The 122,608-nt window shown below is 37.6% G+C and overlaps 14 protein-coding genes, 1 long non-coding RNA gene and 5 pseudogenes across 22 annotated transcripts; 12 read left to right on the forward strand and 8 right to left on the reverse strand.

Moving 5' to 3' along the window:
- Window positions 1-9,817: 9,817 nt before the first annotated feature.
- Window positions 9,818-10,971, reverse strand: LOC148918731 (uncharacterized). 2 transcript variants are annotated; one of them, XR_016125517.1, is made up of 3 exons: window positions 10,853-10,971; window positions 9,979-10,083; window positions 9,818-9,872 (listed from the first exon to the last, which is right to left on the reverse strand). It is a non-coding gene; the product is annotated as an uncharacterized LOC148918731 (long non-coding RNA). The 2 variants fall into 2 exon arrangements; XR_016125516.1 differs by having other exon boundaries at window positions 10,830-10,965.
- An 8,556-nt stretch (window positions 10,972-19,527) lies between these two features.
- Window positions 19,528-20,864, forward strand: LOC148918732 (protein ACCELERATED CELL DEATH 6-like; annotated as a pseudogene).
- Window positions 20,865-23,151: 2,287 nt separating this feature from the next.
- Window positions 23,152-25,372, forward strand: LOC148918733 (protein ACCELERATED CELL DEATH 6-like). The gene is made up of 3 exons (XM_089047728.1): window positions 23,152-23,915; window positions 24,026-24,549; window positions 24,694-25,372. The coding sequence occupies exons 1-3, from the start codon at window positions 23,273-23,275 to the stop codon at window positions 25,345-25,347; spliced, it is 1,821 nt and encodes a 606-aa protein (XP_088903854.1). The 5' UTR covers window positions 23,152-23,272; the 3' UTR covers window positions 25,348-25,372.
- Window positions 25,373-45,151: 19,779 nt separating this feature from the next.
- On the forward strand, window positions 45,152-46,493 carry LOC148918734 (protein ACCELERATED CELL DEATH 6-like; annotated as a pseudogene). The gene is made up of 2 exons (XR_016125381.1): window positions 45,152-45,813; window positions 45,932-46,493. The product of XR_016125381.1 is annotated as a protein ACCELERATED CELL DEATH 6-like (transcript).
- A 4,765-nt stretch (window positions 46,494-51,258) lies between these two features.
- On the forward strand, window positions 51,259-53,682 carry LOC103325863 (protein ACCELERATED CELL DEATH 6-like). Its single transcript, XM_089049124.1, has 3 exons — window positions 51,259-52,086; window positions 52,197-52,720; window positions 52,865-53,682. Exons 1-3 carry the CDS (start codon window positions 51,444-51,446, stop codon window positions 53,504-53,506), a joined length of 1,809 nt encoding a protein of 602 aa, XP_088905250.1. The 5' UTR covers window positions 51,259-51,443; the 3' UTR covers window positions 53,507-53,682.
- A 190-nt stretch (window positions 53,683-53,872) lies between these two features.
- On the reverse strand, window positions 53,873-57,132 carry LOC103325912 (endoplasmic reticulum oxidoreductin-1-like; annotated as a pseudogene). The gene is made up of 7 exons (XR_016125515.1): window positions 56,791-57,132; window positions 56,475-56,606; window positions 55,982-56,240; window positions 55,503-55,613; window positions 55,179-55,296; window positions 54,293-54,397; window positions 53,873-54,185 (listed from the first exon to the last, which is right to left on the reverse strand). The product of XR_016125515.1 is annotated as an endoplasmic reticulum oxidoreductin-1-like (transcript).
- Window positions 57,133-64,464: 7,332 nt separating this feature from the next.
- LOC103325861 (serine/threonine-protein kinase WAG1) lies at window positions 64,465-66,799 on the forward strand. Its single transcript, XM_089049318.1, has one exon. It carries the CDS (start codon window positions 65,152-65,154, stop codon window positions 66,643-66,645), a length of 1,494 nt encoding a protein of 497 aa, XP_088905444.1. The 5' UTR covers window positions 64,465-65,151; the 3' UTR covers window positions 66,646-66,799.
- Window positions 66,800-67,351: 552 nt separating this feature from the next.
- LOC103325860 (Leucine-rich receptor-like protein kinase family protein) lies at window positions 67,352-72,829 on the reverse strand. The gene is made up of 3 exons (XM_008228051.2): window positions 68,940-72,829; window positions 67,900-68,280; window positions 67,352-67,710 (listed from the first exon to the last, which is right to left on the reverse strand). Exons 1-3 carry the CDS (start codon window positions 71,857-71,859, stop codon window positions 67,694-67,696), a joined length of 3,318 nt encoding a protein of 1,105 aa, XP_008226273.2. The 5' UTR covers window positions 71,860-72,829; the 3' UTR covers window positions 67,352-67,693.
- A 2,351-nt stretch (window positions 72,830-75,180) lies between these two features.
- LOC103325859 (putative glutathione S-transferase parC) lies at window positions 75,181-76,531 on the forward strand. The gene is made up of 2 exons (XM_008228050.3): window positions 75,181-75,737; window positions 75,963-76,531. Exons 1-2 carry the CDS (start codon window positions 75,420-75,422, stop codon window positions 76,305-76,307), a joined length of 663 nt encoding a protein of 220 aa, XP_008226272.2. The 5' UTR covers window positions 75,181-75,419; the 3' UTR covers window positions 76,308-76,531.
- A 2,072-nt stretch (window positions 76,532-78,603) lies between these two features.
- LOC103325857 (putative glutathione S-transferase parC) lies at window positions 78,604-79,783 on the forward strand. The gene is made up of 2 exons (XM_008228048.2): window positions 78,604-79,006; window positions 79,230-79,783. The coding sequence occupies exons 1-2, from the start codon at window positions 78,689-78,691 to the stop codon at window positions 79,587-79,589; spliced, it is 678 nt and encodes a 225-aa protein (XP_008226270.1). The 5' UTR covers window positions 78,604-78,688; the 3' UTR covers window positions 79,590-79,783.
- Window positions 79,784-85,370: 5,587 nt separating this feature from the next.
- LOC103325856 (putative glutathione S-transferase parC) lies at window positions 85,371-87,108 on the forward strand. Its single transcript, XM_089047745.1, has 2 exons — window positions 85,371-86,513; window positions 86,590-87,108. Exons 1-2 carry the CDS (start codon window positions 86,199-86,201, stop codon window positions 86,932-86,934), a joined length of 660 nt encoding a protein of 219 aa, XP_088903871.1. The 5' UTR covers window positions 85,371-86,198; the 3' UTR covers window positions 86,935-87,108.
- Window positions 87,109-87,801: 693 nt separating this feature from the next.
- Window positions 87,802-91,408, forward strand: LOC103325848 (putative glutathione S-transferase; annotated as a pseudogene). The gene is made up of 3 exons (XR_016125289.1): window positions 87,802-88,319; window positions 88,526-88,694; window positions 91,233-91,408. The product of XR_016125289.1 is annotated as a putative glutathione S-transferase (transcript).
- LOC103325847 (putative glutathione S-transferase) lies at window positions 89,038-90,122 on the reverse strand. Its single transcript, XM_008228040.2, has 2 exons — window positions 89,747-90,122; window positions 89,038-89,563 (listed from the first exon to the last, which is right to left on the reverse strand). The coding sequence occupies exons 1-2, from the start codon at window positions 90,059-90,061 to the stop codon at window positions 89,216-89,218; spliced, it is 663 nt and encodes a 220-aa protein (XP_008226262.1). The 5' UTR covers window positions 90,062-90,122; the 3' UTR covers window positions 89,038-89,215.
- An 850-nt stretch (window positions 91,409-92,258) lies between the features above and the next one.
- Window positions 92,259-93,579, forward strand: LOC103325849 (putative glutathione S-transferase). Its single transcript, XM_008228041.3, has 2 exons — window positions 92,259-92,690; window positions 93,129-93,579. Exons 1-2 carry the CDS (start codon window positions 92,373-92,375, stop codon window positions 93,459-93,461), a joined length of 651 nt encoding a protein of 216 aa, XP_008226263.2. The 5' UTR covers window positions 92,259-92,372; the 3' UTR covers window positions 93,462-93,579.
- A 129-nt stretch (window positions 93,580-93,708) lies between these two features.
- On the reverse strand, window positions 93,709-94,598 carry LOC103325911 (putative glutathione S-transferase; annotated as a pseudogene). Its single transcript, XR_016125319.1, has 3 exons — window positions 94,557-94,598; window positions 94,322-94,438; window positions 93,709-94,137 (listed from the first exon to the last, which is right to left on the reverse strand). The product of XR_016125319.1 is annotated as a putative glutathione S-transferase (transcript).
- Window positions 94,599-100,364: 5,766 nt separating this feature from the next.
- On the forward strand, window positions 100,365-101,727 carry LOC103325850 (putative glutathione S-transferase). Its single transcript, XM_008228042.3, has 2 exons — window positions 100,365-100,743; window positions 101,296-101,727. Exons 1-2 carry the CDS (start codon window positions 100,429-100,431, stop codon window positions 101,626-101,628), a joined length of 648 nt encoding a protein of 215 aa, XP_008226264.2. The 5' UTR covers window positions 100,365-100,428; the 3' UTR covers window positions 101,629-101,727.
- A 351-nt stretch (window positions 101,728-102,078) lies between these two features.
- LOC103325854 (putative glutathione S-transferase) lies at window positions 102,079-103,717 on the reverse strand. Its single transcript, XM_008228045.3, has 2 exons — window positions 103,174-103,717; window positions 102,079-102,637 (listed from the first exon to the last, which is right to left on the reverse strand). The coding sequence occupies exons 1-2, from the start codon at window positions 103,489-103,491 to the stop codon at window positions 102,293-102,295; spliced, it is 663 nt and encodes a 220-aa protein (XP_008226267.1). The 5' UTR covers window positions 103,492-103,717; the 3' UTR covers window positions 102,079-102,292.
- A 2,728-nt stretch (window positions 103,718-106,445) lies between these two features.
- Window positions 106,446-107,959, forward strand: LOC103325855 (putative glutathione S-transferase parC). The gene is made up of 2 exons (XM_008228047.3): window positions 106,446-106,902; window positions 107,448-107,959. The coding sequence occupies exons 1-2, from the start codon at window positions 106,588-106,590 to the stop codon at window positions 107,772-107,774; spliced, it is 642 nt and encodes a 213-aa protein (XP_008226269.2). The 5' UTR covers window positions 106,446-106,587; the 3' UTR covers window positions 107,775-107,959.
- A 1,974-nt stretch (window positions 107,960-109,933) lies between these two features.
- Window positions 109,934-111,186, reverse strand: LOC103325846 (putative glutathione S-transferase). Of its 2 annotated transcripts, XM_089047748.1 has the most exons (3): window positions 110,740-111,186; window positions 110,445-110,527; window positions 109,934-110,405 (listed from the first exon to the last, which is right to left on the reverse strand). In XM_089047748.1, exons 1-3 carry the CDS (start codon window positions 111,052-111,054, stop codon window positions 110,183-110,185), a joined length of 621 nt encoding a protein of 206 aa, XP_088903874.1. In that variant the 5' UTR covers window positions 111,055-111,186; the 3' UTR covers window positions 109,934-110,182. The 2 variants fall into 2 exon arrangements, with proteins under 2 accessions (XP_088903874.1, XP_008226260.1); XM_008228038.3 differs by having other exon boundaries at window positions 109,934-110,527; window positions 110,740-111,176.
- A 6,315-nt stretch (window positions 111,187-117,501) lies between these two features.
- LOC103325845 (2-oxoglutarate (2OG) and Fe(II)-dependent oxygenase superfamily protein) lies at window positions 117,502-121,146 on the reverse strand. Of its 2 annotated transcripts, XM_008228037.2 has the most exons (5): window positions 120,901-121,142; window positions 119,377-120,234; window positions 118,996-119,066; window positions 118,591-118,907; window positions 117,502-117,883 (listed from the first exon to the last, which is right to left on the reverse strand). In XM_008228037.2, exons 2-4 carry the CDS (start codon window positions 120,207-120,209, stop codon window positions 118,783-118,785), a joined length of 1,029 nt encoding a protein of 342 aa, XP_008226259.2. In that variant the 5' UTR covers window positions 120,210-120,234; window positions 120,901-121,142; the 3' UTR covers window positions 117,502-117,883; window positions 118,591-118,782. The 2 variants fall into 2 exon arrangements, with proteins under 2 accessions (XP_008226259.2, XP_088903873.1); XM_089047747.1 differs by lacking the exon at window positions 118,591-118,907 and having other exon boundaries at window positions 120,901-121,146.
- Between the last annotated feature and the right edge of the window lie 1,462 nt (window positions 121,147-122,608).

A 122,608-nucleotide genomic window follows, 5' to 3' on the forward strand; every position in this document is an offset into this window, starting at 1 on the left:
ATTTTCTAGCATTTTGAATGTTTCATCATTCTACACCTTTGATTTATATATATATATATATATATATAAAAGTTATGTGAACTTTTATTTATTGTGCTTTTATAGTTTTACATTTCTTTACCCTCCATTTGGATGAATGAATTGAAAATTACATAGAATTTTAAAAGGACAGAATTTAGATTTCCATCATTTCAATAATTGTTAATTGATGATTTCACTATTTGGAGTTATGTATGTCGAATTTTTTAAATGACACTATGGAAATTGTGAAATGACACATATTTTGGTGGAAATTAAACTCAAGAATTTGATGCCTGCGGAAAAGTTGGAGGTGTCACTCTGCAAAGTGACGATTTGTGTGGCAGTTTTGGAGCCTCCTGACACCAAGGATTGATTGGTGTTTGCTGACCCATCATCGTTGGCCATGATATTGGCTTACAAGTGATGAGAGAAAAAAGAGGCAAAAAGAAAACTGTAAACGTTACTCTAGGTAACTTATGAGAAAAGGACACAAAAATATTGGGTCGAAGGAAAAAGGTGATTTGAGTTGGTTTGTGAGATTTGAATATTTGTTGAATGCCGTGACAAACTAGTTTGACAGACTGGTGCTGGGTTGTGAGATGAAATACAGGCTGGTTTGACAAACGGATTTGACGAAGGAGGACAATAAGACAAACTGATGGAATATAGATGGAATTTAGGCTGGTTTGCAATAAGAAATAGAGGTTTTGGGAAAAAGAAGGCAAGGGAACGATTGAGTGATTTTCTGGTGCTGGGTTTGTTGACGGATGCTGTTGCGCAAGCGATTGCTAGGGTTAGGTCAAGAGACAGTCATGATCGACTGCTCTGGTACCATATCAAATTGGGTAAAAAATAATATTTCATTCATATTGATATATAACAATAGGAAGGTTATATATATAGAGCCTAGGAAACTATTCTAGGAAAGTAATTATGTTCCTATAATCTTGCAGAATCAAATAATTGACTTAGACTAATTAGAAATGTACAGCTCATTGACAGTACGCATGCAATGGATTCTATGTTCAAGCGGGAAACCATACAAAACAAAGAAGTAGATAAAAGGGACATTTTAGAGTAATGAATTAATGAATTGATATATTGATTTTTGAGAGTAACATTAAGGAGATCATATTATTATAATTAATACCCAATGGCAAGAAGAGTGGCCAAATTCTTCCATTACTCATCTGCCTGTCATGGGCTCTGACCATTGTCCCATTCTTGTGGAGACAGAATCTCGAATAAGAAGAGGTTGTAAGCCTTTTAAGTTTGAGGCTTCTTGGACTTCTGATCCGGAGTGTAGAGAAGTGATTGACAGAAGCTGGCGTAGGAAATTTCATGGAACTAGAATGCATGTGTGGGGAAGGAAAATTAAGGGGTGTCGTGTGGATTTGCAAAAGTGGAGTGATGGGAAATTCTTAAATAATCGAAAAATTGCAAATTCCTTGTTGGTAGAGCTTGATCAACTTCAGCTGAATTGGGATGCAAACTATGGGGAAATTGGGCAAGTAAGGAACAAGCTCAATGATGTTTGGAGGCATGAGGAATTGTATTGGAAGCAGAGGGCGAAAACCAAGTGGCTCAAAGAAGGAGATGCAAATACAACCTTTTTCCACAATAGTACGGTTCATAAAAAGAGGAGAAATCAGATTGCCCGGATAAAAAACCAAAATGGAGACTGGGAGTGTAACAATGCTCAGGTTCGTAACACTAACTTGCAAAATTTGTTTACTTCTGAAGGTCAAAGAGAGTGGGGTGATATCTTATCATTTGTCTCTCCAATCATCACAAAGGATATTAAAGGCCCCAATAAATTATGAGGACATTAGACATGTTGTTTTTCAAATGGGGTCCTAAAATCCCCAGGGCCTGATGGTTTCTCCAGTATCTTTTACCAAAAGTATTGGAGCATTATTGGGGAGGATATGTGTGGGCTGGTTAAAAGATTTTTCTCAGAGAACAAAAATATTTCTGTTATGAATGTAACAGAGATTGCTCTTGTTCCAAAGGTTCTGAGCCCAAAGTTGGTTAGGGTAATCTCGAAGATTCTCGCTAATCACCTTCAGCCCTACTTAAATGCAATCATTTCTCCCCAACAATGTGCATTTATTCCTGGAAGGCAAGTTCAAGATAATATTTTTATTGCACTTAAGGCCTTTCACTCTCTGAAGATTAGAAGAGCTATTAGAATTTTTGAAATGGGGCTGAAGCTAGATATGAATAAAGCTTACGATAGAATCGAGTGGGATTTCCTCCAGGCAGTGTTGTTGAAAATGGGTTTTGAAGAGACTTGGGTGCAAAAGGTGATGAACTGTGTTTCTTTAGTGGAGTTCTATGTGATAATCAATGGAAAGACAGAGGGTGGTTTCAAGCCGTCAAGGGGAATTCGCCAAGGGGACCCTATATCTCCATATCTATTCATAATTGTCAATGATGTCTTATCTTCTATGCTTAACCACGCAGCAGCGAGAGGCTTCTGAAAATATCTATAGGATGGCTTAAAACACTAAAAGAGTGAAAGAGTAAAGTCTGCGTTTTGAGTAGTGAAGAGTAATACAATAATATATAAAACCACGCCAAAGGGATTGATAAGATGTATCAATCCTCTACAGTACAGAACGTAAACAGATAAAAACACAGAAGTTATTTTACGTGGTAAAACCCCACCTCTGTGGAAAATCCACGGGACCTGACAGTCCAAGGCAAATCCACTATAAAGATGATTACAAGAAGTACTCACACACTTATCCTAGACACATTCTAGATAATGTTTACCGACTTCTTTGTAACTCAGCTTCTGTCACGGGATGATCTTCAACATTCCTTATATTGAACGCAATACTGACCACGATTGCTTCAAGCTCGCCAGAGGAAAACCGTCACCACGGTCTTAGTGCCCTCAACCACATGAGTCATCGATCAATGCAAATGAATGCAATATGAATGGTTAAAGTGTTTGATAAATCACCAAGTAAACATGGAACACTTGATGATTTATCTCAAATATATGCACAGCAACTTTCTTAGGAATTTTAGATGCTCAAACAAACTATATGAAAATTGTCCCAAACAAAGAAGCACAACATCTTCTTATACAAACCACAATCTCCTTTTTGCAACATCTTCTGATACTTGCGATTTGCTTAATTCAAAAGGTCAAACGGTTCTTCATTCTGCAATTTTAGGTGGACAAAGCAAGGTGGTTAAGTACATATTAAGGATGCCTAAACTTGCGGGACTTATTAATGAAGCTGATGAAGACGGAAACACTCCTTTGCATGTCGCTGTTATTAACAAGAAAGTAGAAATTATCTCCATTTTGACGGCCGACCATAGAGTGGACAAGGCTGCTGTCAATAAAAAGTTCTCAAAAGCCATTTATATTTTTCTTGGTCAAAATAGTGACGAACAGGTACGCAATACTGGTGCACACACACATAAAAATTTATATAAGAAATAAACAGTGGTTTTTTTTTTGGGTTACTTTGGTCAGAAGTATAGCTCAGTATTTTGATCCTTGCATATAAGAGCATGTCCACCGCTGCACCAAACCTGGGCAAAGGCCCCGCAGCCCATTTCAGCTCAACAAGACAAAGAATGAGCCCGGGCAAATGGTGGGTCCCACCAGGGCAAGCCTGAGCTAATCTTGCTTGGGCACCAAAACTGCTCGCCAAGTCGGATAACGTCAAGAATGATTTTCAAATTTTTTTACTGTTGGACCCACCAGCCCACATTGCCCAATGATTACAAGCCATGTGGCTTCTTCTGGAGCCTCCGATCAAAAAATCTTGCACAATCCAATGGTTGTCCAATTTTTGGCTAAAAAAATTGAAAAAAATATCAAAAAATTTTAAAAAAAATATCAAAAAATTCTGGAAATTTTTTCTATACATACCTACCAATATTATTCACTTTCCACACCAATTTAATTTCAAAATTTTATCCAAAAATGTTATCTTGATTTTTAGGTGAGGATTTTACGATAAATATTAACACTTGGGAATTGAAAATCTTATCCGAAAAGCTTATCAAAATCAATGGTTTAAGAATAAAAAATAAAAAATAAATTTAAGTGAATAGTAATTGCCTTAGACTTGCCCTAGACTTAGCCCTCATGGGTGGAACCACAAATTGCAAGGCTAACACTATTCACGTGAATAGTGGCAGCCCTTGCTTGCCCTTACCCTAGACTTAGCCCTTGTGGGTGGAGATGCTCTAAAGGGACTAATTTGCACCAAAATAAAGTTTAAGAATCACTAACAAAACAAAGCATAAGGATGCTCTAATCACGTTTTAAGGAGTCATAAACTTGTATTTAGTTTGAAATGGTTTGAATGTGGATCAACTTCGGACAAATTAAAAAAATAATGTTATTGGAATTGAAATTGATCTATTATTTTTCTTTTTCCTGTTTTGAAAAGGATCTATTAATAATCTTTGACAAGTTTACTCTATCTCTCTCTGTGTATTGTTTAGGGAACTATTGACAGTCCGGTTTTGCACCAGTTGGGGTCCTGCGTAGGTGGTCCATTTTTCCAACAAAAAATCAGCCATGATTTCAACAAACCGGAAACTTCAGAGAAGGATACGCCCGGCACATCGGCCATTGAACACAAGAAGCGAAGCCCGCATTCTACTTCCAATCAAGCCTTGAAAAGACGAGATGCCAAACTAGTGGTGACGACGCTTATCGCAACCGTCACTTTTGCAGCAGCTTTAACTCCTCCGGGTGGATTTAAAAGCGACGGAAATCAGATTCTATCGGAAGATACATTTTTCAAAGTATTTCAGTTTTTCAACAGGTAACCTTTATACTCGCAATTATTGCAATCTATAACGAATCAAATCCAATACGTATCTCATCAATCGAAATAGCCACACCTGAAAATCTCATTCAGTATTCCATCGGAGGGATGTTGGCACTACTACAAAAAGTGACAAAGACGACAGAAAAAACGACGGTCTAAGTGAAAACCGTCGTTGTTTTTTAAAAGACGACGGTTCTATAAAACCGCCGTGTAATAACACCTTAGACACCTAAAAAATGGAGATTCAAATGGTTGTTCATAAACAACGACGCATACCTAATTAAAAAACCGACGTCTATTTGAAACAGGATTTCGCAGATGTAAAATCAAAGCAAATAAAGAACGGCGAAGTTATGAATCGACCGACGTAGAAAGTAAAGACGACGATTTCAAAAAAGCCGCCGTTTTATGCAGAAAATAACACGACCAAGTTTTCGTATAAGGCGCCATATAATTACAAATAAATCCACGGCGGTAAAATACAAAATATTGCCGTATTAAATTAATGTACAACGACGGAAAATAAAAATATATCGACGTCTTTCTTGTATAGTTCTACGACGGTATCTTTAAATCTCACCACGTTTGTTTTTCATTTAACGACGTATTATAAAATTTAACGTCGTATTTATTCCCTTTATACGTCATACCTTACATTTAAACCGTCGTCTTAATACTTAATTTTTTTTATCAATTTATTTCTTTGATTTTGTTATCATACGTCATACTATATGTAAAGATGACGCTTTTTATAAAAATAAAAAAACGTCGTCTATTATATGTAAAGATGACAATTTTTATAAAAACCGCTCGTCTATTATGTGTAAAGATGATGATTTTTATAAAAACCGCCGTCTATTATATGTAAAGATGACGATTTTATAAAACCGTAGTCTATTATATGTAAAGACGACGATTTTTATTAAAAACCGCTCTATTATATGTAAAGATGACGATTTTTTTAAAAACCGCTGCGTCTATTATGTGTAAAGATGACGATTTTTTTAAAACCGCTCGTCTATTATATGTAAAGATGACGATTTTATAAAACCGTCGTCTATTATATGTAAAGATGAAGCTTTTTATAAAAACCGAAAAAACCGCTCGTCTATTGTATGTAAAGATGACGCTTTTTATAAAAACCAAAAACCGTCGTCTATTGTATGTAAAGATGACGCTTTTTATAAAAACCGAAAAAACCGTCGTCTATTATATGTAAAGATGACGCTTTTTATAAAAAAACCGTCGTCTATTATATGTAAAGATGACGCTTTTTATAAAAACCGTCGTCTATTATATATAAAGATGACAATTTTTTAAAAAAGGTCGTCTATTATATATAAAGATGACGCTTTTTTATAAAAAATGGTCGTCTATTATATGTAAAGATGATGGTTTGTTATAATAACCGTTAAATCATGATTTTTCATTTATAACCGTCGAAATTTTTTGTCTCGTTACTTTATCTCTGAATGTTTATTTTTTTCGATTTTTGGTGTAGATGATCTCGAAGTATAAACAAACAAATTTGACGGTTGGATCGTTGAAACTAGTTTCTTAAAATGCAAATGCCATAAAAAAAATATTCACTAACAATTAAGAGTTTATTTATACTTTCGTTAAATATAACATAAGATTTTGTGGTATCCACTAGTGTAAATATTTTAAATTGAAGATCAAATTCAGTCATTGTATTCATATAGGGTCAAGAAGTGTAGTGGAAAAAAACATCTATTGTATGTAAAGATGACGCTTTTTATAAAAACCGTCGTCTATTGTATGTAAAGATGACGCTTTTTATAAAAACCGTCGTCTATTGTATGCGTAAAGATGACGCTTTTATAAAAACCGCCGCCTATTATATGTAAAGATGACGCTTTTATAAAAAACCGTCGTATATTATATGTAAAGATGACAAATTTTTTTTAAAAAAGCGTCGTCTTTTAAAACGCGCTAAAAATGGCCGCTTAAGTGAATTCGGCCGATAAATTTTCAAATTTTCACCCGTCTTTGAAAATCTTATCTCTCATTAATAAGCGTCGTCTTTTAAAACACGCTAAAAAAAGTCTACGTAAGTGAATTCGCGCTTGTCAAATTTTCAGATTTTCCCCCGTCTCTGAAAACCTTATCTCTCCCTCCTTGAAACCCTCATGCACTCTCTAAAACACCCTCATAAAACTCTCTACAAAATCATCAAAAGATCGATATCAATGAAGGAGTTGAGAGATTGAGGTCTTAGCAAATCCATAAGATGTAGAGGGATGTTCTGTATTTGAGAATCAAAGCTAGTTGAAAGGTTGATTTGAAAGTCACCTAATCTCTTAATACCCTTCTATATCTTGCTAGTGAATTCTGGATTAGTCTCTTTGCGTTTTTGGTATGTTCTTTGTATCCCTAATTTCAGATTTTGTCTTTCTTGATTTGTCTGATTTGTTTACATATATTTTTTTTTCTAGTTTCTTTTTAGATTTTCTGATTTGGTTATCAGGAGATGAGGAGGAAGCTTGCAGATTTATAACTTTTTCTTTTGCAGGTTTTCTATGTGAGACATATGTTTTTTTTTGTTGAAAATTTGCAGGTTCTCGATGGTCTTTTTTATGCTCATTTTACAAGTTTTCTATGGAAATATGGACCAATGGTAAAATTTCTCTTCCACCTAATTTTTTATGTTTATAATCTTAGCTTCTTTTTTTCTCTCTTTGTCATTTTGATTTATTTACAGGGATGATGGAGGAGACTTCAGTTGTGCATCATTTCTATGTTTGGATGAGGAATGCTTGGATTAGGAGTACGTAGGTCTTGTTAGGAATTATGTTTGTTGTAGAATAAAGATTGGTTAACTATGTAATAACTATTGAATCTTCAAGTTTTATGAAAGAAACTATTTTTGATAAAGCATTATGGTTGGTTTTCTAGTTAAAATCGTTGTATAGCATCATAGGAAATCAAAAAGCATTATTGTACGTAAAGATGACGCTTTTTATAAAAACCGTCGTCTATTGTATGTAAAGAGGACGCTTTTTATAAAAACCGTCGTGTATTGTATGTAAAGATGACGCTTTTTATAAAACCGTCGTCTATTATACGTAAAGATGACGCTTTTATAAAAAAACCGCGTCTATTGTATAAAGATGAGCGTTTTTATAAAAACCGTCTATTGTATGCGTAAAGATGACGCTTTTATAAAAACCGCTCTATTGTATGTAAAGATGACGCTTTTATAAAAACCGTCGCCGATTGTATGTAAAGATGACGCTTTTTATAAAAAGGTCGTCTATTGTATGTAAAGATGAGCGTCTTTATAAACAATCCACGACGGTTTTCATAAAAAATCGTCATCTTCACATACAATACACGACGGTTTTATTAAAAACAGTCGTCTTTCCTCCTATAATTAACGATCTTTACCTCTAAACAACGACGATTTTCTTTAAAACCCGTCATCTTTACTCGATAAACAACGACGGTGAAAAGCCGTCGTAGTTTGAAACCCAAATAGACGGCAATCGATTTCACGACCGGGCGAAAACCTTTTACACGACGGTGGTTTCCCGTCGTCTATTTCGATTTTTGTAGTAGTGTGGTAGCATTTTTCTCGGCCACGATAGCAATGACGCCCAAACGCCTCAGAATGCTTACACTTAGAAAAAACCCCTTTACTGGTCAACCTCCGTTTGATACTGTTCTCAAAGTAATTGGTTGGCTCGGGTTGGCACTTGTTTCGGTGCACGTGATTTGGACTACATATCGAAAATGGAGAAACAACCGCTCAGGCTGTAAACCGTGTAACTTATAAGTCTTTTTGGTTTTTGTGTTTTTGTTTTCTGATTAGTTTTATTAAGTGTTTCTTACTAGTTTTATGATCACTAGCCTCTCCGTACGCACTTCTGTACTGCAAGAAGTTTTTATGTTTATTTTTATAATTTTTAAATTTGAATTAAAAATAATAATGGGTAGCAGTGTTCCATAAAAATATGATCCATTATATGATTTTTTTAAATTTTTTTTTAAATATGAAAAAATGTGAATTTACCATATTATCCTCATTTAATTAATAATTTCAATTCTTGATGTTTGCATTAATCAAAGGCATTTTCTAGCATTTTGAATGTAACCATTCTCCACCTTTTGCTTTATATATACTAGCCCATTGGCACATGCGGTTTTCTTTTTTATTTTTTATTTTATTTTTAGAATTAAGAAAAAATAACATGGGTAATTATGTTCCATAAAAATAGGACTTATTATCTAATTTTGTTTTTATTTTTATTTTTTTTAAATATGAAGAAAAAAAATGTGAATTTACCATATTATCCTCATTTAATTAATAATTTCAATTCTTAATGTTTGAATTAACCAATGACATTTTCTAGTATTTTGAATGTTTCACCATTCTCTGCCTTTTGATTTCAATTCATAAGTTATGTGAACTTTTGTTTATTGTGCTTTTCTTGTTTTACATTTCTTTACCCTCTATTTGGATGAATGAATTGAAAATTACATAGAATTCTAAAATGACATAATTTAGATTTCCATCATTTCAATAATTGTCAATTGATGATTTCACTTTTTGGAGTTATGTATGTCGAATTTTGTAAATGACACTACTGAAATTGTAAAATGACACATATTTTGGTGAAAATTAAACTCAAGAATTTGATGCTCCAATTTCCACGATTTTTTCCACACGTCATTTCATAAATTCCGCGCTTAAGTTGAGAAACAAAGGAAGTTAAATTGCAAGTTATTTTCCCTCATCCAAACGGAGGGTTATAGTTCTTCCGAAGTATTACTCAAACGACTTGTGCATTTTCCCTTTGACATCAGATGCTTTGGCCCAAATTTTTTGTTTTACATAACATAGCAGTGTTAAGTTATGGTTAAAATTAGGGGTGGACGCGGTCCAGATACAGTCCGATTTCCACCTCACACTCAAATTGGAATCGGTACTATTCAACCGATGTTGTCATCAAAGACTGCGTTTTGGTCTTCCTCATGATTACCAGTGTCATACTCAGCCTGCTCCAAGTAATCTGTTGCCTAAAAAACATTTAAGAACTCACCAACAACAATCAGATCAGTTTTAGCAGTAAGAATTGGAATTTGGGTTGTCAAAGCAAGGAAGGGCATGCAAAAGCATACTTACTTTAGTCACTGCACGGAGAACAAAGAGGAATGTGAAGTACAAATTTTGGACACGATCAGGATATTTCAAAACGCGATCATGCATCAGCTCCAGATTTTGACCCCACTGAAATTTGTATGCAGGAAGGTCAAATGCTGCGCATCTTAAGTAAAGACAGGGTAGTTCTTCTAGTTCACAAATTACGTGCATGAACCATCCAATTATCAATTCTAGATCATTCAATATGTGCTCACCGCTCTTGATGAATAAATTTTAATTCTCTGATCTTTGTGGATATAAAACATACATCAGAGAAGAAGAAAAAAAGTTGAGGGTCTGCTCATTTGCTCAGTAGTTAAGGGAAAACATGGAATGCACTTACCCCAAAGTGTAGGTTAGGTTCCAATGAAGTCCACCCAATTGGGATTGAAAAAATCGAGTACCAAACAAGACAGTAGCTAACATACACTTACTGAGTGCTACTTTAATTTGGATGAAATCTTTGGTCAAATCATCTTTAAAGAGTTAAAAAAACAAACTTTCCTGAGGCCCACATCAGGACTTGGTCATCAATTTCTCACTAATGATACTCTTGTATTGGACTGCAGTCCACTGCTAAGCACAAGGGTTAACAAAAACTTGCACCCAACGTACTAAAGCGCATCTAAACTCACACAAGAATAAAAAGGTTTTTTTTCAAATTTCAAGAAGTGTTATTATCCAACCCACTAATGGATGACCAATGCACAGGTTACAGATAATCAACACTAGTATGGCAGAAAGCTTTTAAACTTTCTACTTTCATTGGTAACTACTCGACTGCATCATTTAGAAAAGAAATTAAAGCGCACAGGGGAAAGAAAAATAGTCACATGATATGAGGCAGAAGGAGAACCAGATTAGTAGTCTTATCAAGAAGATAATCAGCAGCTATGTGGATCGAAATTGAGGAGTGAAGACCAGATATTAATTTGTATAACACTTTTTTCTCCTGGCAAATGTCCTGAGATGAAACTGCAGAATAACAAACAAAAACATTGAGTAAAACATATTGATATGCAACCTAGCCTCAGATTTAAGTGTCTCATTAACCCCTATTGTAGGAGTTGGACTGGCGATAGATAACCTCAATATGAAAGTAAGATATAAAACATTTTAAACATAAAATGTTACGAGCATCAAATTGTCCACAAAGATATAAGAAAAGGTTGAACTCACATTTCAGGCAATTTTCAGAATACACAGCATCCCATATCCTTCTCGGTGATGGACCAATATAGCCAGTGTAACGTTCAGGGTTCAATAGAAGGTTCACATATGTCATCTCACCTTGTGATGTAAGGGATCCAGCTACTGTGCCTAACGGATATATTTCTCACTCCAAGTTCGTGAGATAGAGACTGAATTAGTATGAACATTCCTCTGCTACACGTATAGTAGAGCAGTTTTGTCATTCTTTGATTTTCTCTCTTCTTCTCTCCTTTGTCATCCTCAGTTCACACACTCAAAAACACTAACATGGCCTAAGAGCCAGGTTCAATCATCTGAATCTGGGTGTTCAAACTGTGAAGGAAAACGATCGGGGTATTTTGAAGCTCGTTCAAGGCTCACGAGGCTGCTTGAGCTCGATTACTTTTAAATCTGAAAATAGCTTGTTTTTAAGTAAATTTGATACTATAAATGGCCGGATCTGGAAGCTCAGAGGTGAGAACTCCGATTTTCTCCTGTGAGAACTATGGCTTCTAGAGGATTAAGATGGTGATCATATTCAAATGATATGGGCTATGGAATCTGGTAGAGAATGGGATTACAATCTCTAATTCGAAGAAGAAGAAGAATGCATCTGAGGAAACCTCAGAAGAAGAAGAAGATGAGAAGATAGCTGCAATTCTCATAAAGGATGCAAAAGCTTTGGGTATCATACAAAATGCAGTCTCCGATCAAATTTTCCCACACATCGCCAACGCAGATTCTGCCAAAGTAGCTTGGGAACAATTATATGGAGAATACCATGGTGGAGATCTTGTTAGATCGGTAAAACTCCAAAATCTCATACGCGAATTTGAATATACTAGAATGCATGATAATGAGTCCTTGTCTGCTTAGCTTACTAGACTGAATGATCTGATTAATCAAATGAAAACATTTGGTGAAATTCTCTTGAATGAGAGGCTCGTTCAACAAGTTTTGATTAGTCTTAGCAAGATATATGATCCTATTTGTTTGGTGATTGAAAACACTAAAAGTCTAGAGACTGTAGAATTACAAGAAGTAATTGCTATTTTGAAGAGTCAAGAACAACTATTTGAATTGCACAATGTTGATACAAGAGTGAAGACGAATAGTCAGTCCCACGAATGGGATAATGGCATGTTTTGTAAATTTGAAACTAAAGATTGAAATTTGAAAATCACATAATGGCATCTGTTGTAATTTTAATGTTCTTTAATTATATTTTGGTAAAAGCATGTACTATATTTTGGCTTTTGGCTTTATCCTAATTAGCTAAAATTGAGTTCCTGTTTACCTAAATAGTAAACTATATTGTACATGAAAACTAAAGCTCCCTTTTTTTTTTCTCTTGTTTATTTGAATAAAAAATACACAGCAAAGTTTAGGATATATCGTGCAAGAGAGACAACCTAGTATCCTTTTTCTTTTTGAAATCGACAACCTAGTATTTTATCGAAAGTGACCGTGACAGGACCCGCCCCGAATTCCTCTGAACCTAGAATGAATCCTGTGGAAATTCGACATCACACCAATGTCGGGCCCACTTACTAAAGGCCGAGACTTTCTACCAAAATTTTGGCAGAGTCTCCTATAAATTGAACATTTCCCAAAAATTTTAACATGGATAAAGCACATTTAATATCACCAACTGGCAGCATGCATAAGATAATTTCATGCAATTCACATAATTTGTAACAACCCAAACCAAAAATTAATATTTAATTATTAATTTATTAGAGGAAAAGACTAAAATGCCCTTAAAATATTTTATTCAGGAAAAGGTTGACTTTTTGACCGAGAAAGAATTTGACCGTTTCACTTACACCGTTGCGTAGAGCGCGACGAAATGAGTCCGTAGACACGTATTAGGCTCGAATCGGAATTATAACGAAGAAATTACGGTCAAAATACGCTCAAGGGCAAAATGGTAATTTTGGGAAATCAGGATTTTTCTTAAAAACCCTCGTTTCTCTCTCTCCCGTCGCGATCTCCTCCCCCCTGTTCTGTCCGATCGGTCCTCTCCTCCCAGCCACCGCCACAGTGCCACCCCGACTCATCGGACCGACCCGGGACCACCGGCGTCACTCCGCCGACCTAGCCCGCCACCTTCCCGCCTGCCTCCTTGAACCGTCGGAAAAACCATGATTTCCACCGGTTTTTGACAGAACTTTGGCCAGCAATTTCTCCCTCCTCCGGCCACCAATTCCGGTCGTGTGAGGTATGAATTTCTAGCTATTTTTCATGATCTAGCTGATGGTTGAGTAGGATTTGAGGAATTTCTAGCGTGAGAGGGTTAATTTCGAACCTAGGGCTCGGCCAGTTTTGAGATCGCGTTTTCAGCCTCTTCCGGCCACTTTTTGGGGTAGGTCCCAGAACAAAAGTGACTCCAAATAGGGTGTTATACCCAGGATAGGAGTCTTGAGCCTAGTTGTTGAGTTTTTTGGGCGAGGCGTTATCGCTTAGGACACCTGGCTGGCGGCGTGTGGCGGCGCTGGGCGATTGGTCGAGACCCCATTCAGTCCCAGAGTGATCCTTGGGTCGCCACGAGCGCGAGGAATTCGTGAATTTTATTTCGATTACCGCTTGAACCCGAACGGATCTCGCCTAGTATGTGAGTTTTTGTTCAGCAGGTTTGAGCCGTTGGATCGTTGTTAGGTCCAAGTAGGTTAATCTAGGTATTTCCAGGATCGTATAGTATTTGACGGATCATAAACGGAGTCCCGAATACTAAATGTCACCTAGAATAGGTTCTACGGTGCTAAGTAAACCGCTACAAATTAACGAACCGATTGCAGGTCAAGAACATAATTATGATCTACGTGTGGCTTGATCCCTCAAGAAGGGAATGCGAGGCGACATCTGATTACGGCGCAGCCACGAGTTAGGGCCCTTAATTTGTGTTAGCGTCGTCATTTTGGTCATTTTGACCCACTGTCACCAGTGTCGTTTAAAGGTTTCACCGGATTCCAAAGTGGAAATTGGATCAGGTCGTTTCATAATTGGCCTCCGACCTTCAAATAATCCCTAACCAGACTACCAACAAAGTCCTTAAGGCCAAGAATACCTTAACCAAGGCAAATAATAAACTCAAACATAATTATGATTGCCAAATGCGATTTCCATCATCTAACTTCCCAAATATCCAATATACGATGTAACGACCTAGTCCAAAATAAATTGGCAAATATTAATTTATTCTGATAAAAGACCATTTTGCCCCTAGAATGTTTTATTAGGTTTAAAGTTGACTTTTTGACCAGGAAGGAATTTGGGAATTTCGACTGTACCGTTGCATATAGCACGGCGATGTGAGTCCGTAGACATGTAGTGGGCTCGAATCGGAGTTGTAACGAGAGATATACGATCAAAATACCCTCAATGGCATAACCGTAATTTTGGCAAAAAGGGTTTGATAAATCTTTTTTTTTTCTCTCTCTCTCTCTCCTCTCTCGCGACGGTTGTAAAGCCCGCCACGCTTTGGCCGACCGTGCTCTCTTCCGCCACCAAAGTTAACGGGCGGTACCAAAATGACCGTCCTCTTCCAACCCCAGCCGGACCTTGCCTCCACCACCGTGATTTCGCGGAAAACGGAAAGAAAAGCCCGGTTTCACTCGAAAGTTCGCACTTCGATCTCTCTCCTCCGGTGTATTGCACCCACGTGGCGTTGGTAGTTCCGACGTATGGGGAGATTATGTGATATAATGATGAGGTCCCACGTGTAGTAGGATTTTCCGGCATGCGGACAGGCCCCATACGTGGCGTTGGTAGTTCCGGCATATGGGGAGATATTGTGATATGATGATGAGCACACGTGTCGTAGGATTTTCAGGCATGTTGACAGACCCCAAACTTGGCGTTGGTAGTTCCGGCGTATGGGGAGATTTTATGATATGATGATGAGGTCCCACATGTCGTAGGATTTTCCGGCGTGCGGACAGGCCCCATACGTGGCGTTGGTAGTTCTAGCATATGAGGAGATATTGTGATATGATGATGAGGTCCCACGTGTCGTAGGATTTTCCGGCGTGTGGACAAGCCCTATACGTGGTGTCGGTAGTTTCGGCGTATGGGGAGATTATGTAACATGAGATGATAGGTCACACGTGGCGTAGGATATTTTGGCTTGTTGACAGGCCCCATACGTGGCGTTGGATATTCCGGTGTATGGGGAGATTATGTGATTATTAGAAAGATGTTGGAAAAAGATTGTGTTTGGTGAGTTGTGATTTAAATTAAAAAGGGAATTGAATAAATCCTAGAATGTATGAATTTGTAATGGTTTGTATGTTATTGGAACCAGGATTCTTGTTGAAAGAACTACGTGTGGCTTGATCCTTGGTTGAGGGTACGTAGGTAGCCTGGGGTCCCACCCGGGTGCAGCCGCTGTCTAAAATTTACTTATGTTGTGTTATTGAGGTTGGTTCGGACCTTGTCGTTGGTCCTGAACTTTGGGTGCAAATTCGTTTGGGTTAGGAGGTTAAACCTCGCATGCTTAAAATTTAGGAAGTTAATTTATGTTATTTTTCGTGGGCATTCATAAATGAGTTTGAGTTTAACTGGTCTGCATTGTTTAATTCTTTGTTTCGATTTAAGAGCATTGCTGGAGATTCTGTTTCCATTTATGTGAAGGTCGGAGGCCGATTATGCGAATTGCATGAAATTATCTTGTGCATGCTGCCGGTTGGTGATATTAAATTGTGTTTTATGTAGGTTGAAGTTTTGGGAAATGTTCCATTTACAGGGGAGACTTTGCTGAATTTCCGGCAGAAAGTCTCGGCCTTATTCCTTTTTGGGAAAAGAGGATATAGTTTCAAAAATGGGCCTGACATCGGGGTGATGTTGGGAATTCCACAGGATTCATCTCGGGTTCCGAGGAATTCGGGGCGGGGTCTTGTCATACGAGGTTTTAACCTCCTAACACAATCGCAAGTAATTTAAGGCCTCAGCCCAAATCGTACAACAATCCAAAACGAGTTTTATACTTGTTTTCATTTACACAATCCTCCCTCAGCCAAACGGGAGTATGAACAATTATTTAATCGCATCTTGTTTTCAACCGAGCTTCAGGACCAACAACAAGGTCAGAACCAGACTCAATAACACCACATAAGTAATGTTTAGCCTGTGGCTGCACCGAGGTACTATCCTAGGCTGCCTACGTACCCCTTGTGATGGATCAAGCCACACATAGTTCTTTCTCCACTACAGTATCACAATCCTTTATTCATCTCTATTATTTTACTAGGCCGGAAGATCCAACGCCATGTGTAGTAAAATAACGATACCCAAGTATACGGATCTTTTATCACACACCGGATAATCCAACGCCACGTGTGAGGAACTAATAACATAATCATAATGTCTAACACGCCGGAATATTCAAACGCCACGTGTGAGACCTGGCAATCACATATTCTTCCCATACACCGAAAAATCCAACGCCATGTATGGGGTCTGTCAACACGCCGAAAAATCATATATCACGTGTGACCTAACCATCACATAATCTCCCCAAACACCGGAAAATCCAATGCCACGTATGGGATCTGTCAACACGCCAGAAAATCCTACGCCATGTGTGACCTAACCATCACATAATCTCCCCATACGGAAAATCCAAAGCCATGTATGGGGTCTGCTCAACACGCCAGAAAATCCTACGCCACGTGTGACCTAATAATCATATATTCTTTTCCCACAACAAATAATAATATTTATTTCTGATTTCCCCCAATTTAAAACAATAAACTAATATCCTAATCCCACATAATCAACACAACTCAACTAACGATATGGTCATTTTAATCCTCCTCGGAAGGTAAAGCTACCTCGGGAGTCTCACGGTCAACCCGGTCAAACTACCCAACCTTGGTCAAACAAGCCTCCAGGGCCCACGACCTCTAAATTCCGATCCAAAGGTTGCTATAGGCTTTACAAGGTTTAGGATACACATCCTGCAAGTTTAGTCTGGATCGGACGGTTGGATTGCTCACGATCGCACAATCGGAAGGTTACTATAAACCTAGCCCTAGGGTTGGCATTTCCGGAGTATCCAGGACTTCGTTTTACAATCCGTCGAATCCTACATAATCCTAGGGATGTCTAGATTATCATATATTAAATTCAAGACGATCCAACGGTTAAAACCTATTGAACCCGAATAATGCACAATAGGCGAAATCTGTTCGATACTCAAACAGTATCCAAATTGACATCCGAGTACACCTACGAGCTCATGAGGATCAGGAGATTACCTCGGGACACAATGCCCCTTTTCTAACGCGCAAGCACGTGGGTGTCCAAAGCGCGACTCACAACTCCTTCTTTAGCTGTAACACCCTATTTGGAACCACTTTTGTTCTTGGACCTACACCAAAAAGTAACCCGAAGTGGCCGGAATCGCGATCCCAAAAGTGGCTGAAATCCAATTCGAAAATCACATAATATAGGCTCAAAATTGATGCAATCCTACTCAACCATCAGCTAGATTATGAAGGAAGGATAAATTTCCATACCTTGATCGACAAAATGGCGGTCGGAGGAGAGATATCAAAGCCAACGAAGTTTCAAGCAAAAACTGGCCTAAAAACCACATTTTCTGGTGGTGGAGCGATGGCGATATCGGGAAGGGCGGGTCATGACGCCGTGGCTGAGCCATCCTTTTGGCACCGATCCCGTCATGGCTGTGGCGGTGGCTGGAGTTTCGAAGAGAGAGAGAGAGAGAGAGAGAGAGAGAGAGAGAGAATTAGATTTTTAACAAACCCTTTTGCCAAAATTATGGTTATGCCACTAAGGGTATTTTGATCGCATCTTCTTCGTTACAACTCCGATTCGAGCCAACTACATGTCTATTGACTCATCTCACCATGCTCTACGCAACGGTATAGTTAAAATTCCGAAATTCCTTCCCTGTCAAAAAGTCAACTTTAAACCTAATAAAATATTCTAGGGAGTTTCACTAAAACACCCAAAATGGGAGCTGAAATTATAAAAAAACCCAACACTCCAAATACTTTATAAACACACCCAAAATCCATCATTACACACACTCAAAACCCATTTATAAACACACCCAAAAAATATACAATTGTTGACTTTGGGTGTGTTTCTATGTTTAAATAGTGTTTGGGTTTTTTTATAAATACATGTCTAGGATTGAGTTTATTTATAAATTTGTAAATATTCTAAGGGCGAAATGGTCTTTTATCTGAATAAATCAATAATTACCAATTTATTTAGGACCAGGTCGTTACGGACTGGATTATCGGAGTGATAGTCCTAGTAATGATTTGTTTCACTTCTTTTATTCGTTAATCTTAGATGGATGGTATGTGGGAGTGATTTTCGTCCCTTAGAATATTTGATCAATAGATTCCCTTTTCTCCTTCCTTGAACTCTTTCTCCCTGCAAAACCAATCGGAGTAAAAGGACCACACCTGGGGGGTGTTGACCAAAGACCCTCTTATGCCTAAGTTAGTTTGATTGATTTGTAGAGAAACAATAGCTAAAAATGGTACGAAGCTCTCGCAGGGAGAGAACCGAGTAGCTGGAGCCGTGTGTGGTGGCCGGAACCTTGTGTAAGAGAGAGAAGGAGATGGCAGCAAGGAGGGGAATTTCTGCAGTAGTTTGAGAGCTTAGAATGACTTACCTCATGCCTTGCATAGCCTCTTATTTATAGAGCCTCGTAGGGCTAGGGTTTGGAGGAAAATAATCCTTGTTGATAAAGGAATTATTTTTTCTGATTTTAGGAGATTTAAATCAATTAGGGATTTGATAAGGATCAAATCCCTAATTCAAGGCAAGAATTCCCAAATCAAATAATTCCCAAATTAAAGGAAATATTTGACCTAGGGTTTTGTTAAAATTCAGTTCCCACAGTATACATGTACTTTCCTTGCCATCGACAACTGGAAAATTCTTTACGAGAATTAGTTCTGTCATTGATTTTGTGTGGTGGAGACTTTGCTTTTCTAGTATACCAAGGAATTGTTTGATCGTGACAGAAAGAGTAAATAACAAGGAAAAAGCCTTGTGCTTTTCTAGTATACCAAGGCACTCTCAGTTCGATATTAATAAGCATATATACGCAGAGCATAGAATCTGAAATGGAAGACTTTTACGGGTACTCGAGTAATAATCATTCTTTGTATAAATGCTTTTTGTTGAGAAGACGACGATTCAGGTCCTGTGTGAGATTCTGATCATGGCTGATAAGAGAGAATAAATTAAAGAGAGAGCCGCCGTAAGCAATACACAGCTTGTATTGCAATAATTAATACGTGCTTTGCCCACTACTTTGAGAGAGAGAGAGAGAGAGAGAGAGAGAGAGAGATCAAAGCTAGCTAGCCATGGATCCTTCTCTGTATGAGGCGGCAACATCAGGTGATGTTGGTTTCTTGAGACAAATAATTAGAGATGGTGGTGTATCAATTGATCTTCTCCATCAGAAAACGCCTAAAGACAACAATATTCTTCATATTTCCGCTGAATTCAAGCAAATAGATTTCTTCGAAAATGTCAATCCAAATCAATTTGGTCAGCTGTTTTGGGCCACCAACAAGAAGGGTGACACTCCATTGCACGTTGCTGCCAAAGTAGGATGTGTTGAAGTAGTTGAGTTCCTCATTGAACATGCAAGGAAAATGCATCATCACATGGAAAAAGGTGACGAGGAGAGCGGACCAGCTGATAGTGAATCTCAAAACAAGTTACTCCGAGTGAAAAACTCGGATAATGACACAACGTTGCATCTTGCTGTTAGATACAATCACGATGAAGTTGTGATTCGGTTAATGGAAGCTGATCCTCAATTGTGTTGTTTCACTAATAACGCGAATGAGTCGCCCTTGTCCCTAGCTGTTAGAAACGGCACTCCAAGCATTGTTCATTGTATTCTGAAGGCGTACGAGTCTGGCACTTCTCCTTCTTTTCAGGGGACAAACGGATTGACAGCTTTGCATGCTGCAGTGACTCAAGAACAACTCAAAGACAAAGGTACGTGAACATGGCATCACCTGATGAAATGTGTTGATTTTATATTACGAGGATTTTATTTTGGTGGAAATTTTCACTACCTCTCCCCTCTTTAGTTTTTCCTATATCAACATGGTAGGCGTTGTCGAGATTCTGGTGTCCAAAAACAGTGACCTAATCAAAGAAGTTGATGCTATTGGATGGACTCCCTTGCACTACGCAGCATTCACAGGGAACATTGAAGATGGAATCTGATAGCTCTGCTTCTTATATCCTGGACTTATCAAAAATGTCAGCTCTCCATGTTGCAGCTTATGCAGGCCACACCGAAGTGATGAAAGAGTTAATTCGATATCAACCTGATACTTGCGATTTGCTTAATTCAAAAGGCCAAACGGCTCTTCATTCTGCAGTTTTAGGTGGACAAAGAGATGTGGTTGAGTACATATGAAAGACGCCTAAGCTTTCGGGACTTATTAATGAAGTTGATGAAGACGGAAACACTCCTTTGCATATTGCGGTTATCTACAAAAAATTTGATGTTATCACCATTTTGACGGCCGACGTTAGAGTGGACACTACTGCTGTCAATAGAAAATTGTCAAAAGCCATTGATATTTTTCTTGGACAAAATATTGAAGAACAGGTACGCAAAGTGCACACACAAATTCGAGACAAATAAAAACAACTCCTTTTAGGAAGCTTTCATCATCTCCCACGTTTTTTTTTCGATTAACGAGGGAGGTGAAGACACTTGGATATGTAAGTTGTTGGTGCGTCCTACCCTATAACTAAATGAAATTGATCTATTGTGTTTTATTACCCAGTGCAGTTAGGTTAGAAAGCTTATTAATTCGTTCTGACATCTTCTGTGTACTAAATACAGTACTCTCTCCCCCTATGTTTTAGGAAAGTATTGACACTCCGTTTTTGCAACACTTGGGGTCCTCCGTGGGTGGTCCATTTTTCCAACAAAAAATCAGAGATGAATTCAACAGACTGTAACCATCAGAGAAGGATACGCCCGGCACACCCGCCATTGAACACACCAAGAGGAAAAACCGGCAAGCTACTTCAAATCAGACCTTGAAAAGACATGATACCAAACTAGTGGTGACGACACTTATCGCAACCGTCACTTTTGCAGCCGCATTAACCCCTCCTAGAGGATTTAAAACCGACCGGTTTTGTTCGAAAATTCATCTTTCAGAGTTTTTATGATTTTTTTCTTGCGATTTATAACGAATCAACTCCAATACGTTTCTTGTCCATCAAAATACCCACACCTGCACGTCTCATTCGGTATTCCATCGGAGGGTTGCTGGTAGCATTTTTTTCGGGCAGGCTTGCAATGGTGCCAAAAAGCCAGATAAAGAGAGTTTCGTTTAAACATTTTCCCTTTATACGTACAACTCTACTCGATGCTTTTCTCGGTGTAGTATTTGAATTGGTGCTGGTACTTGCTTTCATAATCCCCGTGTTTATGACTCTACTTCAAAAATTGAGGGAGAAATACCGGGCCCAGACTCAAGTTATATTGAATTAGGATTATATATGATTTTGAAACATTTAAGTGACAGATTTCCTAGAATTGTATAACTCCTATGGATTTTACACGTTTTAATAAACTTGTATAGAATTTTATTATAGACTTATACTTTTGTATGAACTTTTGTTATAGATTCAGATATATTTGCATAGACTTTAGTCATTCTTTTTTCCCAACACTGTTCTCTGTATATGAGGATGCGTTGGGATCAAAGTTTGTCTTTGCCCAACTGTGCTTAATCATGAAAAAGGAAAAGCACTTCAATGCTGTCCTCTATTGTCAAAGCTTTGGCGGGGCATTAATATTTGGAAAAACATTCAGCTCATTGCGAGGAGAACTAACAATTTTTCAATTGGATTTTTGTCATCATATGGCAAGGGAATAGCACCATCTTCCCTCATATCCTTCTCTTCTAGAATAACTAATATAAATTTTTTAATATATATATATATATATATATATTTGCTTTTCAATGGAGATATAAACGAGTATCCCCCTAGAATGGTTGATTTAATATAGGCACTCCCATATCGAAAAGAAGCAACTCGATTAAGAAGTTTGAAAATTTACAGGCTTTGGTGCGTAAATCTTTCTTCCTGGTTCTCCTTTATTGGCTCCACATCCAAGTCTAGCTAGCACTTTTAGATCTCTTGTATCTTTTCCTTGTAGTCAGTCAACGTAGATAATTAAGTATTAAGTTTAATACAGAAGAGGACTCAAGTCCATACACAATATGAGTCCGTACACAGAAACGAGCCAACGACTTGAGCATTTAAAGAAGTCTACAAAAATAAGTCTACTAAATACTGTTTGTTTATTGTTTATTTGGTGTAAGTAATAAAAAGATAATTCAGTCTTCAAAAACCATGTAAAGCATTTAAAGATTTTTTAAACCAACGGAGGAGATGAGATTAGGATCTAGTTGCCAACTTGCCAACTTGCCAATTTGGAAAGAGAATCAAACCATACCAAAAGCTAGTTGCCAATTTGAAGACTTGTCCATCTTTGACTCCTTATTTGTACACACATAGCAAATGAAGCTCGTTCCATCTATTTTAAATTAGTTTTGAGTTTTTCTTAGACATTAAATCAGAAGTTACATCGTTCAACTTGAATATACACTCAATTTCTCACGATTCCATCAACGTTTTTAGCAGCGAATGGTGGCTGCGCGCTTGAGGCCATGTACTTGCTCTCGTGAGGGTCTTTATTTATTCAAATGAATGCATTGAAGTATCATCATCCCTAATTAGACATAGGGGCGGCCTAGGGTATTAAACAGTAAGTATATATAAAGATTGACTGCAGTGAACAAAGACAAAACATATAGCAACAACTAAATATATAATATGTACCTTAAGCCAAAACTAGGGGCCTGATCGAGAACCTTTATTGACTAATCCACGGCGCCAAAAGGGACTTTGCTTGTGACGGGTAATTAGCACAAGCCTGTTCAGAATTATTTATGCCTCGAATGCTAAGCACGGTTCACAACACAATCCTCTTCAAGGCATTGCTGCTTCTGTGCTACATTAAGCAAGTTTCAGAGAGTTCAAAGCCATGGATCGTTTGGTATATGAGGCGGCAACATCCGGCGATGTGGGTTTGTTCAGAAGGATTAAAGATGGTGATGAATTACCAGATGTTCTTTATAAGAAAACACCCAAAGACAACAATGTTCTTCACATTGCAGCTGAATTCAAGCAAATAAAATTCTTCAATGACATCCCACTTGAATATGGATCTTCACTGTTTTGGGCGACCAACAAGAAGGGTGACACTCCACTGCACGTTGCTGCCAAAGTAGGATGTGTTGAAGTAGTTGAGTTCCTCATTGAACATGCAAGGATAACGCTTCATCACATGGAAAGAGGTGACGAGGAGAGCGGACCAGCTGATGGTGAATCTCAAAACAAGTTACTCCGAGTGAAAAACTCGGATAACGACACAACATTGCATCTTGCTGTTCGATACAATCACGATGAAGTTGTGACTCGGTTAATGGAAGCCGATCCTCAATTGTGTTGTTTCACTAATAACGCAAATGAGTCGCCCTTGTTCCTAGCTGTTAGAAAAGGCACTCCAAGCATTGTTCATAGTATTCTAAAGGCATATGAGTCTGGCGTTTCTCCTTCTTTCCTGGGGACTAATGGAGTGACAGCTTTGCATGCTGCAGTGACTCAAGAACAACTGAAAGACAAAGGTACATGAACATGACATCACATGATGAAATGTGTTCATTTTATAATTTTATTTCGGTAGAAATTTTCGCTACTTCTCACCTCTTTAGCTTTTCCTATGTCAACATGGTAGGCGTTGTCGAGATTATGGTGTCCAAAAACCGTGACCTAATCAAAGAAGTTGATGCTATTGGATGGACTGCCTTGCACTACGCAGCATTCACAGGGAACGTTGAAGCTACTCAACTACTGATGGAATCTGATAGTTCTGCTTCTTATATCATGGACTTATCATCAAAAATGTCAGCTCTCCATGTTGCAGCCTATGCAGGCCACACCAAAGTGATGGAAGTGTTATTTCACTATCAACCTGATACTTGCGATTTGCTTAATTCAAAAGGTCAAACGGTTCTTCATTCTGCAATTTTAGGTGGACAAAGCAAGGTGGTTAAGTACATATTAAGGACGCCTAAACTTACGGGACTTATTAATGAAGCTGATGAAGACGGAAACACTCCTTTGCATATCGCTGTTATTAACAAGAAAGTAGAAATTATCTCCATTTTGACGGCCGACCATAGAGTGGACAAGGCTGCTGTCAATAAAAAGTTCTCAAAAGCCATTGATATTTTTCTTGGTCAAAATAGTGACGAACAGGTACGCAAAACAGGTGCACACACACAGTACAAATAATGTTATTGGAATTGAAATTGATCTATTATTTTTCTTTTTTCTGTTTTGAAAAGGATCTATTAATAATCTTTGACAAGTTTACTCTATCTCTCTCTGTGTATTGTTTAGGGAACTATTGACAGTCCGGTTTTGCACCAGTTGGGGTCCTGCGTAGGTGGTCCATTTTTCCAACAAAAAATCAGCCATGATTTCAACAAACCAGAAACTTCAGAGAAGGATACGCCCGGCACATCGGCCATTTTACACAAGAGGCGAAGCCCGCAATCTGCTTCCAATCAGGCCTTGAAAAGACGAGATACCAAACTAGTGGTGACGACGCTTATCGCAACCGTCACTTTTGCAGCAGCTTTAACCCCTCCGGGTGGATTTAAAAGCGACGGAAAGTCAGTTCTATCGGATGACACATTTTTCAAAGTATTTCAGCTTTTCAACCAGTTAAGCTTTATGCTCGCAATTATTGCAATCTATAACGAATCAAATCCAATACGTATCTCGTCAATCGAAATAGCCACACCTGAAAGTCTCATTCGGTATTCCATCGGAGGGTTGCTGGTAGCATTTTTCACGGCCACATTGGCAGTGACGCCCACACGCCGCAGAATGCTTTCAATTAGAACAAAACCCTTTACAGGTGAACCTCCTTTGGATATTGTTCTCAATGTAATTGGTGGGTTTGGGGTGACACTTGTTTCGATGCACGTGCTTTGGACTATGCATCGAAAATTGAGGGGGAAACAACCGGCAGGGCTGTCAATCGTGTAACTTATAAGTCTTTTTGGTTTTTGTGTTTTTGTTTTCTAATTAGTTTTATTAAGGGCTAGTTTGGCATTACTGTGTTGTGAAAATAATCTCTGTCAGATTTGTTGTGAGAGAAATCAGCTGTGAGAGAAAGCAGTTTGGCGTTTGGTAAAATTTTTGTTAAAAGTGTTGTTGGTATTGATATAATTGCCGCATAATCATTAAACACAGCGCCTCTTCGAAACCGATTCCAGCATAATCAGAAAATGAAATCACCTCATTAGCTGATTTCTCTTATAGCTTTCTCTCACAACAATTTTTAACAATAAGTGATTTTCTCACAGTTTACCAAACGGGTTGGGCTTCTCAATTTTTTTTTTAAAAATCACTTATCACCCCAAATAAACAATGTCAAACTGGCACTAAGTGTTTCTTATTAGTTTTCTGATCACTAGCCTCTCCGCACGCACTTCTATGCCTGAAAGAAGCTTTTATGTTTATTTTTATAATTTTTAAATTTGAAATAAAAAAGATATTCACATAGTTGTGTTCCTTAAAAATAGGATCCATTATATGATTTTTTTTAAAAATTTAATAAATTTTTTTAAATATGAAAAAATATGAATTTACCATATTATCCTCATTTAATTAATAATTTCAATTCATAATGTTTGCATTAATCAAAGGAATTTTCTAGCATTTTGAATGTTTCATCATTCTACACCTTTGATTTATATATATATATATATATATATAAAAGTTATGTGAACTTTTATTTATTGTGCTTTTATAGTTTTACATTTCTTTACCCTCCATTTGGATGAATGAATTGAAAATTACATAGAATTTTAAAAGGACAGAATTTAGATTTCCATCATTTCAATAATTGTTAATTGATGATTTCACTATTTGGAGTTATGTATGTCGAATTTTTTAAATGACACTATGGAAATTGTGAAATGACACATATTTTGGTGGAAATTAAACTCAAGAATTTGATGCCTGCGGAAAAGTTGGAGGTGTCACTCTACAAAGTGACGATTTGTGTGGCAGTTTTGGAGCCTCCTGACACCAAGGATTGATTGGTGTTTGCTGACCCATCATCGTTGGCCATGATATTGGCTTACAAGTGATGAGAGAAAAAAGAGGCAAAAAGAAAACTGTAAACGTTACTCTAGGTAACTTATGAGAAAAGGACACAAAAATATTGGGTCGAAGGAAAAAGGTGATTTGAGTTGGTTTGTGAGATTTGAATATTTGTTGAATGCCGTGACAAACTAGTTTGACAGACTGGTGCTGGGTTGTGAGATGAAATACAGGCTGGTTTGACAAACGGATTTGACGAAGGAGGACAATAAGACAAACTGATGGAATATAGATGGAATTTAGGCTGGTTTGCAATAAGAAATAGAGGTTTTGGGAAAAAGAAGGCAAGGGAACGATTGAGTGATTTTCTGGTGCTGGGTTTGTTGACGGATGCTGTTGCGCAAGCGATTGCTAGGGTTAGGTCAAGAGACAGTCATGATCGACTGCTCTGGTACCATATCAAATTGGGTAAAAAATAATATTTCATTCATATTGATATATAACAATAGGAAGGTTATATATATAGAGCCTAGGAAACTATTCTAGGAAAGTAATTATGTTCCTATAATCTTGCAGAATCAAATAATTGACTTAGACTAATTAGAAATGTACAGCTCATTGACAGTACGCATGCAATGGATTCTATGTTCAAGCGGGAAACCATACAAAACAAAGAAGTAGATAAAAGGGACATTTTAGAGTAATGAATTAATGAATTGATATATTGATTTTTGAGAGTAACATTAAGGAGATCATATTATTATAATTAATACCCAATGGCAAGAAGAGTGGCCAAATTCTTCCATTACTCATCTGCCTGTCATGGGCTCTGACCATTGTCCCATTCTTGTGGAGACAGAATCTCGAATAAGAAGAGGTTGTAAGCCTTTTAAGTTTGAGGCTTCTTGGACTTCTGATCCGGAGTGTAGAGAAGTGATTGACAGAAGCTGGCGTAGGAAATTTCATGGAACTAGAATGCATGTGTGGGGAAGGAAAATTAAGGGGTGTCGTGTGGATTTGCAAAAGTGGAGTGATGGGAAATTCTTAAATAATCGAAAAATTGCAAATTCCTTGTTGGTAGAGCTTGATCAACTTCAGCTGAATTGGGATGCAAACTATGGGGAAATTGGGCAAGTAAGGAACAAGCTCAATGATGTTTGGAGGCATGAGGAATTGTATTGGAAGCAGAGGGCGAAAACCAAGTGGCTCAAAGAAGGAGATGCAAATACAACCTTTTTCCACAATAGTACGGTTCATAAAAAGAGGAGAAATCAGATTGCCCGGATAAAAAACCAAAATGGAGACTGGGAGTGTAACAATGCTCAGGTTCGTAACACTAACTTGCAAAATTTGTTTACTTCTGAAGGTCAAAGAGAGTGGGGTGATATCTTATCATTTGTCTCTCCAATCATCACAAAGGATATTAATTCAAGCTTGAAGGCCCCAATAAATTATGAGGACATTAGACATGTTGTTTTTCAAATGGGGTCCTAAAATCCCCAGGGCCTGATGGTTTCTCCAGTATCTTTTACCAAAAGTATTGGAGCATTATTGGGGAGGATATGTGTGGGCTGGTTAAAAGATTTTTCTCAGAGAACAAAAATATTTCTGTTATGAATGTAACAGAGATTGCTCTTGTTCCAAAGGTTCTGAGCCCAAAGTTGGTTAGGGTAATCTCGAAGATTCTCGCTAATCACCTTCAGCCCTACTTAAATGCAATCATTTCTCCCCAACAATGTGCATTTATTCCTGGAAGGCAAGTTCAAGATAATATTTTTATTGCACTTAAGGCCTTTCACTCTCTGAAGATTAGAAGAGCTATTAGAATTTTTGAAATGGGGCTGAAGCTAGATATGAATAAAGCTTACGATAGAATCGAGTGGGATTTCCTCCAGGCAGTGTTGTTGAAAATGGGTTTTGAAGAGACTTGGGTGCAAAAGGTGATGAACTGTGTTTCTTTAGTGGAGTTCTATGTGATAATCAATGGAAAGACAGAGGGTGGTTTCAAGCCGTCAAGGGGAATTCGCCAAGGGGACCCTATATCTCCATATCTATTCATAATTGTCAATGATGTCTTATCTTCTATGCTTAACCACGCAGCAGCGAGAGGCTTCTGAAAATATCTATAGGATGGCTTAAAACACTAAAAGAGTGAAAGAGTAAAGTCTGCGTTTTGAGTAGTGAAGAGTAATACAATAATATATAAAACCACACCAAAGGGATTGATAAGATGTATCAATCCTCTACAGTACAGAACGTAAAAACAGATAAAAACACGAAGTTATTTTACGTGGTAAAACCCCACCTCTGTGGAAAATCCACGGGACCTGACAGTCCAAGGCAAATCCACTATAGAAAGATGATTACAAGAAGTACTCACACACTTATCCTAGACACATTCTAGATAATGTTTACCGACTTCTTTGTAACTCAGCTTCTGTCACGGGATGATCTTCAACATTCCTTATATTGAACGCAATCACGACCACGATTGCTTCAAGCTCGCCAGAGGAAAACCGTCACCACGGTCTTAGTGCCCTCAACCACATGAGTCATCGATCAATGCAAATGAATGCAATATGAATGGTTAAAGTGTTTGATAAATCACCAAGTAAACATGGAACACTTGATGATTTATCTCAAATATATGCACAACAACTTTCTTAGGAATTTTAGATGCTCAAACAAACTATATGAAAATTGTCCCAAACAAAGAAGCACAACATCTTCTTATACAAACCACAATCTCCTTTTTGCAACATCTTCTGATACTTGCGATTTGCTTAATTCAAAAGGTCAAACGGTTCTTCATTCTGCAATTTTAGGTGGACAAAGCAAGGTGGTTAAGTACATATTAAGGATGCCTAAACTTGCGGGACTTATTAATGAAGCTGATGAAGACGGAAACACTCCTTTGCATGTCGCTGTTATTAACAAGAAAGTAGAAATTATCTCCATTTTGACGGCCGACCATAGAGTGGACAAGGCTGCTGTCAATAAAAAGTTCTCAAAAGCCATTTATATTTTTCTTGGTCAAAATAGTGACGAACAGTGTACACAATACAGGTGCACACACACATAAAAATTTATATAAGAAATAAACAGTGGTTTTTTTTTTGGGTTACTTTGGTCAGAAGTATAGCTCAGTATTTTGATCCTTGCATATAAGAGCATGTCCACCGCTGCACCAAACCTGGGCAAAAGGCCCCCAGCAGCCCATTTCCAGCTCCAGACAATGAGCCGGGCAAATGGTGGGTCCCACCAGGCAAGCCCTGAGCTAATCTTGCTTGGGCACCAAAACTCACTCTGAAGTCGGATAAGCGTCAAGTGATTTTCAAATTTTTTTATTGGACCCACCAGCCCACATTGCCCAATGATTACAAGCCATGTGGCTATTCAGAGCCTCCGATCAAAAAATCTTGCACAATCCAATGGTTGTCCAATTTTTGGCTAAAAAAATTGAAAAAAATATCAAAAAATTTTAAAAAAAATATCAAAAAATTCTGGAAATTTTTTCTATACATACCTACCAATATTATTCACTTTCCACACCAATTTAATTTCAAAATTTTATCCAAAAATGTTATCTTGATTTTTAGGTGAGGATTTTACGATAAATATTAACACTTGGGAATTGAAAATCTTATCCGAAAAGCTTATCAAAATCAATGGTTTAAGAATAAAAAATAAAAAATAAATTTAAGTGAATAGTAATTGCCTTAGACTTGCCCTAGACTTAGCCCTCATGGGTGGAACCACAAATTGCAAGGCTAACACTATTCACGTGAATAGTGGCAGCCCTTGCTTGCCCTTACCCTAGACTTAGCCCTTGTGGGTGGAGATGCTCTAAAGGGACTAATTTGCACCAAAATAAAGTTTAAGAATCACTAACAAAACAAAGCATAAGGATGCTCTAATCACGTTTTAAGGAGTCATAAACTTGTATTTAGTTTGAAATGGTTTGAATGTGGATCAACTTCGGACAAATTAAAAAAATAATGTTATTGGAATTGAAATTGATCTATTATTTTTCTTTTTCCTGTTTTGAAAAGGATCTATTAATAATCTTTGACAAGTTTACTCTATCTCTCTCTGTGTATTGTTTAGGGAACTATTGACAGTCCGGTTTTGCACCAGTTGGGGTCCTGCGTAGGTGGTCCATTTTTCCAACAAAAAATCAGCCATGATTTCAACAAACCGGAAACTTCAGAGAAGGATACGCCCGGCACATCGGCCATTGAACACAAGAAGCGAAGCCCGCATTCTACTTCCAATCAAGCCTTGAAAAGACGAGATGCCAAACTAGTGGTGACGACGCTTATCGCAACCGTCACTTTGCAGCAGCTTTAACTCCTCCGGGTGGATTTAAAAGCGGCGAAAATCCAGTTCTATCGGAAGATACATTTTTCAAAGTATTTCAGTTTTTCAACGGTAACCTTTATACTCACAATTATTGCAATCTATAACGAATCAAATCCAATACGTATCTCATCAATCGAAATAGCCACACTGAAAATCTCATTCATTATTCCATCGGAGGATCTTTGGGCATTTTCTCGCCACGATAGCAATGACGCCAAACGCCTCAGAATGCTTACACTTAGAAAAAACCCCTTTCTTGGTCAACCTCCGTTTGATCTGTTCTCAAAGTAATTGGTTGGCTCGGGTTGGCACTTGTTTCGGTGCACGTGATTTGGACTACATATCGGAGAAACAACCGCTCAGGTGTAAAGTGTAACTTATAAGTCTTTTTGGTTTTTGTGTTTTTGTTTTCTGATTAGTTTTATTAAGTGTTTCTTACTAGTTTTCGATCACTAGCCTCTCGTCGCATACTGTACTGCAAGAAGTTTTTATGTTTATTTTTATAATTTTTAAATTTGAATTAAAAAAAATAATGGGTAGCAGTGTTCCATAAAAATATGATCCATTATATGATTTTTTTTTTAATTTTTTTTTAAATATGAAAAAATGTGAATTTACCATATTATCCTCATTTAATTAATAATTTCAATTCTTGATGTTTGCATTAATCAAAGGCATTTTCTAGCATTTTGAATGTAACCATTCTCCACCTTTTGCTTTATATATACTAGCCCATTGGCACATGCGGTTTTCTTTTTTATTTTTATTTTATTTTTAGAATTAAGAAAAAATAACATGGGTAATTATGTTCCATAAAAATAGGACTTATTATCTAATTTTGTTTTTATTTTTATTTTTTTTAAATATGAAGAAAAAAAATGTGAATTTACCATATTATCCTCATTTAATTAATAATTTCAATTCTTAATGTTTGAATTAACCAATGACATTTTCTAGTATTTTGAATGTTTCACCATTCTCTGCCTTTTGATTTCAATTCATAAGTTATGTGAACTTTTGTTTATTGTGCTTTTCTTGTTTTACATTTCTTTACCCTCTATTTGGATGAATGAATTGAAAATTACATAGAATTCTAAAATGACATAATTTAGATTTCCATCATTTCAATAATTGTCAATTGATGATTTCACTTTTTGGAGTTATGTATGTCGAATTTTGTAAATGACACTACTGAAATTGTAAAATGACACATATTTTGGTGAAAATTAAACTCAAGAATTTGATGCTCCAATTTCCACGATTTTTTCCACACGTCATTTCATAAATTCCGCGCTTAAGTTGAGAAACAAAGGAAGTTAAATTGCAAGTTATTTTCCCTCATCCAAACGGAGGGTTATAGTTCTTCCGAAGTATTACTCAAACGACTTGTGCATTTTCCCTTTGACATCAGATGCTTTGGCCCAAATTTTTTGTTTTACATAACATAGCAGTGTTAAGTTATGGTTAAAATTAGGGTGGACGCGGTCCAGACTGAGTCCGATTTCCACCTCACACTCAAATTGGAATCGGTACTATTCAACCGATGTTGTCATCAAAGACTGCGTTTTCAGGTCTTCCTCATGATTACCAGTGTCATACTCAGCTGCTCCAAGTAATCTGTTGCCTAAAAACATTTAAGAACTCACCAACAACAATCGATGCAGTTTAGCGGTAAGAATTGGAATTTGGGTTGTCAAAGCAAGGAAGGGCATGCAAAAGCATACTTACTTTAGTCACTGCACGGAGAACAAAGAGGAATGTGAAGTACAAATTTTGGACACGATCAGGATATTTCAAAACGCGATCATGCATCGGCTCCAGATTTTGACCCCACTGAAATTTGTATGCAGGAAGGTCAAATGCTGCGCATCTTAAGTAAAGACAGGGTAGTTCTTCTAGTTCACAAATTACGTGCATGAACCATCCAATTATCAATTCTAGATCATTCAATATGTGCTCACCGCTCTTGATGAATAAATTTTAATTCTCTGATCTTTGTGGATATAAAACATACATCAGAGAAGAAGAAAAAAAGTTGAGGGTCTGCTCATTTGCTCAGTAGTTAAGGGAAAACATGGAATGCACTTACCCCAAAGTGTAGGTTAGGTTCCAATGAAGTCCACCCAATTGGGATTGAAAAAATCGAGTACCAAACAAGACAGTAGCTAACATACACTTACTGAGTGCTACTTTAATTTGGATGAAATCTTTGGTCAAATCATCTTTAAAGAGTTAAAAAAACAAACTTTCCTGAGGCCCACATCAGGACTTGGTCATCAATTTCTCACTAATGATACTCTTGTATTGGACTGCAGTCCACTGCTAAGCACAAGGGTTAACAAAAACTTGCACCCAACGTACTAAAGCGCATCTAAACTCACACAAGAATAAAAAGGTTTTTTTTCAAATTTCAAGAAGTGTTATTATCCAACCCACTAATGGATGACCAATGCACAGGTTACAGATAATCAACACTAGTATGGCAGAAAGCTTTTAAACTTTCTACTTTCATTGGTAACTACTCATTGCATCATTTAGAAAAGAAATTAAAGCGCACAGGGGAAAGAAAAATAGTCACATGATATGAGGCGGAAGGAGAACCAGATTAGTAGTCTTATCAAGAAGATAATCAGCAGCTATGTGGATCGAAATTGAGGAGTGAAGACCAGATATTAATTTGTATAACACTTTTTCTCTGGCAAATGTCCTGAGATGAAACTGCAGAATAACAAACAAAAACATTGAGTAAAACATATTGATATGCAACCTAGCCTCAGATTTAAGTGTCTCATTAACCCCTATTGTAGGAGTTGGGTGGCGATAGATAACCTCAATATGAAAGTAAGATATAAAACATTTTAAACATAAAATGTTACGAGCAGTCAAATTGTCCACAAAGATATAAGAAAAGGTTGAACTCACATTTCAGGCAATTTTCAGAATACACAGCATCCCATATCCTTCTCGGTGATGGACCAATATAGCCAGTGTAACGTTCAGGGTTCAATAGAAGGTTCACATATGTCATCTCACCTTGTGATGTAAGGGATCCAGCTACTGTGCCTAACGGATATATTTCTCACTCCAAGTTCGTGAGATAGAGACTGAATTAGTATGAACATTCCTCTGCTACACGTATAGTAGAGCAGTTTTGTCATTCTTTGATTTTCTCTCTTCTTCTCTCCTTTGTCATCCTCAGTTCACACACTCAAAAACACTAACATGGCCTAAGAGCCAGGTTCAATCATCTGAATCTGGGTGTTCAAACTGTGAAGGAAAACGATCGGGGTATTTTGAAGCTCGTTCAAGGCTCACGAGGCTGCTTGAGCTCGATTACTTTTAAATCTGAAAATAGCTTGTTTTTAAGTAAATTTGATACTATAAATGGCCGGATCTGGAAGCTCAGAGGTGAGAACTCCGATTTTCTCCTGTGAGAACTATGGCTTCTAGAGGATTAAGATGGTGATCATATTCAAATGATATGGGCTATGGAATCTGGTAGAGAATGGGATTACAATCTCTAATTCGAAGAAGAAGAAGAATGCATCTGAGGAAACCTCAGAAGAAGAAGAAGATGAGAAGATAGCTGCAATTCTCATAAAGGATGCAAAAGCTTTGGGTATCATACAAAATGCAGTCTCCGATCAAATTTTCCCACACATCGCCAACGCAGATTCTGCCAAAGTAGCTTGGGAACAATTATATGGAGAATACCATGGTGGAGATCTTGTTAGATCGGTAAAACTCCAAAATCTCATACGCGAATTTGAATATACTAGAATGCATGATAATGAGTCCTTGTCTGCTTAGCTTACTAGACTGAATGATCTGATTAATCAAATGAAAACATTTGGTGAAATTCTCTTGAATGAGAGGCTCGTTCAACAAGTTTTGATTAGTCTTAGCAAGATATATGATCCTATTTGTTTGGTGATTGAAAACACTAAAAGTCTAGAGACTGTAGAATTACAAGAAGTAATTGCTATTTTGAAGAGTCAAGAACAACTATTTGAATTGCACAATGTTGATACAAGAGTGAAGACGAATAGTCAGTCCCACGAATGGGATAATGGCATGTTTTGTAAATTTGAAACTAAAGATTGAAATTTGAAAATCACATAATGGCATCTGTTGTAATTTTAATGTTCTTTAATTATATTTTGGTAAAAGCATGTACTATATTTTGGCTTTTGGCTTTATCCTAATTAGCTAAAATTGAGTTCCTGTTTACCTAAATAGTAAACTATATTGTACATGAAAACTAAAGCTCCCTTTTTTTTTCTCTTGTTTATTTGAATAAAAAATACACAGCAAAGTTTAGGATATATCGTGCAAGAGAGACAACCTAGTATCCTTTTTCTTTTTGAAATCGACAACCTAGTATTTTATCGAAAGTGACTGTGAGGACCGAATTCCTCTGAACCTAGAATGAATCCTGTGGAAATTCCGACATCACACCAATGTCGGGCCCACTACTAAAGGCCGAGACTTTCTACCAAAATTTTGGCAGAGTCTCCTATAAATTGAACATTTCCCAAAAATTTTAACATGGATAAAGCACATTTAATATCACCAACTGGTAGCATGCATAAGATAATTTCATGCAATTCACATAATTTGTAACAACCCAAACCAAAAATTAATATTTAATTATTAATTTATTAGAGGAAAAGACTAAAATGCCCTTAAAATATTTTATTCAGGAAAAGGTTGACTTTTTGACCGAGAAAGAATTTGACCGTTTCACTTACACCGTTGCGTAGAGCGCGACGAAATGAGTCCGTAGACACGTATTAGGCTCGAATCGGAATTATAACGAAGAAATTACGGTCAAAATACGCTCAAGGGCAAAATGGTAATTTTGGGAAATCAGGATTTTTCTTAAAACCCTCGTTTCTCTCTCTCCGTCGCGATCTCCTCCCCCTGTTCTGTCCGATCGGTCCTCTCCTCCCAACCACCGCCACAGGCCACCCGACCCATCGGACTGACCAGACCACCGGCGTCACTCCGCCGACCTAGCCGATCACCTTCCGCCGCTGCCGCCTCGAACCGTCGGAAAAACCATGATTTCCGACCGATTTTTGACAGAACTTTGGCCAGCGATTTCTCCCTCCTCCGGCCACCAATCCGGTCGTGTGAGGTATGAATTTCTAGCTATTTTTCATGATCTAGCTGATGGTTGAGTAGGATTTGAGGAATTTCTAGCGTGAGAAGGTTAATTTCGAACCTAGGGTTCGACCGGTTTTGAGATCGCGTTTTCAGCCTCTTCCGGCCACTTTTTGGGGTAGGTCCCAGAACAAAAGTGACTCCAAATAGGGTGTTATACCTAGGATAGGAGTCTTGAGCCTAGTTGTTGAGTTTCTTGGGCGGCGTTATCGCTTAGGGCCAGCGTGTGACGGCGCGATGGGCAGATTGGTCGAGACCCATTCAGTCCCGAGTGATCCTTGGGTCGTCACGAGCGCGTAGGAATTCGTGGATTTTATTTGATTACCGTTTGAACCCGAACGGATCTCGCCTAGTATGTGAGTTTCGGGTTCCAGGTTTGAGCCGTTGGATCATTGTTAGGTCCAAGTAGGTTAATCTAGGTATTTCGAGGATCGTATAGTATTTGTGGATCGTAAAACGAAGTCCCGGATACTCAGAAATGTCACCCTAGAATAGGTTCTACGGTTAAGTAAACCGATTACAAATTAACGAACGATTGCGGTCAAGAACAGAGGAGAGAACTACGTGTGGCTTGATCCCTCGATGAATGCGTAGGCAGCCTCTGATTAGACGCAGCCACGAGTTAGGGCCCGAATTTGTGTTAGCGTTTTACGGTCATTTTGGTCATTTTGACCCACAGTCACCAAGTGTTAGTTCTAAGCAGTTTCGACCGGTTCCAAAGTGGAAATTGGATCAGTCGTTTCAATTGGTATCGAGCATTAGGTTAACTTCACATGAACTGCATTACATATGCATCCGTATTTTCTGAAATTGCTGGACAATGATTAGGTTGTTTTTTTTCCAATTGTTATTTCAATTGTTATTTTATTTTATTGCATTGGTGTGATTGGGAAAACAGATATCCAGAAGGATTTGAAAAATTTGTTGAGGTTTTCATATAAATTTTTTGTTATATATGTTATTGTATATACACACCTATGTCGAGAATTGAAGTTAGCAAAGTGAGTATTTAATTATCTGTTCTTTATCACCTATTTATATTTGTTTAGGTAACTCATTGTGTTGTCAGAGTATAAAGTAGTTGATGCATATATTCAGGAGTTGAAAAGGAGGAAATTTAATTTTTTTTGGTTTTCATCAGATTTTGGTACATATAAATATATGTATATATTTATGTATATATGATTATATTTTAAGCTCAGTTGAAAACCAATTTATTGAAAGTTGTGAAAATAGCAGATTATGGCTTTCAAACCCACCGTGAGGGTACCCCCCGTTGCCTTGAGCAGTTATTTTGCCCCACGAGTTCGGGACTGATCGATTATTTTGCCCCACGAGTTCGGGGCGCTGGCCGTGTGGTGCCAGTTGTGCTCGGATTGAGAGGTTGTCTCGAGACTGCTAGTTTGCGGATCAGTGACTACGGTCCCCGAGTCTGCGATTCGGCTCGGGTTGACTTTGTGTCACCGAGACCTGCAGAGGAATTGACGGATAACGGGAATTGTGGAATATCGAGGTGTGGATCGGATATGAAGTGCGCCTAGGTGGAAGGATTTTATCTGATTACCATTATTTTCTTAAGCATTACATCTATATATGTATATATATACACGCATGGTTACTTATGAATTTTAAATGAGTTCGATGCAAGTTTATTCAAAGTTTGTTTATTTCATTTTATTTTCATCCAGGGTTCTTTAATTTATCTTATTTTATGTTACTTAAATTGTTGACTGTAATTTTTATTGTTGGTTATGATATTAAACAGTTCAAGTATTTCTAGCATATTTTGCCCCACGAATATTACGATTATCGGTTGTGGGAGCGAATTGTGGATCGAGTTGACAGATGTCTCTGAGTCAGCCAGGATTACAGAACATGATGAGTTATATATATTCAGTATTTTTTTTCAGCAGAATTATTAATTGATAAGTCATGCATGAATAAGAATGCATAAGTTAGCATGTTGAATTGCCAGAGTATCTTTGTTGATCAAGAAGTTGGGATGAATTTTATTAGCAGATTGATTTATTTGAATTGTTGTGGCCTGAGGCCAAAATATTATGATGCTTGATTATTTGGATATGATTTAATGCATCTTTGGCAGATGAGTTATATAAATATATATCCTTGTTTTACAGCCGAATATTTTTGGGAATGCTCAGTTCTGGGAGACTGCAATTTTGGTAGAAATCGTGACTTGCATTTCAGTTAATTACAATTAAGAAGGGCAAATTAGTCTTTTGTGCCCAACATTAGCCAGTGTCAGATACTCAAAGGGAAAAAGGGTTTTAGTGATTATCAGTTAAGAGATTTTTAAGTCTATCGAAATTCAGTAAATTAGCAAATCTTTTCAGAGTTTTATATTTCCTTAAGCCAGCTCAGGTATTCAGATATAAATGTATGGTCCTCAGATTTTATTGATTACCCTATAGATACAGTTATTGAGAGGCAAGTAGTGAGTACAGATACTAGAGGGACAGCTTGAGAACCAATGTAGTAGGCTTAGTACCCTTACCCTCCGTTAGAGGGAAAGTAAATTTCGAGGACGAAATTTTATAAGGGGGGAAGATTGTAACAACCCAAACCAAAAATTAATATTTAATTATTAATTTATTAGAGGAAAAGACTAAAATGCCCTTAAAATATTTTATTCAGGAAAAGGTTGACTTTTTGACCGAGAAAGAATTTGACTGTTTCACTTACACCGTTGCGTAGAGCGCGACGAAACGAGTCCGTAGACATGTATTATGCTCGAATCGGAATTATAACGAAGAAATTACGGTCAAAATACGCTCAAAGGCAAAATGGTAATTTTGGGAAATCAGGATTTTTCTTAAAAACCCTCCTCTCTCTCCCGTCGCGATCTCCTCCCCTGTTCTGTCCGATCGGTCCTCTCCTCCCAGCCACCGCCACAGGCCACCCCGACTCATCGGACCGGACCCGGGACCACCGGCGTCACTCCGCCGACCTAGCCCGGCCACCTTCCCGCTGCCGCCTCGAACCGTCGGAAAAACCATGATTTCCGACCGGTTTTGATGAACTTTGGCCAGCAATTTCTCCCTCCTCCGGCCACCAATCCGGTCGTGTGAGGTATGAATTTCTAAGCTATTTTTCATGATCTAGCTGATGGTTGAGTAGGATTTGAGGAATTTCTAGCGTGAGAGGGTTAATTTCGAACCTAGGGCTCGGCCAGTTTTGAGATCGCGTTTTCAGCCTCTTCCGGCCACTTTTTGGGGTAGGTCCCAGAACAAAAGTGACTCCAAATAGGGTGTTATACCCAGGATAGGAGTCTTGAGCCTAGTTGTTGAGTTTTTTGGGCGGCGTTATCGCTTAGGACACCCACGCTTTGGCGCGTGTGGCGGCAGCGTGGGCGATTGGTCGAGACCCCATTCGTCCCAGTGATCCTTGGGTCGTCACGAGCGCGTAGGAATTCGTGAATTTTATTTCGATTACCGTTTGAACCCGAACGGATCTCGCCTAGTATGTGAGTTTGAGTTCAGCAGGTTTGAGCCGTTGGATCGTTGTTAGGTCCAAGTAGGTTAATCTAGGTATTTCAGGATCGTATAGTATTTGACGGATCATAAAACGGAGTCCCGAATACTCCGAAATGTCAGCCCTAGAATAGGTTCTACGGTTAAGTAAACCGATTACAAATTAACGAACCGATTGCAGGTCAAGAACAGAGGAGAGAACTACGTGTGGCTTGATCCTCGATGAAATGCGTGGCGACATCTGATTACGGCGCGACCACGAGTTAAGGCCCGAATTTGTGTTAGCGTTTTCGTCATTTTGGTCATTTTTGACCCACTGTCACCAGTGTCGATTTTAAAAGGTTTCGACCGGATTCCAAAGTGGAAATTGGATCAGGTCGTTTCATAATTGGCCTCCGACCTTCAAATAATCCCTAACCAGACTACCAACAAAGTCCTTAAGGCCAAGAATACCTTAACCAAGGCAAATAATAAACTCAAACATAATTATGATTGCCAAATGCGATTTCCATCATCTAACTTCCCAAATATCCAATATACGATGTAATGACCTAGTCCAAAATAAATTGGCAAATATTAATTTATTCTGATAAAAGACCATTTTGCCCCTAGAATGTTTTATTAGGTTTAAAGTTGACTTTTTGACCAGGAAGGAATTTGGGAATTTCGACTGTACCGTTGCATATAGCACGGCGATGTGAGTCCGTAGACATGTAGTGGGCTCGAATCGGAGTTGTAACGAGAGATATACGATCAAAATACCCTCAATGGCATAACCGTAATTTTGGCAAAAAGGGTTTGATAAATCTTTTTTTCTCTCTCTCTCTCTCCTCTCTCGCGGCGGTGTAACAGCCGGCCACGTTTGGCCGACCGTGCTCTCTTCCGGCCACCAAAGTTAACGGGCGGTACCAAAATGGCAGACGCCGTCCTCTTCCAACCCCGGACCTTGCCTCCACCGTGATTTCGCCGGAAAAATGGAAAGAAAAGCCCGGTTTCACTCGAAAGTTCGCCACGATCTCTCTCCTCCGGTGTATTGCGGACCCCATACGTGGCGTTGGTAGTTCCGACGTATGGGGAGATTATGTGATATAATGATGAGGTCCCACGTGTAGTAGGATTTTCCGGCATGCGGACAGGCCCCATACGTGGCGTTGGTAGTTCCGGCATATGGGGAGATATTGTGATATGATGATGAGCACACGTGTCGTAGGATTTTCAGGCATGTTGATAGACCCCAAACTTGGCGTTGGTAGTTCCGGCGTATGGGGAGATTTTATGATATGATGATGAGGTCCCACATGTCGTAGGATTTTCCGGCGTGCGGACAGGCCCCATACGTGGCGTTGGTAGTTCTAGCATATGAGGAGATATTGTGATATGATGATGAGGTCCCACGTGTCGTAGGATTTTCCGGCGTGTGGACAAGCCCTATACGTGGTGTCGGTAGTTTCGGCGTATGGGGAGATTATGTAACATGAGATGATAGGTCACACGTGGCGTAGGATATTTTGGCTTGTTGACAGGCCCCATACGTGGCGTTGGATATTCCGGTGTATGGGGAGATTATGTGATTATTAGAAAGATGTTGGAAAAAGATTGTGTTTGGTGAGTTGTGATTTAAATTAAAAAGGGAATTGAATAAATCCTAGAATGTATGAATTTGTAATGGTTTGTATGTTATTGGAACCAGGATTCTTGTTGAAAGAACTACGTGTGGCTTGATCCTTGGTTGAGGGTACGTAGGTAGCCTGGGGTCCCACCCGGGTGCAGCCGCTGTCTAAAATTTACTTATGTTGTGTTATTGAGGTTGGTTCGGACCTTGTCGTTGGTCCTGAACTTTGGGTGCAAATTCGTTTGGGTTAGGAGGTTAAACCTCGCATGCTTAAAATTTAGGAAGTTAATTTATGTTATTTTTCGTGGGCATTCGTAAATGAGTTTGAGTTTAACTGGTCTGCATTGTTTAATTCTTTGTTTCGATTTAAGAGCATTGCTGGAGATTCTGTTTCCATTTATGTGAAGGTCGGAGGCCGATTATGCGAATTGCATGAAATTATCTTGTGCATGCTGCCGGTTGGTGATATTAAATTGTGTTTTATGTAGGTTGAAGTTTTGGGAAATGTTCCATTTACAGGGGAGACTTTGCTGAATTTCCGGCAGAAAGTCTCGGCCTTATTCCTTTTTGGGAAAAGAGGATATAGTTTCAAAAATGGGCCTGACATCGGGGTGATGTTGGGAATTCCACAGGATTCATCTCGGGTTCCGAGGAATTCGTGGTCTTGTCATACGAGGTTTTAACCTCCTAACACAATCGCAAGTAATTTAAGGCCTCAGCCCAAATCGTACAACAATCCAAAACGAGTTTTATACTTGTTTTGGCCAGAACACATTTACACAATCCTCCCTCAGCAAACGGGAGTATGAACAATTATTTAATCGCATCTTGTTTTCAACCGAGCTTCGGGACCAACAACAAGGTCAGAACCAGACTCAATAACACCACATAAGTAATGTTTAGCTGTGGCTGCACCGAGTACTATCCTAGGCTGCCTACGTACCCCTTGTGATGGATCAAGCCACACATAGTTCTTTCTCCACTACAGTATCACAATCCTTTATTCATCTCTCTGTTATTTTACTAGACGCCGGAAGATCCAACGCCATGTGTAGTAAAATAACGATACCCAAGTATACGGATCTTTTATCACACACCGGATAATCCAACGCCACGTGTGAGGAACTAATAACATAATCATAATGTCTAACACGCCGGAATATTCAAACGCCACGTGTGAGACCTGGCAATCACATATTCTTCCCATACACCGAAAAATCCAACGCCATGTATGGGGTCTGTCAACACGCCGAAAAATCATATATCACGTGTGACCTAACCATCACATAATCTCCCCAAACACCGAAAAATCCAATGCCACGTATGGGATCTGTCAACACGCCAGAAAATCCTACGCCATGTGTGACCTAACCATCACATAATCTCCCCATACGCCGGAAAATCCAAAGCCATGTATGGGGTCTGTCAACACGCCAGAAAATCCTACGCCACGTGTGACCTAATAATCATATATTCTTTTCCCACAACAAATAATAATATTTATTTCTGATTTCCCCCAGTTTAAAACAATAAACTAATATCCTAATCCCACATAATCAACACAACTCAACTAACGATATGGTCATTTTAATCCTCCTCGGAAGGTAAAGCTACCTCGGGAGTCTCACGATCAACCCAGGGTCAAACTACCCAACCTTGGTCAAACAGGCCTCCAGGGCCCACGACCTCTAAATTCCGATCCAAAGGTTGCTATAGGCTTTACAAGGTTTAGGATACACATCCTGCAAGTTTAGTCTGGATCGGACGGTTGGATTGCTCACGATCGCACAATCGGAAGGTTACTATAAACCTAGCCCTAGGGTTGGCATTTCCGGAGTATCCAGGACTTCGTTTTACAATCCGTCGAATCCTACATAATCCTAGGGATGTCTAGATTATCATATATTAAATTCAAGACGATCCAACGGTTAAAACCTATTGAACCCGAATAATGCACAATAGGCGAAATCATTCGATACTCAAACAGTATCCAAATTGACATCCGAGTACACCTACGAGCTCATGAGGATCAGGAGATTACCTCGGGACACAATGCCCCTTTTCTGCCCACGCGAGCAGACGTGGGTGTCCAAAGCGCGACTCACAACTCCTTCTTTAGCTGTAACACCCTATTTGGAACCACTTTTGTTCTTGGACCTACACCAAAAAGTAACCCGAAGTGGCCGGAATCGCGATCCCAAAAGTGGCTGAAATCCAATTCGAAAATCACATAATATAGGCTCAAAATTGATGCAATCCTACTCAACCATCAGCTAGATTATGAAGGAAGGATAAATTTCCATACCTTGATCGACAAAATGGCGGTCGGAGGAGAGATATCAAAGCCAACGAAGTTTCAAGCAAAAACTGGCCTAAAACCACATTTTACGGTGGGTGGGCGATGGCGATATCGGGAAGGGCGGGTCATGCGCCGTGGCTAAGCCGATCCTTTTGGCACCGATCCGTCCATGGTGTGGCGGTGGCTGGAGTTTCGAGAGAGAAAGAGAGAGAGAGAGAGAGAGAGAATTAGATTTTTAACAAACCCTTTTGCCAAAATTATGGTTATGCCACTAAGGGTATTTTGATCGCATCTTCTTCGTTACAACTCCGATTCGAGCCAACTACATGTCTATTGACTCATCTCACCATGCTCTACGCAACGGTATAGTTAAAATTCCGAAATTCCTTCCCTGTCAAAAAGTCAACTTTAAACCTAATAAAATATTCTAGGGAGTTTCACTAAAACACCCAAAATGGGAGCTGAAATTATAAAAAAACCCAACACTCCAAATACTTTATAAACACACCCAAAATCCATCATTACACACACTCAAAACCCATTTATAAACACACCCAAAAAATATACAATTGTTGACTTTGGGTGTGTTTCTATGTTTAAATAGTGTTTGGGTTTTTTTATAAATACATGTCTAGGATTGGGTTTATTTATAAATTTGTAAATATTCTAAGGGCGAAATGGTCTTTTATCTGAATAAATCAATAATTACCAATTTATTTAGGACCAGGTCGTTACGGACTGGATTATCGGAGTGATAGTCCTAGTAATGATTTGTTTCACTTCTTTTATTCGTTAATCTTAGATGGATGGTATGTGGGAGTGATTTTCGTCCCTTAGAATATTTGATCAATAGATTCCCTTTTCTCCTTCCTTGAACTCTTTCTCCCTGCAAAACCAATCGGAGTAAAAGGACCACACCTGGGGGGTGTTGACCAAAGACCCTCTTATGCCTAAGTTAGTTTGATTGATTTGTAGAGAAACAATAGCTAAAAATGGTACGAAGCTCTCGCAGGGAGAGAACCGAGTAGCTGGAGCCGTGTGTGGTGGCCGGAACCTTGTGTAAGAGAGAGAAGGAGATGGCAGCAAGGAGGGGAATTTCTGCAGTAGTTTGAGAGCTTAGAATGACTTACCTCATGCCTTGCATAGCCTCTTATTTATAGAGCCTCGTAGGGCTAGGGTTTGGAGGAAAATAATCCTTGTTGATAAAGGAATTATTTTTTCTGATTTTAGGAGATTTAAATCAATTAGGGATTTGATAAGGATCAAATCCCTAATTCAAGGCAAGAATTCCCAAATCAAATAATTCCCAAATTAAAGGAAATATTTGACCTAGGGTTTTGTTAAAATTCAGTTCCCACAGTATACATGTACTTTCCTTGCCATCGACAACTGGAAAATTCTTTACGAGAATTAGTTCTGTCATTGATTTTGTGTGGTGGAGACTTTGCTTTTCTAGTATACCAAGGAATTGTTTGATCGTGACAGAAAGAGTAAATAACAAGGAAAAAGCCTTGTGCTTTTCTAGTATACCAAGGCACTCTCAGTTCGATATTAATAAGCATATATACGCAGAGCATAGAATCTGAAATGGAAGACTTTTACGGGTACTCGAGTAATAATCATTCTTTGTATAAATGCTTTTTGTTGAGAAGACGACGATTCAGGTCCTGTGTGAGATTCTGATCATGGCTGATAAGAGAGAATAAATTAAAGAGAGAGCCGCCGTAAGCAATACACAGCTTGTATTGCAATAATTAATACGTGCTTTGCCCACTACTTTGAGAGAGAGAGAGAGAGAGAGAGAGAGAGAGATCAAAGCTAGCTAGCCATGGATCCTTCTCTGTATGAGGCGGCAACATCAGGTGATGTTGGTTTCTTGAGACAAATAATTAGAGATGGTGGTGTATCAATTGATCTTCTCCATCAGAAAACGCCTAAAGACAACAATATTCTTCATATTTCCGCTGAATTCAAGCAAATAGATTTCTTCGAAAATGTCAATCCAAATCAATTTGGTCAGCTGTTTTGGGCCACCAACAAGAAGGGTGACACTCCATTGCACGTTGCTGCCAAAGTAGGATGTGTTGAAGTAGTTGAGTTCCTCATTGAACATGCAAGGAAAATGCATCATCACATGGAAAAAGGTGACGAGGAGAGCGGACCAGCTGATAGTGAATCTCAAAACAAGTTACTCCGAGTGAAAAACTCGGATAATGACACAACGTTGCATCTTGCTGTTAGATACAATCACGATGAAGTTGTGATTCGGTTAATGGAAGCTGATCCTCAATTGTGTTGTTTCACTAATAACGCGAATGAGTCGCCCTTGTCCCTAGCTGTTAGAAACGGCACTCCAAGCATTGTTCATTGTATTCTGAAGGCGTACGAGTCTGGCACTTCTCCTTCTTTTCAGGGGACAAACGGATTGACAGCTTTGCATGCTGCAGTGACTCAAGAACAACTCAAAGACAAAGGTACGTGAACATGGCATCACCTGATGAAATGTGTTGATTTTATATTACGAGGATTTTATTTTGGTGGAAATTTTCACTACCTCTCCCCTCTTTAGTTTTTCCTATATCAACATGGTAGGCGTTGTCGAGATTCTGGTGTCCAAAAACAGTGACCTAATCAAAGAAGTTGATGCTATTGGATGGACTCCCTTGCACTACGCAGCATTCACAGGGAACATTGAAGATGGAATCTGATAGCTCTGCTTCTTATATCCTGGACTTATCAAAAATGTCAGCTCTCCATGTTGCAGCTTATGCAGGCCACACCGAAGTGATGAAAGAGTTAATTCGATATCAACCTGATACTTGCGATTTGCTTAATTCAAAAGGCCAAACGGCTCTTCATTCTGCAGTTTTAGGTGGACAAAGAGATGTGGTTGAGTACATATGAAAGACGCCTAAGCTTTCGGGACTTATTAATGAAGTTGATGAAGACGGAAACACTCCTTTGCATATTGCGGTTATCTACAAAAAATTTGATGTTATCACCATTTTGACGGCCGACGTTAGAGTGGACACTACTGCTGTCAATAGAAAATTGTCAAAAGCCATTGATATTTTTCTTGGACAAAATATTGAAGAACAGGTACGCAAAGTGCACACACAAATTCGAGACAAATAAAAACAACTCCTTTTAGGAAGCTTTCATCATCTCCCACGTTTTTTTTTCGATTAACGAGGGAGGTGAAGACACTTGGATATGTAAGTTGTTGGTGCGTCCTACCCTATAACTAAATGAAATTGATCTATTGTGTTTTATTACCCAGTGCAGTTAGGTTAGAAAGCTTATTAATTCGTTCTGACATCTTCTGTGTACTAAATACAGTACTCTCTCCCCCTATGTTTTAGGAAAGTATTGACACTCCGTTTTTGCAACACTTGGGGTCCTCCGTGGGTGGTCCATTTTTCCAACAAAAAATCAGAGATGAATTCAACAGACTGTAACCATCAGAGAAGGATACGCCCGGCACACCCGCCATTGAACACACCAAGAGGAAAAACCGGCAAGCTACTTCAAATCAGACCTTGAAAAGACATGATACCAAACTAGTGGTGACGACACTTATCGCAACCGTCACTTTTGCAGCCGCATTAACCCCTCCTAGAGGATTTAAAACCGACCGGTTTTGTTCGAAAATTCATCTTTCAGAGTTTTTATGATTTTTTTCTTGCGATTTATAACGAATCAACTCCAATACGTTTCTTGTCCATCAAAATACCCACACCTGCACGTCTCATTCGGTATTCCATCGGAGGGTTGCTGGTAGCATTTTTTTCGGGCAGGCTTGCAATGGTGCCAAAAAGCCAGATAAAGAGAGTTTCGTTTAAACATTTTCCCTTTATACGTACAACTCTACTCGATGCTTTTCTCGGTGTAGTATTTGAATTGGTGCTGGTACTTGCTTTCATAATCCCCGTGTTTATGACTCTACTTCAAAAATTGAGGGAGAAATACCGGGCCCAGACTCAACCGCGGGGTTATATTGAATTAGGATTATATATGATTTTGAAACATTTAAGTGACAGATTTCCTAGAATTGTATAACTCCTATGGATTTTACACGGATTTTTAATAAACTTGTATAGAATTTTATTATAGACTTCCATACTTTTGTATGAACTTTTGTTATAGATTCAGATATATTTGCATAGACTTTAGTCATTCTTTTTTCCCAACACTGTTCTCTGTATATGAGGATGCGTTGGGATCAAAGTTTGTCTTTGCCCAACTGTGCTTAATCATGAAAAAGGAAAAGCACTTCAATGCTGACCTCTATTGTCAAAGCTTTGGCGGGGCATTAAAATTTGGAAAAACATTCAGCTCATTGCGAGGAGAACTAACAATTTTTCAATTGGATTATTGTCATCTTATGGCAAGGGAATAGCACCATCTTCCCTCATATCCTTCTCTTCTAGAATAACTAATATAAATTTTTTAATATATATATATATATATATTGACAGGAATTTAAAGGCGGACCCATCTTGGTGCCGACATCATACTGATGCGGGCCCACTTACTAAAACCCAAGACATTCTACCAAAATTTTAGTCTCCTGTAAAATGCTCAAACCAACAATAAACAACCTGCAATTTTTACATCAATATACAACTGCCAGCATGCTTTTACAAACTACAATCCAATACAAAATGGCCTCGGCCTCAAGTAGTACTAACATGGGCAATAACAGGCGTCTACAGAATTTGTTTACAACAAGCAGGGGAGTAGAAAGAATTTATAGACCCTATTAACAGCGACAAGTTCGGGCTCGTGACTTGCTCGAATGCCTTGGAGCAACTCATGCAAAGCAGAAAGATGTGAGTGGGAGAAATAAAGTTTCACTTTAAAAACAACATAGTAACCCCACCATGTAAAAATAATGCTCTAGCATGCAGTTTCACAATTCAGAAACCAAAACTCAAGCACAAAAATCCCAAAGTCCAAAACATCTCCACATCTCGGGCTCACAACTCATTTCCCAAAATATATGCAACTCTCAACAACCCGTAAATACCCATATATAAATATATATATATATATAGCTAGGACTCTAGTATAGTATATATATACTCCTCTCCATACTAATGTACCGGGGAGACAATCCAGCGATTGTTGGGACGCAGGATTTTCGAACACTAACCGCGTCCGAGGATGAGTAGTCCAACGGGGCGGAACTCCATAGCTCACACGGCGCCAGCGACACGTGTAGCTCACAAATCTCAAATCAAGTCCTACGCGCAGACAGTATCATCACCCCACCGCCAACGGCGTGTGTGATGATACTCAAGCAATATACATACTCTCCCCATCGCGCGCCATGCGTATGGAAAGTGTCTCACACACCGCCAACGCCATGTGTGAGACCCGTAATCTCATGGCCTTCCCACCCCCACCAGCAGCGTGTGTGGGAAGCCTAGTAACTAGGGAATGGTACTCACCTACCATACTCATATCTCACAACCATCCATCAAACTCCTAACTTTCCACAATCTCACCACAACAACCTCTCATACTCTATACATAGACAATATAGATAGCCATCCCAAAATCCATATCCACAAAATCATCATACTCAAATATATATGTCTATACTCAAAATATATAGCCAAGACATATAAACATATTGGATCATCAACCAAAGGCTTATTAAATCAAAGTCACTATCATTTAAAGTATATGCACAAAACTTTCATAATTAAAAACCATGCATATGCTTAAAACAAAGTCCACTCACAAGTAATCCCAAGCTGCCGGCCCGTGACTGCAGTGATCAAAAGTACCTATTCAAGATACAATTCCTTGATTAACATCACGTACTTCCAAAGCGGAAATTCACGAAAGGAAATACTTAAATCCCCAAGTTCGGTGCGCTCACGTCCAAAGGAACATCCTAAGGTCGGTTACATATTGAATTCGCTTCCCAATCGCACGGTGATCGCGATTTCCCAAAACTTCAAATTACTGAATCGGAACATCCGGGCTCCAATTCACGATCCGCGAATTCCTACAGGTTTCTAAGAGTACCTAGATCAACATACTTCAATTTGGAAACGATCCAAGCGGTCGGAACTTATCGAACGGATAACGCACAATATGCGAAATCCGTTCGATAGTCAAACGATATCCAAATTGAGATCCGAAAATCCTACGCACTCGTGACAACCTAAGGATCTCAACAGGACGAAAACAACTTCACCCACCTTGCCAGCGCCGCACGCGCGCTGGTGTGTAGAGAAGTTTCCGCGACGGAAAATCTCCACACCAACGCTCACCCTTCCAATCCTAGATACTACTCGAAGAATGGAGCAACTTTTTCAACTACGGCAACATCCAATTCGGACGGCAAGTGGCGAATTTCAAATTGAAATCCGGCCAAACCTGATTTCAAATTCGATTCCAAACTTCAAATTCGATCTAATCCTAACCCAAAATCAGCTAGAACACGTAAAAAGGAGAAGAAACCTCACCGGTTCACCGGGATTGGGCGGCGAGCGGCGCAACGCCGTGAAAATTCGACTTGAAATTTCGCGTTTTCCGATCGGGATAACCGGTGGGTTGTGATCGGGGCTTCAAGGTGAGTCGAGCGGGGCCGGTGGCTCTTCCCGTTCGGGCTGTGAGATTCAAGAGAGAGAAAGAGAGAATCGGGGAGAGAAGCGGGAGAGAGAGAGTGTGCGGGAGGAGAGAGAGAGTGTGAGGTGAAAATAGTAAAAATCTGATTTTACTAAACCCTTGGAAAATTTACAGTTACGCCACGAACAAGTTTTGATCGCCAAAGCTTAAATTTCCGATTCAGGCCTTTGTCTACGGTTTCGTCTCAGTACCACCTACACCACTCACGGTCCCAAAATCTTCCCGGAGAAGAATTTGACCAAAATCACCCTTAACCCAGGAATAATTAATATTTTCCCTTAATTAAATTAAATAGGAAAATAAACGGGGTCGGGGTGTTACATATATATTTGCTTTTCAATGGAGATATAAACGAGTATCCCCCTAGAATGGTTGATTTAATATAGGCACTCCCATATCGAAAAGAAGCAACTCGATTAAGAAGTTTGAAAATTTACAGGCTTTGGTGCGTAAATCTTTCTTCCTGGTTCTCCTTTATTGGCTCCACATCCAAGTCTAGCCTTGTAGTCAGTTAACGTAGATAATTAAGTATTAAGTTTAATACGGAAGAGGACTCAAGTCCATACACAATATGAGTCCGTACACAGAAACGAGCCAACGACTTGAGCATTTAAAGAAGTCTACAAAAATAAGTCTACTAGATACTATTTGTTTATTGTTTATTTGGTGTAAGTAATAAAAAAATAATTCAGTCTTCAAAAACCATGTAAAGCATTTAAAGATTTTTTAAACCAACGGAGGAGATAAGATTAGGATCTAGTTGCCAACTTGCCAAGTTGCCAATTTGGAAAGAGAATCAAACCATACCAAAAGCTAGTTGCCAATTTGAAGACTTGTCCATCTTTGACTCCTTATTTGTACACACATAGCAAATGAAGCTCGTTCCATCTATTTTAAATTAGTTTTGATTTTTTTTTTAAGGTTTTTTAGGTTTTAGACATAAAAAAAATTTCACTTTTGGAAAGCCAAAGCTTTCTTAAACATTAAAACAGAAGTTACATCGTTCAACTTGAATATACACTCAATTTCTCACTATTCCGTCAACGTTTTTAGCAGCACATGGTGGCTGCGCGCTTGAGGCCATGTACTTGCTCTCGTGAGGGTCTTTATTTATTCAAATGAATGCATTGAAGTATCATCATCCCTAATTAGACATAGGGGCGGCCTAGGGTATTAAACAGTAAGTATATATAAAGATTGACTGCAGGGAACAAAGACAAAACATATAGCAACAACTAAATATATAATATGTACCTTAAGCCAAAACTAGGGGCCTGATCGAGAACCTTTATTGACTAATCCACGGCGCCAAAAGGGACTTTGCTTGTGACAGGTAATTAGCACAAGCCTGTTCAGAATTATTTATGCCTCGAATGCTAAGCACGGTTCACAACACAATCCTCTTCAAGGAATTGCTGCTTCTGTGCTACATTAAGCAAGTTTCAGAGAGTTCAAAGCCATGGATCGTTTGGTATATGAGGCGGCAACATCCGGCGATGTGGGTTTGTTCAGAAGGATTAAAGATGGTGATGAATTACCAGATGTTCTTTATAAGAAAACACCCAAAGACAACAATGTTCTTCACATTGCAGCAGAATTCAAGCAAATAAAATTCTTCAATGACATCCCACTTGAATATGGATCTTCACTGTTTTGGGCGACCAACAAGAAGGGTGACACTCCACTGCACGTTGCTGCCAAAGTAGGATGTGTTGAAGTAGTTGAGTTCCTCATTGAACGGGCAAGGATAACGCTTCATCACATGGAAAGAGGTGACGAGGAGAGCGGACCAGCTGATGGTGAATCTCAAAACAAGTTACTCCGAGTGAAAAACTCGGATAACGACACAACGTTGCATCTTGCTGTTCGATACAATCACGATGAAGTTGTGACTCGGTTAATGGAAGCCGATCCTCAATTGTGTTGTTTCACTAATAACGCAAATGAGTCGCCCTTGTTCCTAGCTGTTAGAAAAGGCACTCCAAGCATTGTTCATAGTATTCTAAAGGCATACGAGTCTGGCGTTTCTCCTTCTTTCCTGGGGACTAATGGAGTGACAGCTTTGCATGCTGCAGTGACTCAAGAACAACTGAAAGGCAAAGGTACATGAACATGACATCACATGATGAAATGTGTTGATTTTATAATTTTATTTCGGTAGAAATTTTTGCTACTTCTCACCTCTTTAGCTTTTCCTATGTCAACATGGTAGGCGTTGTCGAGATTATGGTGTCCAAAAACCGTGACCTAATCAAAGAAGTTGATGCTATTGGATGGACTGCCTTGCACTACGCAGCATTCACAGGGAACGTTGAAGCTACTCAACTACTGATGGAATCTGATAGTTCTGCTTCTTATATCATGGACTTATCATCAAAAATGTCAGCTCTCCATGTTGCAGCCTATGCAGGCCACACCAAAGTGATGGAAGAGTTATTTCACTATCAACCTGATACTTGCGATTTGCTTAATTCAAAAGGTCAAACGGTTCTTCATTCTGCAATTTTAGGTGGACAAAGCAAGGTGGTTAAGTACATATTAAGGACGCCTAAACTTACGGGACTTATTAATGAAGCTGATGAAGACGGAAACACTCCTTTGCATATCGCTGTTATTAACAAGAAAGTAGAAATTATCTCCATTTTGACTGCCGACCATAGAGTGGACAAGGCTGCTGTCAATAAAAAGTTCTCAAAAGCCATTGATATTTTTCTTGGTCAAAATAGTGACGAACAGGTACGCAAAACAGGTGCACACACACAGTACAAATAATGTTATTGGAATTGAAATTGATCTATTATTTTTCTTTTTTCTGTTTTGAAAAGGATCTATTAATAATCTTTGACAAGTTTACTCTATCTCTCTCTGTGTATTGTTTAGGGAACTATTGACAGTCCGGTTTTGCACCAGTTGGGGTCCTGCGTAGGTGGTCCATTTTTCCAACAAAAAATCAGCGATGATTTCAACAAACCGGTAACTTCAGAGAAGGATAAGCCCAGCACATCGGCCATTGAACACAAGAGGCGAAGCCGGCAATCTACTTCCAATCAGGCCTTGAAAAGACGAGATACCAAACTAGTGGTGACGACGCTTATCGCAACCGTCACTTTTGCAGCAGCTTTAACTCCTCCGGGTGGATTTAAAAGCGACGGAAATCCAGTTCTATCGGAAGATTCATTTTTCAAAGTATTTCAGTTTTTCAACCAGGTAACCTTTATACTCGCAATTATTGCAATCTATAACGAATCAAATCCAATACGTATCTCGTCAATCGAAATAGCTACACCTGAAAATCTCATTCAGTATTCCATCGGAGGGATGCTGGTAGCATTTTTCTCGGCCACGATAGCAGTGACGCCCAAACGCCTCAGAATGCTTTCACTTAGAAAAAACCCCTTTACTGGTCAACCTCCGTTTGATACTGTTCTCAAAGTAATTGGTTGGTTGGGGTTGGCACTTGTTTCGGTGCACGTGATTTGGACTACATATCGAAAATGGAGAAACAACCGCCCCGGGCTGTAAACCGTGTAACTTATAAGTCTTTTTGGTTTTTGTGTTTTTGTTTTCTGATCATTAGTCTCTCCGCACGCACTTCTGTGCCTGTAAGAAGTTTTTATGTTTATTTTTATAATTTTTAAATTTGAATTAAAAAAGATAATGGGTAACTGTGTTCTATAAAAATAGAATCCATTATATGATTTTTTTTTTAATTTTAATTTTAATTTAAACCTCCATTTTAATTTTAATGTGAATTAAAAAAGATAATAGGTAGCTATGTTCCATAAACATATTTTGGTGGAAATTAAACTCAAGAATTTGATGCTCCAATTTCCACGATTTTTTCCGCACGTCATTTCATAAATTCCGCGCTTAAGTTGAGAAACAAAGGAAGTTAAATTTCGAGTTATTTTCCCTCATCCAAACGGAGGGTTATATTTCTTCCGAAGTATTACTCAAACGACATGTGCATTTTCCCTTTGACATCAGATGCTTTGGCCCAAATTTTTTGTTTTACATAACATAGCAGTGTTAAGTTATGGTTAAAATTAAGGGTGGACGCAGTCCGGTACAGTCCGATTTCCACCTCACACTCAAATTGGAATCGGTGCTATTCAACCGATGTTGTCATCAAAGACTGCGTTTTCAGGTCTTCCTCATGATTACCAGTATCATACTCAGCCTGCTCCAAGTAATCTGTTGCCTAAAAAAACATTTAAGAACTCACCAACGACAATCAGTACAGTTTTAGCAGTAAGAATTGGAATTTGGGTTGTCAAAGCAAGGAAGGGCATGCAAAAGAATACTTACTTTAGTCACTGCACGGAGAACAAAGAGGAATGTGAAGTACAAATTTTGGACACGATTAGGATATTTCAAAACGCGATCATGCATCAGCTCCAGATTTTGACCCCACTGAAATTTGTATGCAGGAAGGTCAAATGCTGCGCATCTTAAGTAAAGACAGGGTAGTTCTTCTAGTTCACAAACTACGTGCATGACCCATCCAATTATCAATTCTAGATCATTCAATATATGCTCACCGCTCTTGATGAATAAATTTTAATTCTCTGATCTTTGTGGATATAAAACATACATGAGAGAAGAAGAAAAAAAGTTGAGGGTCTGCTCATTTGCTCAGTAGTTAAGGGAAAACATGGAATGCACTTACCCTAAAGTGTAGGTTAGGTTCCAATGAAGTCCACCCAATTGGGATTGAAAAAATCGAGTACCAAACAAGACAGTAGCTAACATACACTTACTGAGTGCTACTTTATTTCATCACTTTAATTTGGATGAAATCTTTGGTCAAATCATCTTTAAAGAGTTTAAAAAAACACTTTCCTGAGGCCCACATCAGGACTTGGTCATCAATTTCCCACTAATGATACTCTTGTATTGGACTGCAGTCCCCTGCTAAGCACAAGGGTTAACAAAAACTTGCACCAAACGTACTAAAGCGCATCTAAACTCACACAAGAATAAAAAGGTTTTTTTTCAAATTTCAAGAAGTGTTATTATCCAACCCACTAATGGATGACCAATGCACAGGTTACAGATAATCAACACTAGTATGGCAGACAGCTTTTAAACTTTCTACTTTCATTGGTAACTACTCGACTGCATCATTTAGAAAAGAAATTAAAGTGCACAGGGGAAAGAAAAATAGTCACATGATATGAGGCAGAAGGAGAACCAGATTAGTAGTCTTATCAAGAAGATAATCAGCAGCTATGTGGATCGAAATTGGGAGTGAAGACCAGATATTCATTTGTATAATACTTTTTTCTCCTGGCAAATGTCCTGAGATGAAACTGCAGAATAACAAACAAAAAACATTGAGTAAAACATATTGATATGCAACCTAGCCTCAGATTTAAGTGTCTAATTAACCCCTATTGTAGGAGTTGGACTGGCGATAGATAACCTCAATATGAAAGTAAGATATAAAACATTTTAAACATAAAATGTTACGAGCAGTCAAATTGTCCACAAAGATATAAGAAAAGGTTGAACTCACATTTCGGGCAATTTTCAAAATACACAGCATCCCATATCCTTCTCGGTGATGGACCAGCATAGCCAGTGTAACGTTCAGGGTTCAATAGAAGGTTCACATATGTCATCTCACCTTCAGATTGAAAGTCGAGTCAATCGTTACAAATTATTATTAAAAAGAACAAACCTTTTAGTACAAGAATACAGCAGGTGTAAGACATGAAAAGAACAAATAATAAACATAAACTGAGGTAGTGTTTACATTCAGGAACCATTGACTATATCATCAGTCATGAACCTGACATTCAACCAAATTGCGGGGTACAAGCAATGAAAAAACAAGTTTGTCAATTTAAATGTACCACTTCACAACTAAACCATATCTAAATGCTTTCTAATTGAAATGCCAAAAGACTCCAGTTTCCGACAGACAATAGCTTAAGAACTCAAATACAGCGAATACTATGCAACACACAGTCCATGACATATATTGTAAATTACCATTATCCGTCTCATCATCATTTGTCCAAGGATTATCTGTCTCAACCCAGCCTCTGAAAGCTCTACTGTCTAGCGTCCGGTCAACAGTCCCCTACCGCTTTCCCTCTTGACACACAAAACTGTCAGGTGCAAGGCCCTGGAGCAAGGGCCTCTTAAAAGGTTCTGGAAATTCATTTTCTGGGCATTCACATATGCTGCAGTCACGCAAGAGGCACATACCATCTTCAGTCCAAAAGGGACAGTCACACCACAGCTTGGCCTATCATTTGAATCAAGTAAATTAGCCCCCAAAAGGTAAAAACAAAAGTACAACATCCTCCCTAAGTCACCATAGCCATCTAAGAATGTGTTCAAAGTAAAGAATTCATGTGACTGCTCACAAGATAAGGCTAATCCCTTGAATGCTTGCTTGGATTGAAAATTTAAAATTACCAACAGCCAAAAAGAAATATTCAGTAGCATAAAATAAATAAGAGGGCACAACAGAAGAGACCTTGAAATATCTGAAAAATGGAATTTTAACAATCTCTTGTAGCAGAGGGTGCAACACTTCTGCATTAACACTGTCCACTGTTTCATAATCACAACAGCAATCCTCCACAATGTCTGTGTACCCTTTTGAATCCTACACTCATAAAAATAAACAAATAAACCAAAAAAAAAAAGAGAAGATTATTATTATAAACTTCTAAACAAGCATCAAATGAGGAACAAACTTTGACTGGAAACAATCTAATCTGATGAACAAACAAACACAAAATTCAACCACATGCATTTTAACAGGAGAGAGAATTGGGGTTGATCAGTACCTGAGGACAGAGGCAGGAATTGGGGTTCTTGAAAAAGAGAGAAAGGTTGAGTTTAGAGGCAGTTCTTGTGGAGGTGAGTGCTGTGGCTAGCAACACCACCACCACAGCACCCAAAAAAGCTGCCCCTCTCTTGCCTTTTTTCTCATTCCTGTCCTTCACCATCTCCAATGCCACCAAAACCTCCTAAAATTGGTAAACATTTACTCTGGGTTTATTTGTCCTAGTCCTTTTGGTTTTTTAAACTTCATTTCAATTTAATAGCAAACCCCACAGAGCAGAGGAGAGGCAGAGACTTGGTTGCGCTCCCACGCTCAATGAAGTGAATTGGGTGATTGACACCTGGGCGGGTGGGATTGGAAGGTGTTTTGGACTCTGCTTTTGTGCGAGTGTTAGGTGTGCTGTATGTGAGCTTGGTTTTCTTAATTTGTCAAAGTCAGTTTGGGTGGTATATAATTCCCTTTCATATATATATATATATATAAGAGAATATTAAATATTTGCTTAAATATTTATGAAGGAAAATAACCGAATCAAATGGGTCACTAAATAGATATAGTTTGGTCTAATTCACTAGATTATTAGGTTGAGGCCTAAACGAACGAAAACAAAATGGGATGTTCAAATTGATTTAGTTACTGTTTGAGGTCTAAACCGAACCAAAATTAAGAACACTCCCACCCACCCCTAACTTCTATGAGGCAGATTCAATGTTTAAATTAAAAACATGTTTATTTGTAGGTCTGGTCAAAAGTCACTTTTATTCCCTATAGTTTGGCATTTCAATAACTTTCAACCTTATAATTTCAATTATGTCAGTTTTGACATTGTAATTTCGTATTTGTTGCAATTCAAGGACAATTTAGTATTCTTGTTTATTTCTTTGACTGTGCAAGGGGCAATTTCATCAACCCAAAATCCTTGAGCGTAGACGCTCATATGAACCTCTCTTCATTTCATATTAAGGTTCGAAATTCAACCACTAATCCCAATTTTTGAAGAACTCTAAACCCAAATGGCCAATTTCACGCCCTACTATGAAATGGTGAGAGTTTCATACGAGCTTTTACGCTTAAAGGTTTTGGATTGACAAAATTGCCCATTACACCGTCAAAGAAATTGACAGGAATACTGACTTATCCTTGAATTGCTACAAATACAAAACTATAAGGGTAAAATTGACGTAATTGAAACTACAAGGTTAGTTGAAGTGCCAAATTATAGAGACCAAAAGTGACTTTTTTTTTTCTTTTTTTTTTTAATGTATTCATTGATTGGTGGGTTTTCTTATACATTTAGTTGGCTTCATACATACTTCCTTCTTATTGTCGTTTGAGCTATATTATACACATAAGGTAAATAAATTGGGGATTATATTTGGTGGAGTTACGTCCCTATTATTTATCTTCTCCAACTCACAAAAAAAATTAAAGGTCAAGGGTGAAGAACTTATTAACTCAGATATATTGACAATCACAAGGGGCTTGTAGATCAGTGATTAGAGCATTTACCTATGCATTTGATTTTTTTTCTTTTTCTTTTTTGAGTTTATGGTGATTTCTGTTGAGAGTTTGGTTGTGCTTTATGCTCTAGTTTTTGGTTGCCCAAGATCTCTTTAAATCCCTCTCACCTTGTGTTGCCGCTTTGTTTGCGACTTTATCTTGGTGTTGTTTGAGTTCTTTTCGCAGATATGTGGGTTTTGTGTTTTTTTTTTTTTTGTGTGTAGATTTATGCGTGGTTGTGGCTTTCCCCTACTCTTGGGCTTCGACAGTGGTGTTCTTGTTTTTCGTGATGGCTATAGCAACGACTCTACTTTCTGTCATCTCAGTTGGTTTTGTAGTTAGTTGGGTTGTAATAATTACACCAACTCTTTGTGAGTTGGGTGTTCTGTTTGTAGTTGAGTCTCTACTTGTATTTTTACGTGTGGGAGTTTAAAATTTGTAGTTGTATTGGCAGTTTTAGGCTTGCAATTCATGTCTCATTTGTTCATGTATGCTGCTTTCATGCTAAAATTTGTTTGGCTTTATGCCACTGTTAGTGGAGATATACATTGTGGTGTATTTCTATGTATATGGAATAACCTTGTGTGGTTACTATGCTTCCACATTTGTATTAACCATTTTAGGTAGTTTATGCCTTTGTGGCTGATGGTCATACTGCCTAAGTTATAAATACAATTATCACTTACTCTAAAAAAACCAATATTTCATATGCCTTGCGAATCAAGAGAGAAAATAATGGATGGGCGTGTTGAATGTTTATTCAATGGCAAAATTTTTTTTTTTTTTCAATAGCTTAGATAGTCATTGAACAAGACATTGCCCTCAAGGCTGCATTTGGTTCCTGAGAAATGAGCTTTGGGGATGGAAAATCAACTGTTTTCTCATGTTTAGTAAGTCCATGCATGGGAAATAATTGCCTAGCACATGAGAAAATAAGGGAGAAAATGTAACACTCCTCGCCCCTTGGGTTTCATTTTCCCTTCCAATGGAAAACTTTGGGGAAAATGAGACAGCATTATATGCACATTTTTCATGATCATTTTGTCCCCATTAACAATTTAGAATTACAATATAGCATTAAATGCATTTTTTTAATTTGATTTTATATGGGTATAATTGGAAAATTAAACAAACTTTGTTTTACATTCCTATGCAAACTAAACATGGGAAAGGAAATAAAGTGGTATTTCCTAGTTACTTTCCCAAAATTACCAAACATATGAAAAAAAATCTTTCAATTCCCATGAAAAATTATTTCCCATCAAATCTTTTCCACAAACCAAACAGCCCTGATGGCCAATGGTTAGGCAACCAGCTCACATGCTCTTTTCCACAATGCCACATTATACTTGTGTTCCTCAACAATTTGTATGCATAATTTCATTCATATATAGAAAATTACTTAAAATGGCTGGCCCAAACCCAGAAGGCCGGCCCAATTCAAAAACCCAAAAAGACAAACAAGAAACACAAAACACAGAGGCAAAAACCCTAGCAGACAAAGATGGAGAGGAACCACACCATTTCCTCCCAATCTCTAAAATGATATATACCAAGTTATATTAGTGCTTGTTTCACATGCAGAGCAGCATTTTTCAGAGAGTATATACTTTTTTCTTTGCCTGCAGCAGTACTTGTTTAATATCATTCAATGGCAAATTGGTTTTCTTTTATTTCAAATATTTCTTTTAAATGATCTTCAAATACTAATTTTTATTTATTTATTTATATATTTTGGTTTGAAACTCTCTGCCCATTCTAATTATGGTTAGTTGAGTTCTGCAACTGAAATAACTATATACCAAGTGGCATATGCAGAGAGCATCTGCAGGTAATGTACCTGATAATTATTCCTCTGGCTTGATGATGGGTTTAAACTAATTAATTAATTAAGCATCTTTATAGTTGATGGGCGTCTCAATTATTGGATTCGAAGATGATGATCCCCAGTTAATTACTAATTAATAGGATCTAAGTGAATGGTTAGGAGTTTGTAAGCATGATAAACAAAGGTAGTTAAAACATGCATGTGACAAAATTATGAGAGCGAGCAAAAAGAAATTAAAGCAACAAAATATTTATGAGCAAGGCAGCTTGGGCATTGTCATTCTGCATATTATATAGACTAAAGTATATAACAACATGAGGAATGGGGCCAATTTGGCTGATACATTGTATATATCCAAAGAAGGAGAGGGAGAAAAATAGAGTATGTTTGCATCATCAGTTTCCTTCTTTTGCATAAATACTGCTGTACATGCATGCACCTTGTTGTATACAATTTGAAAAATATAAGACAGTCTAATTACAACTACCATATTTGAAAAGCTTGTGCTTTGTTTTTTTGGTTGGGCCTGGACGATATGATGAAAGGAACAATGTAGAGGTTGGTGTAGTAGGTTATATATGTACATAAACGTTTTATAAAATCACACACCTACCGGACTATGCAAGTGGTTAAGTTAGAGACAATATTGATGTTGATAGTAGTGGATTGTAGGTCCGCCTTTCTGAGAGCTTTTTTTTTTTTTCCTGAGAGCTTTTAAGAAAATAGTTATAATTAGTTCATTGGTGTAATTAAGTTAAATCAATATGAATTGTGTAATCTAGTATGATTCATATCTTGCTATCGAAGTGAGAAGTAAAAACTTCATGAAACATTGTAATCTAACATGCTATGTTATGTTATGTTGTTGATTATCAATTTGAGCCATGTACATTTAAAAGACAACTTGATTGATCAAATTTAGAATGCAAAAGAAAATTTTCCGAGATCTCAACACTTCAATTTTCTCTCCTATCTCCCTTTCATAATTTGTTGGGCCTCATCATTAGTGGCGAATCTAGTAAGGTGCCAATGAAGGTACTAGTCCCTACTCAATTTCCTATGAAAGTGCCAAGATATCATCATATTTTCTTTTGAATGGAGGCAAACTATTTGATAAAATGACTCAAAGAAGACTAAGGTAGGGTAAAGGAGTGGCTGAGACTTGGACTGCATTAGGCAAAGACTTTACCGATTCTATAAATTCTTGTCCCCTGAAGAAAAATTCATGAATCTGACTTTACCGACTCTATAAATTCTTGTCCTCTGATGAAAAATTCATGAATCCGACAATGCTCCTCATTATTCTTTAGGGGACCAAAAACACTCGTATACATGTCAAACTCAAGCAGATCCTATGGACACTCATTGTGCCATGTCTAACTCACTAAACATCATGCAAAGAAAATAAAAACTAGAAAACAACTGACCGAGTGAGAGAGAAGGCATGCCATGTGTTGGCACATGCATTTGCCACATGGCCCTACTAATTTGCACTTAAGAAAATTAATTAAGCCCAGTACGTCAAATCCCAGAGGATCCTGGACCTACACCAAGTGATGCCATTTTGTTGGTCAAAATTCTAGGATCAAGGAAAACGACATTTCAAATTTTTCACAAAAAGAGAAATTTCTTCGTGGCGTGGCTAAGAAATAAAGCTTGTTCCAAGTTGGAAGTATTCTATATTCTAAAACAATTTTTATTGCTGGGGTCTTGAAATTTATATTATCTTTATAAATGATTTGATTGGTTATTCCAATTAACGGTAATTTGATAGCTGGATTTATAAGGAGTATTGTGACGTGCCACCAACTTATAGAAAAATTTAAAGAAATTAAGCAGTCAAAACAACCAACTACATATACCTTATTACATGTTTCTTCAAGCATTGAAATTTCTCGTTTAATCCAACGACCTGAACTTTTATGTGTAGAAATGTTCGCTTAATCCTTTCAGCATTTACATGGTTACACCTCAATATACATTGAAACAGAGGCGGATCTGTTAAAGACATGGTAAATAAGGACCATTTGGATTCAAATAAAAATACTAGAAAATCAAATTCCCCCCAAATCAAAATTTGAAAAATCGATTTTAGTGCAAAATACGATTTAGGCTAAAAATGATAGCTCATTAAGTCATATATACTTCATAATAAAATCTCATAAAATCAATTTTCTTATTTGATGTGTAAGGAATAAAAGCCGCCAAAAATTATCTTAAGAAAATTATTATTCCAAAAAACCATCTTTCATACTTAGTCAATATTTTTACATAGAATAATTTTTAATGTATGATATGAATTCATGAAGGGACCTAAAGTTAATCTATGTGAAAAGCCTTAAATGTTTAATCGAAATAGAGTTGTATCTTATCCAATAAATTTGTCAAGGGCAGATCGAACCACCATAATAAGGGCAGCAGCTCAAATTCAATCTCTCTGATCTCGAGAGAAAGGACATGAACATTATTTCTCTGCCTACATTATTATTGGCATCACTTATTGGATGAATTATTATATAAAAAAGAAAACAAAATTCAATCCGTCATAATTTTATATGTTTCGGAAAATTAAATGTGGGAATTGAAATTAGGAGTCAAATGCGACTGAGTTATTATTGAGTGGTGTGAGCGACAATGTAGGGCCAGTGTTGAGCACGTGGCAGACAGCATTTCCTCTTCATTTCCACGTGGGTCCCAGCCCTAGGAGTGAAGAAGTCATATTGGCCCATCACATGGGGCCATGCATGGCCTCCTATTTACCATTTGTATATATATTTTTGGTACGTACTTTGCCCTATATAAAGATATTAAATAATCAGCAGTGATCAATTAATTAATCTTAGATTAGCAGAGATTAGAAGGTTCCAGTTACGTTCTTGTTATTTCACTCACAAAGGCAAAAGTCGGCTGCAGCCCACACGTTAAATTTAATCTTCATTCTGAAATTCTCACATGAACTCAACTCTTTTATTTTTAAACCGTTATATATATGAATGTAATGAATAAGTATATGGATGGATGGCATGAATGCATATTAATATGTTCAAGACATAGTTAATTGCTTTTCATAGAATGTTAGCAATTGTGTTCGTATCGTATGAAATGTAGGAGTAGAAATTCTATTAGCGGCGAGAGCAAGGAGAAAATGAGTAAGGATTAGGTTAAGTTAACGTTTTGGTTTCTTCCATTGTAGTAGAAAAGGAAAAGAAAAAGAAATGCATGAATTTCAAATTACTGATGGTACTTTGTAACAAGAGATCCCAAATATTAATCACACATTAAAAATAAATAAAAATAGCTTCCCTAACAACATTTAGAAATATTCAAAAGCTACTAACAATTATATAGAACAAATAAGGATGTTTTTTACTATACAATTATATCGGGAGATAGAGGTTTTCTCACACACTGTCAAAGTGTCGTAAGGGTTCAAACGTAAAACCAGTTATATGCAAATCAATGTCATTTTCTACTCGTAAGGACGCTGTATAAATGTATTACTAATCAAAAGTATGATATAATCCTTCTATACACTAGACATTCACTAAGATATTTGCAATCTTTCAAATACAAATAATTTTGTAACAGACAGATATCATTAGAAACTTCAAGAGAAAACTCCTTACACTTTCACTTTCTGGCCCGATTATATTCCTCTCTTGATATATGCATGCATGCATCCTTCCTTGATGGACCCATGTAAGACGCCCATGCCCTCCTCTACCTTAAGCTTGTTGACTAAGCATGCTTTAGCTAAGCTAGTTCTTATCCATTTCACCACCCCAAATCTAAAGTTGTAGAATCCCGAGGCCAAAAGGAACTTGTGGTGGTAACTTTGAACATAATTCTAAATTCAGAATCCAGCTTTCAAAAGTACTGCCATTTGGTGTTGTAATAAAACCATTGGTGGAAACCGACCTACCCTTGACAAACACGAATTAATAACCAGAAAAAAATTCATTGATCGCCATGAAAATGGAAAGAAGGAAGGAATCGTAGGACCAAAGTCATGACTAATTTAACGTGCTTACGTACCTATTATTCACACACAGCCGACTTGATTAGATTTATAAATTAGATCCCTATAAGGCTATATATAGCACCAGCCGTTTGTCTCAGACTCTCTACTTTTTAATTCTTTTTTTTTTTAATCTTCATTTCACTCCCTTCGGTATAACTATTTGTCAGCGGGTGCCTTCAATTCTTCAACCCACCATCCTACTCATTCACACCCTCCATTGCATGGGCTTTTGCTCCTCTACGATTACATTATGTGTAGGAATTGATTGATAGTTTTCCCACCTAGAATTCGTTTGTTGTTTGTGAATAACTATACGTTGTTAATGTATTGTTAGATTCACATGCATCGAGAGTGATAAGATCGTTTTCGTAGCACATAAAAGTTCAATACTATTGATAATGAGCTTTCTTCGTAGCACATAGAATTGATAAGGCGCTTTCTTTGTTGTTGGGATTTCTATTCATAACGAACTAGATTTCCTTCTTTTTCTTCTTGAATAAATTCCAATTCCCTTCCCTATTAAACTTTTTTCCTTTTTAAGTTGATGTTGATATGGAATGTAAATCCAAGTCCCTTTGGTTGGTTCTGATTTGTTAGATACGCAAAATAAATCAAATATGGTATAAGCAGGGGGAGCAAAATCTCATATACAACATGCCTGGTTCTTTGTATTCTTTTTTTCTCTTTCATTAACATGCAAATGCTGATCAGTTAGTCAATCAGTAAAGTTCTTAATTTTCTTTTGTTTGCCATATCAATTTCTCTCTCTTCCAGTTTACCACTGCACAGACTACATGCAAATGTTCAGTTGGGTCAACCAAACCCCTTAATTAATCCCCCCACAGGCCCTACATACTCTCTCTCTCTCTCTCTCTCTCTCTCTCTCTCTCTCTCTCCTCATTCCTTATAAGCACCCAAGCTCTTCAAATACCAACTTGCATTTCCCATATAATTATCAAACTCTTCACCTCATCAAAGCGCATGCACCACCAACATTTCTCCATCCAGCAGCCATGGACGAAGAAACCACCCCCTTCCCGATTTCCGACTACGCAGATCTCGACCTAAGCTTCACCAGTTTCACCTCCTCCTCCACCACCGTCACCGACCGCACCTTCACCACTTGCTGCTCCAGCGCCCGCTCCAGCTTAGCCCGCAGCAGCCTCACCCTCAGCTTCAACGAGTCCCGCCTCTCCACCACCTCCTCCACCGCCACGCCAACCGCCACAACTACCCCCCTCAACCACCGCAAGTGGGACCCCAACTGGTCCGCCATCAAAGCCGCCACCGCGCTCTCCTCCGACCGCACTCTCCACCTCAGCCACCTCAAGCTCCTCCGCCACCTCGGCACCGGCAACCTCGGCCGTGTCTTCCTCTGCCGCCTCCGCGACGACCACCGCGACAACCCTGACGCCGCCACCTTCGCCCTCAAGGTTGTCGACAAGGACTCCCTCACACCCAAGAAGCTCAGCCACGTCAGCACCGAGGCCGAGATCCTCTCCATGCTCGACCATCCTTTCCTTCCCACGCTCTACGCCCGCATCGACGTCTCCCACTACACCTGCCTCCTCATCGATTACTGCCCCAACGGAGACCTCCACAACCTCCTCATCCGCCAGCCCCTCAACCGCCTCCCCCTCCCTGCAGTTCGCTTCTTCGCCGCCGAGGTCCTCGTCGCCCTCGAGTACCTCCACGCATTGGGAGTCGTCTATCGGGACCTGAAACCCGAAAACATACTCTTGCGCGGGGACGGGCATGTTATGTTATCAGACTTTGATCTCTGCTTTAGAGCCGATGTAAGCCCGGCAGTCCAACACCGTCGTGTTGAAAAGACGGGGCCCACGAGAAGAAAAAATACTCACTCGTGTTTTGGTTCGAGGAGGGAGCATGAAGAGGAAATGGTGGCGGAGTTCGTGGCGGAGCCCACGACTGCTTATTCCAAATCTTGCGTTGGGACCCACGAGTACCTGGCACCCGAGTTGATCTCCGGTAACGGCCACGGCAACGGCGTCGATTGGTGGGCTTTCGGGGTGTTTATCTACGAGCTCCTCCACGGGACGACGCCGTTTAAAGGCGGGAGTAAAGAGAGCACGCTGCGCAATATAGCGGCGAGCAGCGGGGTGAGGTTCCACGTGGTGGAGGGAGAAGAGGAGGGAATGAAGGAGGCGAGAGATTTGATTGAGAGGCTGTTGGTGAGGGACCCATGGAGGAGGCTAGGATGCGCCAAGGGGGCCACTGAGATTAAACAGCACCCCTTTTTTGGTGGGATTAATTGGGCATTGATCCGGACTTACAGGCCGCCGGAGGTTAATGGGCTTAGAAGAAGGCCCATCAAGCCCCATGGAAGCCCAGTGGCTGCGGCTTTGCACAAGAGGAAAAAGTGCTGGTGGGAAGGACTTTGTCATTTTGTGAAAACTAGATGTAACAAGCATAATAACCACAGTAATAGCAATTACTACAAATATTATGTGAGTAGTAAAATGGTGAGGAAAAGTAGTCAAATTTAAATAAAACCCATTTTTGTTTGTTGTGGAGATGAAAAATACTTGTATAAATAGGTTATAAGGAGTCTCGGTGGAGATGTAATTTTGTAAGGCACTTGTGAACTGTTGATATATATAAATCGAAGTCGTACAATGAAGATTCATTTTCAATTTTGGATGTTTGAAGTTTTTAATTTTGTCTTTCATATGAGTGTCATTAGGATATATATATTAATTTGTTGCTTCCTCAAAATTATTATTTTTTATCAATAGAGATGAGTGATTCAAACTAAAGGAACTGTTCCAACATTACTTACCCAAAGATCATTTAATAAATTGTGTTGCTTCAATAACTAATAGCCTGCTCTCATTTTTTTGCTAACATTCTTGTTTTTCCTTCATCATTTAAATCCCTTTTGCTTTTCCAAGTTCCAACCACTCAACTATATTTGAATGGGGAAAGGAAAAAACAAGCTGCAACTTGCAAGAGTCTTTAAGTTGTTGTTGGTTGTCAGGAATTTGGTTTTGGGGACCAGGTAGACCTCTAGACTGCTCCAACTGAGAATCTGTAAATTTGATAAATTTCCTCACAGGACCACATCAGGTTCATAGGATCCTCTACTTGTGCTTAATTACATTATTTATCCAATTGGTACTGATCTAAAAGTTTGACATAACATGTAAAATTATTGCATCCTGCTAGCAGGTTAGTGTAAATGGTTCAAACCAATTAGTCAAAATCCAGTTACTTTTGCTCAAAACTGGCTGCTGACAGGAAGTTTTCCAAGAAACAATGATGCAAGACATGGATGGAAGAGAAGCTATAGAGATCATGCTTGATAAATTTTGGGATTGGGTCAGAGTGGTGAGCTTTCTTTACAGAGAAAATATTATGCTTCTAAAACCACTCTTAATACAATTGAGGCAGAGCAGATGGTCAGTAAAATGCTAATCATTGACAGAAATCTTTTATTTTCTTGAGCAATCCAAGTGAGAGGGCAGATTTCTCAATCAGTATGTAGTAGTATGGCAGAACACACAAAGTTTCTGGCAGATGAAGTGAGCTTCTGGGTTATAATTCCATACAACCTGCAAGGTTCACAGTCGTGCAAGCCAATGTCAGCTCTCATAATAATCAGAATAACAAGAAATATCCAAAATAGGACATAAATACAAGTTTCACTTTGATGGAAAACTTTGGATTTATTTTCATTTCCCAGTGCATTTCATAACTTCTAATCAAAATAAAGCGGACGAAAAAAGGACTTGTCTTCTAACCTTTTGAAGGACCTTCATCTAAAGGAGTCTCAGATGTTGGTGATGATGAGCAATTGCTCACAGACTCCCTTGCATCAATCATCATTGCAATCACCTCCCTCATTGTTGGCCTATTAACTGGGGATGTACTGGTGCAGAACAAAGCAATCTTGAGAAATAGAGTCATCTCTTCAGTTGTCCTTTTCACACTCAGATCAAGCCTCTTGTCAAATATTTCAGATGTTGCCATGGAGTTATTTACTGCCCTTCTCACCCATGTGACTAGGTCTCCGCCCTGCTCCAGTGGTTGAACAGGTGACTTTCCAGTTACTAGTTCCAGCAGAACCACCCCAAAACTATAGATGTCACATTTCTCAGTCACTTTCATTGTGTAAGCATACTCTGAAATGAATTCCAAGGAAAATATACGGTTAGAACTTAAAAGTAGCAAGAAGATTTCTTTTCCTTTCTTCTTCTTGATTCAGTATTAAAGGTTCTCACAGGATCTGTTAAACATCTGATATAATCATAAAAAAGGGAGGGTGAAACCGGGATAAATTAGACTGAAAACTTAGGATAGTAGCAGGACTGGAAGATACCAGATGCAAGTACTGGTAAAAAGACCAAATCAAGCTATTAAATGAGCTATTAATGCCTAGTACAATAATGCAACAATGACTCGGAAATGAACAACCAGTCTTTCTTCACTTGAAACATTTCTTAAATCTGCAGGAAGAAATGGTAATTAGGTTTGAGATGATAATCTCGTCTCCCATGATTTTTTGGACAAATTTGAGTTATGCTCAGAATCAAAACTTAATCCTTGATAGATATCGCGTATATTGGAATGACTCGAATAGGACAACATTAGCAGTTTGCAGTTTCTTCAATCAGATTCTTAACATAAAAGAGTGTGTTAAGTCAATTCTTACATAGGCTTGTTTCTGATATAAAATAGGATATGCACATTATAGGAGGGGTGTGTTAAATAACAAACTAATTATTGCTTCAAGGTATTCAGTATGAGTAAGACAAAGAAAAGGAGTAGCTCTTTTTCTTACCTGGGGCAATGTAGCCATATGAGCCTGCAACAGCAGACATGGATTTTGAGTATGGGAGTTCAATCAATTTAGCCAAGCCAAAGTCTCCTACATGTGCTTCAAGAACTTCATCCAATAAAATGTTATTTGACTTTATGTCACGGTGGATGATTTGGGGCTTACAATCATAATGGAGATAGCACAAACCCTCTGCTGCTCCAAGAGCAATCTTATACCGAGCATTCCAGTCAAGAAAACATCTTTGTTCATTTCCATGGAGATGTTCTCCTAGACTGCCATTTTCCATGAACTCATACAAGAGAAGATTTGAGTCTTGGTGGTAGCAGAAACCATAGAGCTTGACAATATTACAATGCCTGATCTTTCCAAGGGTCAATATCTCAGCACGGAAGCTGCTATCGACACTTACTCCATCTCCTTGTGCCTTGAGCTTTTTCACTGCAATCACCTCACCGTCAGCCATAACAGCTTTGTATACAGTGCCACATGCTCCCTTTCCTATAATTGTACTGTCTGAAAAACTGCTAGTAGCTTCAACAAGGTCCTGGTATTTGAAACCTTCCTTAGGAAAGTAATAGTTGTCTAACACTTCTGGCTTTGTGGGATCTTCAAGTGAAACAAAAGGAGGTCCACGGCGCTTCATTGCCCAACAGAAACCCACTATAGAAAACAAGGAAATTAATCCAATTATAACAGAAATAATGCTCACTAGTTTCTCTTTAGATGAACCCTCCTTAAACCAGCTTCGTTTCGGAGTAGTAGATGGAACTGCAGATGGGTGACAATTGTTTGAACCTGATCTGCACAAGCCATAGTTTCCAGCAAAGTTTGTAGAATCCATCCTTCCAAATGCGGTGGTGTTTGGCACGGTTCCCACTAGGTTATTGTTAGAAAGGTTGCACACCAGAAGGCTAAGCAACTCACCAATTGAGGCAGGAATTTCACCAACAAGCTGGTTGTCATTCAAGTATAGAGATTCCAGCATCTGCAAGTTCCCCAAATTTTCAGGAATTGCACCTGAAAGATCATTGTGGCTAATGTTGAGGGCAATCTGTAGAGCAGTGAGTTGACCCAGCTCAAAAGGGATGCTACCTGAGAAATGATTTCCCCCCATTTGCAAGTCAGTCAGTCTAGCCAGGCCCCCTAAAGTACCTGGTATTACTCCCATCAAATTGTTATCAGAAAGCTTCAAAAGTTCCAACTTCACTAGCTTTCCGAGTTCTTCTGGGAGATTGCCAGTGAAGTAGTTCCTACTAAGATCAAGTCTTTGTAGTTTCGTACAATTCCCCAGCTCCTGAGGAATGCTCCCGGAAAGCATGTTAGAGGAAATGTTGAAGGTCACGAGCTGCGATAGATTCCCAATTTCAGGGGGAAGATACCCAAAAAAGTAGTTATCAGACAAGAGTAGCCTTTCTAAATTTATAAGCCTGCAAACCTCTGGAGGTATTGGTCCTGAGAATCGGTTTTCAAAGAGTTCAAGAGCAGAAAGATTATATAACTCCATGGGGAGGGTTCCTGTAAGCATGTTGTCTCCTAGCATTAGCTGCATTAGAGACTTGCATGTCTTAATCCCATAAGGAATATTTCCAGACAACCTATTTGACCCTAGGCTTAGAAATACTAATGTCTGATACTTGCAAAGATGTGGAGGTATGCGACCAACAAGGTTATTTTCAGACATGTCAAGAATAGTGAGGTTGCTGTTAACTCCTAGGCTAGGAGGAATTCCACCCTCAAGATGATTATCAAATAGTTGCAAATCAACCATGCAAGTAAGATTCTGAAATTCTAGTGGGATTGTGCCTGTCAAATGATTTATGGACAAGTCCAACATCTGCAGCAGCTTCAACTTCCCAAACTCCCTAGGAATATTTCCTTGTAGACGGTTCTCAAAAAGGTGAATCAATTGGAGATTAGGAATGTAGCCTAACTCCTGGGGTATGAATCCGCTTAACTGATTTTCGGAAAGGTCTATCTCAAGAGCACTGGTGCAATTCCCTAGTTCACTTGGAATACTTCCATTCAGCTGGTTGGTATAGATATACAATCGTTTTAGCTGCGATAACCTCCCAAGTTCTTTTGGGAGCATTCCGCTGAAAGAATTTATATGCAAGGCAAGCAATTGCAGCCTACTTATATTACCAATCTCAGGAGGAATCAAACCACTTAAATGGTTTTGCCATAGGATCAAATCAGTCAGATTTTGAAGTTTGTGAAGCTCCCTAGGAAGGGATCCTTCTAACTGATTCTGTGACAACCCAAGAACCTCTAAGCTCTGACACTCACCAATAACAGTTGGTATTGGCCCTGAAAGGGAGTTTCGACCAGCCCTTATGACCTTGAGCCTTTTCAACTTACTAATTGACATGGGAATGGTGCCAGTGAGATTATTACTGTAAATGAAAAGCTCTTCAAGTGAAGTTAAATTCCCTATCTCCTCAGGCATTTCACCATACACATAATTCTCACAGAGGTAAAGCTTTCTAAGGGTGGTCATTTTGCAGAAAGGGGTTAACAATTCTCCATGAAACCTATTTGTGCATAGGTCTAGAATCTCTAGATTATGACATTTAGCAAGATCCTTAGAAAAGGGACCAGAGAAGAAGTTCTTGGACACATTGAATTCAGTTAAGTAAGGTAGATTGCAAATGCTTGGAGACAAAGTGCCAGACAAATTAAGACCAGTGAGATTTATAGAAGTTACCTTGTGATTGGTACACCCCACACCAGTCCAATTGCAAGGAGTAAAATATGATGAATTCCAGCTTTCAAGATTGTTACTAGGATCAGAAAGAGATATTTTGAACTCCAAAAGAAAAAGAGCCTCTTCCTCTAATGAGTTTATGGAGGCAACACTCAGACAGAATATCAGTGCCAAATGGAACAGCATTTGGAGGAGAGAACTAACCTGCCAAGCCATTTCTACATACACAAATTAAGAAAGCATATAGGAGAAAATGAAGCAAGGCCTGATGAAATATGAACAAAACTACATGGTTGCATAACAAGTTTTGTGGCCTGAATTTATTTTGAAGGAAATTTGTTCTTCAAACCCAACACACCCTTCAATTGGGGACCAAATTGGGAAAATTTTAGAAGGGCACATCTCTCTGGAGCATGAATGTGATGAAGAAATAAGAAAGCTGATGTATCAATTCTGATCCTGAGAAAAATTCAGAACCACAGAGACTGACAGGAAAAGCATGAAAACTGAAACAGGAACCCGAAGGGTGCTACATGCACTTAATAAAGGCAGAGAGGTCTTAAATATTTTTTTCATTTTTTTTGGTTCAATAGAGAGGTCTTAAATCTCAATGCGTGGCATTAACTAAAGGGATAAAAAAGAAAAGCCCACAAAATAATGAATAGAGTCAGAGTCAGACTGTCAGAGATAAAGAAGAGAGAGAGAGAGAGCTTCACCTACCTTTACAGAGAAAAAACGAGAGGCAAGCCACAAAAACAGAGAAAGGATTGATTGATGAAGGCAAGAAAGTGGAGGAAGACCGTGAGAGTCACAATCTGAAGCAGTGAAAAGAAAGAAAATAAGAAGTCAACTCTAACCACTTTACAGCAAAATTAAGTGCTTCTTCAACTTCTTTTGGCTCTGTTTTTGCCCTGTTTCTTCTTCCTCCGCCTCTTCATCTTTCTGGTGTACTTGGTTTCTTACTTTTTCTTCATGGCATCCACCAATACATTCATGCTTCTCATTTTCCATCATTGTGAATTTCAAACGATGTGGATTGAGAGAGACTTGTCATGTGAATTTCTAAGACTGCAATCTCTGCCATTGTTGCTGGCTGGGCCTGCCAATTCTGGGGACTGTGGAAGAGTTGCTTTGGCTTTTTATTGTTGTTGGGACTGTTTGTGTGTCTTGGTTGCAATGATTTGTTTCAAGACTTGAAATGTTTGAGTGGCTTATTAGTGCGTTGATTGGAATCTCTTACATTCAACTGAGGGCCCGAAAGGAAAAGGAAAAGCAAAAAATAAAAAATAAAAATCTTCAAATGTGTTTGGATTCATGAACACTATTATCTTTTAAAATACACCAATGAGAGAGTTAGATAAACAACTACAAGTCACCTGCATGTAATTGTACTATAAAATATAAGCCAGGCCAGGATGTTGCATTCTGCATGTAACCTTTTGGGTTTCCAGCTTTTTGGGAATTTTTAAAACTCAATTTTTTTGAATAATGTAGTTGACATTGTTCTTTTTATTTATTTAATTAAGCGATATTCTACTTTAATCTAATCTAAACTACGAGTAGGGGATTCGAACTCGGGTGCAATGAAGAGCACATTAGCCAACTTAGGTAATTTCATGTCTGCACTTGCCATTCTTCTTAAAACTCACTATACAATACAAGTAGAAATCCTGCATGCCACAGAACATGTTGAAAATTCACTTGATATAGAACGGAGTTTGATGTATTCACACTAATTTTTTTTATTCTTTCTTAATAGTTTTTAAAGGAGGTTTTGAGAATTTCTTAAAAAATTTAAAGAAAAACACAAATATTTATTGTCAATATATGCCACTTTCATATTGTCTAAATTTTCTGAGATATTTAGTCATATATCCATTCTTAGCACTAATGATATAGATAAATCATACACCATTTAATTTCTATAAACAAACCCGAAAAAAAAAACCTAAACATGAGAGTTGGCCCTACTGAATTTAATTTTGATTATTAAATTACTTTGATATCCTATTGTGTGTTTTGAGTTTTTTTATAAGGTTTTGGGGTTGGGCTTGTTTTAAGAAATTAATGGTAGTTTTGTAATTTATAAGAAGTTAAAACCTCTTTGTTATGTTGTAAATGAATTTTGGGTGTGTTTTTAAAATCTATTTTATGTAGAATTTTTTAAAATAATTTAGATTTTTATATTAGATATAATAGTGAATCTCCCATAAATTTTTTGGCCTTAGAGACTCAAACTTAGTGTGAGAAAGTTCGAAGTTTGACAAAAATCAGGAAAATAGTAGGCTTCTATAATGTCATTGTTTTTTACTTTTTGGAATGCCATCGCAATTGAAATGATTTCACCCATGACTTAGAATGTCACTAGCCTAAGTGACTATGTAGTCATGTCATTTTTCAACAATACTCTATATACACATCATATAATGGGATGCGTTTAACAAGTCATCTATTTCACACCTCACTTCTTCATGCTCCAAAAAAAGTTATTATGCATAATAATGATACGTTCATTAACGTCATGACTCGTACAAAAACCAAAACACCACCACCACCACCACCATCTTACAAGAGAAGTCAGAGGTCCAGAGATAATTGGTTTAGAGTACTTATCCATATATCCACTTTTGAATTCTCTCTCCCCAAATTTTGTTGATATATATGAATAAATAAATAACAAAACAAGAGACGTCTCTACAGTGGGCGTTGTTATAGAATACTACGGTAGTAAGACCACATGGTATGTCTTTATACATATGTTATAAGTAAAAATTTATTGATACTATTCCTTAAAAGGGGGGAAAATAAACTATATCATCTACCCATATTATAACATGTGTACACTATAATTTGTCATAGAGTGGAGTCTTATCTTATCTCCAATCCTTGTCTAAAGAAGAGACAAAAGAGCAGCTTAGTCCATTACGTGATAAGGCCTTGTTTTTCCGTTTTGTTTGTTTTTTCATTTAATAAAAAGTGGTAAGGAGTTTTCAATGTCGATCAATCAAAGGAGACCTAGAAAAGAAAGTCCTTGTAATTGGGGTTTATTATAAGACTATTATGAAATAATTAGTGGTTCATATATCACTTGCATTCACCGATTCACGACATGGAATAGACGCGAAACCTCTTTAAAATTTGAATGAATGGTTTTCATATGATCATATGACCATTGGGGCAGATTGTTGCAATGCCATTCAAGAAGCTGACGATGATTGTGCCTCAACCGTGACGATAATTATTATATATTTTGTTTAGTTTTTTTATTATTATTTATAGAATGAATATTTTATTTCGTCAGATTTTATTATTAGAAGAAGAATAGACGACATACCTGCCACAAATAAAAATAAAAGACTGGATGAACAATTTGGATATTTTATTTCCGTTCCAGTCAACACTTAGCGAGTATCCCGTCCTCAGTGACCTCCACCCAGAAAGAGCCAAACAAACAATGCTTATTTATCCTATCAGATAACCTAATCTAACCACTAATTAAGCTCACGACAAATAAGAACGTCGAACTTGTATTTATACGAGTTTGATTCCCATTTGACAATTAAATATAACTTAGAAAATAAAAAAACCATTAGGTATGGTATGTAACAACTGTAAAATTCACTAAAAAAACCAAAATGAAAAATTGTATATATATATATATATATATATATATGCCTTGCACATTGCATACAGCCTGCCTGAGCATCATAAAGCCTTTTGTTTTCTGAGTCTGAGTTTTAACAAGCAAGCAGCTAGCTAGCTTAATTGTGTGTATAATGGCGGACGAGGTTGTTCTTTTGGACTTCTGGCCAAGCATGTTTGGGATGAGGGTGAGAGTTGCGCTGGCTGAGAAGGGTGTCAAGTATGAGTACAGAGAGGAGGATTTGCCCAACAACAAGAGCCCACTACTTCTGCAGATGAACCCGGTTCACAAGAAAATCCCGGTTCTCATCCACAACGGCAAACCGGTCTGTGAGTCAGCCAACATTGTGCAATACATTGATGAGGCTTGGAAGGACAAAGCTCCTTTGCTTCCCTCTGATCCTTACCAGAGAGCTCAGGCCAGGTTTTGGGTTGATTACATTGATAAGAATGTAAGTTCTTTTGCCTTAATTTTGTCTAATTAATTAATTTAGTATATATATTTTGTGAACTTTCAATCTAATATGACATGAGACGAGATCTTGTTAGTTCAATGTTCAATAACAAGATTTCAGCTGATCAATAATTCAAAATTTTCAGTTTTCGTGCATAACCTAACATGCTAGTGCACACAAAAGAAGATTAAAATTGTTTGATGCAATATTATTGTGTTGCAGTTACACGAGGCTGGGAAGAATATATGGGCCACAAAAGGAGAAGAACAAGAGGCAGCCAAGAAGAAATTGATTGAAATCCTTAAGCTGTTGGAAGGGCAGCTTGGAGACGATACTTATTTTGGGGGTGAGATATTTGGGTTCTTGGACGTTGCCCTAGTCACATTCTACTGCTGGTTTTTTTCCTATGAGACATGTGGGAAATTTAGCATAGAGGCAGAGTGCCCTAAACTGATTGAATGGGCCAAGAGGTGCATGCAGAAGGAGAGTGTGGCCAAATCTCTTGCTGACCCAAAAAAGGTGTATGAGTTTACTCTTCTGCTGAAGAAGATGTTTGGTAAGGAATAGAGCAAGAAAAATTGAGATATGTTCTCAGTTGTGTTGTACTTCTGTTTGTTCTCTTTCTTTCAGCTTGTGTTCTCAGTATGTATGAGATTCTGGTGAACACTTTTCGTGTGTCTACAGAACTCAAAAGGATGTGTATCAAGACAAACACTTTGATGCGTCTGTCAATGCCTGATTATGAATAAAAAGGGTGTCTTCTAAACTAAATATTTTTCGCTGCTTGTATGTATTATTTTTGTGTTCCATGGCCATGTGAAAAAGTAGAGAGTTTTTGGGATTGGAGTGCCTGATCATTTTAGGGGAAGAGCTTTAGCCATCAACTAGAATTAATCCAATTTGTTATGCCCTAATTCAAGAGCCCGACCGACTCTCCGATTACCCCAACCATTTCAGTGGCCCAACTCCAAAACCCCCCACCTTTTCTCCACCGCTTTCTTTCTCTATGTGATCCTTTCGTCTTCTTCTTCTTCTTTCTTTTCTTTCTTCCTCCTCTTTCTCTCTTTGATTCTTTCTCTCCCCTATGTTTCTCTCTTCCTCACGAGTCACGAGCACACACACACACACGTGCAGATGTGAGGTCAGATTTGATAGATCTTGAAGATCTTCATGCATCATCTCTGAATATTATATATATATATAATGCACATGAGCAACAAATTATATCTTTTGTTTAGTTTTTTTATAGAATGAATATTTTATGTAGTCAAATTTTATTATTATTATTAGAAGACACCTGCCAAAAACTAAAAATAGAAGACTGGATGAACAACACCTCAGTTTCCGTTCCAGTCAACACTTGGCGAGTATCCCGTCCTCGCACTACTAAAAAATTGGGTAAAACCACAATCCAAAGGCCACCCAAAAAAAACAGGAAAAAAAAAAAGGGGTAATGTAGTTTTAAAAAATAAAAATATATATATATATATATATATATTGGAAACATATATGCAGTATTTGTATCATATGCAGAGAAGACACAATAATTTCGTGTCCAATTTAAACAGAAGAAGAAAATTATTGTGCTTAATTAATTTAGGCACAACTTTTGTGCCTAATGATTATATGTATATACTTTTTGTATAAAAAAATCTCATTACCTATATAAAGCACAGATACAAGTTTGTGTGCCTTTGTATTGCACACATTCCAAAATATGGTGCTTATAGAGCACGAATATTGCAATTGTGTCTCTTTAGTTTGCCTATAGAGCACGAATACAAAAAAATTGTGTCCCTTTAAGTCACATCATGTCCCATAAACTAAGAAGTTGTGTTGGAATTTTAAAAAGGGTTCAAAAATTTAACTGTTTTGATTTATTTAATTATTTTAGCTGTTTTAATAATTAATTTTTAGGTTTTATTTCTATATTGAATGCCTTAATATTCTAATTTAATGTGGTGAAAGTTACATGTTATTGGATGCCTATAAAAACCACTCCTCCTTCACATTTGAAAACCCACAATACACCATCAGAATATCACATACCACAATCTAATTCTCTCATTCTCTGCTTTGATATATATTCTCCACTTTCTATTAGTATTTGTGGGCAATGGTTATGTGAATTGGAAACAAATCCGTCTATGAACGTGCGCTCATAGCGGATCTTGAGTTTGTGTATTAGGGTCGTATCTTGGAGTCTTATCGACTGTCAGTACCTGCATGTAAGGAGGCTACAAAGGCTTTAGAACATCGTCTTTGATGTGTTTCACTGTACCAAGTTCACCTTCTTACTTATAATTTATTTTGCTTTTACTTACCTATTAATTTATTTTTCTTCAGTTTTATTATACCTTAATAGCTTTCCAGATTGTTGCAATGCCATTCAAGAGGCTGACGATGATTGTGCCCCAACCGTGACGATGATAATATATTTTGTTTAGTCTTTATTTATTTATTTATAGAATGAATACTTTATTTCGTCAGATTTTATTATTATTAGAAGAATAGACAAGATACCTGCCACAAAATAAAAATAAAAGACTGGATGAACAATTTGAATATTTTATTTCCGTTCCAGTCAACACTTAGCGAGTATCCCGTCCTCGGTGACCTCCACCCAGAAAGAGCCAAACAAACAATGCTCACTTATCCTATCAGATAACCTAACATAACCACTAATTAAGCTCATGTGCAACCAAGTGAAAATAATCGCAACCAACTACAAATAAGTATCGAACTTACGACAAATAAGAACGTCGAATTTGTATTTATACGAGTTTGATTCTCATTTGACAATTAAATATAACTTATATATATATATATATATATACATATGTATGCCTTGCACATTGCATACAGCCTGCCTGAGCACCATATAGCCTTTTGTTTTCTGAGTCTGAGTTTTAACAAGCAAGCAGCTAGCTAGCTTAATTGTGTGTATAATGGCGGACGAGGTTGTTCTTTTGGACTTCTGGCCAAGCATGTTTGGGATGAGGGTGAGAGTTGCGCTGGCTGAGAAGGGTGTCAAGTATGAGTACAGAGAGGAGGATTTGCTCAACAACAAGAGCCCACTACTTCTGCAGATGAACCCGGTTCACAAGAAAATCCCGGTTCTCATCCACAACGGCAAACCGGTCTGTGAGTCAGCCAACATTGTGCAATACATTGATGAGGCTTGGAAGGACAAAGCTCCTTTGCTTCCCTCTGATCCTTACCAGAGAGCTCAGGCCAGGTTTTGGGTTGATTACATTGATAAGAATGTAAGTTCTTTGGCCTTAATTTTGTCCAATTAATTAATTTAGTATACATATTTTGTGAACTTTCAATCTAATATGACATGAGACGAGATCTTGTTAGTTCAATGTTCAATAACAAGATTTCAGCTGATCAATAGTTCAAATTCACAATTTCTTGCGTAACCTAACGTGCTAGTGCACACAAAAGAAAATTAAAATTGTTTGATGCAATATTTTTGTGTTGCAGTTATACGAGGTTGGGAAGAATATATGCGCCACAGAAGGAGAAGAACAAGAGGCAGCCAAGAAGAAATTGATTGAAATCCTTAAGCTGTTGGAAGGGCAGCTTGGAGACAATGCTTATTTTGGGGGTGAGATATTTGGGTTCTTGGACGTTGCCCTAGTCACATTCTACTGCCGGTTTTTTTCCTATGAGACATGTGGGAACTTTAGCATAGAGGCAGAGTGCCCTAAACTGATTGAATGGGCCAAGAGGTGCATGCAGAAGGAGAGTGTGGCCAAATCTCTTGCTGACCCAAAAAAGGTGTATGAGTTTACTCTTCTGCTGAAGAAGAGATTTGGTAAGGAACAGAGCAAGAAAAATTGAGATATGTTCTCAGTCGTGTTGTACTGTTTGTTCTCTTTCTTTCAGCTTGTGTTCGTAGTAAGTATGATATTCTGGCGAACACTTCTGGTGTGTCTACGTAACTCAAAAGGATGTGTATCAAAACAAACACTTTGACGTGTCTGTCAATGTCTGATTATGAATAAAAAGGGTGTCTTCTAAACTAAATTTTTTTCCATGGCCATGTGAAAAAGTAGAGAGCTTTTAGGATTGGAATGCCTGGTCATTTTAGGCGAAGAGTTCAGCCATCAAATTAGGGAAGACTAGGAGATATATTGTGCGAAAGTGTGAAGTATGAGACTAATATTATCAAGCAAAGGGAAAATATGACAACTAGAACTAAACCGGTGACACTATGAATCAAGCCGGACCAAGATAAAAAGAACTGAAAAAATCATGTTGACTAAATGAAGTCAAATTTGGGTCTCAAAAACCCTACTCAACTGAACCGATTTGACTAGTTTCGATATCAGTTTTACCTTGGAAGAGCCGGTCCAAAACCGGAGTGGCTGTTTTTATGTTTTTTTTTCCTTTCTATGAATCCAATTTGTTTTGCCCTAATTCAAGAGCCCGACCGACTCTCCGATTACCCCAACCATTTCAGTGGCCCAACTCCAGAACCACCCACCTTTTTTTTTCCTTTCCATCTTTTCTTTTTCTTCCACCTTTTCTCCACCACTTTCTTTCTCTATGTGATCCTTTCGTCTTCTTCTTCTTCTTTCTTTTCTTTCTTCCTCTCTCTCTTTGATTCTTTCTCTCCCCTATGTTTCTCTCTTCCTCACGAGTCACGAGCACACACACACACACGTGCAGATGTGAGGTCAGATTTGATAGATCTTGAAGATCTTCATGCATCATATCTGAAGATTATATATACATGATGCACATGAGTCACAAATTATATCATTTGTTTAGTTTTTTTATAGAATGAATATTTTATGTAGTCAAATTTTATTATTATTATTAGAAGACACCTGACTGTAGCTAGTGTGATTTTTTAAGGAAAAAAAAATAAAACCTATATATTTAAATTATTTTCAATATTGAAGATACATATATATTTATTTTCAATATTTAAGTAAATATCTTTGTCATTTTACTTTTATTTATTTTTATATTATTCCATTTACTTAAGTTTACAATGTAAATAAAGAAGTACCCTCCATTTGGATTAAAATAAAAATACTAGAAAATCAAATTCAAAGTCAAAATATGAAAAATCGGTTTTAGTGCAAAATACGATTTAAGCTAACAATGATGGCTCATTAAGTCAATATATATTTCATACTAAAATCCCATAAAATCAAGTTTTCTTATTTGATGTGTGAGGATAAAAGCCGCCAAAAATTATCTTGAGAAAATGATTATTGAAAACCCATTTTTCATACTTAGTCAATATTTTTACATAAAACAACTTTTCATGTATGATATGAATACATGAAGGAACCTAAGGTCAATTTAGGTAAAAAGCCTTAGATGTTCAATCCACTATGGTGTTAAACCCTATTTAGTTTATGTTAAAACTTATTGAAAATTAGTCTATGGAGCTATGAACTAGCTTGGTATATATGATTTAATGTTTACTTTTATTTCTAGAAAGACTATAGAAATTTGAAGTACCAAAAAATAATCATTAAATTTTAAGCTAATAACTTTAGCCAGTCCACCCATTGAAAAATTCCTAGTTCCGTTCCAGTCAACACTTGGCGAGTATCCGTCGTCGCACTACTAAAAAATTGGGTAAAACCACAATCCAAAGGCCACCAAAAAAAAAAAAAAAAAAAAAAGGGGTAATGTCGTTTAAATTATATATATATATATATATATTGGACACATATATGCAGTATTTGTATCATATGTAGAGAAGACACAATAGTTTCATGTCCAATGTAAATAGAAGAAGAAAATTATTGTGCTTAATTAATTTAGGCACAACTTTCGTAGCCTATAGTGAGCATAAATAGACAACTTTTGTGCCTAATGGTTACGTGTATAAAAAAAATCTCATTACCTATATAAAGCACGAATACTAAGTTTGTGTGCCTTTGTATTGCACACATTCCAAGGTATGGTGCCTATAGAGCATGAATAATGCAATTGTGTCTCTTTAAGTCACATCATGTCTCATAAACTAAGAAGTTGTGTTGGAATTTTAAAAAGGGTTTAAAAATTTAACCGTTTTGATTTATTTAATTATTTTAGCTGTTTTATGATGGGGGTTATAAATATTTAATTTTTAGATTTTATTTTTATATTGAATGCTTTAATTTTCGAATTTAATATGGTGAAGATTACATGTTATTATATGCCTATAAAAGATCACTCATCCTTCACATTTGAACAACCATAATACACTATCAGAATATCACATACCACAATCATCACCACAATCTAATTCTCTCTCTCTCTCTCTCTCTCTCTCTCTCTCTCTATATATATATATATTCTCCACTTTCTATTAGTATATTTGTGGGCAATGGTTATGTGAATTGGAAATATATCCGTTTGTGAACGTGTTCATAGAGGATCTTGAGTTTGTGTATTAGGGTCGTATCTTAGAGTATTGTAAACCGTCAATACCTGCACGTAGGGAGGCTACAAAGGCTTTAGAATAGTGTCTTTGACGTGCTTCACTGTACCAAGCTCACCGTCTTACTTATAATTTATTTTGCTTTTACTTAACTATCAATTTGTTTTTCTTCAGTTTCATTGTACCTTAATAGCTTTCCAATTTGTTTATATGTTATTTATAATATAAAGATTTTTATATTTCGCTTTACAGAAAGAGAAAAAGTATCATTTTTATAACAAGTTGAATATATAGGCCACATTTATATTTTTCGTGCCTAAACATTTTGTTTTGCACGCATATTATAGTCTATATAAAATGGTCAAATGTACACCATTTCCATTTTCAAACAAAATTCATGATTTTCGTGCTTTTAGCATATATTTTTTTAAGTAGTTTTTGTGGAAATGCCAAATAATTTTTATTTATTAATATGCTAAATAACTTTAGGAACACGCTTACAACGATTTTGTGTTTAATATTAGGGACATTTTAGAAAAAGCAAAAGGAGAGAGAAAAATTTTAAAAGAAGCAAAAATGGACAAAAATGCCCTTATTTATTTTTAGATTTCCTAAGGAATCCAATACATTTGCATGTCTTTGATTTGATAGTTGAGTGGTTTTTTTGTCTTTTATGAAAAAGCTTTGGCTTTTTCCAAAAGTGAAATTTTTTTATGTCTAAAACCTAAAAAACCTTTAATATTATACTAGCTCCCACGCATGTGCCAATTGGTTTTATTATTTTTATTTTTCATATTTTTAGAATTAAGAAAAAATAATATGGGTAGTTATGTTCCATAAAAGTAAGACCTATTATCTGATTTTTTTTTTAAAATATATAAAATGTTAATTTACCATATTATCCTTATTTAATTAATAATTTCAATTTTAATGTTTGAATTAACCAAGGCATTTTCTAGTATTTTGAATGTTTCACAATTCTCTGCCCTTTTGCTTTATATATAAAGATTTTTTTTAAAAGTATAACAAAGTGCTCAGTTCTATTAACCCCTCAATAATAATTTTCATGACTAATTGTTTAAAACAGTTAGATAATAAGGCATGAAAAACTTTAAACCGTGCCTAAAGCTCTCTCTCTCTCTCTCTCTCTCTGTCTGTGCATCTGGGATTGAGTCCAAATGATGGTTTGAATTTATTTTTTTTTTTTTTTGGATTTTTGTTTGATTTGGTTTATTGTTTTTAAATTGTCTCTTGCATATTGATTTTGGCTTGCGTTTCCTTACTCTCTGTCTCCTAGCTCTCTCATCCACAAGGTAAGAATTAATTGTAGCTTCTGTGGGTACGTGTCTGCCTGTATAAGTTTTGACATATTTTAGGTTGGGACTTCCTTTTGGTTGCTGAAAAAAAGTGTCAGGACATCCCTGTTTTATTTTTGCGCAGTTTCTTGGTTGGATTTTTGAACCTTCAATATCTAAACCCTTGCAACATACCAAATAACAGGACAGAACCAAAATAATAAACTGAACTAGTTTCAGGTTACAACCATCCTTCAGACGTCAGATCCTCTTGTGTTTAGGCTTCTGTCAAGGTTTCGATGTTGGATGTATATTTTCTCTGGTACTCCGTGAAATTCTAGTTAGTTATCCGTATTGTTATACAACTGATATTCTTGACTATTTTTTGTTTTTGGCTTTGCTTTAACCAGGTTTTTGTTTTTGGAGGATTTCAACTTGGATGCTCTACATGTTCCAAGTTGGATGCGTATTTTCAAAACTCTAGTCAGTTATCCTTATTGTTATACAACTTATCTTTACTATTTTTTGTATCGTTTCACATTATGTTTAGATATTGCGTTGACTTGTAAATTTGAATTTTGACAAAGATCAATTTTTGTGCTTTACAAAGGTGGATACTCACTACAAATTTGTGACCTATAACCAATGGAAACTGCTATATAGGAAACCGACAATTTGTAAGTGGCTGCAGGGTAGTTATTGGCATGGAGCACAAATATCTGTGGTTTTTCTGCATTGAGGAGCACTAATAAAACTTGTGTCCAAACCCAATCATTGTACTAGTGTCGGTAACCCGCACCCAGAAAGAGCCCAACAAACAGTGCTTATTTATCCTATCAGACCAAGTGATAATAATGGCAACCAATCATAAATAAGCATCGAACTCACGATGAATAAGAGCGTTTGATTTCCATTTGACAATTAAATATAACTTAGAAAATAAAAAACCATTTAGGTATGGTATGTAACAACTGTTAAATTCACAAAACCAAAATGAAAACTCAGAGACACAATAAAAAACCATTGCGTACAGCCTGCCTGAGCACTATATATATAGCCTTTTGTTTTCTGAGTCTCTGAGTTTTAGCAAGCAGCTAGCTAGCTTGTGTGTATAATGGCGGACGAGGTTGTTCTTTTGGACTTCTGGCCAAGCATGTTTGGGATGAGGGTGAGAGTTGCGCTGGCTGAGAAGGGTGTCAAGTATGAGTACAAAGAGGAGGATTTGCTCAACAAGAGCCCACTACTTCTGCAGATGAACCCAGTTCACAAGAAAATCCCTGTTCTCATCCACAGCGGAAAACCGGTCAGCTAGTCAACCAACATTGTGCAGTACATTGATGAGGCTTGGAAGGACAAAGCTCCTTTGCTTCCCTATGATCCTTACCAGAGAGCTCAGGCCAGGTTTTGGGTTGATTACATTGATAAGAATGTAAGTTCTTTTGCCTTAATTTTGTCTAATTAATTAATTTAGTATATATATTTTGTGAACTTTCAATCTAATATGACATGAGACCAGCTTGTGTTCTTAGCATGTATGAAATTCTGGTGAACACTTTTGGGCCATGTTTGGTTCATGGAATGAATTTGAGGGAAAATTATTTCCCATATGATTCTCCAAGGAATGAGAATAGAAGATTCATTTCCCACGTTTGGTAATGTTGGGAAAGTAACCGGGAAATATCACTTTATTTTCTTTCCCATGTTTATTTTGAGTAGGAATGAAAAACAAAGTTTGTATAAATTTTCAATTATACCCATATTAAATCAAATAAAAAAAGAATGTATTTAATGATATATTGTAATTTAAATTGTTAATGGGAATAAAATGGTCATAAAAATATGCATTTAATGTTAGCATTTTCCCAAACTTTCCCATGATGAGGAAAACAAAACTAAGTTGGGAGGATGTCTTCACTTTCCTCATACTTTCCATAAGCCAGGTAATAACGATTTCTCATACTTAGACTTACTAAACATGGAAAATCAATTGATTTTCCATTTTCAAGTCTTCTTTCCTATGAACCAAACGGGGCCTTGATGTGTCTACGTAACGCAAGGGGATCTGTATCAAGACAAACACTTTGATGTGTCTATCAATGTCTGATCGATCATTTTAGGGAAAGAGCTTCAGCCATCAAATTAGAGAAGGCTAGGAGATGATATTGTGCGAAAGTTCAGTATGAGACTAATATCAAGCAAAGGTAAAATATGACCAATATAAGTCACTAAAATCAAGTGGTGGGCCCTTCGAGTGAGTGGTTTGTAATTTAAGCTCAAAAACAACAGATCCAAGAGTATAAGAGGAATGAATGGACCAAATTACCCTAACAACATCTGTAACGTACCACATGGCTACATTTGACAGGAGTCTAGGAGATTTTTCAATGGTACCTGTCACGATATTACGTGGTTGGTATGACGGGATGTTATATGTAACGGTTTATTGGTAGAAGATATACTTGAATAGAGTAAGCCTCGCATCATGGAATATTCCACATGTAGCTAGCTGCAAGTTGCAACCTCGAAAGCACTGACATCTCCCAGAAGCTTCGGTTGCAAAAAACGACACGTTCAAGCAAACGACATACACCACATCACAACCCCTCCCAAAATCAGCCACGACAATTTTTAAGCACATGCAAACATATCAAACACCTTCATATATATATATATATATATATATATATATCCTCTTCTCGGCTCAGTGTAGTAGTGTCAAGCTAGAGCTAGAGATAGAGCTAGAAGAAGCTTGTTTCTGTGTCAACAATGGCGGACGAGGTTATTCTTTTGGACTTCTGGGCAAGCATGTTTGGGATGAGGGCCAGAGTGGCGCTGGCTGAGAAGGGTGTCAAGTATGAGTACAGAGAGGAGGACTTGAGGAACAAGAGCCCACTGCTTCTGCAGATGAACCCGGTTCACAAGAAGATCCCGGTTCTCATCCACAACGGCAAACCGGTCTGCGAGTCTCTCATCATTGTGCAGTATGTTGATGAGGTTTGGAGGGACAAAGCTCCTCTGCTTCCCTCTGATCCTTACCTGAGAGCTCGCTCCAGGTTCTGGGCTGATTTCATTGATAAGAAGGTAGCTTGGAAACATTTTAACTAATCCCAATTGAATTCTCTAGCAATTTCTGATGGAATGATTCTTAAAATTGCAGCTATATGATGCTGGGAGGAAAATATGGGCCACAAAAGGGGAGGAACAAGAGGCAGGCAAGAAGGAGTTCATTGAAGTCCTTAAGCAGTTAGAAGGAGAGCTTGGAAACAAGCCTTATTTTGAGGGTGAGAGTTTTGGGTTCCTGGACATTGCTCTCATCACATTCTACAGCTGGTTCTATGCATTTGAGACTTGTGGAAACTTCAGCACAGAGGCAGAGTGTCCCAAGCTGATTGCATGGGCCAAGAGGTGCATGCAGAAGGAGAGTGTGTCCAAAACTCTTCCTGACAAAAACAAGATCTATGAGTTTGTTCTTGGTATGAAGAAGATGTTTGGTGTGGAATAGAATAAGAAAATAGGCTTTAATTCTAGTTTTCTTTCCTTTCAGGGGCTTTTTTTTATTTTTATTTTTATTTTTTCCGGTTAGACACTTTGGTGTGTCTTCTGAATGTTATGTCAAAAAGGGTATGTTTGTATAATAAAAATAATAAAGTAGACACTTTGATGTGTCTTTGCTCTACTTTAGTTCTCTCTTCCTTCCATTTTAAGATGCATATATTTTTTTTCTTCTCAATCTAAAAAATAGGAGCTGCTTCCCACGGAAGTGTAGACACTTTGGTGTGGTAAAAAGGGCCTTTAACTTGTAGATGAGTATGCATTGGCATTTTGATAGTGTGTGTATGAAGTGAAGATATCTCACTTGTCTTCTAATTTAAATTAACGTTTAAATAAATAAATAAATAAATATATATATATAGGAACTACTTTAAACACTTTGGTGTATACATATAGGAACTACTTTAAACACTTGAAAGCCCAGAAGAAAAACTCCCACATGACAAAAACAAGGTGATCCGCGGCATAAGCACTTTCTCAGGCAAATCCTGCAGCTCCAATCTTGAAGATATTTATCTTTCAACATAATACTTTTATGACAGGTGGGTGCTCAAGACTTCGGCTTTACCATTGATAAAACTTATTTAATTAGAAGCTTTAAATTGTGATTAGCACTTAGTTCTGAAGCATCAACTTACTTTAAATGATTCTATTGTTGACCACTCCTATAATACACGTAGTCAGTAATGTGGTCTACATCACCTTGAGTTATATTCAAAGTGCATGGTTCTCTGATCTCTTCATATAAAATATTTTGGGAGAGAGCCCACAATCACAAATGACGAAAGCAATGACAATTTCTGGCACTTGCTAATCACTTTGATTAATTGCTAATTAACATCAACCACTGCATCACAGATAATCTTCAAACAAATGTCAATATATAAAACGTTACACTTCAATTACAGCCTCAGCAGTAGAATTAAGTGCTGCATTCTTTTCTTGTTCATCAGTCAGTCTTGGAGTTTACCAAGAAGCTAAGCTCAGCTGCAAGAAGAAGAAGTTTGTGTGCCAACAATGGCGGACGAGGAGGTTGTTGTTTTGGGTTTCTGGCCAAGCACGTATGGGACGAGGGAAACGATAGCTCTGGACGAGAAGGGTGTCAAGTATGAGTATAGAGAGGAGGACTTGAGTAACAAGAGCTAGCTGCTTCTGCAGATGAACCCGGTTCACAAGAAGATCCCGGTTCTCATCCACAACGGTAAACCGGTCTGTGAGTCCCTCATCATTGTGCAGTATGTTGATGAGATTTGGAGGGATAAAGCTCCTCTGCTTCCCTCTGATCCTTACCAGAGAGCTCGTGCCAGATTCTGGGCTGATTTCATTGATAAAAAGGTAGTAATTAACATATGCAACATGTTGCTGTCTGAGAGAATACAGAACAACGCTAATTTTCTGTGTATATTATTCTTCTTTTATTTTGGTAGAATTTTTTATTAAAAAGAAAAAGAAAACAATGAAGCAGCCAAGAAGGAATTTTCTCTTGATGCTTCTTTTCTTTTATTATTATTATTTTTTTTTGTATTTTTGGAAAATTGTAGTTATTTGATGCTGGGAAGAAATTATGGAGCACAAAAGGAGAAGAACATGAAGCAGCCAAGAAGGAATTCATCGAAATCCTTACGCAGTTGGAAGGAGAGCTTGGAGAAAAGCCTTATTTTGGGGGTGAGAGGTTTGGGTTCCTAGACATTGCTCTCATCACATTCTACAGCTGGTTTTATGCATTTGAGACCTTTGGAAACTTCAGCACAGAGGCAGAGTGCCCCAAGCTGATTGAATGGGCCAAAAGATGCACGCCCCGGGAGAGCGTATCGAAATCTCTGGCCGACCCTAAGAAGGTGTATGAGTTTCTTCTTGGTCGGATAGCGGGATAGAATAGGCTGCTAGCCAGCATATTATCACCATAGGAGGTCCTGCAATCAAATGTTAGGCTGTGTTTCTTCTGTTTTTTCTTTTTCCTTTCAGCTTTGTTTTTCCGGTGAGAGATCCTTTGGTTGTGTGTCTAAATTATTTTTTTTCAGCTGCTTGTTGATATTTGAATGGCTCAAAATCATTTGATATAAAAAGTTCACAACAATTTGATAATTTGACTAAAAAACCATGTACAACAAAGCTCCCCCATATACTGTAGCGGGCTTGGTCAAGTGCCGCCTTATTGCAAATATAAAGAACACAAAACACAGGTTGAAACTTGAGAGACAGAAAAAGCACAAGCTCAAGTGCCCATGCATCTACTGATCAATCCCCCTCGCTTTCATGCGCTGCAGAAAAAAGTCATAGATCGCTTTCTGGTCAGCAAGAGACTTGGACACACTCTCCTTCTGCATGCACCTCTTTGCCCATCCATAAAACTTTGGCTGCTCTGCCTCTATACTGAAGTTGCCAAATTTCTCATACACATAAAACCAGCTATAGAACGGAATAAGAGCCACATCAACGAACCCGAGGGTCTCACCCCCAAAGTAAGGCTTGTCTCCAAGCTTCTCTTCCAACAATCCAATGCACTCAAGGAACTCTTTCTTAGCTGCTTCCTGTTCTTCTCCTTTGGCTGACCGTAGCACCTTCCCAATCTCATACACCTGCATTTAACATCACCAAAATTGCAGAAAATTTTATGGTTAAACAGGAGGTCAAAGACCCTTTATCCATATTTCGAGATTTTCACAGTAATTCTTTAGAACTCCATGTAAAGGTTCTATACTAATATTTTTCATGTTGATATAGGATTTATGGTAAAAAATTAGTAAGTTAGTAAAATATACCTTCTTGTCAACGAAGTCAGCCCAGAACCTGGCTTGGGCTCTAAGGTAAGGATCAGAGGGCAACAGAGGAGTTTTATCCTTCCAAACCTCATCAATGTACTCAAGGGCAACTAGGGACTCGGACACCGGTTTGCCATTGTGAATGAGAACCGGGATCTTCTTGTGAACCGGGTTCGACTGGAGCAACAGTGCACTCTTGTTACTCAAGTCCTCCTCTTTGTACTCGTACTGAATGCCCTTCTCAGCCAGTGCAACTCTCAGCCTCATCCCAAATGGGCTTGGCCAGAAGTCCAACAACAACACCTCATCCGCCATTGAAGACTCAAATTTGAACTTAGCTTAATTAAGATATGGAGCTGTGGATGGCGGTGATGTGTGTCAGTGTGAGTATTTATTATATGGGAAAACATTCAAAGCAGCAGCAATCAGATTACGTCATTACATGCGTTCGATATCTAATCTTTATTGTTTTCCTTTCCATTGAATACTGTTCCTAATAATATAATTGAGAAAGTAGGACTAACGTATGGATTTTATTAAAGGACCTCATCGGTTTTAGGTAGACGAACTTGAACACGCAACACAAATACTCAGGACCAAAAAATAAACTGAAAATATACATTTTTTAATGACTTTTTAGGCATATAAAATATTTGAAGGAGAAAAGCGATAGCCTTTTTTTTTTTTTTTTGGGTCAAGGGAGGTGATATATATGGCTTTTTGAGCCACAGAACATAAAACATTTAAGGAAATTTCACTAAAACACCCAAAATAAAGGTTGAAATTATAAAAAAACTCAAGCACTATTTAAACATATAAACACACCCAAAACTCATCATTACACACACTCAAAATCCATTTGTAAACACACCCAAAAAGTTGACTTTGAAGTTGATTTTAGGTGTGTTTCTATATTTAAATAGTGCTTAAATTTTTTTATAAATACATGTATAGAATTGAGTTTATTTATAAATTTGTAAATATGTAAATATCATAATGCAGTTGACTAGAAAGCATTTAATGCAGTTGACAAGAAAGCATTTAATGCAGTTGACAAGAAAACATTTTCGTAATAGAAGTTGACAACTTGATAATTTGACTACAAAGGCAAACCACGAAAAACATATGACCAGAGAGTTTGACGGAAACAAGTCCATTTGTTTTTGTATTGTCTTTTATTGTATGTGTTTCGATAAACTGAATAGTCATGGGGGAGCTGGAAGCCCTATAAGCTTAGCAGAAACAGTGTTTTTTTTTTTTTTTTGGTGAGTGATAATTCTCTGCAGGAAGGAAGTAGGATTAAAAATAACATTTTAACTAATCCCATTGAATTCTCTAGCAATTTTTTTATGCAAATTTTCTTAAAATTGGGGAGGAATTTATCGAAGTCCTGAAGCAGTTGGAAGGAGAGCTTGGAAACAAATTAACCTTACTTTGAGGGTGAGAGTTTTGGGTTCCTGGACATTTCCCTTATCACATTCTACAGCTTGGTTCTATGCATTTGAGACCTGTGGAAACTTCAGCGTAGAGGCAGAGTGTCCCAAGCTGATTGCATGGGCCAAGAGGTGCACGCAGAAGGACAGTGTGTGCAAAACACTTCCTGACCATAAAAAGGTGTATGAGTTCGTTATTGGCATGAAGAAGATGCTTGGTATGGAGTAGAAAAAGAAAACAGGGTTTTAGCATATTAATTATCACACCATGTTAATTAGAAAATCTTGCAATGAAGTCTTAGGCTGTTCTAGTTTTCTTTCCTTTCAGCTTCATTTTTTTTTTTTTTTTTCTGATGAGACACTTTGCTGTGTCTTCTGAATGTTATGTCAAAAGGGTATGTTTGTATTGTAACAGTAATAAAATGGACACTTAGACGTGTCTTTGCTCTACTTTAGTTATTTTTCCTTTCATTTTAAGATATATCTTGTTTTTTTTTTTTCTCAATCTAAAAAAAATAGGAGCTGCTTGTCAACCGGATCCGAAAAAGGGCCTTGACTTGCAGATGAATGTGAAAAATCCTCGTGACACCTTCCTAATGCGTGTGAAAAACTCTTTCATCTAGTAATTTAGACTATGACCTATTAAAGTAAATAAATAGGAGCTACTTTAAACACTCGAACCCCAAAAAGAAAAACTCCCATTGGATAGAAGCAAGGTGATAAGCAGCATAATCACTCTCTGGCAAATCGTGCAGCTCCAATCTTGAAGATATTTATCTTTCAATACAAAACTTTTATGACAAGTGGATCCTCAAGACTTCGGCTTTACCATTGATAAAACTTATTTATTTAGAAGCTTTAAATTATGACTAGCACTTAGTGCTGTAGCATCAACTTTTTAAAGATCACCTAAAATGCTAGCCCACAATCACATATGACGAAAGCAGTGACAACTTCTGGCACCATTGATCAAGTTTACAAATGTCAACACTACATGCCAAAGCACACGCAGACACCTCATAGTTAAAAGCCAAAACGATGTCGCATCATCCTTTTGTATTATATAAACGTTACACTTAAATTGCAGTCTTAGCAGTAGAAGTCAGTGCTGCATGCTTTTCTTGCTTGATGAGTCTTTGAGTTTAGCAACAAGCTAAGCTGCTACAAGAAGAAGAAGTTTGTGTGTGTCGGAAATGGCGGACGATGAGGTTGTTGTTTTGGGATTCTGGCCAAGCATGTATGGGACGAGGGCAACGATAGCTCTGGACGAGAAGGGTGTCAAGTATGAGTACAGAGAGGAGGACTTGAGGAACAAGAGCTCACTGCTTCTGGAGATGAACCCGGTTCACAAGAAGATCCCGGTTCTCATCCACAACGGTAAACCGGTCTGTGAGTCACTCATCATTGTGCAATACATTGATGAGGTTTGGGAGGGTAAAGCTCCTTTGCTTCCCTCTGATCCTTACCAGAGAGCTCGGGCCAGGGTCTGGGCTGATTTCATTGATAAGAAGGTAATTAGTGAACTTGTTTTCTGTATAGTTTTCTATTTTCCCTTCTCCTTTTAAGTTGGTATCATATGTATATATTGTTTGCAATTTAATTTCATTTTGGATGTGATTTGGGTTTGCATGTGTTTTGGAATGTCATTCTCTTTTTGTGATCATACTGAAAAAAAAAAAAAAAAGATGGACATATTTGAAATTGGTATGTTTTCACATATCCAAAAAAGAAATTCAGAGCACATACATATATTTTTTTAAGGGGAAGCAGATCAATTTTGAGGTTAAGCCATTTTTGAAACAGGTTAATGTGCAACATATTGTTGTCTGAGACAACGAAGAACAACACCAATTTATTTTTGTATATTCCTCTTGTTTTCTTTTGGTGGAATTTTTTATAAAAAGTGAAAACACTGAACAATCTACAATTTTTCTTTTGGAAAATTGTAGGTACCTGATGCTAGGAAGAAACTATGGAGCACAAAAGGAGAAGAACTTGAGGAAGCCAAGAAGGAATTCATCGACATCCTTAAGCAGTTGGAAGGAGAGCTTGGAGACAAGCCTTACTTTGGGGGTGAGAGCTTTGGGTTCTTGGACATTGCTCTCATCACATCCTACAACTGGTTTTATGCATTTGAGACCCTTGGAAACTTCAGCACAGAGGCAGAGTGCCCCAAGCTGATTGAATGGGCCAAGAGGTGCATGCAGCGGAAGAGCGTTTCGAAATCTCTTGCCGACCCTAAAAAGGTGTATGAGTTTCTTCTTGGCTGGATCGCTGGATAGAATAGGCTGCTAGCCAGTCCTGCAATCAAATGTTATGTTGTTGTTCTCTTCTGGTTCATTTTCCTTTCAACTTTGTTTTTCCAGTGAGAGATCCTTTGGTTTTTTGTGTGTGTCTAAATTATGTTTTTTGGTTGATTGTTGATACTTGAATGGCTTAAACTTCTTTGCTATAACAAGTTCACAACAATTTGATAATTTGACTGCAAAACCAAACAAAAGGAGAGCATATGACAAGATCAGGCACAACAAAGTTGCCCTCTTTTATTGCAAATATAAAGAACCCAAAACTTGACACACAGAAAAACCACAAGCTCAAGTGTCCATGCATCTACTGATCAATCTCCCTCGCTTTCATGCGCTGCAGAAACAAGTCATAGATCGCTTTCTGGTCAGCAAGAGACTTAAACACACTCTCCTTCTGCATGCACCTCTTTGCCCATGCATAAAACTTTGGCTGCTCTGCCTCTATACTGAAGTTGTCAAGTTTCTCATACACATAAAACCAGCTATAGAACGGAATAAGCGCCACATCGACGAACCCGAGGGTCTCACCCCCAAAGTAAGGCTTGTCTCCAAGCTTCTCTTCCAACAATCCAATGCACTCAAGGAACTCTTTCTTAGCTGCTTCCTGCTCTTCTCCTTTGGTTGTCCATAGCACCCTCCCAATCTCATACACCTGCATTTAACATCACCAAAATTGCAAAAAAATTTAAGGTTAAACAGGAGGTCAAAGACCCTTTATCCATATTTCGAGATTTCCACAGTAATTCTTTAGAACTCCATCTAAAGGTTCTATACTAATATTTTTCATGTTGATATAGGATTTATGGTAAAAAATTAGTAAGTTAGTAAAATTATACCTTCTTGTCAACGAAGTCAGCCCAGAACCTGTCTTGGGCTCCAAGGTAAGGATCAGAGGGCAACTAAAGAGTTTTATCCTTCCAAACCTCATCAATGTACTCAAGGGCAACTAGGGACTCATGTTAGTGTTTTGGTATTCATTCTGGGTTTTGCGAATTGGTCTGTTAGAGAAGAATGAAGGACTAGAGAATATTGTAAGAATGCTCTGCTTACTCACACAGTACGTGAGCAAACGTTTTGTATATTTCTATCTTTAAGAATGAGCTCATACGGCATGTACTACATACTCGTTAGCTCTTAGCTGGATTCACACAAGCCACAATGAATCTCAGCCATCCATCTATCTCAATTCTAGAATCACTACACATGACTATTTTGACCTCACACTTGGCAGATATGCTCAAGTGAATACACAAATAAAAACTCATCTTATTTCACTAATGCTAATCAGCTATAGACTTAAGATGAGTTTTTAATTGTGTACAAGTCTTAAAGACTCCATAATATACACGTTTTTAAAAAAAGCAAACGTACAATACTCATATTGTACACGTACGTACGTATTTTTTATGTTTAATACACGTTTTTGTTATAAATTTTTCAAAAACACACACCAAATTCAAGTATTATACACATAATTTTCACATATAATTGAATAAAAATAACAACTATTAAAAAAGAGTGGTGATTTCCTCACTCCTATTTCTTCTATTTTATCCACTTACACTCCTTTTTTATAATTAAAAAAGGAGTGTAAGTGGATAAAATAGGAGTAGGGAAATCATTACTCTTAAAAAATTAAATAAATTATATTACAATGTTATATAGTGGCCGAACTTTTCAGTTGTAATTTGCCAAAAGTTTGCCGACTAAAATACGTATGTATTTTATTTGTATTTTTTCCCATTCCGTATTTTACGAACTATGAAAGAATGTGAGAGACTAATATTATTTTATTTCTTACTCGTTGTAAGAAAAATGCAAGTTCAATGATTTTGCAATCTCTTTTTTTTACCAAATCAACAATTTCAAACTAAGATTTATGGGCATAGTAGAAAGAGCGGTGATAGTATTCTTCATGTGAAGTGTTGTTTGGAAAGTGAAGCAATTACCAAGAGCACTTCAACTCAGCATGCAATTATCTACAAAAAATAAGGTGTGAAGTAACATAATTTATAATAAAAAAAGCACTTGAGAGAACGAGGTAGATCAAATGCAAACATTCCCACACACAAAAAAAAAAAAAAAAAAGAACTCTCAAATTGATTTACTCTGAAATTTCACTCTCTTAAATCTATGTTTTGGATATATTGAAACTAGGGAATTAATATCTATAAAGTATAAACTAATTCAAATAAGAGGGTCCCTTCTTTAATTCTTTTTTAATAAATAGTAAAGCCAAGCGGATATACGACGTATAGCCGTACGTTTTTTAAAATTAAAAACAGTATAGCCGGTCGGCTATAGCATTTCCGATGAATAAATGATAAAGGAAAAAGATTTTCAAAGATGGACCGTAGAGTCTCGGAGAAGGACATTTCGAGAAACAAGAGCACTCAAAACACTTTGGAGTGGGGGATATTTAACTATGATAACAATTATGTATCCCAAACCAAAGTATAAGCACATAGCAAGAACATCCTCTCAGACAAAGCCATATGGACACAACTGACAAAAGGGATCAGGGAAATTAATAATTGCTTGTATATATGGCTTCCACCTATACAAAATCACACTATTTCCCTGCATTGTGCAAGGCCACATGGTAAACTCACTTTGCCTGCTTGCTTAGTCACAAAGCAGAACACCTTTGTTCAAAAAAAATAACTTCAGTATTAAAGCTCTACCTCTACCATTATTTTCAAATATGATAAAACCTAAGTATATCCTTGGTTAGCCTAGCCTAATATTATACCTTGCCGTATATGGTTTGCATGATAGGGCTCTACTGCATGATCAGACAGGCTGCAAATTTCATTAAGCCAAAGCAATCGTAGGGCAACTCTTCTTTGGCAGGTCAATTAAAGTGATTGTACATTTGTAGCTGCATTAGTCACCAGTGCCTGCCAAGAAAGAGGAGCCCTATGACTGCTTTGCTTACTTGACAAGTATACTTCTTCTACAATGTATAGCTTCTTCAAGTATACTTTTTCAATGATGGCCCGGCACAGGTTATATAAGGGCTCAAAGACTCCAAAACCAGTAAGCACAAATGGCATATCCTAAGGATTATGCTGTGAACATCCATCAAGGGCTGCTTTTCAAGGATTTTGTTGGGGCCAGGGCTCATTCTGCTGCTAGATTCTTCTCCTCCTTATCCGAGCCTTGAAAGCGCTCTTTCCTAGCATATGAGATTCTTCCACTCTCTGTGTCCATGAAAATGTGCAATGAAGTTGAAGCAGGAAAAAAGTAGATGAAAGGAGTTGCCTCCCCATGTTATTATAAGGGCTAAGAAAGAAGGACTAACAGCATATCCTAATCTTATTCGTCTTCTTTTCTTTTTTGCCTACTTGTGTATATTAGTAATTTCTGTCTTGAATACAAAAGAGTCTCACTTTTATAGTGAGCCATCATTATAGGATCTCCAAATTAGTTTGACTATAGTTAATCTGCTGCACCTTCAGTCCTTCTGTGGGTATCTCTCTCTAACCATGCCATGATTGTGCGCAATCCCTCATTCGTTAATTTGGTAATCATTTTACAAATCTCTCTTTTGCGAACGATGTACAAAAAAAATCATCACAACTGAAGAAAAATAAGGCCTGCCTGAAGGACTTCATGAAGTTAGAGCAGCCCATGTGATCAAAAGTTCTGAAAGTGCTTGCAGTTGTGTTGTGTCATCCTCACCTTCTTTACTAGTTTCCTTCCTAATTACGCTCTTAACAAAATAAACAAAAACTAACTAGTTATTTTTAGAGCTAATTTAGTTTTATTAGTATGGCGTATATTCAATCACAGGAAGGCTAATCTAGTCAAGCTGAGTACAGAAAGTTTTGCTTGAACCATACCAGATCTGATCAATTCAACACCAAATGTGATGATAGGTAAATAAACATGACATCAATTATATGGATTTTAAAATTTTAGGTTCCAATCTCTACAATATTAATCAAATGTCTCAGAGACATATATTCCAACAATCACTAATTGACTTTATGTTTGGGAAACATAAGTGACCAGATCAATTTTTCTTTTTTGATCCATGGACTAATCTGTCATGCAGAATCCTTTGCCCCATGTACCTGCACCACATACACAACAAACGAAACCAAAATGCAGGTTTAAGCAGCAATTAGTATAAGATTTTCGTGACGATTATGTATATATGACAGTAGCTTGAGGATTAGCACCCGGGGTGTGATAAAACGTTGAACCATCAATAACCCTCAGAGAATCAATACCAAGAACTCCATATCCTTTATCAACAACCCTCCCAACTTGACACCCTCCATGATAGTGCCATATGGTCTGTTGGAAATTTTGGAAATAACATATATTATTAAAGCCTTAAATTTTGGAAATTTTGCAAAATACATATAGGAAATTCTTGCAATGAATCTGGATGGGAATTCTGAATTTCCACAAACATCATACCTTTGGTGCAAATAAACTATCAGATAGAAAATAAACAATAACAAAAAAGGAATCTTGGGTGGGAATCACAGACAACGATTGCAAAAAATGGGCCGCCTAGGCCGATTTTTCCAACACTGTTTAAAACCCCTACAAACTATTTCAGTTGTTCTCAAATGATCCATAACTCTAATTAACGAGAACAAAATGACATACATATGGGAATCATAGACAACAATTGCCCAAAATCGGCCGTCGAGCACCTAGCCGCCTAGGCAGATTTTTCCAACACTGTTTAAAACTCCCACAAACTATTTTAGCTGCTCTCAAATGATCCATAACTCTAATTAACAAGCACAAAATGACATACATATGGGAATCACAGACAACGATTGCGAAAAATCGGCCGCCTAACCCGATTTTTTTCCAACACTATTCAAAATTCCCACAAACTATTTCAGTTGTTCTCATATGATCCATAACTCTAATTACCAAGCACAAAATGACATATATGTACATACATGCATAGTTCGAGTATGAAATTACCAAAATGGCATCGATGTCATCCTCAGGTGAGAGCTTCTGGTCTCTCTGCGAGCTCTCTTTTCCTCGCCTGCTTTCGCTTGCCTTTTCCGACTTTTTCGTCATCTGCGTCTTCTTCCCCATGTCTGGAAACATTGCCAAAGAGGCCCAGACTCGTCGAGAGGAAGAAGAGAGAGTTATCTAGACGACGCTAATACTACGATTTTTATTATTTAAAAATATTATAGCCGCGCGGCTATACTATTTGTGACGCGTGGCGGAATGTGAGCTAGCGCGGGGCGGGTCCTTTTTGTTTTATGAACAGTATAGCCGGTCGGCTATACTCGGTTTTTGTTTTTGATAAAAAAAGCAAAGCCACCGCGACTATACATGATTCTGAGTGGTTTATTCTTCTTTCTAGGATGGTATTTATGTGCACAAGTATACAACAAAAGGAAAGTAATTACAATCCCATCTAATACGGGAATCCTATAATTATACACGATTACAATTCCTAATTTAAATCAATTAAATGTTTTACGCCAACATTCTCTCTTCAAATGTACATGTGAAAACAAAATAAAAATAAAGCTATTTTGAGACTTTCTAGTAACATAAACTTCTTGCTTAAGTCTGATTACCTTGCCATAGTTTGCAAAGTTTTTTTTAAGGATGTACTCAACATTTGCAGGATCTATGGTGATAACATAATTTATGAACAAGTTAAGTGCCCTATAAGTTTTGTGTTTGTATCCAAACTCTCAGTCATATTATCGTGCAGCCTAGAGAAGTTCATTAGAGTGTTTAAGAAGTTTGTGACAACAGGATGGTATCTCTTTTTGCTCTCAATACCCAATTTTCTAGCATGGGACTGATCATAATTGTAGCTAAAATTACTGCTAAACTTATTGCTATGGGAGGTATCGGAGTGGAAAGAAATCCATGACACTGAAGACAAAAGTCGAGCACAGAGTAAATATTAGAGCATACCTCGAGGAATTTCTTCCAGCAAGTGAATTCGTTCCATAAGGGTGCTTGCTTGATGACGGTGCTTAACTTCTCATATGGCAAAATTACAGCTCTCATGGTCTTACATATGAAACATTTCATTGAAAACAAGTAGACACCTGCCTTTCCTCATGAAAACTACACCCTAACTGTCTTTTCATGATTCTCATTAGAGTGATTCTATAAAGCGCATTCAACTAATACAAGACCAATAATACTTCCTCCATTACAATTTACATCTGGTGATCCTCTCACAGAGAATTCAAGAAGATCCCCATCGATTTCAATCATGCTACAGCCCGGGACCTCCTTTTTTATCCCTGTTTCTTTCATTAAGGATTTGATTCTCTTTACGTCATCAAATCTACTAGCTTTGACATATACAATTAGACCTCTTGACTTCACCCATCAAAGATATGGTCTCAAGATATGGTAGAAGATATACTTGAACAGAGGAAGCTATCATACATAAAAATTCCACATGTAATGCAAGTTGCAAAAGCAAAAGCAAGAAGTAGGTGGAAAGCTTTGGTCGGAAAACACAACACTTTTAATAGGCAAGTAAGGGCAAACATTATTCACATAGTGACTACTCTAGCAATTTTTTTGATGTATTCCAATCCATTGTCATGGCAACCCAAGGGCAATCACTATTTATATGAGATATGAGGAGACGAATTTGTATGGATTTTTGTGTGGAAAGTGAAGAACATAGCTAGGTATTTATAGAAAAAAAAAATCCAAATTGGTTTTTTTATATTAATTTTTGTGATATTTAAATTGATCGCTGATGCCACGCTAACGTCAGTAAATCTTGCCTTCGGGCTTCTCTTAAGCAAAACAACATACAGCTTGCCCCGTGACACGCCCACCCAAATTCGGCCGCCCACGACATTTTTTCAACACATGCAAACAAATCAAACACCTTAATATATTTATTTGCTCTCAGTCAAGCTAGACAGAGCTTGAAGAAGAAGAAGCTTGTTTTGTGTATCAGTCAACAATGGGGGATGAGGTTGTTCTTTTGGACTTCTGGGCAAGCATGTTTGCAACGAGGGTGAGAGTGGCGCTGGCTGAGAAGGGTGTCAAGTACGAGAACAGAGAGGAGGACTTGTGGAACAAGAGTTCATTGCTTCTGCAGAAGAACCCGGTTCACAAGAAGATCCCAGTTCTCATCCACAACGGTAAACCGATCTGTGAGTCTCTGATCATTGTGCAGTATGTTGATGAGGTTTGGAGGGACAAAGCTCCTCTGCTTCCCTCTGATCCTTACCAGAGAGCTCGGTCAAGGTTCTGGGCTGACTTCATTGATAAGAAGGTAATTATCTTGTCTAAGTTGTCTCTTGCCTTTTTTTCTATATATAAAGCTGCTACATATATATATATATATATACTGATTGCAATTCAACTCCAGAAAAATTATAGAAAATTTAGAAAATTTGAAGTTTTCCCGGGTTAAAATTTGCTTATATTAGACCAAATTGAAAGGATTTGCATAAATGAGAAACTGTTTTTTCATGGGCGTTTCAACGGGTCACTCTGTTCCACACCAGACCTTGAAACTATGGTATGCTCAATTACAACATGATCTTGCTTGCTATCCGGGAAGATTGTCTAAAAAATAAAACGAGTCCATTTTTTTAAAATATCTTATTAATTCTGCGTGTCTGGATAAATGAGTGGAATTTTTTGAAAATAGAAACTGATTAGTGTTAGAGAAGCAACCAGCCTACAACCTTGGCAAAAACAGAGTTTTAATTTCAAGTGGTGCAACAGAAATTTCTGTTGGAATGGGGACTAGAAAAAACAATTTAATCCAATTGAATAATTTCTAGGAGTTTATTTTGATGTAATGTTTGCAAAATTGCAGCTATACGTTGCTTCGAGGAAAATATGGGGCACAAAAGGAGAGGAACAAGAGGCAGGCAAGAAGGAATTCATTGAAGCCCTTAAGCAGTTGGAAGGAGAGCTTGGAGACAAGCCTTATTTTGAGGGTGAGAGCTTTGGGTTCTTGGACATTGCTCTTATCTCATTCTACAGCTGGTTCTATGCATATGAGACTTTTGGAAACTTCAGCACAGAGGCAGAGTGCCCCAAGCTGATTGAATGGGCCAAGAGGTGCATGCAGCGGGAGAGCGTGTCGAAATCTCTTGCCGACCCGAAAAAGGTGTATGAGTCTGTCACTAGTTGGGCAGGATTATAGAACAGACTGCTAGCCAGCAGCAGACTATCACCATGATCTCCATGTTAGCAAGTCCTGCAATCAAATGTTTGGCTGTTCTTCTGGATCTTTTTCCTTTCAGCTTTGTTTTTCGGGATATTTGCCATTGACAATAGTAATGCAGATACTCTGATGTGTTTGCCTGTTGTTATGAATAAAGTGTTCATATGTAGAAAGGGTGTTTCTGAGTTGCATTTTTTTGGCTGCTTGTTGAGCTTTGTCATAACAAGTTCACAACAATTTGATAATTTGACTACAAAACACATATTGTTGGAAATCAAATCTTGTAATTGAAGGATTGTAAATATTGTAATTGTCTTTCCTATATGAGACCCCAAGGTTTATGGGTTGTAGCCTTAATTAGGAATTATGCTAGAATAGGAAATTTTGTAAACTTAGTATATAAAGGATAGTATTATGTACAGCATGATATCAATAACATAACGATTATTCCATCTCTTTTATTCTTTACACATATGACCAGAGACACAACGAAGTGCCTCCACAAAGTAGAGGGGGCTTGGCAACTTGGCCAACTGCCCTTTTATTCTAATTTCAAAGCAACCCTAAACAGAGAGGTTGAAACTTTAAAAACACAGAACAAGTACATGGATGATATCTTATTTATGCCCATGCTTTTTCCCATCTACTCCAATCCAAGTTTACTCCGAAGGCGCAGGGCGAATTCGTAGACCCTTTCCTGGTCAGGAAGAGACTTGGACACACTCTCCTTCTGCATGCACCTCTTTGCCCATGCAATAAACTTTGGGTGCTTTGCCTCCACACTGAAGTTTCCAAATTTCTCGCGCACATAAAACCAGCTATAGGTAGGAATAAGTGCCACGTCCACGAATCCGAGATTCTCACCCCCAAAGTAAGGCTTGTCTCCAAGCTCTTCTTCTAACAACCTTATGCACTCAAGGAATTCCCTCTTTGCTGCTTCTTGTTCTTCTCCTTTGGTTCTCCATGTCCTCTTTGCACTATCATATACCTGCGTTTCACACCTCAGGCGAACCATAAAAACTACGTATAATTGGATCAACTATATTTTAAACCTATGTAATCTATATATATGTATATAAAGCAAAAGGAAGAGAATGGTGAAACATTCAAAATACCAGAAAATGCCATTAATTAATCCAATATTAAGAATTAAAATTATTAATTAAATAAGAATAACATGGTAAATTCACACTTTTTCATATTAAAAAAATTAAAATTAAAAAAAAAAAAAGATATTGAATCCTATTTTTATGAAACACAACTACCAATTATCTTTTTTAATTATAAAATAAATTATAAAAATATTTATATAAAAAAGACTCTCGCAAGCACGAAAGCACGTGCAGAGAGGCTAGTTATTTATAATGTCACAGTTATATAACTTGGCGTTTTTCGGTTGGAGTGGATTTTTACACATATTATGTTTCAATGAACAGTTCAGATTGATTGTGGGGGGCACCCAATCGAGATGTTATTAACTTACTAACTAATTAGCGCTTATTGCACAAGCATTATTAATATTACCTTCTTGTCAACGAAGTCAGCCCAGAACATGGCTTGGGCTCTAAGGTAAGGATCAGAGGGCAAAAGAGGAGCCTTATCCTTCCAAACCTCGTCGATGTACTGAACCGCAATGAGAGACTCGGAGACCGGTTTGCCATTGTGAATGAGAACCGGGATCTTCTTGTGAACCGGGTTCATCTGCAGCAAGAGTGAGCTCTTGTTGGTCAAGTAGTCCTCTTCCCTGGACTCGTACTGAATGCCCTTCTCAGCCAGAGCGATTCTCACCCTCATCCCATAAGGGCTGGCCCAGTAGTGCAACAACACCACCTCATCCGCCATTGACAGATTTGAATTGCTTGATACAAAGTTACAGGGGTTACAAATATAATGAATGAAACAGTAAAAGCTTTTATTCTCCTTGATGACAACTGGGGACCTCTGAGCCCATATATATACAAAAATGGGGACTGCAGGATACTATTTCCTCCACAAATACAATATCTCCACTCAATTTTTTTGTTTCTTTTTAATAAACTGCTGAGTTTTCAAGAATGAAACTACATGCTTTTGACGCTCTGCGGTGTGTTGTCTTTCTCCGTGAGTTCGTGAGTTGACTGTGAGGTTATTAGTTGAAATTTATAGAAAATGACAGAAACATAATTGTCCATACAAATTAAAGAGGCCCTAAAGCACTTGCAGAGGCCCATTGACTTCAAATTTAAAACAAGTTGACTAAGCCCAAAACAGAGCTAGCCTATTTATTATGTCCTTAATATTTTCTATTTTATTGAAAAGTAATGCTACACTTACCACATTTTTATCCCACATTTCTATACCACATGATGTGAAATGTCTATATTATATGCCACATCAATTAAATCAATGAAGTGTATTTTAATTAAGGCAATTAGAAAAACAAATACTGGAATAAATCATAAAAGAAAAGAAAATATTAAATAATTTTAATTAATGTGGCTGTCCACCTCAGCTGCCACATAAGATGGTATAAAGATGTGGTATACAAATGTGGTAAGAGTAGCATTATTCTTTATTGAATATAGACAAAGTTTTCTTATAATAAGTGAATTAGTAAGACTCTACGTAGCATTTGACAAGTTGATTAGTGGAATATGTCCTAAACGGAAATAGTTGTATACAAATAGACCTTTTGACTTGACCCATTAAACATATGGCCTAAAATATGGTAGAAGATATACTTGAACAGAAGAAGCCTATCATACACAAAAATTCCACACCTAGTGCTAAGTTGCAAAAGCGAAAGCAAGAAGTAGACAGAAAACTTTGATTGGAATTGGAAAAAACAACACCTTTGTGCCATGACAAAGAGCAAGTAAGGGCAAATACTATTCACGTGATAATGACTATCCTAATAATTTTTTGATGCATTCCCATCCATTGTTAGATATGATGAGAGGAATTTGTATGGATTTTGGTGTGGGAAGCGAAGAACATGGCTAGATATTTATAGAACATTTTTATTTTTATTTTTTTGGTATATATCCTAAACGGAAATAGTTGTATACATATAATAGACCAGTTGAATTGACCCATCAAAAATATGGTAGAAGATATACTTGAACGGAGGAAGCCTATCATACACAAAAATTCCACACGTAGTTCCAGTTGCAAAAGCGAAAGCAAGAAGTAGATGGAAAACTTTGATTGGAATTGGAAAAAACAACACCTTTGTGCCATGACAAAGGGCAAGGGAAAATACTATTCACATGAATAGTGATTGTCCTAGTAATTTTTTGATGCATTCCCATCCATTGTTAGATATGAGGAGAGGAATTTTGTATGGATTTTGGTGTGGGAAAAGAAGAACATTGCTAGATATTTATAGAAAAGAAAATTTTGATTTTTTTTTATTTGGTATATATCCTAAAAGGAAATAGTTGTATACGTATAGACCACCCATCAAAAATATGGTAGAAGATATACTTGAACGGAGGAAGCCTATCATACACAAAAATTCCACATGTAGTACAAGTTGCAAAAGCGAAAGCAAAAGAAGTAGGTGGAAAACTTTGATTGGAATTGGACAAAGGGCAAGTAAGGGCAAAAACTATTCACGTGAATAGTGGCTATCCTATCAATTTTTTTATGCATTCCCATCCATTGTTAGATATGATGAGAGGAATTTGTATGGATTTTGATGTGGGAAGCGAAGAACATGGCTAGATATTTATAGAACATTTTTATTTTTATTTTTTTGGTATATATCCTAAACGGAAATAGTTGTATACATATAGACTAGTTGACTTCACCCATCAAAAATATGGTAGAAGATATACTTGAACGGAGGAAGCCTATCATACACAAAAATTCCACACGTAGTGCAAGTTGCAAAAGCGAAAGCAAGAAGTAGATGGAAAACTTTGATTGGAATTGGAAAAAAACAACACCTTTGTGCCATGACAATGGGCAAGTAAGGGCAAATACTATTCACATGAATAGTGACTACTCTAGTAATTTTTTGATGCATTCTCATCCATTGTTAGATATGAGGAGATGAATTTGTATGGATTTTGGTGTGGGAATCAAAGAACATGTCTAGATATTTATAAAAATAAAAATAAAAAATTCTGATTCTTTTTTTTATTTTTTTTATTTTTTTGGTATATATCCTAAATGGAAATAGTTGTATACAAATAGACTAGTTGACTTGACCCATCAAAAATATGGTCCCAAAATATGGTAGAAGATAAACTTGAACGGAGGAAGCCTATCATACACAAAAATTCCACATGTAGTGAAAGTTGCAAAAGCGAAAGCAAGAAGTAGGTAGAAAACTTTGATTGGAATTGGAAAACACAACACCTTTATGTCATGACAAAGGGCAAGTAAGGACAAATACTATTCACGCGAATGGTGACTGTCCTAGCAATTTTTTAATGCATTCTCATCTATTGTCATAAAGAACTGAAGGGTAACCACTATTTATATAAAATACAAGGAGATGAATTTGTATGAATTTTGGTGTGTGAAGTGAAGAACATTGGTGGGTATTTATAAAAAAAAAATTAGATTTATTTTTTTTTATTTTTTTGGTATTTAAATTGACTACTTGACGTCAACTTGCTTAGACAAGCCTTGCCGTAGGCTTGCTCAGTTTTGTGGCCCACTTGCCAATTTTTCCTGTGTGATTGTTGTCTTTGGAGCCTAGTAAAGAGGAGGGGTGGAAGTGCTCTTAAGCAAAACCACATACAGCATGCCACGTGACGCCCCTTCCCAAATTCAGCCGCCGAGCACATTTTTTAAGCACAAGCAAACAAATCAAACACCTTCATATTCTGTTTGGGGTTTTTCCCCAGTGTCATCAAAAAAAAAAAAACACCTTTATATATTAGCTTTCAGTCAAGCTAGACAGAGCTTGAAGAAGAAGAAGAAGCTTGTTTTGTGTATCAGTCAACAATGGCGGATGAGGTTGTTCTTTTGGACTTCTGTGCAAGCATGTTTGCGATGAGGGCGAGAGTGGCGCTGGCTGAGAAGGGTGTCAAGTATGAGAACAGAGAGGAGGACTTGAGGAACAAGAGTTCATTGCTTCTGCAGATGAACCCTGTTCACAAGATGATCCCTGTTCTCATCCACAACGGTAAACCGATCTGTGAGTCTCTGATCATTGTGCAGTATGTTGATGAGGTTTGGAGGGACAACGCTCCTCTGCTTCCCTCTGATCCTTACCAGAGAGCTCGGTCAAGGTTCTGGGCTGACTTCATTGATAAGAAGGTAATTAGCTTGTCTAAGTTGTCTCTTGCCTTTTTTTCTATATATAAAGCTGCTACATATATACACTGGTTGCAATTCAACTCCAGAAAAATTATAGAAAATTTTGAAAATTTGAAGTTTTCCCAGGTTAAAATTTGCTTATATTAGACCAAATTGAAAGGATTTACATAAATGAGAAACTGATTTGTCATGGGTTTTTCAATGGGTCACTCTGTTCCACACCAGACCTTGAAACTGTGGTATGCTCAATTACAACATGATCTTGCTTGCTATCTGGGAAGATTGCATAAATAAATAAAACAAGTCCACTTTTTAAAAATATCTTATTAATTCTGTGTGTCTGGATAAATGAGTGGAATTTTTTTGAAAATAGAAACTGATTAGTGTTAGAGGAGCAACAAGCCTACAACCTTGGCAAAAACAGAGTTTTAATTTCAAGTGGTGCAACAGAAATTTCTTTTGGAATGGGGACTAGAAAAAACGGTTTAATTCAATTGAATAATTTCTAGGAGTTCATTTTGATGTAATGTTTGCAAAAATTGCAGCTATACGTTGCTTCGAGGAAAATATGGGGCACAAAAGGAGAGGAACAAGAGGCAGGCAAGAAGGAATTCATTGAAGCCCTTAAGCAGTTGGAAGGAGAGCTTGGAGACAGGCCTTATTTTGAGGGTGAGAGCTTTGGGTTCTTGGACATTGCTCTTATCCCATTCTACAGCTGGTTCTATGCATATGAGACCTTTGGAAACTTCAGCACAGAGGCAGAGTGCCCCAAGCTGATTGAATGGGCCAAGAGGTGCATGCAGCGGGAGAGCGTGTCGAAATCTCTTGCAGACCCTAAAAAGGTGTACGAGTCTCTTGTTAATTGGGTATAGAACAGGCTGCTAGCCAGCAGCAGACTATCAACAATAGTAATGCAGACACATTGATGTGTTTGCCTATTGTTATGAATAAAGTGTTCATATGTAGAAATAGTAATGATATTTGCCGTCGACAATAGTAATGCAGACACTTTGATGTGTTTGCCTATTGTTATGAATAAAGTGTTCGTATGTAGAAAGGGTGTTTCTGAGTTACATGTTTTTTGGCTGCTTGTTGAGCTTTGTCATAACAATTTCACAACAATTTGATAATTTGACTACAAAACACATATGATCAGTGACACAACAAAGTGCCTCCACAAAGTAGAGGGGGCTTGGCAACTTGGCCAACTGCCCTTTTATTCTAATTTCAAAACAACCCTAAACAGAGGTTGAAACTTAAAAAACACAGAACAAGTATATGGATGATATCTTATTTATGCCCATGCTTTTTCCCATCTTCTCCATTCCAAGTTTACTCCGAAGGCGCAGGGCGAATTCGTAGACCCTTTTCCGCTCAGGAAGAGACTTGGACACACTCTCCTTCTGCATGCACCTCTTTGCCCATGCAATAGACTTTGGGTGCTTTGCCTCCACACTGAAGTTTCCAAATTTCTCGCGCACATAAAACCAGCTATAGGTAGGAATAAGTGACATTTCCACGAATCCGAGGTTCTCACCCCCAAAGTATGTCTCCAAGCTCTTCTTCTAACAACCTTATGCACTCAAGGAATTCCCTCTTTGCTGCTTCCTGTTCTTCTCCTTTGGTTCTCCATGTCCTCTTTCCACTCTCATATACCTTCATTTCACACCTCAGGGCGTCATGAGATTCCGAGGCCCGAGGCGAACCATAAAAATGGGGCCCTCAACCCTCCATGTATTGACATTCACATGAAATTTTTTCCGGTTAGTACAGAAAAAAAATTTCATTACATTGGATTCAAAGACTAGAGTTTGGTTTTGGTGTGATGAAGGAAATACAAGTCAGAGTCAGCAATCTTTTACTTAAGTCTAATCTGTCCAAGCGGCAATTTTTTTTGGAACAGGTACACGATTAGTTCAGCTAATTCTCTTGTAAATGTAAGCTATAAAAAGTGTAATTCTTACTGTATCATTAATGAGAATTGACTATCAAGATTTTTCTATATGGTGTTGCACGTGCAATGTGTCAAGATTTGAATCGAACTTAAAAGAAATATAATTCTTTGCGACAACAATCTGGATTTTCAACATCAAAAGGCAATAGAAGAATCAACAACTTATAAACCATTGGATCAGTTATATTTTAGACCTATGTAATTATTTATAATGTCACAGTTATATAACTTGGTGTTTTTCAATTGGAGTGGATTTTTACACTTATATCTTTCAATGAACACCTAAAGAATGGACAGTTCAGATTGTGGGATATATTGTGTGGGGCACCGAATCGAGGTGTTAGAATATTAACTTACTAACTAACTAGCACTTATTGTTGTTGAGAATGTTTGTCTCACATTGAAAAGTTTAAGGACCTAACCTGGGTTTATAAGGAGTTGAACTACTCCCCTCATTGCTAATTGATTTTGGGATGGAACATATTCCAGAACATGGCTTGGGCTCTAAGGTAAGGATCAGAGGGCAAAAGAGGAGCAAAATGATTGAAATAGTAAAAGCTTTTATTCTCCTTGATGACAACTGGGGACCTCTGGTCCCATATATACAAAAATGATGACTGTAGGATAAGGACTGAGGACACAACGTGTAACACATTTTTGCTAAATCCTGTTAGTACTTAATACTAATTAATTTGCAGTATGTCCATCACCTTGCAACCGAATTTTTGCTTAACATAACTAGTAACACATTTTTGCTTAAACGTTTTACACGTTCTCTTTTTCATAAAACTGATACTAGGAGAGGATGAATTGAAGTGAATGCTCTTAACCGACTGAGCTACAAAGCACGGAGAATCAATAAGCTATTTTCCTCCCAGAACCTAACACGTCACCATGTTAAGAATGTGGAGGAAGTAAGTGAATCAGTCAAAGCTTCTTGAGCCTGCACAGGACATATCATAAATGTAGCTCCAGGGATTGGGTGTGGAATTTGTATGGGAGATTGATGCCTAGAGCCAAGCAGCGGCATGAGCAGTGTTTGCAGCAAATGAATAAGAAATTTCTAGAAGCAAACTAACTCACTGAATAAGAAATTTGATCATGTAAAATTTCCTTACTACAACAAGAAGTCAACAACAATATGATAATTTGACTACAAAAGCAATTGACAAAGAAACATAAGACCAGAGAAAGGCACGACAAACTGCCTCATACTGTAAAGGGCTTGGTCAAGTGCCCTTTTATTCTAATCTTAAAGAAACAAAAACAAGTTCAAACTTGAAAGACAGAACAAGCACATGATCTAACAAACTTGCTTCCTCCCATTTACTCTACTCCAAGCTTTTTCCTCATTTCCAAAACGAAGTCATAGACCTTTTGCTGGTCAGGAACAGACTTGGACACGCTCTCCTTCTCCAGGGACCTCTTAGCCCATGCAATAAACTTTGGGTGCTCTGACTCCACACTGAAGTTGCCAAACTTCTCATAGACAGACAACCAGCTATAAAAAGGAATGAGCGCCACGTCCACGAATCCGAAAGTCTTACCCCCAAAGTAAGGCTTGTCTCCAAGCTCACCTTCTAGCACACTAATGCACTCAAGGAACTCCTTCTTTGCTGCATCCTGTTCTTCTCCTTTAGTTGTCCACACCTTTCTCCCAATCTCATACATCTGCATTTCACATCACCAGAATTGCAGAAAGCTTAAAGGGTTAATAGGATTGTCAAAATCAAAACCAGATAATCTAATTTCAAACTTTCTTTTGGTTTGCATTAATTCCATCTTTTCAATTGTTTCAATCCCACGACCCAAAACCCAAAAACAAAAAATTGTTTCACTTCCAACACATTCCGAATGCAAATCAGTAAATTAGAAAAAGTTACCTTCTTGTCAACGTAGTCAGCCCAGAACCTGGCTTGGGCTCGGAGGTGAGGATCAGAAGGCAGCAGAGGAGCCTTATCCTTCCAAACCTCATCAACGTACTGAACCGCAATGAGGGACTCAGAGACCGCTTTGCCATTGTGAATGAGCACCGGGATCTTCTTGTGAACCGGGTTCGACTGGAGCAAGAGTGGGCTCTTGTTCCTCAAGTCCTCTTCTTTGTACTCATACTGAACGCCCTTCTCAGCCAGAGCAATTCTCAGCCTCATCCCAAAAGGGCTGGGCCAGAAATCCAACAAAACCACCTGATCCGCCATTAAAGATTAAAGCTTTTGAATTGGTTGATGGAAAGTTTTTTCGAGGGTTACAAAACTTCAGCTTAGATATGAAGCTGTGGGTGGCTGTGGTGTTAGAGTGAGTCGCAGTGCGAGTATTTATGGACAAAAAATCTAGGCAGAAGAAGTAGTCAAACGACCCGGAAATGGAGACTCCTAGGCACGGCAGGCAGATGGAGATATTCTATTTCTCATCCTTTTTATTCTAGATTCTTCCTATCAGACGGCATTATGTCACGGCTTTCGATATCAAAATCTTGAATTTCTTTTTTTATTTTTAACTGATGTTGATTATTTTATATGGTTTTAAAAAATTGAGGTGGAATGCAGCAAAGTCTTCCCATTATCGTTCTCTCATCTCACCCGAGGGAGGGAGGGAGGGTAGTGAGTAGGTAATAGTCGTGTTTAATAGCTTAAAAAATATATATATATCATATGCTGCTGCATCAAAGTGTTGGAGATATAGAGAGAAGATTAACTTATGGTTTAGGTGGGTTTAAAGAGAAGGGTGAAAAGAGAGTAAGATATTTTTCTAATAAGTTATTTTAGTCATTTTACATAAGAGTAAATTTTGTCACTAAAATTTTCGATTATGGTATGTGAGAATAGCGTTACTTAAAATATACCTAACCAATTTTAAATAGATGAACTTGAACACGAAAACAGAAGCTCGAGACAAGAAAAATAGATTAATACATACTTTTTTAATTGACTTTAAGGCAGAAATGATACATGAATACCAGAGTTGTTGAATTTAGTCACCACAAATAATGTGTTCGTAGGCAATACTTGAATTGAACGGTTCAAATAAGACCGGGGCAAATAAACCAAAAATCCAAAGCAGTCAACGTCAAAAATGGACAAAAATTATATTTTTCTTCCTTTTGTATGCATTGCAGATTCTTCCTATCAGATAGCATGACGTCACTGCTTTCGATATCAAATCTTGAATTTCATTTTCCTTTTTCTAAGGTTCGAGACCAGGAAAATAAATTAAATGTATACCTTTTAGACTTAAACATTTAAACAAATATTTTTGAGAGAAATCCAAAATAGAAAAATGAAAGAAACCAGAGAGATTGAGAGAACGAGAAGGAAAAATAAATAAATAAGGGGAAAAAAAAGGTATTTGAGGGATGTGGGCCGATGACCTCGTTAGGAACGGGCCAAATGGCCGGTACTTGAGCTCAGCACATTGGCAGGCTTGGATCGGGCCAGACCAAAACCCGAAGGCATACATCTACATAAAAAAGAATTGTGTTAAGGATCCCCAGCCTCTGCATTTAGAGTTTCCGTATTTTCTTGCATTTCGCTTAATCTTAGTCGTTGTAATAATCTAACGACCTATAACATGACACGTCAACTACTATCAGTTTAGGTTTACTTTTAACACTCTAAAACTCCAATTTTATCCTTCCAATAAAATTTAAAAAATGGAAAACTTGAAACTTAAAAATTAAAATTAAATTTTTTTTTTTTTTAAAAAAAAAAAGGAAACCAAACCCAGCACAGACTTTCCAATGGATGATCCACTACGCGACCTCCTCCCACCACTGCATTGGTCACTGGTGGCCTTTTATTCTTTATCAACACACATCTCTGTAGAACCATACCCAGAAAATTTTCACTGTAAAACAATCCAATTGACATACCCAAAAACACATAATATAACCAAATCGACACCCAACACAGAAAGGAATTAAAATCTATAAAAAGTTTCCAAGGATCCAATTCATTAGCCAATTCGTGAAGAAATCAAAACCCCGAATCAGAATATTGAAGCTAAAGTACACGCTAGATTCCCATAGAAAACCTAAATCAAAAGCTACCTCATGGATTAATGAGATCAAACAAAGCCCCACCATAACCAAATAACAATCCAATGTTAATAGGCTAGTTTTCACAATACCCACAACTTCTCTCTCTTTTTGAAGTTCTCCCGAGTGTAGAGCTCTCAAGATTTAAGTGGCTAAAATTCATTTGATCAAGGCCAAAATTACTTTTCATCCTTTTAGTTTGGCACTTCAACCACTTTTGATCTTGTAGTTTCAATTATGTCAATTTTGCCATTGTAGTTTCATATTTGTAGCAATTCAAGGACATATTAGTATTCTTGTCAATTTCTTTAACGATGCAAGAGGCAATTTCATCAATCCAAAACCCTTGAGAGTAAAAGCTTATTTGAAATTCTCTCCATTTCATATTAGGGTTCGAAATTCAACCACTAATCCCAATTTTTGAAGAACCCTAAACCCAAATGACCAATTTCAAGTCCTAATATGAAATTAGGGGAGTTTTAGATGAGTTTTTATGCTCGAGGATTTTGAGTTGATGAAATTGCCCCTTGCATCATCAAAGAAATTGACAGGAATACTAACTTGTCCTTGAATTGATACAAATATGAAACTACATGGTCAAAATTGACGGAATTGAAACTACAAAGTGAAAAGTAGTTAAAGTGCCAAATTACAGAGACCAAAAGTGACTTTTAATCTTTGATCAATGAGATGCAGTTAAAATCAATTTGTCTATTAGAACCAAAAAAAAAAAATTCAGTTTGTGCGACCCACGAGATTTTTCCTTCAAAGTCTAAATATGGGGCAAAGCTAGCTTAGGAGCACATCAAAGTTGGCTGATTGGTGGGGTGGCAGTGCGACTACGCCATACCAGGATGGGGTGAATTATGTTTTTTGGTTTTTTTCTTAATTTTATTAGAAGGGTAAAATTGAACTTTTGGAGTGTTAAAATTAAACTTAAATTAATGGTAGTTGAAGAGTCATGTTATATGTAACAACCCGGTCCTTAATTAATATTTAATTATTAATTTATTCTGATAAAAGACACTTATACCCCTAGAATATTTTATTAGTTTAAAAGTTGACTTTTTGACCGGGAAGAAATTTGGGGATTTCTCTCAGCTTCGAGCACCAATTCAAGGAAGACCGGTGCCAAACGAACCACCTCACTCCCCTATTTCAGTCTCATCCCATCCCATCCTCGATCCGCCGTCGTAGTCGTCGGAAACACAAACAAAGCGGTCTTTGGGCCGATTTTTGAACTTCCAAGCTTTCGTTCTCCGTCGTCCGACCACCAAATTGGACGAGTGAGGTATGGATTTCTAGCTATTTTTCATGCTCTATCTGCTGGTTAGATAGGATTTCAGAAATTTCCAGTGTAGATAGCTCGATTTACGAGTTAGGTTTCAGTAGGTTTTCGGGTCACTGTTCCGGCCACTTTCGGCCAGTTTTTGGGGCAGGTCCAATAACCAAAGTGGCTCCAAATAGGGTGTTATACCTAGGATAGGAGTCTTGAGCCTAGATGTTGAGTTTTTCCTGCGAGGCGTTATCGCTTTAGGCACCACGCGCTGCCAGAGCGTGGCACGTGGGCAGCAGGGTGGGGACCACAATCAGTCCTAGAATGATCTCCTAGTCCTCACGAGTGCATAGGATTTCACGGATCTTAATTCGGATATCGTTTGAACCCCGAATGGATCTCGCCTATTGTGCGATTTCCAGGTTCAATACGTTTGAACCGTTGGATAGTAATTAATTCCAAGTATGTTAATCTAGACTTTCCCAGGATCGTATAATATTTGACAGATCGTAAAACGAAGTCCTGGATACTTCAGAATGGTCGGCCCTAGAGCGAGTTTAATGATAAATAAACTAGTTACGATAAACAAACCGATTCAGATCATAAACAAAGGAAAAAACTACGTGTGGCTTGATCCCTCAAGAAGGGTACGTAGGCGCCTACGCTATCAGTGCAGCCACGAATTAGAGTCCCTCGTTGTGCTTTTGTTTTCGTGGCATTTTGATCATTTACGACCCACGGTTACAGTGTCGTTTTAAAGAGGTTTCGACCCGATTTCCAAAATGGAAATTGGGTCAGGTCATTTCATTATATGTTGTTAGATTATTACAACGACTAAGATTAAGCGAAATGTGAGAAAATGCGTAAACTCTAAATGCAGAGGCTCGAGATTCCCGTGCTAATTATGTGGTGTGCGTTGAGTGAGATTTGAACTTTAGACATCTTTCAATATGAAAAAAGAAAAATAATGTTGGTTCATGGAAAAGGAGGCTTAGGGATGAGAAATCAATTATTTTCCCACGTTTGGTAAGGACAGACATGAGAAATCGTTGCCTTGCACATGGGAAAGTATGAGGGAAAGTAAAGCTCTCCTCCCTCCTTGGGTTTTGTTTTCCTCCTCATGGAAAAGTTCGGGAAAATGAGCCAGCATTAAATACACATTTTTCATAACCATGTTATCCTTATTAACAATTTAGTATTACAATATAGCATTAAATGCATCCTTTTTTTATTTGATTTTATATGAGTACAATTGAAAAATTAAACAAACTTTATTTTACATTCCTACACAAACTAAACATATGAAAGGAAATAAAGTGATATTACCAAACATGGGAAATGAATCTCTATTTCTCATCCCTTGAGAAATGACCTAAGAAGTGATTTCCCCTCAAATCCGTTCCATGAACTAAACGGAGCCTAAAGGCTATAGTTGATAAAAAGCTACATAAGTTGGGACTTTGTGTCTGCTAGGTGCCGTGGTGATGCAGCTAGGATTTCCAACTACACTCCACCGGTCCCTCTAAAACACTCCTTTCATCATTTCATACTGATCCACTTTTTCTTAAAAAAATCTATTTTGGATTTTTTTTGTAAACTGGAGTTGGTGCAAAAGGATATATGATTCTCTAGCTAGTTAGCTAGTTTGGTAGTTCTTGCAGCAATTGTTTCTTTGCTGCTTCCTGTTCTTCTCCTTTGGTAGTCCACATATCTTCCACCCAATCGCATGCATATGCATTTTCCATTCCATCGACATAAGCAGAAAATGAGAAATTAATGTGTGACAAGTTGACTACATGTCGGCATGTCCAAGTATATAATTTTGCTGGATTTGTAACAACATGACGATCGATATATCACGTGGTGTTACCGTCACACACAATAATTTATCATGTCAATTTGGTGTTACCGTCACACACAATAATTTATCTTTATTTTTATATAAGTAAGACTTTGACATGTACACACATGGTTATGCTCTCAAGATCTCTTTTGAATAGTTGGTTACAAATTAATTTTCATATAAAATTGCACTCCAGGACCATGGGTTGTGAACTCCCCTGCTCAAAGCCAGAGTTGGGATTTCACCATTGAAGTATGCATTCATAAAGCAATTTCACCATTTTATGTACTGAAATTGAGAAGAAAACTTGGCTCTCCTTATGCATGATGCATCGTTGTTATATTGTCAGAGAAGTAGATTGGTAACCCTATCACATGCGATGGCATCTTGTTCGGCCACATGCATGTGTATCCTTTTGAAGGGGAAATAACAGTGAACAATTTTTAATGGAAAACTACATGTACTCAAAAAGTTGGCATCCGTCTGCTGCTAGATGCCGTGCTCATGCGGGTACAATTTCCAGTCACACACGGCCCCCCCACTGGTCCTTCCCCTGTCCTAAAACAATCCTTACATTTTCGTACTGATCTTCTTTTTTGTCATCAACTCGATTTGTTCTTTTCTCCTTTTCTAACTTTTCGGTCGTAATTAATTAATGCAAAACGATATGCTTTTCGAGTGCAAAGGACTGAGTCACACTGCCTTTATTAGCTGACCGAATTCACGTCTGTGGTTTTTAACAATGCTCACTTTTTAAGATATTATAAGAACATTTGATATTAATGGTGGGAAAAGATATTGCATGTCTTCATATCTAGGCATCAACGTTTCATTAAAGTATATGCCAAAATGCATGACAATAGATATACGTAGGCAAGTTCACATGCTTGCCGACCATACGAAAGCTACAGCAAATTCCAATCCGAGAAAGCCCTATATAAATCTACAGAATGGTGTTCATTATCGTACAGTGTCAAGCTCTGCATCTTCTTCTTCCAATCTTCCATGCTTTTCTGCTCAAGGTTCTTTTTCTCTAGCTTCCCAATTTTCACTTTTTCTAGCAATGGAAGGAATGGTTAAGTCCCAAACAGAGAGAGTGAATACAGAAGTTGCTGTATCACAGTTCATCTCAGGGAGAATGAGCAAACGCCCACTGACAAAAATGTTGGATACAATTATGGAGGAAGAATATGATTTGGGGGTTGATCAAACCTTGCGGTCCCCAATCTACAAATTATCTTCCCGCCATCTCACCCAGGATTACAGAGCTCGTCAGTCTTGCTAAGCAGCTCGTAACCACCATTTTCATAATTTTCGCCGAGATTTGAAGAATAAAGAGCCTTGAAAATTAAGTCATTGCTCATTTTCAGGGAGGAACAACTGTTCACCTACTGCATTATGTTGTTTTGCATTTTTCACTGTTTCTCATGGAAATTTTTTTTAGCTTCCGAGGAGAGGAGATTGTGACTGCTGTAATTTTTTGTTTCATTCAATAAAGCAAATAAGGAGCCATTAGTTTAAATATAGTGGCTCTACAGCCAAAATAGCTAAACATTAGGAAGGAGCAACAGAATCAATAGTACACGACATCCTGCAAATCAAAAATACTATACAATGTACCAGCAAATCACCTAAACTACTTTGCACTAGGTCAAGATGTTTCACAGTTATCATAGAGCCTGCACTAGGCATGAACAATTGAACAATGTTTTGAGTGCTGAAACAGTCCTTTCTTTCACTAGTGTCTAAACTTTTAGCCACCCTGAGCTCCCCTTGTGGTGACAACAGGCAGCAGTTCAACATCAGACTCCCTCTCGGGGGTAGTTGAGCATATCTCACAACTCATCCCCTAATAAAACAGTTCCTCACCGAAAGCTGCAAAAATAATCACTTCGTATTGTCAATATGCACAAGCTGTTTATTAAGCATGATAGGGCCCGACATCTCCAGAACACAACCAATAGATATAAGATCAACAACAGACTTCAACAAAACAAACACCATAGTATCAGAACAAAAGGTTATATGAGACCAAGAAAATCAGAGTCGAGGTCATGATTTTAGAAAATTTACACCGCCACCCCAAAAGAAACTATAAACACTGAAATTTGATCCAGTGTCAATGATTGATTAACTAATCCACAATCTAACAGTGAGAAGTCAATCTCCATCAATAAGAGTTAAATAGATGATCCTTCCATTATTAGATTTCTAGATTGCTCACCAATGATTAATTAACTGGTGAAACTATATTCATGGTAAGTATACATTTAAAAGCCAAGGACATATTAAACTGACTCACATGTAACTTAAATAATTATTATTATTTGATCTGAAAAACTTTAATACAAACATAATAATTAGTATTTCCCAGCATAATCTCAGGCAAAAAATGTCAGAATTTATAATATGTGGGTGATCTTCATGGGTTAAATCTACAGATAGTAATAAAGAGGTGCCCAATCTAACCATAAAATAAAAATAAAAATTTAAACAAATCTTATGACATGTCTCTTTTAAAATAATTGGATGAATGCAGTAGCAACAGGTTCCATTGACTGATATTTATTTAATTTCCCTACCTCAAGGATGCTGCATTGTTTTCTTTCAGAGATTTTCTTTGGTTTCCCAGTCTAAGAAGTCCTCAAATGATGAATCTAATACCCAGACTAATGATAGGGTGATCCTTCTAATATTCATCTTAAGTCTTCACCGGTCCCTGCTAAATGTGATATAGATCAACCAGCAACCAATTCATCCCTTAGAGTACATGCCTATGCATCAGAATCTAAATCCTCATGCACTGTCACGGGTAGTGTTGGAGTTTTAATTGATAGGCAATGAATTGATTGCAAGAAGTTGAAGTAAGCATACTTGATATCAAACTGCATATCATACCCTGCCATACATAATGGAACCTCAGTATCTAACCATATACAAAGCTGAAAATATAAAGTGAGAAAAGTATTAAGTTCTTGATCCCTTACAATAGTTCACAGCAATAGTGCGTCCTCTGCTATCTGGACTTTGTCTAACGTGATGAAACCACATACTTGGCCTGCATTAATTCTAACATATCAAGATTTGAAAAATACTGTGTAGCTTAAGCATAAAGTTCCATATCATAGAAGTGTCAAAGTAACAAAAGCAATATGTGGATCTTGATCTGTCAATTCTTTTCATATTTCATACATTGTTTACCAATCCAAAGCAAACATCCTTAGTCTGTGGAAAGGGCCAGGTATCAATGGAAGCAATTACGATTCCCATATTTGCAACAAAATTGGAAGTGACTGAAGTCTATTGAGAATTAGAAACCCAAAAAGTCAAAAGAATTAAAAACCAGGAAAAGGAAGGCAGAAATTTACAAGTATAGAATATCTCCAGGGTTGAGGGTACAGCTAAAAGGCTTAGGACCATCAAAATACAAAGGAAAGTTGGAGAGCTGCTTATCTCTGTCCTCAGGAGAAGGGTAAGGATCGACACTGCACCACGGCACGTATCTATCTGGCTTCTCTAATTCCAATGTGAACTCTCCAGTCTCATGAGAATATGAATATTGGGCAGCTGGGTACATGCGGATGTACATACGATGCACATCAGTGGGAGGAAGGAGCAGGAAATGCTTCTGGCCCGTCACCACAGCGTAGAGATTTTCATAGTGGTCCTTATGAAATGATGTTGTCGACAGATGGTTGCCAATCCACATGTTGACTGCATCAGGGAGGCAGCCAAGGGCCTCACTGGCCCATGGGATATGGGGGTCGCAATCTGCAGCTAAAGCAGAATACTCCGACAGAAAGCAGTTGTTCTGCTGCTGTGCATAGGCCACCAGTTTTGATGGGGACTCATTGTTGGTAATGAGGCTGAGAGCTTCAGGGAAGGGCATGCGCTGCACGTGAGCGGAGGAGAAGCAGAGGGAACCATCCAAGGGGACGAGGGCGTCGGCTTGGCCATGTGGGGTGAGGTGAAGGGAGACGTCAGCAGAGGAGAGAGCTCCAGTGAGGTAAGAATCATGGGTCCAGGAGGAGAGAGCTGGCCAATGGAGGGTGGCATTGGATATGATGCAGGGCTTGTTTTGGCAAACAAAGTCTCTCAGGAATTGGAGTGGGGTGGGTGGGCACTCCAAACGATCCACTCTGCCCGAATCCCCTAGACTTAGCTCCCTAACTTCTTTCCACAATGTTTCTATTTCCTCCATACTACTAGTCCGGTTGTCTTTGCTCCTAGTGTCAGGAATCAGGGGCAAGGCAGGATTAAAATATGAAATGAGCAAAATCTCCAAAACAAGCATATTCTTTCTATCATCATTGACTAAATTTGGTCTGAACAAATTACTACGGAAAACATTTTCAGACTTTCAGTTCTCTAGATGCCACAAGAATAAAACCCAGATAATGTTTTTTTTTTTTTTTCATTCTCTCACAGCTAGAAACAAATAATAATAAAATTTTCAGACTTTCAGTATTATAGCTACAACACAACCACATAACTGCTACTAGAAAACACCAGCAACAAAATCTGTCTTATAACAAGCGCAAAGCAGCAATACAAACTAACAGCTCTTACAGCAACCTACGCGAAAATCAACTAAAAAATCATTCACTCCTATAACTGCAACACAACCAAGATATTTTCTATAAACTAACCAGAAACACAAGCAGATAATTGTACAAAATTTATCTCAACACAACTAGATAATTCTCATTCAGTCTTAAAGCTTCTTAATAAAAGAAAACCGAACCAGCTAGTCAGCAATGCAGCAAATACCACAACAGAACAACTCAACAAAAAGCTTACATGGGAAGTACACCCTAAACCCTAAACAATAAGCTATAAATTAATTCTAAACCTAAACCCGAAAAAAAAAAGGGTTAACAATTGAAGAATACCTTCTATCCCTCTTTGGTGGGAATTTCCGAAACTTCAAGAGTGAAAGACAGACAGACTGACTGACTGACTGAGGTGAGGCTTGAAAGTGAGACCGTCTGAAGAACAAGAAGAACCGAAACGACGGAGGGGAAATGGGGCGGCGGTTTGGGTTCAGTAAAATGGGCCGGGCTAGTGTCCGCTTCGAGGGTGAAGAAATGGGCTCAGCTGGCGAATATGTGAACAAATTTTCACGACAACAATAAATGGACCTTCTATTGGCATTAGTTTATATTTTATAGATGTTAGTTTCAATATATATACTTTATCGATTTAAGTTTTTAAATATATATTAGTTTTATTCAATAGTATAGAAAAATTATATGTATAATACGTGAATTTTGTGTGTATTATTAAAAATGTTATAAGAAATCAAGTGTATTAAACATGAAAAATATGTACATACATGTACAATACGAGTATTAAACGTGAAAATGCTAAATTCTTTATACATGTAATAACTATGAAAAATTAAAAACTCAACATGAGACAATAGCGACTCGGATAATGGCCTAATAGTAATGGATAACGCTCTAAACTAAAAATCAAGGAAAAACACTTTTTTTTTTTAAAGATCATTGTATCTATGTAAATAGTATCGCCGCACGGCTATACTCTTTATAGGAAAAAAAAGACCCCAGTAAAGCCGGACGGCTATATGTTTATTAATTCAATCCCACGTATAGCCGCGCGGCTATACTGTGTAACATAGAAAAATGAGGACCCACCAAGCTCCAGCGTCCAACTAGCAATTCGGCGGCACGTGTGAAAAACGTATAGCCGCACGGCTATACCTTTAATTAAAAAACAATTTTGAAAAATGGACACTTCTATTAGCATTAGTTTATACTTTATAGATTTAATTTGTTAATTTTCGATATATACATTTTACGGATTTAAATTTTTTAAATATATACTAGTTTTATTCAATATTATTTGTTAATTTCGATATATACATTTTACGGATTTAAATTTTTTAAATATATACTAGTTTTATTCAATATTATGCGAAAATTATGTGTATAATACGTGAATTTTATGTGTACTATTGAAAATTTTGTAAAAAATGAAGTGTATTAAACATGAAAAATACGTATGTTTGTGTACAATACAAGTATTAAACATGAAAATGCTAAATTCTATATACGAGTAATAACTCTGGAAAAGTAAAAACTTAAAAGAGGACAAATAGATACTCAGGTAATGACCTAAGAGTAATGGATAATGCTTTAAACTATCGATAACAAAAATTGGGGAAAAATAATTTTTTTAAAAATAGATCACAGTATCTATGTAAAAAGTATAGCCGAAATTTTAAAATTAAAATTAAAATTAAAATTTTAATTTAAATTTAAAAAATAAAAATAAAAAACAAAAATAAAAAATAAAAATAAAACTTGTAAAGCCACACATTTTAAAAAAATTTCCCGAGTATAGCCGCCCGGCTAGACTATGTGTAAGAATCCGCACGGCTATACTATTTATAAAAAAATTAGAGAAAAAGACCTCAGTAAAGCCGTGCGGCTATACGCTTTTTTAAATCACGATATTTCAAAAAAGGACCTCTTTATAGTCGCGGCTATGCTATTGAGAAACGTCACAGTGAATTATATGTTCTTCGAAATAGCTAGTGTTTCTGGTCAGCATAATCTTGGATTTATTTTGTTTTGA

The sequence above is a fragment of the Prunus mume genome, linkage group LG3, assembly GCF_029339155.1.
Source record: "Prunus mume cultivar Tortuosa linkage group LG3, ASM2933915v1, whole genome shotgun sequence".
In the NCBI taxonomy this organism is placed as follows: Eukaryota; Viridiplantae; Streptophyta; class Magnoliopsida; order Rosales; family Rosaceae; genus Prunus; species Prunus mume.

Excerpts from the sequence above, each read along its gene's own strand:
- LOC148918733 (XM_089047728.1), top strand. The coding sequence starts at position 23,273 with ATGGATCGTTTGGTATATGAGGCGGCAACATCCGGCGATGTGGGTTTG. Across the intron at positions 23,916-24,025 it reads AGAACAACTGAAAGACAAAG|GCGTTGTCGAGATTATGGTG; the intron begins GTACATGAACAT and ends TCAACATGGTAG. Across the intron at positions 24,550-24,693 it reads GTCAAAATAGTGACGAACAG|GGAACTATTGACAGTCCGGT; the intron begins GTACGCAAAACA and ends TGTATTGTTTAG.
- LOC103325863 (XM_089049124.1), top strand. The coding sequence starts at position 51,444 with ATGGATCGTTTGGTATATGAGGCGGCAACATCCGGCGATGTGGGTTTG. Across the intron at positions 52,087-52,196 it reads AGAACAACTGAAAGGCAAAG|GCGTTGTCGAGATTATGGTG; the intron begins GTACATGAACAT and ends TCAACATGGTAG. Across the intron at positions 52,721-52,864 it reads GTCAAAATAGTGACGAACAG|GGAACTATTGACAGTCCGGT; the intron begins GTACGCAAAACA and ends TGTATTGTTTAG.
- LOC103325861 (XM_089049318.1), top strand. The coding sequence starts at position 65,152 with ATGGACGAAGAAACCACCCCCTTCCCGATTTCCGACTACGCAGATCTC.
- LOC103325860 (XM_008228051.2), bottom strand. The coding sequence starts at position 71,859 with ATGGCTTGGCAGGTTAGTTCTCTCCTCCAAATGCTGTTCCATTTGGCA. Across the intron at positions 68,281-68,939 it reads ATATGGCTACATTGCCCCAG|AGTATGCTTACACAATGAAA; the intron begins GTAAGAAAAAGA and ends AATTCATTTCAG.
- LOC103325859 (XM_008228050.3), top strand. The coding sequence starts at position 75,420 with ATGGCGGACGAGGTTGTTCTTTTGGACTTCTGGCCAAGCATGTTTGGG. Across the intron at positions 75,738-75,962 it reads TTGATTACATTGATAAGAAT|TTACACGAGGCTGGGAAGAA; the intron begins GTAAGTTCTTTT and ends ATTGTGTTGCAG.
- LOC103325857 (XM_008228048.2), top strand. The coding sequence starts at position 78,689 with ATGGCGGACGAGGTTGTTCTTTTGGACTTCTGGCCAAGCATGTTTGGG. Across the intron at positions 79,007-79,229 it reads TTGATTACATTGATAAGAAT|TTATACGAGGTTGGGAAGAA; the intron begins GTAAGTTCTTTG and ends TTTGTGTTGCAG.
- LOC103325856 (XM_089047745.1), top strand. The coding sequence starts at position 86,199 with ATGGCGGACGAGGTTATTCTTTTGGACTTCTGGGCAAGCATGTTTGGG. Across the intron at positions 86,514-86,589 it reads CTGATTTCATTGATAAGAAG|CTATATGATGCTGGGAGGAA; the intron begins GTAGCTTGGAAA and ends TTAAAATTGCAG.
- LOC103325847 (XM_008228040.2), bottom strand. The coding sequence starts at position 90,061 with ATGGCGGATGAGGTGTTGTTGTTGGACTTCTGGCCAAGCCCATTTGGG. Across the intron at positions 89,564-89,746 it reads CTGACTTCGTTGACAAGAAG|GTGTATGAGATTGGGAAGGT; the intron begins GTATATTTTACT and ends TGTTAAATGCAG.
- LOC103325849 (XM_008228041.3), top strand. The coding sequence starts at position 92,373 with ATGGCGGACGATGAGGTTGTTGTTTTGGGATTCTGGCCAAGCATGTAT. Across the intron at positions 92,691-93,128 it reads CTGATTTCATTGATAAGAAG|GTACCTGATGCTAGGAAGAA; the intron begins GTAATTAGTGAA and ends GGAAAATTGTAG.
- LOC103325850 (XM_008228042.3), top strand. The coding sequence starts at position 100,429 with ATGGGGGATGAGGTTGTTCTTTTGGACTTCTGGGCAAGCATGTTTGCA. Across the intron at positions 100,744-101,295 it reads CTGACTTCATTGATAAGAAG|CTATACGTTGCTTCGAGGAA; the intron begins GTAATTATCTTG and ends GCAAAATTGCAG.
- LOC103325854 (XM_008228045.3), bottom strand. The coding sequence starts at position 103,491 with ATGGCGGATGAGGTGGTGTTGTTGCACTACTGGGCCAGCCCTTATGGG. Across the intron at positions 102,638-103,173 it reads CTGACTTCGTTGACAAGAAG|GTATATGATAGTGCAAAGAG; the intron begins GTAATATTAATA and ends TGTGAAACGCAG.
- LOC103325855 (XM_008228047.3), top strand. The coding sequence starts at position 106,588 with ATGGCGGATGAGGTTGTTCTTTTGGACTTCTGTGCAAGCATGTTTGCG. Across the intron at positions 106,903-107,447 it reads CTGACTTCATTGATAAGAAG|CTATACGTTGCTTCGAGGAA; the intron begins GTAATTAGCTTG and ends CAAAAATTGCAG.
- LOC103325846 (XM_008228038.3), bottom strand. The coding sequence starts at position 111,054 with ATGGCGGATCAGGTGGTTTTGTTGGATTTCTGGCCCAGCCCTTTTGGG. Across the intron at positions 110,528-110,739 it reads CTGACTACGTTGACAAGAAG|ATGTATGAGATTGGGAGAAA; the intron begins GTAACTTTTTCT and ends TGTGAAATGCAG.
- LOC103325845 (XM_008228037.2), bottom strand. The coding sequence starts at position 120,209 with ATGGAGGAAATAGAAACATTGTGGAAAGAAGTTAGGGAGCTAAGTCTA. Across the intron at positions 119,067-119,376 it reads CCTGGAGATATTCTATACTT|GCCAAGTATGTGGTTTCATC; the intron begins GTAAATTTCTGC and ends GAATTAATGCAG. Across the intron at positions 118,908-118,995 it reads CACTATTGCTGTGAACTATT|GGTATGATATGCAGTTTGAT; the intron begins GTAAGGGATCAA and ends TATGTATGGCAG.